This window comes from Opisthocomus hoazin, chromosome 3, assembly GCF_030867145.1.
Source record: "Opisthocomus hoazin isolate bOpiHoa1 chromosome 3, bOpiHoa1.hap1, whole genome shotgun sequence".
In the NCBI taxonomy this organism is placed as follows: Eukaryota; Metazoa; Chordata; class Aves; order Opisthocomiformes; family Opisthocomidae; genus Opisthocomus; species Opisthocomus hoazin.
Window position 1 is genome coordinate 29,848,706 of NC_134416.1, and position 144,179 is coordinate 29,992,884.

The 144,179-nt window shown below is 39.8% G+C and overlaps 2 protein-coding genes across 2 annotated transcripts; both read right to left on the reverse strand.

The window, feature by feature from the left end:
- Positions 1-22,259: 22,259 nt before the first annotated feature.
- On the reverse strand, positions 22,260-97,527 carry SLC26A7 (solute carrier family 26 member 7). Its single transcript, XM_075415237.1, has 18 exons — positions 97,338-97,527; positions 81,870-81,980; positions 77,546-77,718; positions 65,168-65,332; positions 56,350-56,502; positions 54,858-54,940; positions 53,088-53,235; positions 50,897-51,010; positions 47,777-47,854; positions 46,207-46,302; positions 39,042-39,148; positions 36,751-36,817; positions 32,319-32,456; positions 30,487-30,535; positions 27,699-27,799; positions 25,857-25,911; positions 25,664-25,767; positions 22,260-23,191 (listed from the first exon to the last, which is right to left on the reverse strand). Exons 1-18 carry the CDS (start codon positions 97,525-97,527, stop codon positions 23,156-23,158), a joined length of 1,968 nt encoding a protein of 655 aa, XP_075271352.1. The 3' UTR covers positions 22,260-23,155.
- Positions 97,528-128,050: 30,523 nt separating this feature from the next.
- On the reverse strand, positions 128,051-142,841 carry OTUD6B (OTU deubiquitinase 6B). Its single transcript, XM_075415880.1, has 7 exons — positions 142,661-142,841; positions 140,028-140,182; positions 138,010-138,105; positions 136,262-136,574; positions 131,505-131,566; positions 130,745-130,851; positions 128,051-130,208 (listed from the first exon to the last, which is right to left on the reverse strand). Exons 1-7 carry the CDS (start codon positions 142,749-142,751, stop codon positions 130,124-130,126), a joined length of 909 nt encoding a protein of 302 aa, XP_075271995.1. The 5' UTR covers positions 142,752-142,841; the 3' UTR covers positions 128,051-130,123.
- Positions 142,842-144,179: the final 1,338 nt, after the last annotated feature.

Sequence of the window (144,179 nt, forward strand, 5' to 3'; positions counted from 1 at the left end):
CCCTCTGAGGCTCTGAAACACCAAGATTGATCCATCCTACCTAGCAAGACAACAAAGGAAAGTCATGTATTCATTCTCACTTGTATCCTAGCTCCTCATTTCCTGCCCAAACTTCAGCACATTCCTATCTCTCACTATAACAGAGCTATTATGCAACAACACAAGCTCACACTCACTAGGGTCGATACCAGAGCAGACACAGAGAGCAAGAAGTGTGCCAAGAAAACGCCTGGTGAAAGCCAAAACTGCACCTCGGGCACCCTGACCCCATCCTTCTTCCCTCCTTACTGCAGGAGCAGGAGGGATGAAACGTTTTGTCAAAAGGGTCACCAAAGATGGGTGCCTAAACTTTGGCATGGTCTGTCTGGCTAAAGCAATAGCCTGCATAATAAATAGGAAACTCTAGATTCCTTTTAAGGCCCTCAGAGGGCAGGCTGTTACTCATTAGATGCCTCAGTTTGCCAGAATAAATCTGCCTCTGGAGAACTTCAAAGCCCCTAACCTCTGCCAGTCACATGTTTAGAGAATGCAAGCACTGAGTTCAGCAGGACTGCTTCACTAGGTACCCACAGCATGGATCTATATTTCGCAGACAGTGTCACATCTGTCATGCCCCATCTTTTGCAAAATGCAGTTTTCAAACTTAAAAATGCTTTATTCATAGTTATATCTACAGCAATTTTTCCTTGAAAGTACAGAGGGCTTGAAGTCAATCAAATAAACTTGTGAAAAGAGATGAGTGCCATTTCTCCTTTTTTCTGTGAGGCTCCCAAACCACCATAATATCTAACAGGCTACAGAAAAAAAACCACATTTTTCCACATGTGCTAAAACTCTAGTAAATTAATTAAAGAAGTAGAAATAAAGATAAAAATGCTTAAGCACTTTTACCCAATATCATTGTATTGTTTTGTTCTGGGCAGAAAGGCCAAAAACTGTGGAAAACTAATAAACCATAATATTTAGGGCAGAATCAGTAGTTTGTGAGATATACCAAGTCCTCAGGAACAAGACATAAAATAAATTGAAGAGGGGAAGCCATAGCCAGAGTTCTTCCAATTTTTCCTGAAAAGGATATCCTGCCTACAGCTTTCAGCATGAAATGGCCAGCATGAAAGAAAACTGTTTTTTCCCACCTGTCTTTAAAGGAGTGTATTTTCATATGCTTTCCGTACATATTGAGAAAGGATGAATGAACTGTGGATGTTTTTAGGTGGGAAATGGATGACACAAGTGAGGTTAGGCAGGGCTGTGCCCCGACTGACAGCCAGGAGGGCGAGTGTCTCTCCCCACATCACAGACACACACACATTTCCTCACCAGACTTAAAAGATAATTGAGATTCCCACACCCTTGGGAGAGGGGCACCAAAAACCCCAGTAGGAAATTCATGGACAAATGAAGTCACACTCAAAAATGCACAACGGGGTGGCTGCAGCAGGTGCATTCTGTGTTCATAGAAACACTTCATGAATCTTGGATGAAACTCTGAGGATTAATGTAAAAAATTATTCTTTATTCTTTATTATACTTTATTAGTAAAATTGTTTTAATTGCTAGGAAACATTTATTGAAAGAATTTTAAATTATTGTAATTAAGTACTTATAAGCCCATTGATTAAGAAGTATCCTAATAATATAGTATTTTAAATGGAAAATTTGTTCTATGGAAGAAATATCCACTGTTTTCTAAATTTTTCCTAAATTTCTGACCCTTAGCAGGGCAATTATGATTTGAACTATTCAGAGCTGTGCTATTGAGTAACTGCATTAAACCACTGTCTCTCCTGTGTACTGACATCCACCAATCAAAATCATTTCATCATCATCAATCACCTGGTAACAGAGATAACAGTTATTGTAATAGCACATGATCGATATCTTCTGCTTTGAAGATAAATCTCATTTCAGTAAACACCTTGCCTGCCTGACAGCAGGAGACTATTACTCTACAAAAATATCCCGGTTCATTCAGATTATCTCTTAATTAAAAGTTTATGGCTGTTCTATTAAAGTTATGATTGGGAAGGCAATTTCTTATGCAAAGATGAAGCTAACTAGGTCTGTGGTAGAAACAAAAGGAGGAGAGAAAAGCTACTTTCCCCTGTCCCTGGCTGTAGGTGCTGCCTCCTGATTATACAACTCCTCACACTCCCATTCTCAACAATGATGCTTCACACTGGCTGTCTAGAAGGACTACAGATAAATTCTGACCTGTCCTTCTATGTCCCAGACAGAAATGTCTTTAAAAAATGATCTTTCCATCCAAGTCTAACTTTACTTCACTGTAAAGTTAAAACTTAAAACCAAGAAAATATTTTTATTAAAACAATAGAAGTAGTAGCTAAGAAATTGCTTCAGATAAAATATTTTGCAAGTGATCTGGCATATTTTATGTACACTTAGAATATTTCCTAGAAAATTTTTAATAGAAAATTGAGGCAGTTTGGAAGTAAAAAGTTATTTTAGAATCAGCAACATGCTTATCAGTATTTCTACGCACTCTCAAAACAATATTTTGGAAGAAATTTCCATTCAATTTTTTTCTCAGGTGCTCGAAAGATTCCACTGGCAAGAGAGAAGTCCCTTTGAGCAGAGTGAAATCCTGCCCAGCACAAAAATCATTGGCAAAAAATCTGTTGACTGGATGGGGAAATTACTACTCACTAACATTTTGAATTTCCATTATTGTAGCAATTTCCTTGGAAAATATTTCCCAAGTTAATGCAATAGCCTTCCTGTTTTCTTTTAAAATCTGTTTTGTTGTAAAATGTTCTCCATAATATTATAGAGTAGAAATATTTTATATAAGGGTAGCCTCAGTTAAAAGTTAAAATACAATTTTTTCCCCATATTTCTTGCTTTCTAGGCAGGAAATCCATATAAGGCTTACAAAAAAGAGAATTAGCACCATGAAATTGAAATAATTTATACAAATGGAGGTATACAGAGAAGCCACCGTTTTGAAAATTTACAACAAGTGAAAAGCTGTGGATCAAGTATCCAAACTCTCCTTCCAGATAGTGAAATAGGGGAGATTCATCATTCCATTAGACAATTCACATGATACATCTCCAATTACTTCCAAGACACAAATGGATACAAGGTTTAGGGTACTCTGTGAGATTTCAAGACAGCTTTAATTGATTTCAGTGGGAATTGCATTGATGTGTCTAAGGGGAGAATTCAGCTCCTCCTTTTTAAAATGCAGAATATCAGCATACTTAAACGATGTTGGAAAAATCTGAAATAATGGTCAGTTTAGGTTTTTCTCAAGAGACACGATGCTGCAGCTTACGTGGGGTATATAACTATAATTTTGAAAGATGGGTGTTCACGTCAACAAAGATTTTGCAGTGCAGTGATGCACTTTGGATAGGAGGCCCGCATTTCAATTAGAAAGTGTTCCTGAGTTTATGCTGGTTTCATTTCAGACAGATTTCTGAAAGAAATAATAAAACATGTTGGAAGAGTTAATAGTTAATGACCGCTGCATGCTTATATATACTTGGAGCAGTTTGGTAGGCTGACTTGTAGTGCCTTCATGCCCCTCTGCAAGGAATGGCAATATGGATGTGGTAACAAGCATCCTTAGGGGTCGAGGGATTTCAGTCAGCTCTGGGGACAGCACAGCGTTGTCCAGCAGTGTTGGATTAATTTCAGCTGAGGAATGAAGAACCTGTATCTCCTTCAGTTCAAAATACTCTCCCAACTTTTTTTTCAGGACGAGGAGGGGAGGGGAGAAGCGGCAGCAGTGCAGACACCTCTCGAGGATTTACCAAGCAAAGTATTTTTTGGCTTTGGCAGGATGTCTGTGGGTCATGCACAGAATTGTGCACGTAGGGGAGTGCTAACAGGGTAAACTGTATGACAGCCAGGAAGATTAGCACTTTTTAGCGGATGCATTTGCACGTTTTATTCTCAGCAGATGCCAAGTCAATGGGCACCAGGACAGCAAGCAGTAGCTTTTATTTCCTGCTGAAATGTTTTTCTCAGCATAATGTACAGTCAGCAGAATTACTCATTTATGCCAGTATGGTTAGTGTCTATTGGGCGTTAACTGAAGCAAGTGCACCTGTTTAATTTCAGGCTATGTCCTTCTTGCAAGAAAACCCAAACAATATTTTCGAGGGAAAGCTTGTCTGTCCCATTTTACCCTCTTGCATTTAGTCATTTGACTCTCTTTAGCTCACTACTGTCTCACAAAATCTCCTTTGGGCAGTGGTACTATAGTTAAAAGCTCAAAGATTTATGACTTCAATTGTTTAGCTCACTGGCAATAATGCATCATGACAGAAGCAATTGTTGGAACAGGCAGCTATGATACCATTCTTCTATGAAAAACTGTAGCTGGAGATAAGGAAGGAAAAAGAAGTCTCTTGTGAATATTATTATCCTCTGGAAATTATCCCAAAAAGATTTGCAGTTTCTCTATAGACTATGGCTAGAGTTCATTGATCCACAGACTATCATCCTGAATAGCAGATTAAAAACAGATGGCCATAGCTCTGCTCTTGGCTATGAATCTCAAAATAAATGAGAGGGAGTACAGTGGTGACTGACCACAAATGAAAGCATAGAAGGGATTCTTCTTTTTTTTTTCTTTAATTCCTTGTTCGGTTTCTCTGTAGTTTTATACAAAGTCCATGGTAATTAAAACTCAAATAATATCAGCACAGAGAAGGTATGCAAAGTATACTGCAGTAGATCAAAATTAGACAAAGTATCTTAAAAATACACTACAAAGCCTTTTATGTGGGGCCTTTTGTTAGGTTATTGTGCTAGAGCAGTGCATTGTCAGTGAAAAGAGTCTTTGTATAAACTGATGTGAACTGATGGTAATCCGTTTGCTTTAGTGTCTCCGGTCAAGTGAAGAGTAGGTATAAATTATGTGTCTTCTTAAAAGTGATAAATATACTCTAGAAGCTAAGGCAATGCAGAGGATGAACCCCTGAATAATTTAACTGTCACGTCAAAATCCTTGTTTACGTTTAACATATGCACATATGCAGATTTCTTAATAAAATAAGTAATACCAGTCCTTATGTGTTTAAGTGCAACCTGAGAGATCAAGATTTTCCATCTTCTTTTCTCATAGTTTTAAATTCTATTTCCTTATATTAGATTTTGAGTAGTATTTTCCTTTTGCTTTGCTCTGAATTAATTAAAAAGGTGAGCTGAAATTCCAAAATTTCTTGTGGAATATAAATTCCAGAAAATTTCAGTACATGCTCATTGAAACAATCTATTTCAGCAAAGCTATCTAGTGTTATTTTATTGCAACTTCTATAACATCATTCTTACAACACAAAAATCTTTCAACTTAAAATTATAAAAATTCTTTGTTTCCAGCTATCATTTAGATATTATGTTTGGATTTTATTTTATATTATAATGTTCATTACGTATAATACAATATTCAATGCATTTAATAGGATAGTATATTAACCCAGTTAAAGAAGTAATAAATTTTTTTTTTCACTTTTTCCGTGGTAGCTCTTCTCAAAATCAATGTATTAAATATTTTGAAAATAATGAAACTGCACTTTTATCAGGAAGCTGTTCTATAAAATTGTTTTCAGGTAAGTGCTACTCTTGGATAGCAGGTCACAAAACTGGTTATTCAGGCAGTTTGTTATACAGTTTGTTATTCAGTTTTAGTTCAGCTTTTTATAAAAGTTTTCAAACACAAATCAAGTGCAAATAGTATGCAGCAGGAATATACTTAAATATCAAGAAATTAATGGAACCAGTAGTATTAATTATGATTGTAAAATAATGCATGAATTGTATAATCAATATTATTGTTATAAGCATCTAGTGTAAACAGGACAATCAAATGACATTTTTTCTGTTCTTAGATTAAGAGTATTTTTATTTTTCATTTAATCCTTGGAAGCAGTGTCCAAGCATAGCTGTGCATATTTCAAGCTCGCTGTCAATGAAGAAGAGCATCTCTACAGGTCTGTTGCTCAAATACTAATAAGAATTAGATGCAAAATACTGACAAAAAAAAATCTTTCTTCAATATTCACAGTCCATGAAATACATGGATTTATTAACTGTGTTTCCTGTTTATCATGGCTGGAAGATGAAAAAAATAAAATCATCTCAGCTCTGCTAATGTTCATGGAAGAGCATCAGAGTCTTGGAAGATGTCAGCCCTTCACAATCTGCCTGTGTTAACATATCCGGGTGTGAGTAACTTGGAAACACGACACCTCAGAAGTTTTGGTCAAGACAGTTCTGTATTCTGAGTTAAAATCTGAATCCCTTAATCAGTGAAAACATCGGATGCAACTCAGACTGAGTCTTTGGAAGGATGCTAAGAATTTTCAGTCGAACAGCCACTGAGGCTCTTGCCTCCCATAAATTGAATTTGCTATCCCCTAGTATATTATAATTTCATTTACATCATTGTTATTCTCCACCAACATGGAAGGAATTAATTCTCATTTATATCAGGCTAAATTGACAATTTTCTATCAAAAAGTTTTCCCCTGTGAAAAATGATTTTGCAATTAAGATGAAAGATTTACCAAAAGAATCAAGAATGTTGATCCTTTTAATTAATGATATAAAAATTCAAATGGAAAAATCAAAATATATTTTCTGGTCACTGGTGTACAAAAAGCACTTTACTTTCATTCTTGTGCACCAATCAGTTTAACTGGTGGAACAAGGATTTTTTTTGGTCAAAACAGCTTCTTTTTGCTCCCCAATCCATCCTAAAAGAATAAAAATGAAGGTTTTTTTCAGAAGAAAATATGGGAATTAATTTGTTCTGACGTGCTTATCCTCTCTTTAACAATGTCTGTTTTACAACGCTTCTGGGTAGTGTCAGAATTCACCTACTAGGCAGGGAAGGGAAGAGAGCATCCCAGACCTTTCAGTTCTTCTGAACTGAATGGTCAATCCATGAATCTGACACTTCTACAGTGATCTTTTTTGATGACCAATGAACTGATACCTGGGTTCTTACGGATGTTCTGGCTTTTCTGCCACTGCAAGGACTAGCTTTCTGCAGATCCCAGACTGATGAAGACAACCTTATTGCCTTTATTCCAAATGAGACTCCACAAAAACATTTTGAAAAATTATGTCCATTTTAAAAAATGTTACTTATGATAATGAACATTCTCTATTTTGTCTCCTTTGTGACTGAATTTGGATGTAAGTTACATCAAAAAAATTTTTATAAGGGCTGCTAGTGGAGGGGATCTTCAATGGAAGTACCAGTTTCAAGGCCATAATCCAATACGTAGGTTAGATTTTGGAATATAAAAGCAGGCTAAGAGACTGCCTGTTTTCTGGAGTATTGCTTAACACAGGTGTATCTGAAATTTATCACTTAGATGGCATTGTGTTAAGCTTTCAAAAATCACAGGCTCCTGCAAATTATGGAGAGAAGTGTCTGCATATTTAGGAAATGGTGAGCAGTTTGAAGTTAAATGTATAGAAGATCTTACTGGTCTGGTTCAGTAAGTTTGTGCGAAGGATGCTAATTCTTATGTACTCATCCTACAACAAAATGAATTCTCTTTTTTATCCTCATGAACTAAGTTAGGTCTTCAAGTCCAGGGAATTAAGCAAAGAGGTCACCCATGCTGGATGAACAGAGTTTGCAAAGTGGGAACTCATGATGCATTGATTCTTCTGTTGGCAAAAGAAGTCCAGTCCTTCAACACAAAATATTACACAATTTGGAGTTCAGCTACACAGCTTTGAACTTGGTGGGGGAACTGAACAGCAAAGAAAGTCTTTCACTAAAGCAAAAGTCAACCTAGTTTGCAATGCCTCTTTGATTAGCAAAAATGACTTTATGTGTTATGCCTCAGAGTGCCTTCTCAAGGTCCCATTTCCCTAATATTCTAAATGTGGGGTTATTAACTCTTCACGTACCAACTTGTTGTCAGTGGTGCAATAATGAGCTCTCGTCCTCCCTGGCTGTGCTGGTTACCAGATGCAAAAAACATTCACGACTCAACTGCCAAGGCAAAATCATTGTTAACCATTCTCCTTATAACTTTATTTTGTCCATTTGATATAGTATCATCCTCCAGAGGAAAGACTGATTCCATATCAATGCCTAGTACTGTATTTTTGAGGAAGTTTCTACCCTTTTGTGTTTGCAGGCTTAAGTAGGGCAGCACGTGTAATTTACGTGGACACCTCAGGTAGGATTCTGAATACTGTTACCAAGTCTCCAGACCTTTCTGATCTAGTGTTCGGCTCAGAGTATCATTGGTCCATCAGTTAAGAATAATTCTGAATAAAAAAGCTCTCTTAAATAGCCCAGACTCAAATCCTGAAGTGTTTATTACGTAACAATGAATGTGAACAATGAATCAAAATGTCCTGCTGTTAATAGCACTGTTGTATCACCATACTTTTAAGGATAGCCACTATTTTTCTGTAATTTACAATGTCTAACATCCTGCAAAGCTAGGCAACTTTGCAGTCAAGAGTAGCAAGGAAAGTTGACTAGCAGTTCTTGTCTCCAGGGATCAGTGGATGACGTTGGTTATTCTGTTGTATACAGAAGGCAATGAGGAAGCCACATTAATTTTAGTTTTGTTGAATACCTGTTGTAGAGAATGGCCAAAGAAAAATGAATGCCTAATGAAAACAAGTGGAAGCATTGGAAAGGAATACTTATTCACAAAGTTCAGAATGAAAAATCTACAAAGAATGTGGTGTATTTTTGTGTGTGCTGTATATGATGTTACAGACTACTAAATCTACAGAGGAGTGAGATGTATTCACACTACCTATTTTGGCCTATAATACAGACATAGATGCTTAGAATTACACCTATCTTCAAAAAAAATGATGGCAGAATAAATTTTACTAGCTAAAGCCAGTAAGTCATAGCTACATATACATTCAATGGCAATGACATGCTGGGAAGTGTAAACTGCCTGAACAGGGATCCCATGTCGTTCTATAGACTGCCCAGTGAGGCACACAACCTTTGCTTCACACACTAACTGGTGTCTTGAACTCAAACATCTGTTGGGCGTGCAAGTCCAGTTTAAGCATTATAGTAGCTGGTCAGAATATGTCTCATTACCACTAACCGGTTGTGTGATCAGCTTCCAGGAGAAATATCTACATTGCAAAGTCTATCAACAAAACTAGTGCAAAGTAATCTGCTGCAATGTTTGCAGGCAGATATAGGCCTGTCCAGGGATAATGAATTAATTCTCTCTGGGACTCAGTTAAATGTTGGCAAAGCCGAGAGCGGTTTGCACTGATTTTTCTTCCTTTGCTGTGATTTTGTAGGAGTCAGGCTGGCTGTGGAACAATCTGCAATAACCATTGAATTTACACTTAAGCAATTACCCTTTTTGAGAGAATGCAAAAAAACTCAACCTACTGCATTTATCACATTTTTGCATTTATTGCACTGTAGAAGAAATCAGCAGACATCACAAATGGAATCATGAGAGAGTCCTCCACGAGGAGTTTAAGGAACACAAATATTTTCAATAGTAGGACATTTGTTTAAAGGCTTTTAGAAAAATTTCTCCCTGCTTCTTTTGGTTTTAGGTCTATTTTGAAACATAGCATGGCTATTTTGCCCTTCTGCCCTTCTACTGTCACTGTGTTTATCTGGAAACATTTTTCATCAGATAGGAGTGTCCCATACAATAGGGAAAGAAAACATTTCTGCTCGTGCAAAAAAAATCCGAAGGTTTCACTGTGCAATGAGAAAGGGTCTGATGACATTTTCTAGCAGCCAGCAAATCATGCTGTCATGCATAGGGAAAAAGCCACTAAAATATCCCCAGCTAAAATATCGCAAAATTATGTAGAGCTCAATCCTAGGGAGCCATCTGCCATGTGAAAGCTCCACTGATTTCTAAAGGCGCTCACTGCAGACAAGCTTGCAGGACTGGACGCATAATTTGTCCCTTTTAGAAACTGTAGCTGTCGAAAAGAAGCGTTCATCAAAAACACTTGAGTGGCAGAGGCTGCCTGAAAAAAACTCTGTGAATTCAATTGGGCAAAAAACCCCACCACATACCCTCAAAAGAATTTGTGTGCTGGCTGAAAATGCACCCCAACTGCAGTTAGAGAAATGAGCTACTCGTGAAAGGTCTGATCCTGTCATGTGTATGCATGGAAATCTGCCTGCTGTCGGGCAGTTTGTTGTTCAGAAAGTGTGCATATAAGGTTCCTCATCAGTTGTTGTCCTTCTCTGAATTACAGGCCTTTAAAAATAAAGGTAAATAATGTCAGACCATACGAAGGAATTTTTGACATACTCTACACATATATAGAGAGATGTGTATGTGTATAGAAGTGTAATATTATAGTATTACCTTTCATTTGGTTAACACATAACTGTTGGGAATGGTTTAGTGGGTCCTGCCTTGGGCGAGGGAGACGGCCGAACAGCCTCTCAGGATCCTTTTCCCAGCTCTGTGTTTCTGGAAGCGCAAATCCTCAGTGTGGAGGAAACAATCTGCAGAAAGGCAGAAGGGGATATATTTGAAAAATTGCAGCCTGATGAGCTCTGCAACAACATTAAACACCCATGGAGACTCACTATAATACAAATACTAAATGAAAAATCTTTTATGGCATAAGCAATGCCTTTGATATATATATAAAACACAGAAAACTCCATTAATTTTCAACTTGGGACAGACGGTATATTTGAATTTACAGACATGCCAAATGGCAATTTTGGCTTCCAATCTTTGAGATGTAGCTGATCTATTATGGGTGATAACAGCATATGCTTCTTTCTGAGTCAGTTGCTGTTATGTCATGAGAAGCACAACCGCTAGTTATGGAAGGCACTTTTACATTAGATAAATTACTAAATGAGGTTTGTAAGACAGAAAACAGGTGGGCTCCAAAGGTAAATTCAGTATTTTAGGTGATATCAAATTCAATACTTAGTAAATAAATCAACAAAAGCAAATTGCACATGACAAATCAACAAGGCATATAGTTTGTTCAGATATTTCCCTCTCATTATGTCAAAGGGTTGTGTATCTATCTTGACAACTTTCTTTAGCTGGTCATGCCTGGGACAATTAATGGAGACGTTTGGCCTTTGTGGGTCTGTGTCCGAACTTGTATGTCCGGGGGAGGTAAGTAGCTGCTTGAGATGCTGTGAAGCAGCAGTGAACAGCTGAGGAATGGGAGCATCTGAGTGCAATTTGATGGAGCAGATGTTGCATCCCAGCACTCCACAGCTGCCTCAAGGCTTTGTCTGGTGTCAGCCCTTTCCTAAATGAGTTTTCGTAATGAATTTATCTGTTAATTGACACATAAAAATCTATGTTAATATAACATTAAGAACCTATCTTAGATTTACAAATGTCAGGAGATCGGAGGGAAAAAAAAAAGCCTAAACTTGACTGTCACCAAAATTTAAGTGCTGTTTTCCATGGGGAAGAAACCACTGATGCAGACACACTTTATATACTACAGAATTAAACATCGCTTTTCTTTTTGCTGATACTTGTTAAAGCAAATAGTATTTCTGTGGAAAGATCCTTTTTCACAACCGCACAGGCAGAGGCAACACTTCGAATGCCTGGTAAAGTTTTTGGCAGTTGCTCCTGACTTTGAGGGGTCCTGCAGTATTAGAACATTTTATTTGCATTTACCTGGTGCCCAGACTTGTGTCTCTGGCGGCACCAGAGCTGTCCCACCACTGGCAAGGCCAAGCAGGTATCTCCCTTACCCCTTGCAGAAATATAAGAATGCTTCCCATTGATCTTTCAGTGTTTCCTCTGTTTTGACAGAAGAGAGCTAAAAAAACAAAGTTGTGGCCCTTATTTCAGACATAAGCTAGGTCAGCTCCTGTGATACAATAGCCCAGTTATTACCATATAAGATAAGAAATCCAGAAACAACCTCCTCAGGCTGATAATATCTAAATCTACTATTTTACCTTCAGGTGAATACGCTCCCCACTGGTGGGTGAGGATACCTTCCACCAAAGCTGTATCAAGAAGAGTTTAAGCTGCAATTGGGCAGTCTGGGAAAAGGAGAGACTGTTCTAGTGCCTGGGAAAGTCATATGAACAGGGAGCTCCTGGGCACCGATCCCCCTTCCCTGGCATTTTACATATTTAATGTTAAACCTCCATTACAAAGACCAGATCCCATGAACTTCACCTTAGATCGCCAACGCGTGTCCTCTGTTGCCCTTGCCCTTGGCCACAATGAGTCTTGCTGCCCTCTTGTCTATGCAGCAGCATAATGTCCATAGGAAGGAGAAATCATAGAAGAGTTAAGGCATCTTCCCAAGGAGGAAAAGTGTGGCTGAAAATACCCAGCCAGAAACAGTGATTAAGTCTGGACATCTCAGCTCTCAGGAGATTGTTTGAACCACAACAACACATAAAATGGCACAGAAAGCCTAAGTCCTTCTCCAGCTGTGTTTTGAAAAGGAAAGAGTGAGCCTTTTTTACTCTGCAGGAAAGTCCTCAGTATCTACCTTCATGAAGTTGGGGCTGGGAAATGGGGGCTGTTGCACCATGGCTTCCACAACCCAAGATGTGTTTCATATTTGAGTAATATTCACATAAGACTGTTCAGATCTTGTGTGCCTGTGTGCTTGTTTCCACGCTGGCTGATAGTCAGCGTTTAAGACAGCAGTGTCAGCTGCATCAGCCTTTGCTGCCTGTCCGGTGAGCAGAGAGCCTTGCCACGCAGGTCCCTGTACAAGAGCTGGTGAGAGGCAGGGTGGCAGCCAGCACAAGTAGCAGAAATGCACACTTCAGTTGGCCAAAGTCGTTGTGGTCCCTCAAGCACACAGACTGCCGCTGAGGTTGGAAGGTACCTCTGGAGGTCTTTTGTCCAACCTCTATGCTCAGAGCAGGGTCAGCTACAGCAGGTTGCTCAGGGCCATGTTCAGTTGAGTGTTGAGTATCTCCAACGACAGAGACTCCACAGCCTCTCTGAGCAACCTGCTCTGGTGTTTGACAACCATCACAGCAAAAGTATGTTTGAATGGAATTTCCTGTACTTCAGATTGTTCTTATTGCCTCTTATCCTGTTCCTGGGCACCACTGAGAAGCGTCTGACTCTGTCTTCATTACTCCCCCATCACATGTTGATACACATAGATAAGATCATGTTGAGCCTTGTGTTCTCCAGACTGAACAGCCCCAGATCTGTCAGCCTCTCCTCCCACGTCGGGCTTCTTGGCTTTTGCTGGACCCACTTCAATACGACCATCTCTTCTACTGCGAAGCCCAGACCTGGGCACAGTAGATTTTGGTGATCTGGCAATACTCATTTTAAGCTCTCAGGCCACACTTTGGTGCACACAGCCCAGGAAGGCAGAATTTTCCCTCTCTAAGCTGAGGACCACATAGGAGACAGATATAGCAGCTGTCCAAACCCACGCGGATGTGTCTCCCTTGATAAGCAGTGCAATAATGCCTCTGGCTAGATTAACACCTGGATGCCCTCTGCTAAGTGGGTCACAGTAGTCCTCTGTGTAGTGCCTGCACATCTCTGGGGGTACCCCAGTGCAGCTATGAGGATACATGGAGGGAAACAGAGATGTCTATCTACTGCATTGCCTGATTTGGCACTGTCCTGCACGGGCAGAGTCATGGCAGACACCAAGGCACAGGGTGCCATGACCCCGCGAAACTTTATCAACGTTGTTCACAGCTAAGAGTTGACCAGTCCTAACTGGTGGGTTACTGCTAAAACTATTATCCTAGCTTCAAATTAATCTTTTGACTGAAAGTATTTCCCTTTCACCTTTCTTTCTTTCTTTCGGTTAACACATTTCTAATCCTATCCTAAATTTTCTTGGATGCATGCCATGAACAGAGCTGCCACTACCCCTGCTGGTTCCTGATGGAGTATCTGAGTGGTGACATTGATGGAGCAATGATTGAAGTGCTTTGAGTGTGGAGTTTGAAATGACTGTCCATAACACGAAGGTGGTAATGCTCAGGATACACATGTTCCTCCTTATGGACCACCTGTCTCTCTGAAAAGGTGTAGTCTGTGAGGTTGAAAAGAGGCAGATGTGAGCTTGCTTACACATGTGCTTCCTACTGATATGGATGAAACACTTATAAATGCTGCATTTTGTCTGAAAAAGGAAGTCTTTTGCTAGAAAAAAACCACCCCTCTTCTTTTATTGATATGAAGTAATTGAAATGCTGTTAAAATCACATTAACAGGAACAACAGCAGTGTGGGGAAACGATCCTCATGTGAGACGAACTGCACTTCCGAAGAAGATGACCTCGCTTGCTGATCAAGGGGCTGTCAATAGCAATTGGTTCAAATTTTTGTGGTCTGCCTTTCCTTTATGCAGCACCCCCATGCAGCCTGGCATCCCAGCTGCACCATGTGCTCTTCAGTTTATTCATCCATACACAACATCACGCAGTCTCATTCCCTCGAGATTTGTTTCCCCGTATACCCTCTTCCCATGCCTTGCTGTCCACACCAGTGCCTTCCTCCTGCTGCACCAGAGCCTCATAGCCCACCAGCGTCTTGGTCCTGGTTTCCAGCTCTGTGTCTGCACCATTTCACGTATAGTTTGGTCAGCACTGCACTCACCAGCACTTGTGCTACGCAGTTTGTAGAGCAGTCTGTCTCCTGATAGGGGATATAGCAAGGAGGAAAGAGCTAAGCAAGCAAGCCTCTGGTCTGCAGAACATCATGGGTCCCCTGCAGGTCACCATCTCTGTTTCATGGGGCTGGGAATCGAAGAGAAGAGGTGTACAGGAGATATGTGAAATGAGGGCAACCGTGAAGAAAGGCCAGCATTGAGTCTGAGCTATGATTGGCAGATTTAAACACAATTTTACTACTGAAAATAAAATGACAATGATCACAAAATCCAGATTGCATATGTAATATTCCAAAACCTGCTTTAAATCTGGAAACACTCCAAGACCAAAAAAGTGCACTTTTTTTCTTATCAGTTAAGATTGCTCTCATTCTTTCAAAACATGTCTTCCTTCATGGAGATACTCTGAATTAAGAATTTGGCTATAGGAACCAAGCTAAAACAGAAAGGAATCAGTTCCAGAGATTTAAAAACAATCACAGAGAGATCAAAGACAAAAAGGAAGCAAAATGTGTTTGAAATTTTTGGTTTATACTGGGTATAAATTCTCTATACTGGAGTATCAACTACCAATTCCAGTGCTGTGACTACTAAGCTCTCTTGCTTAAACTATCACGATGTTATTTCAAAATATATTTTAGAGGGACTTTACTAGTAGAAATGTAAACACAGCAGGTCCACAGAGGCAGAATAGAAAATTACCCACAGACACTACAGCAAAACACTCTAATGACCACTGACAGCACAGATGAGCTGGATGCTGAGGCAGGCGTGATGTTCAGTGTCTGATGCATGATGTGTAGAAAGAGACGGTCCTCCTCATAACAACAGGACTAACAAGACACTGCACTTCTTCCTTTGTTATAGAAAGCATGCAGGATGGATGTGTTCTACCAATTACTTCACTGCCAAGACTGAATTAGCAAATATCATTTCCTCCTTCCTGCTTCTGTTCAGGAGAACAAAATACAAGGATCTTGTTCCCCCAGCTCGTAGGCAGTTTTACAGTCTGCCCCAGCAGTTTACAGTTTGAAGAAGTCGCGTGAGGAAGATGTGCATATGAAAGTCAGTCAGGAACAGGGCAGATAATTGGGATTGGAGGAGTAAGAGGTACTTCAAGGTGGACAAGTATGACTGCTACTACCTTTTATTTATGAAAAACTCTCTCCATCCATAGACCATGATGAATGGATTGTTGCTATAACAGCTGCAGCTTATTCAGGCTTCCAGTGTTTGAAACAGTAAGTTGTGTCTCAGGCAATCATTTAGTTTAAGAACTTTCTTTGAGATTATAAAGCACGGTTGCCAGATCACACAGAAAATGTAACTCAGTGATGGAACAAGTCCTTTCCAGTCCTCTGTTTCTAAAATCATATACTTCTTCTGTCAGTTTAATAGTTCATTAACTCCAGAAGATGCAAGCGGTACAAACCTGAAGCAATCCAAGAGATGTTATCTATCCCTCTGTGACACTCCGGCACTTTGCGTGTAGAGTAATAGAGACCTCATTTCCTGACTGACGAGCAGCAGGTATGTTTAACTGTACTACCTGGGTCTACAAATGACAGTTTCATGTTTGCTGATGGCTTTGTTTATATAACAGCTGTGATTTACTCAACAAAGCAAAAAATGTGCAAAAAGTACCTTCACCAAAAACTTACAACTATTCATTTTAAGTAACAATTAGGAGATCAAATAATTTTGTCTCTCAAATAGAATAAGACAGACTATCCAATTAGCGGTACATACTTTGTGGGATTTAAATGAATGTACAGGTTGCAGCTTATTTCAGCACTGTGAAGTTTTTAAGAATTCTTGAGATTTGGCTGTATTTTTAAACTGTGACAGCATCACAGTCAAAGCACAATGGGGATTTACTGTCACCAAGTCAGTCAGAGCGATAGCACGCACTTTCATGACAACCTCTGCAGCGCTATGATCCACTCCTTCCATTCTCCTCAGTCCTTAATCACCTGGACGTATCCAGCGCAAGAGGTCTCTTTATTATTGGACAACACATTGAAAATACCCCACCAAACAGCCATTTCTCTGCTTTTGCATGTTATGCTCTCCTGCAATGCTGTGGAGCCAGAGGATTACCCTGGGGAAGGAGTTGCTCCCCAAGCTACTTTTCAAGTTCCTGCTGAGTACTGATCCTGGACTTCTACGTCTCAGATCTGGGAATGAAAACAGTGAGGTTGCTCAGAAATCTCAATCAAAAGGGGATTTCTTGCCATTGAGTGAGTGTAATTGGGAAGCATAAATCTAGAAAGTAGCCCTTATCATTAAGAATATTAGTAAGAATATTTAGCTGTATAGCAACTAGGAGTTTATGGCACTGCAAATTGTTTATACTTTCACAAATGACTGTAAAATCTAAAATATAGAGGTTGCATTAAGTTTGGTAGAGGAAAATGCTTTCATAAATTACCAGGCTTGAAAAACTAAGCTGCTACTTTCAAGGCCAAATTTTTAAAGGAATGTTAATCTCTTTTCCATTAATACCTTCACAGTTATTGGGGTGCTGGGAGGGTTTACCAATAATTTGCCCACTACTGGGGTAAGCCACAGACTATATATTAGCAATACCATAAGTAAATACAAATTGGATATGAGGTGCACCATCTATAGATGCAAATGACAATTAAAAAAGATGTATTCAAATGACTGCCCCTCTACTCTGCGCTGGTGAGACCTCACCTGGAGTACTGTGTTCAGCTCTGGAGCCCTCAGCACAAGAAGGACATGGAACTGTTGGAGTGGGTCCAAAGGAGAGCTACAAAAATGATCCGAGGGCTGGAGCACCTCTCCTGTGAGGACAGGCTGAGAGAGTTGGGCTTGTTCAGCCTGGAAAAGAGAAGGCTGCGGGGAGACCTGATTGCAGCATTTCAGTACTTAAAGGGAGCCTATAGGAAAGATGGGGACAATCTGTTTAGTAGACACAACAGTGACAGGATGAGGGGTAATGGTTTTAAACTAAAACAGGGTAGGTTTAGGCTGGATATAAGGAAGAAATTCTTTACAATGAGGGTGGTGAAACACTGGAATGGGTTGCCCAGAGAGGTGGTGGAGGCCCCGTCCCTGGAAACATTCAAGACCAGGTTGGACAGGGCTCTGAGCAATCTGATCTAGTTAGTGGTGTCCCTGCTCGCTGCGGGGGGGTTGGACTAGATGACCTCTAGGGGTCCCTTCCAACCCAAAACTTTCTATGATTCTATGACTGTGCATGTATAGAGGCAATATTGGAAAAATTTGCCCAAAATTACTACAGAGGTAAAACAGTCTGTTTGATACCATACTCCTCTAAGAACTATGACAAAGCCAAACTTGAGAATGTAATGGAATTTCTCCTTTTTCATTATTAAGGTTTAATACATTATGAAGTTGGAGAAAGCAACATATCTCATTACAGACTGGTTAGTACAGAATGTAAAAAAGAAAAATCTGCTGAGTGTTGAAATAATGAGGGCATTTTCCTTCTTCCACATGTAAATTGTCTCATATTCCAATCTATTTCCATATAAATTTATTGTTGCATATGCTAATACACAGAATTAAAACAAGAAAAAATAATTAAATGTATTATAAAACATATGGAAACATACAGTTCCTTACTAAAAATCCATCTTAATGATGAAAGCAGCATTTAGCATCTAGTCTAGAACTGCATTCATTCGTTTATTTATGAGACTCTACTTTCTGTAGACAAAGAAAGTATCTTCCAAAAATAGGAGTGCCATATTTTCAAGGCATACTCTATATTTTATTTTTGTAACTAGTAAATGTCAGACAGTATTCATACACAGTATTGACGCATTAATATTTTCATTCAACAGTGAAGATACCTTTCCTTGTTACATTATATATTTATGACACACAGAGCTGTCAAATAAATTATGTCAAAGGAGCTAAAGTCAGACCTTGTGACAGTTGAATCATAGAATCAGGGCAAATAACCTTTAAAATGAAAGACATATGATGAAAATTAGAAATAGTTAATTTGCATAAATATAATGTTAACAGTTTTCCTTATTACATATTTTATGTCTAATTTATAATTGTCACTATATTCATTTCTTAACATCAGTGTGCACTCTATTTTTCTGTCCTCATTGCTTGCTTTGTTTTGGAATGTGAAACACAAATTCTGTAAGAAGCATGTGGTCAGATCCCCATTTTTACATACTTTGATTAGCATATATTAAATTTTGGAGGAAACTCTTCATGCACATAATGTACTATCTAACATTTAGAATTAACTCCTAAAAACAGCTAAAAATTCCTAAACACATCAAGCAAATACAACTTCTTTGAAAACATTAATCCATATTTTGGAAACAATCTTGTATTGATGTTTCCCTGTGAAGTGCAGAATATACCAAAGCTGCAAAATTGAAGCACTGTTCTTCATAAGATAGATGGTTCATATATTTTGAATTTAGGAATGTAAAATCTGAGCATCTAAGCACACATATAGGAATTAAAGTGAATGGTTAGATTTTCAGAATTCCATACTATTTAGAGCAGTAAAATTGTTGATTTCATTAGCTGAAACCTGTTAGTAAATGAGACCCTTCCCTGAGCCTCTGCTGGAGGGTGCTGTCTCTCTCTCACACCTTTAGACATCAATAAGAACAGAGAGAGCTCAGCACTTTTCATGACTCTGCCCTTATTGCTAAAACTGCATGAGTTTATCTATGCAAGCATGTTTAATAAAACTTTGCATTACTCTGAAAACTCCTTAGAGATGCTCAGGGAAATAAGGCTGGAAGGCACAAAGATTAACGTCTGTTCAGGAGGGCACAAGAACGAAAACCCTGATTCTTTACTGGCTCTCATTCAGCTCCGTGTGGACCGTGACACCAGGTCCTGCACAGCTGTAAGGAGGCAGAGACTTTGTGCTGTCTCTTTGCTACAGCATGAGTTTGGCTCACTTTGCCCTTCTGAATCTGAAGGATAATATGGGCTACTCTATCCCATTCTACTCTAGTCTAGTGTAGTCTATTATTATATAATAATGGTAGTTGGACTAGATGATCACTGTAGGTCTGTTTCTACTGAACTATGTTATTCCATTCTGTTCTATTCTATTCTGGTGAAGCAAATCGGGATGTGTTTTGTTAACCTCCTATGTATTTACGTGGTAATTCTTCCTGATAACCAGAGGGAAGCCAGTGGATAGTCTGTACGAAGAAGCACTGAGGAAAGGATTGAAAGGAGGATGGGGCCAGACTCTTTTCAGTGGTGCCCAGTGACAGAACAAGGGGCAATGGGCACAAACTGAGGCACAGGAAGTTCCAGCTGAACATGAGGAAGAACTTCTTCCCTCTGAGGATGACGGAGCACTGGGACAGGCTGCCCAGAGAGGTTGTAGATTCTCCTTCTCTGGAGATATTCAGCACCTGCTTGGTGGACAAGGTCCTGTGCAGCCTGCTGTAGGAGACCCTGCTTCAGCAGGAGGGTTGGACTAGATGACCCACAGAGGTCCCTTCCAACCCCTGACATCCTGTGATTCTGTGAAATTGATAGTAAACTCCAAAACTTCATCTAGAAGTTATGGGGTGTTTCGTTAAATCTTCACCAAAGAATTCAGCAGTTGCTTGTCAGTTGACTCTGCAAGTGAAGCAAACATACCACCATCAGAGATATGCAGAAAGCAACTCAGGCAAGACCTAAGCAACGCCCAGTCCACCAGCAGAGTGACCAGTGATCTCCTGGCAGTCAATCACTGGCACATGATCTGATGACATGACTTCTGATGATGAGATCAGATGGCACGTCATCCTGGTCACTTGAAGATAGGTAATGTGTAATCACCTGTTTCAGTAAACATCAATAGTTTGGAAAGGTGGTGGTGGAGAAACAGAAACTGCACCAGTAGTGAAGAAATTTCCCCTACTAGGCCAATAGTAAGAAAGAAATAACCCTCTCTCGCCCACTAACCATGGTTCTGTAAAGCAGTTTTGATCTGACAGTGCTTAAACTCAGTACAGGTGTTTTAGAAGCAATTGAAACGGCAGCTGTGTTCATGGGTCCTTTAAACCTTCTGTTCTGCTGAGAAACAACTATCCTAAGTGATGACACTTGCTGCAAAGGGAATCTAATTAGCAATGTATATTCTCAGAAATAGAAAGAAATTTAGGCTAATTATATAAAGTAAAATACATTACAGGAATATTACAAGTATGCCAAAGCCCAGTGTTGGAAGATTAGGATATTTAGAGTTATGATTAAATGATTTAAGGGAAGAAATATACTTCATCCCTGATTCTGCCCTGAGAGACAATCAAGCAGTAATCACAGCGTTAAGACATTTTGAAGTCCTACACTGATGAAACAATTTTTTAGATGACACTGAAGGTCTTTGAGCTAATGGGAGATAAATATCTATCTCAAAATAGCCGTTTAACTGTAGAAAAGTTATTCCTATTGAAAGAAGTGAAAAGTGGAAGCTATTTTGATTAGCACTACAAAATTGTTAATATGATGCAGAGATGCAGAGGATTTCATCAAGGGCTAACACTACAAAGAATTTTAAAAGCACCTGTGTTGTTCCATTCACAAGGCCATTCAGAACAAAACCGAAGGTCTCTTAGTAGATGCTATCTTTGCCAAAGACCCTATTTTTAACAATTTCATTAATGAACTTCTCTGTAAATTTTCAGAAAAAAAACATTTAGCCGTCAAAGAATAAATATTGAACTTAGTAGAAAAGATACCATTTATTCATTTATTCAGTTTGCAGTTGAGATCTCCACACAGCTGTGACATACAATTGATGCTTCTACAATTAAAGTACAATGTAAATAATTTCCAAATTGTTAATAAATTACTACAACTGTTAATCAAATGTTACAGCCTGTCACTGAGTCCGAGGACGTAATGAGTCATCTGCAATCAACTACAGCATCTGAAATGAATGCGTTTGGGACAATGTACAAAACTTCCTTCTCCTGTGTATAAAGAGCTTCTCACAGTTACTAATCAACTGTTTACACAGTATTTATAAAAACAGTCTCAGCAGAACACGTACAGAACACTTCTAGTCATCTGTGGGACAAAGTGGGGAATAGCTCCAGGAGTCACCCATAACTGAACACATAATAAATCCCATGGAGCTCACCTGTTGTCTTCTAGTAGTGTGGAATCACCAATGCCATAAGAAAAGCCTATCGAGGCCTTAACACAAGTATGCAGAGAGAAGAAAATCACCCCATGAGCCACTTCATCTACTGCAGGCAGCTTCTTTGGGCAGAGAGAGCACAGCAAGTCCAGACAAACACGTTTGCAACGGCTGCTGGAAACAGGATGCTTAGCATTAGATTTTGCCTATACACTCCAGCTGCACGAAGTACCCTTCTACTTCTCTCTGTAGTGCTAAGATGGCCATTATGGCTGTGCCACATTCATTTACCTTTTAGGTTCCATAGTCGGTAAGGAAAAATCCTGCTCCTGATCCTTTCTAATTTTTTGGTTGTTTTTTGCTCTGCTCTTACATGTTGCTGCTAGTGTTCATGTATGGCAACAAAGATGAGAGGAAAAAAGTCATACAGGTTGCCACATAATGTGATACAGATATGATAACATAATCGGACATGATTGATGGCAATATGTGATTGCAAGCCAGCCACTCAGCCCAGGAGTTCCCCCTCCCTGTATGTGTGCTGACATACAGCACTGCACCACTGCACACCAGAATTGGGGCTGAAATGCGGCACACACCTTCTGTGTCTCTCCACTGTCGGCACTCACAGCTGCAGATTTCAGCACCAAACAAATTACAGCTCAAATTGAAATGCAGACTACTCTCTGCTGGAAACAAGAACAAGTTTTGGATAAGTATTACCCGCTTTCCCTCCTCAGCCTGAGCTAAAGAATACCGGTGGCTTTGAAAATATAGCAAAATGTAGTAATGACTCATGACAACTACTAGGGGGGGAGAAAATTGAGTGCACTTAGCCAACACACATCTGCCTTCTCTGAACATACAGTGCTTCCACTGACCTTGGCAGGCATTAAAAGGCATACAAAACAAAGTAGCAAAAAATGGAAGAAATGATGATAGATGTGATATGATGCTGTTATTGCAAATGACTGTCTTGTACAGAAAAAAAGGATAAGTAAAACCATTAGAAAGAGGATGCACTGGTATATGGCTTCCTGCATATACTGCATCAGTTATAACACACTGGTTTTAAGAATTCATAAAGTCTCATTATTCCATGCACAAAACTACAGATGCATATTGCAACTAATGTTACAATAGAAGATATCTAAAAGAATATACCTCACTGACAAGCACAGTCAGCACCTCGTGTCTGCTTGGTAATAATTTGTACCTAAATGTATATAAAAATATTATATAAAATCACTATAGAACAATTGTACGAACATTCTCTGAGTGATGTGGCTGAAAGATTTTTTTGTGAATGGCAGATCTGTCATTACGGAATGTAGTAAATATATATGGCATACAGAAGACCATCTGTGAGATCCCCTGGAGAAAAAAGCTAAGGAGAAATCATGGTGTAGTTCATTCTGAAGATGAGCAGATCAAACCAGCCGCATTCAATGGGTTCACATCACACTTCACTCTGTTCACTGAACTTGCTGTAATTCTGAATTGGGAGAAACAGAACAAAATATATTATGATGTTTTCCTAGAATGCCATGTAAAATTAGCAGATGCAGCAGTGATAGCTTGAAAGTGGCACCTTTATAAAGACTATAAATGAAAATGTTATTTACGATGAGGATGAACCAAAGCAACAGATAAGCCTTCTATTAGCTTATCAACATAAAAATTAAAATTACATGACATTATCTTTGGAGGATGTAGGTAAGCAGCATTTCCAAACCACAGCAGAGATGAAAAAGAAACATGAAGCCCACTTGCCTCTACCTTTCTGCCACTGAAAGACTATTTCCTGCTGTGGAGGGAAGATGAAACGTAGATTGGAACGAGTCACTTTCCATAAATCTCCAAGTCCTTCTTCTCTTCTCTTCTCTTCTCTTCTCTTCTCTTCTCTTCTCTTCTCTTCTCTTCTCTTCTCTTCTCTTCTCTTCTCTTCTCTTCTCTTCTCTTCTCTTCTCTTCTCTTCTCTTCTCTTCTCTTCTCTTCTCTTCTCTTCTCTTCTCTTCTCTTCTCTTCTCTTCTCTTCTCTTCTCTTCTCTTCTCTTCTCTTCTCTTCTCTTCTCTTCCCTTCCCTTCCCTTCCCTTCCCTTCCCTTCCCTTCCCTTCCCTTCCCTTCCCTTCCCTTCTCTCTCCTCTCCTCTCCTCTCCTCTCCTCTCCTCTCCTCTCCTCTCCTCTCCTCTCCTCTCCTCTCCCCTCCTCTCCCCTCCTCTCCTCTCCCCTCCCTCCCCCTCTTCCCTTCTCTTCTCTTCTTTTTGTTTTTATTTTTATTTTCTGTCCTACCTTACCCTATCCTGCCATTTTTCCTTCATGTAAACCCTCAAAATTCCTGATGACCTCAGCATCTTAAAAAAGCATAGGAAGAGTACATAGACAGACTCTGTTTGTTACTGTGTGGTGCTGCTATTGCTGTCACATTGCCTTTTTACTGCTGTCAATCTTCGCTTATCTTCAGGTGTTAAATGCAAGGAACATATAAAAAAACCCCAGATTTCATACTTTGAATACTCTGAAGAGGCATCAGCAGCATGTATACATTGTTCATAATTACATTTAAAATTTCAGGCTGCATACAAGCCTTTTGGACTAATCTGCTAAGCCACTATTCAGAGTTTTGATTTGCTTAGCAGCTCTGGTAGAAACATGTGATCAGTTCCTAGAAAAGTGAGCTTCTGAACTCTCCCTGTTCACTTTGAATTCATCCCAGTCTTTCCATGTCCCACTTCCAGGAATGAGAATGCTAGTACATAACTGTCTTACAAGAACATTAGGAAGGTTAATTAATGTCTACAAAGAATGCAGACATTTTATAACACAACAATAATCCTAATTCATCTAATCAGACCCAGGTAAAATATACAATAGTCATCCCCATTATTATTGCCCTGCAGTTACCATTTAGTAAATTATTTTTTTTGCAGGGCAACAAACTGCAAATTGTTGAAAAGCTCTGAAGAGAACATGTTTTTCTGGTCAAACCACCAGATCAACTGTGCCAGCTCACCTTATCTGGATAAATTAAAGGAAAGTGATTTTGTCCATAGGCAACTCTAATTTAATTAGTAAAATATAAAATGGAGAAAAAAAATCCAAAAACCAAAACCACAGACCACGATGAGTTTAATGTCTCTTGGAGAAGGCTCTGAGCCAAGCCCTAGCCATGTTTGGAATCATTAATAAAACCTTGGGAAAGCACACTACTTGCAATGCACTCTGTTATGTTGGGATTGCAATGGAAAAGGCTCACACAGTTTATGAGGAAACCCCAGGTTTATAGCCTTTTAGCAAGGAATGCAAGGATTATTACTGAGTGAGTAAATAGATGTTCAAGCAAATGTACGTGCAAGCCTCAAACCTCAACTTCTGAGCCAAGCCTACCTTCTCCTGCTAGCTGTCTCTTCCACCTCATGCAATTCCTCTCCCCTCTTTCCACCAGTGAGCAAACATGGCACGCTACAGTGCAGGGTAGAGACAAGCTTATTAGCTACAAAAAAATGTGCTAAGGATTCAGAAGTGTTTTGGTCAGAACAGTGCAGTGCTGTGTGCAGCACCTTGAAGCAGCCCAGGCTGAGGAAAAGAGTGTAGTTTCAGTAACGAAGAACTGGGTGCGAGTTAATTTGCCTCACAGAGAAGCTATGTTAGGGATGTCTAGATGACACTACACTTTCCAGTGGAGAATTCACCCAGGTTAATGCACCTCAATACAGTGCCTCTGGATCCAGCGTCGAAGATTGAGAAGCTGTTGCTAAGGAGAGAAGGCGATGAGAAGAGGGTGCTATCAGGAAAAACATGCTAACTGCAGTCCAAAGGCTGAGGACTAGTTGCAGAGAATAGACAGATAAAATCTTTCTGCACAAAAGGTTCACCAGGTAACTAAGATTTCCCCAGGCTTTAACAAATTGCTCTCAGCATCCAAGACGCCCTCCAGACTTCACCTAGCCCTGCTGCAAGTCTTACCTGGTGAATTCGAATGGCATCGATTGCCGAAGAAATAGATTCAAAGAAGACAGAATTTTCAGATTCAAGATTTCCACCATACTGCATTGCTTTTATCAAGGAAGCTGTAACAAAACAAGCATATGATTACTGATAAGGTAGTGAAGATGCATAAACTATCATGTCAAAAATTTTGCTGTAAGCTGATACTTGCCTTTGCAGTGTGCTAGCAACACATCGATGTGTCTGGTTTTACAGTCCATGAAAATCTGTATGTGTGAAAACATGAAATTGAAAAAAAAACCTGTTTAAAATACCAACAGAGAATAAAACACGCAAAAAGAATACACCCAAAGCAGGCAGAGAGCATGCAGTGCTGCTGTTGAAGCTATACTGCCAGCAGCCACCAGAGTGAGCCCTTCTATAATGCAAATATCGCAGACTCGCACTAATTTCCTTCCCCCCCTCCTCGAAGTACCTGAGAAATAAATCTGAATTTTATTAACTCTTTTTTTTTTTTTACTGTATTTTTTAGGGGGTTTTTTTCCAGTTCTCCGTTTTCAGCAAGTTTCCCCTTCTGCTCACTACATGTTTACCTACCTACCAGCCCACAATTGCATGAATCAGACCTGTTTTAAGACTTCCAGCAGTCTACCAGGAGAACACCATAACTATCATGCTACATTCTGCAATAAGTTGTTCTTTATTCTTTCTTTGAAAATGTTCAACTTCATATGGACTAAATACTCAATAATTTAGCAAGTAAAAAAAAATGTGAAAATAGCTCTAGGGCCATTTTCTAGAAGATGAGGAACATCCAAAGCAGTCCCTGCTTCAAAAAAATGTTTAAATAATCCATATAAACAGGAAAATTCTGAAATAAGAGATTCAATGAGAACCACATCAGAATATCAAATTATTAAAAACAAACTAAAAGCCTGACTCATTCTAAATATCCCTCCAACTCTAGCAGCAGTGATGATATTTCGAGGAGGAGTGTAACAACGAGGACATGCTGAGTGTGTTCCTCCTCCGGGTAACTCAATTTTGGACCAGTCGTTCAATCAGTGGCTGCACTCCCAACCTGTGCACTTCACAGCTCATGACGGAATTACCTCTCACAAATTTGTCAAACACTTTGTTGGTATAATTTGTAGTTCTGAGGTCTCTAAGATCTTTTGGAAATCAATTTCACATTTTTTTTTAATTGATGCTTTATTGAATGCCCTATGTTTTGAGGGGACACATAATAAAGAGTAACTCCAACTAACCTTATTTTTCCAGTTTTGTTTTTGACCATATCCCCACCTATATACATAGTTTTAATTTAACATTTTTTAGGCAGCACTTACTTCACTGCTTAATCATTGCAGTAAATTGAGAAAATGGTTAGGATAAGAAAAGATCTGGGCTGAGACCCAAGCTCAAATCTAGTCTTCTGTCTTACTCAGAAAAATTATATGAACCAAACCTTGCATACCCACTTAAATCTGTACCCACTACACAATTATTAAATGCCATACCCAACAGAAACCTAATAAATAGCTTTTGAACATAATATTTCATCCACTATATAGAACTTCTCATTATCTGGTTACTGGTTCTAGTATTCTGGGAGCTTCTTGGAGCTCCTGCAATGCCTGAGGAACCTGGCTCGCTAGGTATGTAACCCACAGGAGAAAACATGATCATTAAGATCTCCGTCTTAGCAGAACACAGGACATAAAGATTAAATCACAGAATTAAAAGCTGAAATTTTAAAGGGGTAAGCCCACATGTCTCCACTGCAACTGACATAACTGACACGATGGGATCAAATGTGACCTAAAACACCTTTAAAAGTTTAAAAGGAAAAGAAATTCAGAAACTCATCTCCATTACATAGATATTTACATTTGCACTGAATGTCACACAAAATCTTGAGAATTATTTTAATATAGTTTTCTATATTAACACAGTGCAGTTTAATGCCAAACTTGTGTTCATCTTTTCCACCAGATAATATATATGGGTAACTGTATTTCTATGTACAGAATTTGTCTGATGTCGTTAATACCTGAAGCAGCACTGAGACTCCAGTATAGTCAAAGAAATCCAGTCCACTGCAGTCTAATATCAAAACATGTCTCTCACTGTGACATGACTGCAATGACTCACCTGTACATTAGATAAATGAAAAACTTGAATTAACAGGAAGAAGAGTCAAGAAATGCGTATACAAATAATGACAGTTCAATAAAATAAGTCCAGACTATCACAATAAAAATTTTACTGTTGTGTACTGGGGTATCAGTCAAGCAAATGGCACTTTTTAGAAGGACCTTCAGAGCTGTGGGACAAAGTGATGATGAGCAGAACATATCATTAGTGAGATGTTTTAAACAGGAACAGTCCCTCAAGAATGAAAGAATTGCTTCTTCAGATCTCAATTTCTAAATGAGTCAGGATTATATCTTGGCTTCTTAGGAAGAGTCTACGTGGGATACACAGAGAATATATCTCTCTTTTAAGTTCTGATAGGACATTAATTTCTGTAATACCTAAATGCCTGTCTATGGCTTAACTGATATCTTCCTGTAAGGAAGAAAAATATGTAAAGTGGAGTGTTTCATTCTCATAAGGTTTTACTGGGCTGTTTTTTGTTTGGTTAATTTTTTATATACTCTCACATATCGACGATAGAGCAAAAAAGATGTTGGTAGGATTTGCAAAGATCTTATACTTATTCTTTAACCTCAGGCCATCTTGTGCTTAAACTAAGCACACTCTACTAAATGCATCCTGAGCTAGCACACAGATAAATGATTCCTGGCTTTCGTAAAGGGAAAACTAGAAAATCATGCACATCTTATTTTACTCTGCTCTGTGAACAAATGTTAGTTATCATAATGCACAAACTGAAAAAAAAGATGAAAGAAAGGAATTCTGAATGTAAAGATGGGTTAAGCTAAATGGTTTTGACACAGCAGAGGAAAAGATTTTGAACTCTTAAGGTGACTCAGAATTTCCCCATAGTGTAGATTTATAATGGTGCTAATTCTTTTCTGACAGTAGTCTGAGAGTGAGAGCCTTTCGGACTTGCACCTCCAGAGATTTACTGTGTTTGTATTGTCCAATACACATTAATAGATATCTACCAAACAAAATCCAGAATTTCAAAGGAAACCTCCTGCCTGACATTACTGTAATGGAAACCAAGAAAGGACTTTTGAGATTTGCTAGGCTGCTCACAGTAATTTTCTCTTCGCATCTCCTCTGCCTCTGAAGCAAAAGAAGTTGGTCTTTCTCCCTGTTACTTACCCATCCTACCTGCCCACCCAGCTGGCATTCTGCACTGCAGTCAAGGCTGCCTGGCTTCTGCTTGGGGGGTGGGTGCAGACCTGCTCCCTCTCTGAACCAGTGGGCAAAGGCAACAGTAGCTGTTTAATTTGGTGTTGATACAGACCAATGGCAAATCGGTATTCCCCAGGGAGAGAAAGGAATGATTTTGATAAAGATGTACATCGCTGCGTCCTCCAGGACAACTGCCATAAGGATTAAGGATTGTGTCTTCCTGCTCCCCTCCTTCCGAAAAATTTAAGCCCCATGTTTTTTTTTCCTTTTTATAGGGATTTTTCTTTTTTGTCTCTTTTTTTTTTAATTTTAAAGCTTTCATGAAGAGTCACTGTAGACTGGTTGGTACAAGGAACAACAGACCATTTAAGTCCTCAAAGCAGGACTTGAGCAGTCACGAAAGAGGTCTTGTGCTCTCTGTCACTTCCGTAACATGAAAAATCAATTCACCCAAAAGAAGACTGAGGTATGTCCTGCCAAGACCTTCCAAAAACCTCATCACATATAAAGTGCCTTACACACTTTTAGTGTTTTACAGTATAGCACTGTATAGTCTTCGGTAGCCGTTATCATTGCATTGCTATGTATTACAGCAAAGCATTCTGTCACCCCCAAGTAAACTAAACATTGCAGTATGATAAAAATGTCATGACTCTAGTTAATAAACACAAACATTCAGACAACAGCCCCCAAATCAGATTCTCTGCTGTGGCCTTAATGCTCATACGTGTTTGAAGTAAACACATTATCTTAATTCCATCCACAATGAAGTCATTTGTATAAAGTATCTTCTGAAAAAGTTTTCTGCAGCTGTCCCATGGAAACTGTGTGCTCTGGTTTGATTTAAGTGTTATAAAATGCAGGAAGAGTGGAATTATCCAGCTTAATCCTTAATTGAAAGCAAACCCTTGTTTTTTTTTCTTTATTGTGTACCTTATTGATACACTGTGCAACATTGCTGCCCATTGTGTCACTGATAATTCAGCTGATGTTTTCTGAGATTTTCTCATAAGTGGCTTTAAAGACCGCAAAGATTTAACATGGCTCTGATCTTATCCTATTTTTACTTCTGCATACTAATATTGAAGTCCCACTGTCAGTGCAAAAAAACAAGACCAGAGCTTAGCAAAACAGCATCTTGGGCCTTTGCCTGAAGACCAATCCAGGCAGTAACACGGGAAGTGGATCCCCCCACTGTGTACCTGTCTCAGTATGCACACAGTGGTTCATCAGAAATAAGCAGAGACTCCTTCAGAAAAGGTGTTTTCACTGATTCCCTGCTTTTGAAATCTTAAAGAGTCAGTCAAGAACAGAACAAAAACAAGACCTGTTAGGGCAAGGTTAACAGAGTTTAACACTCTTTAGCACTCATGGTTCAGTGAACGTGTAGTCTAACAAAATATGCTTCTAGGCAACTGGAGTTCACCTAGAAATAAACAGAAAAGCGTGGAACAATTTTGCACACTTTTATCCATCTTGGTTTTAATATAATTTATAGATAATAAACTCACCATGACAACTTCCATTGGAAAATGAACTGAGCAATGTGTTCTGCTCACACTGAAATAAAAGCAGCAAACTATTAACATACCAAGGAAAACCAGTCCAATGCATAGCAACCAGAGAAAATCAACGCAATACACAAGAATTCTGTTTCTCAATATCAAAGTTAACTCCTTGTCTCCAAAATTATGTTGTATGCAACAGCCTATTGGATATATAATATTTACTGAGTATGTCTCTCAGTATCCTTCTGAAGTTATACCAAACAAATATCTCACTGTTCTTTTTAGATGACTCAACCTCTATCGTGTTTGGATCCACTAGAGAGCGTATGATGAACACGATGCTTTTGGCAAAGCAGGGTTTGGTTAAAAAGCTGTCAAGACATGGAAAAGATGTTCTTGAAAAGATAAATTCTAGTCGTTGATTTTATAAGATTAATTTATGATTCATTTTCCACTTCCTGTAATCTCATCTGCTATGCTGATATTTTAGTGAGAACATTTTTTACCTGTATATTTATTAAAGAATTACCTTTATCCAGGGAAATTTTTTTACAATGATTTCATTATAAATCTTAAGTTCTCTTTAGAAATATGAGTTAAAACCAGAAATACAACACAGAAACAAAATCCAAAGTGCAATTTTTTTCACTCCCATTATGTGCTACAGAAAGATCTTTATTTCACAAAAAAAAAATTCAGGCACATTATTTCAGGCAGCTGTACTGCCGAGTACCTTACAGAAGAGACAAAGGATAAAATCTCCCTCATAAGTAACTTATAAATTAACTTGTTAAATTAACTTATTTACTTATTACTCTTATTAAATTAACTCATAAATTAATTCCATGCAAATCCTAAGTAATTTCTCTCTGTTTGGAGGTTTGTTATCATACTTATCCAAACCAGTTAGCCTAGCAGAACCGAGGAAAAATAAACCGCACAATTTCTGAGCTGAATTTCTGAACAATGAGGAGAAGACATCCATCAAAGTAGGTTTGGGTAGCACAGCTCTTTGGCAAGAGATAGCAGAGGTGGTAGACACACATTGCTGAACAGTGTCTTAACAACCCATCTAAGAAATGGCTGTGATTTTCTTAGCCAAATTTGCCAAATTGGATGAAATTGCCTACTGTAAGCATTGTACGGTATTGGAACATCTTCACTGTAATGACAGAACCATAAAAAGATTTTTTTTCCCCTTTTAGTGAGCGTTGTAGGAAGTTGCAGTAGTTATGTGCAGATAAACTCAAAAAATACTGTAGTCATGGAGATTTTCTCCAAAACCAAGTTATACATAATTTGTATACTGTTTATATTTCCAATACAATCAGTGTAGAAAATGAAACACTATCATTGAGAAAATCTTTATCCAGTTTGCACCTTCTTCCTAATCTCCTGGAATTATTTATAGCTAGAACTGAAGTGTCTATCTCTCACAGAGTCGCCTCCAGAAGAAAAAAAATCACATTTTATCCAAGAAGATTGTCTTTTTATTTAAGCTCATTGTCTTTTTAAAATCATAACCTTATATTAGCTGAGGTTATGTAAGTTCTGCCAGAAATTTTAAAGAGCTTTGGATCAGTCTTTTAATGTCTCCTATAGGATCATATACAGAAATAGCAGAGATATAATTTTCAAGCAATAACAAGAAAATATTTCATATTGAATCTGATTATGATAAGGATTAACTTCATTCTATTCTAAATCAATCATTTGCAATATTATCTTTTTACATCTGTTTCAGTATCTGATCGTACTCTCTAAAAAATGCAAGGAAAGCAATCGTGATCTTCAACACTGTCACCGTGATTACTGAAGCATATAGCATATCCTACCTTGTTTACATCTTCACATGCCTGGCTGCTTGTGCTGTCCTTCTGGATTATCTTTATCAGGTCAGCATGAAATTTCTTGGCATTCAGAAAGACTAACGGGTTGTTGACTGAAACTATCTTTACCTGTTTTAATGATTCCTGCAGAATGAAATAAACATAAAACTGAAAATACTATCTTAGGTTTGGAGACTAAAAAACAAATTAATTTCTTAAAACATCCTGAAAATTCCTGTAATTCAACCTAGAAAGAGCTTTGGATTGTGAGAATGATTTAACAGATAACTGTCTTGATCAGTCTTCACAAATAACTGAAGTAAAAAAAAGGAAATAGAAGTAACCTATAATGAAAATTACGCTTAATTCAAATTAGCATGAAAGAAAAATCACATTTGTTACGATGCATAATACTAAGAACAATCTGGCAAATAATAGTAGCACTGTTTCCCTTTCTATGATCCCCAAACATAGGCAAGACAGGGTTTGCAGACAGGGAATATCTTTTATTAGACAAACGCATGTATTGGAAGCAGGACACAAGGTTCTGGGGAATACACTGCAGGTGGTTTGGGGAATGCTGAAAATGTTCATCTTGGTCATCTGAAGATGACTTTAGTACAACAGGGATATTTCTCCATGGAAAGACTTGGTGTATCCAGACCAAGCTTGAGTGACACACCTAAAACTTTGTCAGCACATATCTACAACCAACACAATGAATATCGACACAAGAATCATCAGCCGTCCCCAATCCTGTCTCTGCACTTCCTTGAATAGGTTTTCACTAGTTCACTGGGTACCTTTGATGAAACTGTGTAGCCCAAAACACAGATGTTACGCAGCAGATAAAGGTCAGAAACCCCCAGGTACTGGTGGGGAACTTTTCCCACGAAACAAGCACTATTTCTCTCATTCTCATTACATCTACTTATAAATTTCTTTGTGTACATTACAATAAAGAACTGTATTAAGCTTTTACACACCTAGTGCTGTAAACAGGAATAAGCAGGATCATGTGTAGTCTGTAAAAGTTACCAGTATTTTCAGTAGGATTTTCTAATTTTTCTACTGATAAGCATGCGTGCAACCGAGAATCTTAAATAGCCACAATAACCCTGCCCACAAGCACCAGTTGCCAAGCAGGTAATTGGATTAATTTGCCTTTCAGACATGTCTTTTATGGAAGCTGGGGATCTCAAAGTTACATGTGGAAGTTCAGAGTATTCTCTTTCCAGGCGAGAGGAAAAGAGGATCCTTGAATGCATCACCTGAACATCGCAGAGCAATAATTCCCACCAGGTATTTCCACATGCAAATTATGGTATTGCTGAGTGTCAGTTTCAACAGTCTCGTAAAAAACTTTGCCCACTTCAGAAGGATGAAAGCAGCGACACCTCAGCAGGGTCAGCAGCAGACGGTGAGGGCAGATCAGCAGATCTGATTCCCAGAAGTTTTCCAAAAGGATTTCAGTCCACAGAAGTGATATAAGCAATAAAGTATGCTATCACCAAGCGCAAAAAGGGGTCTGGATACAGAAAATATCCATTTACTACTGAAATAAAATATCTGATTTAGACGAGTATCGGCTCTCAGAAGTGAACTACTTGTGACAATGAATAACAGGAAGTAGAATCCAAGATTTTGCAAGAGAATATAGGTTCAAAAAGTCTCTTTTCTTACTAACAAAATTCAGAGGCATGTAACAAGTTCACCCTTAAACACAAGTAAGTGGAGCTGATACAGAGAGAGTTTTTGAAGTAGCTCAAAAAAGGGTGGGATTGTATTGAAGATATGCAGTTTTCCCGACAGTCCTTCAAGCAAAACAGGAATGGAAATGTACACCACAAACCACACAAACTACCTCCTTGTTATAGACTGCTATTCAGACTTCTGGGAACCAGACAGTCTCTCAGACACCACCGCTGCAACAATCATACAGACTAAGGAAACATTTCAAACACCCAAACCTGAGGCAATGAACCCCAGACTGTGTACAGGGGCTTTGTGCAATTTACCTATCCATGTGATTGTGGTAAACATCACATCACCAACGTACCTCAGGCAGTCAAGTTGCAAAGCCCAACTGCCAATTAAAACTGCTAAGATTATATGAAAGAAAACTCCAAAATAAGGATGAAACAGAGGGCAACATATACTTGAGCGGAGAAATACTCTGACATCTCACAAATTCCGTTAAAAATGATGCTATACACAACTTGGTGCGGAGACAAGTGAGCCCTTTGGTGCCATACCAGAACGGGCAAAGTGGAACATGAAAACAAAGAAAGACTGATGTGCAAAGATCAAAGCCTGTGATGTTCAACAAGCTAATAAGCTTCCAAAAAACCAAGGTGGAAAGTTTGAAAGGCTCAAATCATAAGGCCAAATGAAGCTGACAGCAGACTTAGGTAAAATCTTTGGTCCAGGATGGGCAAGCACAACTGTACCAAATTTGGCTCAGTTATTCCTGGCTCTAGTTTGTTTCTAGCTCCTTTCTTAATAGGAACTATGGACTTCCTCTTCTTTGTGTCCTTGCCAAGAAAGAAAGATTATCTCAGGTGGCCTATCCGTGCTGTCGCTTAGAAGGATACCAGCAATTTCCCCATGCACTCTGCACAGTACTGTCTGCCCTCGGGTAAGAATTCAGTTCAGGGAAGGCCTGTCATGCAACGTGTTTCACATAAGCTTCTAAATATCCTCTTGATTTTTTCCACATTAAAGTGTCTTTTCTCCTATTGATGAAATAACCTCTATAAATCCACAGACCTTAATGGCAGGGTACATCATTAAGCTCGCATATTTTCGTGTTTAAAAGACAAGTTGTTTATGTCTAAGCTTTTATTTGCCAGGGCAACTTGGATCAGTCTAACATTCATACATTAAAAATTACCCTAAATGCCTGCTGAATTTATTGACTCTAAATCCAATCAAAGGCATTTTTCTAAATCTTAAAAATATTTTCCTTCTTAGTTTTGTGTAATAAGCTCTTGAGCAATTTGCTTTCTTGAAAAAAATGTTATTTTCACCACTGTCTGCAGACACTAGCTTGTTATTACTTGGTTACTGACATTAATCTTAATGATTAAGGAAAAAAAGTAGGGGAGCAGTTAGCTTAAAAAAAAGATGCATAGGAATTTGTAAAAAATATTTTACAAACTGATAAGAAAAAATCAGGCAAATAAATTTTGGCTACCCATCTCTGACAAAGTTACTCCAGCATCTTTTTTAAGAATGAAAAGTGATATAATAATTAGCAGCTGGGCCAACCTCAGCAACAGCATTTTTATTTCACATTTCAGAGCCCTTCCCATTCTCATGTACCTTTCACACTCCAGCATTGTTCAGCATGCCAAAACAGTAAACCTTCCCAAGCCAAGTTCAGATTTTGAGCCCAAGATAACTCTGATGGAAAACATTGGCCAGAAAAAATAAATTCTTCGGAGGAGGGCTTCTCAGTAGTGAGGTAATAACTGCTGAGCATGTTGCTTACTGATACATAGGACCCTTCATAAGCATTAGGAAAGGAGAGAGGATGCAGTAGACATTGCCACGGGGGAGAATGCACAATGTCCTAGTGACAGGACTCTGTGCTGAAAGGACACATGGTTCTACTTCTCTCTTGGCTGCTGACCTACTGTTTCAGCTCAGAGGAGGGAGTTCACCTCTCCGGGTCATTACCCTTCTCTTCTTACCATAGGCCTGACCACAAGCAACTTTCATGATAATTGCAGTGAAAATAACCAAAAGAATTTAAATTCTCTGACTGGTAGATTTACATTTGTAAGAAGCCAAATTTTAAAAGCACGGTCTTTCAGAGAGATTCTTCCATCCATTTTTTGTGTGAGAGTACCCTTGTTCGAGTAGAGGGTGGTGAGATGTGTGGTCTGTGACAACTTCATGCTGCTGTCCCTCCTTCCCCAGCAACATGTGGTGTCCTCTGGGGCCATCCAATCACAAGGGGCTGGTGGCAGAAATGGGGTCAGAAAAGGGATTGTGGGTGATGCGAGTATCAAAGGACTTTCAGGGAAAGAAGAGATCTCATAAGAATATAGAGACAGCTATTGCCTGCTCAGATGGCCCTTGCCCTTGCTGCCAAGGGAGATCTGCCAAAGAGCTTTCCTTAGACTTAGGAATCAGGAAACTTTTACAAGAGTAGTTCCTAACTTAAAAGTAAGAAATAAACTAAGATAGACAGATCTAAGAGGTCTTGCCTGACTTTGCAGACCAGCAGCAGAACCAGGAAAATATTCCAATTTCTGATGCCCAGACTACTTTTGGATTTATTACTTCATATTGGCTTTAGATTTCAAGTGGTCATTTCATAAAAATGTTCCCTTGACTCACTGATTACAATCTGGTAACCAACCAGAGAAAATAAACAAATCTGAATTAGTGGAACACACATACACACAAAAAAAGAGATAATTTAACTTACACCATTCTCTTCTGTTTTGTATTTATACTCCACTTCTTTCACATTTTCCAAATTCAGTGTCTTTGCTCTGTAATCAATACACAGAGAAATTTGTAATCAAATTATTGGTAGTCTTGAACAGAAACAGGAAGAGACACACCCCATAACTACAGTGTAGAAGTTTAAAGTTGCAATGAAACAATCCATACATGTTTTTGTGCATAGAAAGCTTATTTTTTGTGATAATAATCCAGTTAAAAGAGTAAAAAGCACATTTTAAAATTGTGGTATATAATTTTGAAATTTTCATATAATTTTTATTCAATTATTAATAATGGAAATTTCTGGGAAAAAATTTTAAGTTTTATTACTGTTTTATAGCTGGCCAGAGAGCTATTCACAAGTCAATGTGGCTAATATATAATCTACAACTTCAAAAGTACAGAGGTTTAATTAAGATTTTTTACCTGAAAAATCATGTTGTAAGGAAAGAAAAAAAAAAGGTGTTGAGTAGTCATGGGTGATGAAAACTAAGGATGTTTTATTTGTCATTAAATGTGGTGTATTTCTGTACGATGAAGCAGAACGTTGCACGCTAGCAGCCACAGGGGGGAACTTAACTGGAAATGCCAGTATCCCTATGCTCTTCACACAGTCAGTGGAAAGAGAAAGTTTCCTTGAAAAGGCAGCTCAGTGTACAACCTTCTGCTTCAACACATCACTTGCAGGAACATATTTAACTGCAGAATAAGAAGACTGTGAAACTAGCTATCACCTGAGCTCTGTGCCCAAAGCCAGGTAACAGAAATCATCCCAGAACACAAACATTTCATAGACGCATCAGTGTGCAGGGAGTATTTGCAGGTACTGGTGTTGGCTAAATGAGGCTTGTAAAAGTCAGCTGTTCTCTCCTGTTTGCATAAATCATGCTATAGCTGCTGCTGGTATTATTATATTCTAATACTTAATATGTACCACATCCAATACTCTGGCATCTAAACAGAAGCTTCACAATAAATCAGCTTCACTGTTGCTGATTCTTTTCCCCACGACTATATGCCTTACTGTATGTTCTCTTGCTAACCTCACCTGCGCAGTCCAGTTTTTAAGGCTGTTAGCTTATTCAGTGCCTTCAGATGGCATGGACAACCGTGTGCAACCTGACTGAAGAGCACAAAAATCACTGGCAGGAGCCTTATTTACTTTAATTAGTGCAGGTTCAGACTGAGGGCTCTGTTAGATCAGACAATAAAAAATCATCCTATTTCATGTCAGACATCTCTCCCTTTCTGCTGCAGCAGAACTTCAGACACCCAGGCACAGGGTGTAAGAAACATGAAAACTTACCTTTTCCCTTACTAGCAGAGTTTGCAAAAATTTTAGTTTGCTGAGTAGCAGAAGGTTACCAAAAACATACTGATAGATTCAGGCATTAACCATCTTCCATAATTTGTAATTGCCTTATAATTTTCAGCTATTTTCATGCTGGCTCTGCAACTTATCCTACGAGAACAGCTATGCACTAATGGTTAACACTGTTAACTTTAACAACCGTTAAATCAAGCTGTCTATATTGTACTTAATTTCAGCAGGATTCAACATTCATACAAAGAACTGTCTGCAAGCAGCAAGCCATTTGCAGGGCTGGAGAGCTATGGATTAACTTTGTGGCACAAAACGATCAGGAACCTTGACTGACACTTTCCTTTACTCATGATCCAAAGTAGCAATTGTAATATATGAAAAAGAATATACAAAATTGAATTAGCTCTAATTTCCTTGTCCTGGATTTTCTAATTCATACACAGAATTTATAAAGTACTTTTCACTAGACAGAATAGTTGTGCAGTTATGGTTCATTAATATATATTAGCAGTGCAAATGGCAACTATCAGCTCCTGTGCAATGTAGCATCTGGGAGCTTATAAACCCACTTAGTTACTAAGGTTTGCCAGGTATACTTTCTCCTTATGGGGCAAATAAGAATCTAATGGAAAATAAAGTTCTATTATTGATCTTTCTGTTGATCTTATGCTACCTTCACCTAATGAGTCGTAGAGATGTATAGTACCAAGAAAAATCACAAAATAATGCTGTAGTGTGAAACCTTTTACAGATCCTTAGCCCACAGTAAATGCACAGGTGTGACTTTTCCTTTTGAATCATTTTATCTTGTAATTTTCTCTAAATAAAAACCTGAAGTTTCATTGTGAAATTTAGTGTACTGGATGTCTACCTTGATGGTGAAGCAGCGTGCCAGAAAGAAGACATAACAATGTGCTACTAGAACATTTCAATAAATTATTTCTCACCTGGAAAGGCGGAAAATCACAATTACTATAGTGCAGACAACGCCATACAACAGTCCCACGTTAGCAGCAAAGCATATTGTAAACACATAGGTACTAACCCATATGCTCTTTAAGGAGGGAAAGAGAAAGAGGTGATTAGTTTTAGTTTTTGTAACAATGTACATTCTATGAATAAGAAATAAAGATTTTAAAAATGAAGATAGTTTCTCAGAGGTGAACATTCGGATCTTTGAACCAGCAAATACTGAAGACTGAATTAGCGATTAAAATCACGTCTAGCCATGGGAGAAAACACATGACACAGCACTACTCATCCCAATGCTCGGAGAGGTTCCTTTCAGAGTTACTTAAAATAGCATATGCAGTTGTGCTAATGGCATAATTCAGAATGACCTTGGTCATTTTGTAAAACCTACATTTTATTTTTCACATTGTAAGCTTTTCTTACCTTGTTCACTGTTACTCATTTAAAATCCTCCTTTCCTTTTACACAATGAGGTACCCTAAAGGTCACATACAGAGAGCTCTTCTCCCACTAATTGTATAAGTGGGAATTATAATTTGCAAGGAGGTTCATTAGAAGTGGCATTTATTAGAGTACTGCTGACTAAATCAACTCCAGAACAAATAAAAATTATTGGGGGATTAAATTCCTCATGTGGAAAAGGTGAAATTTCAGATTACTTCCCCATCTTCAATGTCTGATTAATAAAACTTCAGATTAATTTTAAATAAAATTTTTAAAAAATACAAAGAAGCATATCTGAAACTACAGTCATTCTGAAAAGGAATTTAAAATGTTGAAAAAACAGAAGATTTTACCATTTCAAAATTTTTTCTTAGTCATTTTCTAAACAGAAATGATCACTTATATTTTCATACTACATTGATGTTTATGGCTGAGACGTATCCAGATTTTACAATTAAAAGGAGAAAAACCACAAATTACTTGATTTCTTATACAAACCTAATGTCAGCACATATTTCTTTCCTTGAGGGAGCCTTAAGCAAAAATCGCCACCTAATCTTTTTATAAAAAGTGTTAAAGAAGAATGAAAAGTATTTTCACTTCTCTGGATATACAGATCTCTCCAGGTGCCCATTTCAACAATTACAGTGCTTCTTGTTAATGTTTGCAGAGGAAAAGATCACATTACAATGGCCTAATCAGTGTTAAAATTATCCTTTCTGACACTTTCACTTAGTTCAGGAAAGCCAGAAACAATAGAATACTTTCAGCCTAACCACAGGAATTTTGCTAGAGCAGATTTCAGAATTGTTATTTAAAGAATTATAAAATGTAAGTCATACCATACTAATTTTTGCTTCACAGAGGACTGTTACATGACCCTACTGAGAAACCTTTTCCCTCCTCATCTTCAAAACTTTAAACCACTGCGAAAGGTTTTGCAGCCTCTTCCATGGCATGGCTGCTAAGTAAAGAGGTAGTTTGTTCTTTGAAAGAGTACTCAACCTCCAGTTATATTTTATGACATCTCATACAGATCGTTGTGTATATATTTGCAAATAATACCTTTATGAGCAACAAATATTAAGTTCTGATTAATCAGTGAGAAAGGTTTACAAATCTAATATATATTTATGAAGGAGTTCACTGGACATGAAAGGGCTAGTAGAAGTACTACAAACCTGAAATTCATGTGGGATCAAGAATTAGCCCTTCCTGACAAGGCTGAACCCTTGACAACACCTGAGATGAAGCCATCCACTTCAGCTGCAGACCTGAGCCTCACCACATATAAGTCACTGCTGCAAGACCTGCAAAACTCTTCTGTCTCAGAAGAAAACAGAAAGAATGAAAATCCAATACGAAGTCTACACTTCGTAGTGATTCTCAAAGGGAGAATCAAAGCCAAAAATCTTTAAGTTCTGCTGAGTACTAAGCAGCCTAGTATCTCACATCTTAACTGTAACAAGAGACTGCCATTGTTTGAGAGGATGAGCCAAAACAATCATATCCTCATCTGTCAATCACCCTTTCAGTGCTTTGTATTGGCCTGAAGTCAGTATTTTTTTAGGTAGGGTAGCACCAAACTTGCAGAAAGAAATTATGTTGATCTGACAGACATCTTTTTTAATTCATGGGCTGTTGCAAGGTTCAGCAACGAAGTCATAAAAATATCAGAGTTTTCTTTGGCAACTTACTTCAAGATCGTTATTGTATATTCCAGGACAGATAGAATGTAATCATTCTTCAAATCTTAACAGTAATGTATTATAGGCATATGTTATTCTCAAAAGTCAAAACAAAATCCAACTTCAAAATATGCTTGTACTGTACTAATTTAAAAAAATGTAAAGAGGGAGAAAAGAAACAAGTAGAAGATATGGATTTATGTTGAATTCTGCATATATCAGAAAGTATCGGAAGAATTGAGAGGTATTGTGACTGGATAGCAGCTGCCTCCAAAACTCTGTAGACAGTGTGGTTCCACATAGACCTTTTCATTTCATAAGGTCTACCCATCCACAGCTGCGGGAAGTATGAAACAGGGACTTGGTGGGGAAAAAAAAAAGCATATAAATAGGTGAAGGGGAAGAATGTTCTCTGAGCCCATGGCTAAACAATGCAGTACTAAGATACTGTGATACTAAATGTTTCTGTACCACTTTGAAAACAGATTATAAACTTTCCTTTTTGTTGCAAACTGAGGAGATGATCAACTATTGCCTGTACAGATAGGGTTAATCTCACTTGACATTAACTATCTACTGCACACATGTCTACAGCTGGGTGAGCTGTCTCGATTCCCACCACATCAGTAGAGACCTGGTTATCAGGGTGAGGGGAATTTAGGATGCAGTTGACCTGACTCCTACCTGATTACGCTGCTGCCTGCTTCAGGAAGAGGTGAATCATACCCTGACATGACTCGACTGATCAGCTCTGTACTGTCTATAATGCAATGCTGTGATGCCGTGCTCAGATACTGAGGCCCTTGCTGCAGTCACCAACATGTAGCCAGAAAAATAACCCTACTAAACTCCTGTTCATTCAGGGGATGCCTTGGCAGAGAAGATGCTGGAGTCCAGGAGGCAGCTCTGGCTCCAGAGATGCTGTGTAGCATGCCCATGACCTTCTGCAGACAAATGACTGATGCATGCATACGTCCTCAGGGCACCCTTCATCAAAACTTATGATTCGAGTGTTTAAGTGAAGACCACTACAGCCATAAAGCAGGAACTGCTTAATAGTTAAGTGGTATAGTAGTTATTTAATATAATTTTTCACAAGCATTCCATACACAATGATTTAGAAGGTAGTTGTTTGCACAGACTGCCCTGGAGTCGGACCAATATAAATATTACTCTTTACAAAGAATTTATATGGTTATCACACTTTCAATGGATTAAGCATTTGTAAATTACTTCCCACCCCACTGAGACTAACTACAGGAAAACTAACATAACTCAGGGTAGTATATTCACTAATACCACAAGGACAGAAAATCTCCCTAGGATGTCATAAGCTGGAAGCATTCGTGTAAAATTATTATCATAGAAGAGATGGCTTCCTACTCTTTGGAAAACTGTTTATATAGCCAAACTCTCAGCGTTTTCTCATGAATCAGGGCCCCTGTGTGATGAATACCTGAACAAATCTCAAAGTTCCTCTCCCTCTTGAGGATAATAAGTTTAAAAGTTCTAAAAATACGCGAAATTGCACCAGTGAACTCCAAAATTCCATAGAAGACCCTCCCTGGGCCCCATACTCCACTCTATTTTGACAAAATAGACTGACAGGGTGCTGGCTCCACATCTTAGAAACTCACACTGGCAAGATCTTGGAGGATGCTTGTTGAAAGTGAGAACCTCCTTGTTGGATCTTACTTTAACTGCTGAACTAGTAGCATTCTTTACATCCTTTTATATTAATATATATGCATATACTTACAACTCACACATCTATAACTAACTCTCCCATCACGGCACCATGCAGGGAATGTGTAATTTTTACCATAAATTGTTGCTATTCTTTCTGCTTTACAAGTCAGGCATACAACTTAGCTATGCCTCAGATGTGGTTATAACCTGGTGAAGTCATTTGCATAATTTTTAACATTTTTTTCTCTTTAAATGCCATAGTATTTCATTGTTGAATACACCGAATCTGTTATCTAATTAACTCATGAAAGTAATCCTTATTTTATTATTTTTCACTTAGAGAGTCACCTTCTGAAATACTTTTTCCCCATCTTTTGTCACTTTCAAGTCCAATTGTTAACAGTAAAAAGAATATTTTTCTTCAGCAGTCCATTACCAGGCAATAGTCTTTGCCTAGTCTGAATGACTACAGCTCATCTGGGATGCTCAGTCTTAAAAAAAAAGCATTCACAAGAAATTCACCTGCCTTTTTTTGATAGTAGGACAGTGCACTGTCAAGCAGGAGAATAAAAAACAGAAGTTAGTCAAGAAGCAGGCCTGAATAAGAAATTAACCTTGCAGGAAAAATATGGAAATCAAGTTCTGATCTGAGGACCTGAAAAATAAGATACACTTACAGAAGAATTCCACAGCAACTTCCTGGTAGTTCCTCCAAAATTGGCAAAAATCCTTCTCAGGTTAAAGTACAAAACACAGATAACACAAGAATCAGCAGCTTGGAAACAGCCAAAAGATGAAGACAGCAGAGGAAGTACAAACACTATTATGCATACAGTTATATATTTAATACATATTGTGGAACAGTGAAATTACCGAAGTCGTCCCAGAAGGTGTAGGGACTGACAGAAGACCTTAACTGAAGCAAGACACCTTTAAAGTTCACCTGAGTGCTGTGAATAGCAGGTAAAGGCTCTTTGGAGTAAGGGCAGTGGGGTTCTAGCTGGAAAGAAATTGAACGTGATTTGAGAGGCTGGATGTAAAAATAGGACACTCCTGGGGGCTGATAAAAAAAAAGTTGCAAAAAAACTGAAGCAAACATGCATAATAATATTCAGCTGATAATATTTAGTATTAGCTACTTAGATCTGTCAGCCCAGCTGCTCCTTTGAACTCAGCAGCTCCTAAACATTAAATCTGCAAGAAAAAAGCAATCCATGGCTGAAAGAAGAGATTTTATAGACTCACAGAATATCCTGAGTTGGAAGGGGCCAATGAGGATTTCAGCTCCTGAGCTGTACCTTTCAAGCTGTACCTTTTACATTTAACAGGATTATGTTCTATAAAGAACTAATGAACAAATAGATTTTAGTCGTCCCGTTTGTGTTCAGTGAGAAGCTTAAAGAAGTGAAAAGGAACAAGGTAACAAAAGCCATAATACTCTGCTTCCATGCAGTCTCTTGCCAGACCTATGAGCATAACAAACCTGATTGCTATGTTACATAACACGTGCCCTTCAAAGCATCAGTTCCAAAAGGACAGCTGCTAATTATTTCCAAATGTTTTGTTACAGTCCCTATCTTGAAAACACTTTTGATAACCTGGGTAATGGAGCAGATCCATTTCCAGTGTGCTGTCAATTGCTGGGGTGAATCTTTTCAGGTCAAAATCAACACCAGTGTAGTTACTCCAATCACTGGGCTTGGTGAGGGTTCTCAGACCAGGCAGCAATGTATGAGAAACGTTTATAGCCTTACTTTAGATTATACTATCTAAAGCAAGATTATTTACCTTGTCAGGCTAAGGACTTATGGTGCAAGTACCTCAAGATAAATCATTGTTCAAGTATGTTCAGTCAAAAAGATTAATCCAGCAAACTCTCCCTCTCTCTAACCTCTCTTGCAAATAGTGACAGATGTCAGAGATGTAATAACTAACTACTCACTCATCATTTTCTGACAAAACCACAAAAACAAAAATCAGTCACTCTGTCTGTGAAGACGCATCTAGTCTAGTGAGATTCCAGAATATCCTGCTGGAAAACTTAACTACTTATTATCTCAGTGCACGGATAGAGAAACTGTATCTCTCTCCCACAACTACCAATTTTCCTAAGTCCACTGTTCCCAAAATAATTCTTGATCCACATCATCCACCATTTGGGTCACTGGCAACATGGGTTAAGCTAAAGCCCAAATACGGTACAAGTCATAGAAAATATTTTCAGATTTTTTCTGCTTGAGGAGCTTAAGATTTCATGAAAGACAGAGCTTTTCTTCTGGATGATACAAAAAAAAAAATACCCTCGTCTTCTGTGACAAAATGTGAAAAATCTCATCTAGCCAAACTTGATGTTGTTTATTCAGCTCTGCTTTCCATACTGAAATCCAGTACGCTATTAAAGAAAAAAGTTTTATTCAGTCTAAGCTTACCATTACTGCTGTAGAATACTAAGTCACTGATGAGTTCAACAAAGTCCAGTATTACCTCCAGTAACCTATATCTTGCATGATGGAGGAGGAGGATATGTCCAAAATACTTTTCTGAATATTTGTTAACTGAAACTGCATAAGCAGAAGCTCAAAAAGTTCTATGGGATGTCAGGACATATTTATGTAAGTCGTTAGAAGTTTTGGTTCCACTAATTGACCAGTATATTCAAAAACTCCTTCAGAAGAGAAATCTAAGAGTCTTCCTAAACATGGACTTATCTTTAATATTTGCTAGGAATATTTGCTAGTGCAAATGTATGCCAGACTATTCAGACTTTGCATTCAGCTAGATTTTCATACTCTGTCTCTTTCCACCTATCTGCCTTTTCTGATGTATTCCTGCTCTCATACTGCAGAATCTTTCATTATGATCAAACAGATATTTTGTTTTCAAAACCCTGTGACATATATCTTTCTGCATCTCTGTGATTCCAGTTCTGTTTGTCCTGTGTGACCATTCCATATCCCCAGAGGACAAAGAAACCAGGATCTCTTCAATAACACCACAATAGCAAAAGCATGCTAACCAGCTGGAGAGGGCATACAAATCAGACGCACAGCTCTTCAGATTAACCTGATCTGTCTGTATACACATCTTTAGAATCAAATTAAGTTTCATTCTTTATCATCTGCTAAAATCCTATTTTTTGGTACAGTTGATGTTACAGATGCTGTTATTCTGAGATAGAAAATAAGCCAATAGTACACGAAAATCCTAATAACAATGGCTGTCAGTTATATCTTCTAGGGCCACAGAACTATTAAAGTTTATTTAGCAGGTGATTTTTAAAGGGTCTCAGGAAAACTTCTTTAGATTGAATTTCACTTACCCAGTCTATTTTATCCATATTCCAATATTTTTTCAAGTCACGGAACTGCATTAGCATCCCCTTCAAGCCCACAACGATAATGCTTGCTAGCACACACTGCAAAGAAAGAAAAAACAAAAGCAGAATTGGTAGCGAAAACAAATGCTCTTTCTTTAATTTAGCAGTCAATATTCTAATTAAATTATTAAAAAACTGAAGTTTGTGTTTCAAAAATGGGATAAGGACACATGTCCTTGTGACACAAACACAAGACTATCAAACCAAATTTTTCTTTCCTGAAGGCAATTTATAGGGCACCCGACTGTGCAAAAGTGACAGAAAATGACAGAAACTTCAGTATGTCCCAAGATTCTCCATGCGTCACCAGACCAACGACATGCTGCCATAGTCTGGAGACTCGGAAGCATATCAGTACTCAACTTCCACACACTGAAGAATCTTAGTTCCCCTTCACTGCCTAGAGAAGACTTCTAGAGCAAAACATCCATTAACTTTAAGACAAACAACATAATGTATTGTTCTCCAAATTGGTGAGGGGGAAGAAAGGGATGAAGAAATAATCTGGAGCCAAAAAGAATGGAGTACAAAGCAATGGATTTATAGTGCATGGGTGGGGATGGCTGAAAAAGCATAACAGAAAAGAAATAAAATATCACAAAAGCAACATATGAAAAGGCGTGCTTTTTATAAATATGGAAAAAAAAAGCCTATAGGAAAACAGTAAAAATTTACATATAATCCATACTAAAAATGATGGTAGGAAAGGAGTATGGTAAGAAAAAAAGACATACTGTACATCCCTTTTCAAGTGTCCTTACTTTACATAGTTAAGATAAACTATAGAAGGATCTGCATTTAAAATGTGAGAACCTTCATGTGATACTGTAAACAATAGTATGAAGTAAATTTAAAATACAGTTGAGCTAAAATTTCATATACAAACATGTCAGAATTATGGATAATTTTGGAGCTGTATTTTGCATCCTTGGAACGCCTCTAGTTAAAATTAACTATTGGTTTGTAGTACCAAAAGCTAGGTATAACTTATGTGAAAACACACCATGTTGCTTTACAGACTCTTGGTGTAGAAGATGTATTCCATGACAGAGATACAAGAATATCTCATAAACAATCTGTAGTTAATCTTAGATCACTATCTACAATCATTTGTGTCAAATTTATTTGAAAAGCAAAGACATACTTCATATGCACAACTGGATAAAAATTGTGGATCTTCATTAATTTCTACAACACTGACCATTTAAAAATCCACAGCAATCTCGATGTCTATATTTAATAAACTACGTACGAAAAGTTAAGTAGAAGAGAAATGTTTTTTTATATACTTTTGTGATTGCCTATATATGCAACTATACACATGTGAAATTTACATGTATTACGTGGTCACCTCTGTGTTTTATGATTTTGAGACTTGCTGTGTCCTTACTATTCTTTCTCCCATTGAAATTGAATAGAACATTTTTAGAGGTAGTACTTTCTTTCTCTGAAAGAAATAAAGTCATTAGAAAATGTTTGACACAACCTTTAAAAAAAAGGATAAGTACAGTACCATAGGCAGCCAGTACAGCATAGGTCCAATTGCATAGATCACTACAAGAATTAATGCACAAGAGATAAGGCAAGCCACCTAAAACAAATAAACAAGAAAAGCAGACCTTTCAGTCTAACAACAATAAAAAAATTTGTGTAAAGCACTACTTATCAAATATTGTAGACAAAGTCAGGAGTGGGATATTGAAGATTTTAGCTATTAACATATCTATGGATTGCAGATGCATGCAATTTCAGTTTTCATCTCTGGTGATTACCTTCAGTCAACTACAGTGAAAACACAGTAAGAGAGCTCAGTGTCTGTGCTTGCCCGTGCTGTCAGCACACAGAGACCACAGCACCACTTACACGCTCAGTTAGTAAGTGGAGCGTGTGTGTGCAATATCTCATCCCAGAAGTTTTGCAGCACCCGCTGTCATTCTGTAACATATTCATAGTCATGCAGCCTATGTTGCGCTGAATCACAGATTCATTTTAGCATGGAGCAAAACATATATGGAGAACTGTGTCATCGTTTTTGCACATGAGAAGACATCTACCTTCTTTTACTGCAAACACTAAAAGGAAACTCTTGTGTTGAGTCAGAAACCACCAATAATTTCAGGTTAATATCAGTGGATTTTACTTTAGATTATGCAGGAACAAGTTTTTTATGTATATATTAAAAGTCCTAATTAATGCAGGTGACATGATTCCAGACAAATACATGGTCTAAGAATTATATGTTTCTTCACTGTATTATATGGTATTAATCTGATGGAAAACTACAGCAAAACTGGAGTCTTCTACTCCACTCTGACTGCTCACAAAGTAGAGTACTTCTGGTCTCATTAAGATACAGTCCAGATTCACAGAAGGGTTTTGACAATAAGTAGACAGATGCTTACTTTATTTTTATATTGATAATATGTTTCTTTACTAAAATAATTAGGTTTCATTTTAAGAGACAAGTTGTTGAAAACAAAGCCAGACAAGTTGTTAAACCACTAGAAAATTAAAGCCCTGGTGTACTTAAAAATACCATCAAGAAGGCTAGACAGAGTGTTTACAGAAAAAGGCAGACAAAATCTTCTGGTAAAGTCACAATGAACTTTTTCCTCTTTCCACCTTCCCAAAAAGCAAATAAAGAGTGTTGATTCTATTTGAAGGACACTTTTACCCCACGCCCTCACTTCTGTTTTCTCCCTGAAAAAGGTATCACTGAAAAATAAATGGCATCACTGAATCCCAGGTACAGCCTTTGGAGAAAAAAGGGCTGCTCTGAGTCCCTGAAAGTCTCTTCGCATTTCTTTCATGACGTATGTCAAATTAGACTGGCTTTTCTCTGCGTAATCAAATGAACCCCTTGCTCTTCTTTTTGCCTATGATCTGAATAACATTTGCTAGTGATGTTCTTCTCATGTCTTCGTTCTGCCTAGACAGCCCCAAAAGCCCCTTGAGCGGATGTGCTGCTTCAAAAAAAAAAGGCAGGAGAGAGAATTTTATGTTTATTAAAGTACTCTCATAATGCTAACACATGGCCGCACTCTTAACTTTTAGATGTAGGCTCTGCAATACCAAGTAATAAAACCAAGCAGATATCTGTTATTTTTACCACGTACTTCCTGCATTGACGTCAAACCATGGCCGTTTCTTTTTCCATTTCATATACTGAATAACCTTCTGTCAGGGCCTTTGCCTACAGGTACCAGAGTCAAAGTGTTCAAATACCCTGGATGCCTTCAGGGTACTCATATAGGCCTTCAGGTTACCCTACAGCATGGAAAAGGTATGATGCTGTAGAACTGTAAATTTTACAGACAACACGTGAACAGGTAACAGAAGATGATATCCGTGAGGATGAGGGCACTTAGTATGAAATTGGATCCAATTCAAAGACATGAAATAGCTAATAGCAAAGTGGTAGCTAAACTATTTTCATACAAATGCTTTTAAAGATGATTATTGGATAAATTATTCATTATGATTAATCAAGTTCAGAGTACCTTGTATGCTAATTAACGAGTAATTAACATGCAGAGTTTGGAAATAGAGCTCTGTATAATTTCTTAGTATTGTGCTATCTGCAGGGGAAATAATTGCAGGACATGGTCAAGAAGAAGCAGCACCTATAGACTGTGCTTAGCTTTGTCAGTTGTACCTCGTTACCCTTTTCCTTGTAATTATCAACCTTTATACAGGCAAGAGCAACAGTTATAAAAAGGTAAGTGCAACATTTATAAAAAGACAATAGCAACAAATTCCAAAGGACATAGCATATATATGGCAGGATGTCACCAACAGACTCTTGATTTTCGGAGGGATGAGGGAGAGGAAGTGCTTAGGGGGCTGTCCCAGGGATGTCCCAGCTGTGGTGGCTCACATGGTGCCACCACACGCAAAGGTCACAGATGAACAGTTTGCTTATGGGCATGGTTTGGACTGGTAACAGCCTTATAGGGTCAGAATCATAATTTTTATCAATTGCAGTTCCCTCTTCTCTGAGTTACTGCAATGAGAACTACCAGGGTTGTTTTCTTACAGTAGGAAATGCCACAAAAACTCCTCAGAAATCTGAGTGTCATCTCTGTGGGCTCAGTGTATACTGAGGAACTGACAAGTACACCATGTCACAAGGCAGAAGTTGGGAGATTACTGCATTTTTTTAGGAGCAGCTCTTAAGGTTGCTTTCACTTTATTTTGAAAGTCAGACAGAAGCACTAGAGTAAATCTGATTTTTTTCTAAAACTTCAGCTTAACCTGTACCATTACATCCATTAAACACCGTTAGAGGGCACTTTTGTTACAGTGCTAACAAATTTACATGAAACAGAAAGGGCTTGTGTGCAGTTTAGAGCAGTCTGAAAACACAACTCTTGACCTCCTTACTGCCATGCACTTCAGAGTTTATATTGAACTAAAGAGGTAAAAATGAATAAGTGGAACCATTAGCTTTTCTAGCAAGACAGTTGCTGATCAGATGCAATTCCATGCAGATTGTTAAAAAAGACAAGGCAGAGTTGGTTCCCAGGACAGAGGAAAAGAGGCAATAGGGAAATACAATGGATAAATCAGTACAAGTCCCACTGAGAAGTGTCATAGCCTTAATTCCCCTAAGTACTTCACTCTAACCCATTACCTGTGTTTTGGCGCCCATACTGTATAAAAGTGCCGTCCGTCCCATCGCTGCAGCACTTGGTATACAAAAGAAAAATGAAGGAATCACGTTGCTGAGGCCATGAGCCAAAAATTCCTGCAAAGTTGTTAAACAGAATATGTTTTTTTCCTATTGCTCTGTCATTTCAATGCTTCTTGCCAACAAAGGAGTCCCCTATGTAAATATTAGCAATGACAAAGAATGGCCATTTTTTTGAGAGGAAAAAAAGTCACATATGAACATGATAAAAGATCTCCCAACATAATATAACTACTCACAACTCAAAACTAATTTGAATGACAGAGCTGCTGTACAAGATTCATCAAAAGCAGGAGGCGCATTTTGTTCACAGAATAAATGATGTTGCTAAGTTTTGAAGACGAAATTCAGCCAAAATACTTACATCTTGATCCACGTCTGCTTTTTAACTGGCCACATTCTCAAGTAGTGGGATCTGGACAGTGTCCAGGTTGTTTCTGGCTTATTACTCTACTGGAAAAAGACAGCCACTGATTTTTTTTTCTTTTAAAGCATGCCTTAGTGAAAGTGAAGTATGGTAGCAATACTATCTGCATGATGTCTTTCATTACAAATATATTTGATGTTTATTCACAGTCAAAATGCAGACATGTCTGAACAAAGATTTATAGAAGAAAAAGTGGGGAAGCCACCTTGTGCAGCCTGAGCTGAACAGTGCTTTTTAAGTAAGCACCCCAACCTGGTTACCCCGTAACAGTTTTCTTCCCCAAACTATAAGGAGCTCACTCGTCTCCTGAGAGCGATGTGTAAGAAAAGACCTCAATACCGCTAGTACTGCTCAGGATGCAAATGGTATTATATCCATCCAGGGCAACACCTGATCATAAGTCTGTCTTCACAGCACAGGACCTTAAAGCTCCCTAGACAGCCTTGCACACCCACATGCCACCGTGTAGAGCACAGTGCCTGGCCCCTGTTGCTGTAGCAATACAGCCATACCATCCCACTGTCACTGTAGCCTCTGTTCTCATGGAGGTTTTGCTTTTTTTCTCTGTTATTCAATGCAGACATACACAGTTTCCAACACCTCGGTAGTTAAGCTGTGTAAGTTTTCCAGAGGTGCAGAAAGACATAGAGGTCGCTGTGCTCCATTTAGTGCTCTTGAGACAACATAGCATATTGCCCTGAAGCCTGCCTTGTATTAAGGTCAAAGCACTTTCCCTCTGCTCCCCAGAAAACATGGCTCTGAGGCATCAACAGAAATTTTTCGGCACAATGTGTTTATTCTAAAAAAATTTTGAGAGACCTGAGTAGACAAGAAGGTTCCCTACATATTTCCCAGTGACACAGATTGGTAAAACACGAGCACTGATGTGGCAAGACTGACCTGTCTAGATAGGATGTTCAAATAGACCTCCAGCTGCAAAACCAACTGTTCTTCATTCAACCTTACATCATTTATCCCAAAGCACTTAAGAGAAAGGTGGAGGCAGCATTTTCATCACACAGCACTATTGCCAGTTATCTAAAATGGAATGTTTCTTACCACAGTGCTCGAATAATTGTCTCCAAGGATTTCCAGTTGGCTTGGAGTTACCCATGCTGCATGACCAGCAGTGGGGTACTTGAGAAAGTGAAACATCCCACTCTTATTTAAGCTTGCCTGCTGTAAAGTGGAACTCTGCACAGAAAGCTCCTATGGCTGCAAACTTGGCAGCACTGTCTGAACCCATTCTGCTTCTTTTGTACAAATAAACCTTTATTTCAGATGAGACTTCTACTTTGCATAAGCTTCCTTTTATAATATCAGATATGTCCTGAGCTTATAAGTACCTAGTTTATTTTTAGAACTGCTTTGTTTCTTCAATCAGTAGCTGATTCAACATTTTAGCTGGTCTTTCAGAGCTCATCTGCCAGGGGAGAAGCATTAACGCCCAGATTGGCTGCCGGTTGAACCAAATGCAGTATTATGAGATTATGTTGGAGGATGCGATTCCCCAAAAGAAGCAGCTCAACCAACTAGGGCGCTCTGCAGAGTTGAATTGAACCAGGTTTGGGTTTTACTGTAATCACTGGAAGGCCTAGGGATGCCATGTGGAACTCTTCCTTTCCTGGTGGCTATTCATCTAGAATACCTTTCCAGAAAAGTGAGGCAATTTCAAGGCTTACTGACAACAAGAGGAAAGAGCTTTACCTGGCTATCATCCACAGTGTATTTAAACTTTTTAGCAGAGGCTTTGGCAAGAGCTAGCGATGCTACATAACCAACTAGTGCTACTCCAAAAGCTTCAGTGACTACTTCATGCAGGACTTTCATGGGTGGTGTTTTCGGTGGCGGCAACCTATAAAAAATAAACACAGTCCTTTCTGCAGAGCCTGGAACATAACCTCGATATACCCGCAATTCATGAAAATACAAGAGAAACAATCTTTTCATGCACAGCTGATTTTTTAAATACTTTTAAGGTCACATTTTTCAATAGTTTAGATGAATAAGATCTGTAGGGAACTGGAGGAGAGAATTTGTACAGGATGATGAAACAGTTTCAGATGGAGTATTTAATTTGTAAACTTCAGTTTGAGAAATTATGAAGCGATCCTTATAAATTAGCTCCTCCACTGACAGATAAAATCAGCTACCATTCCTTAACTTTATAAAGTGCAATAGAAGAAGCTCTACTGTAGATTTTTTTAATTTTTATAGTTGATTTTCCTGGGAAGTTTAAATACTTTAAACAATTTAAGATTCCTGTAGGTTCTATACAGTATGGATATTTAGTCCATCTAATGGAGACCTTCTAATGGGTATTGCAATGAAATGCCTCAATTAAGAACTGAATCACCCCCGATTGTCTCTGTACTCCACAAAAAGCCTTCAGTCTCTCTAGAGCACAAAAATCACCACCGAAGCGCCAAAGCAGCTGAAGTTTTCTAACGCTCTCCACAGACAAGGCAGTTAGTTAGATAATTCAGGTAAGTGCCTTAAAACATATAGGAATGATTCAGGCTTCTTATTGGGCTTTTGAACCCTATAGAATTTTCTTCTGTGAGGTTAGACAGAAAATGAGCTCCTGATTAAAGCTGCACCAATACAGCTTAGCTGTTCATAACAGATATTGAAAGGGCTCACTTAGCCCCATTTAATCTCAGATACATAACAATTAATAGCATGCCTTAAATACTTAGAGACTATTTTCTTTCTCAGTGACTTCACTTACTTTATTTCTACCAGTGCAAGCTGCTACACATGCGCTCATACTGTCTTGGACTTGTACCTTGTGAAATTTAGGGAAACCCTGCAATTTCCAAAAAGGAGATTACACAACAGCTGTGCTATTCCTTATCAACCCTTAGACTTCAAGCATTCTCTCTGACCTCTAATTTCTCTTTCCAACTAATAGTACTGAATATTTGTTTTTCTTTCTTTCAAGGTCATGGAGAAAAATGTATCACTATCTGTAGTCAGAATGTGCCTTTCTAGATTAAGCATATCTAAATCCTTTACATTTCCTCAGAAACCAAATTTTTTAAAATTACTACATAAGTGAGTGGAGAAGAACAAAGTATAGTAATCTACAAGTTTTATCTTATTGCAGGTCCTTTCTGCTATAATAATCCAAGGCAAGCCTCAAAAAGCAGGGTGTAATAATCTTCTAGAGAGTGCTCTGTCCTCCTGTCACACATCCATCAACCATCATCAGGTACGTAGTACTTACTTTTTATTCCATAAAGTAATGAAAAAGCTATGAAAATGTACAAGAAAGTCCACATTTTTATGATGATATCAATATAAATATACCTCGTTAACGTGGGGTTGAATTGTGACAGAGTATTTGAGGAGGTTGGAAATGAACATTATAGATTTTTGCAATTTCTTATTTCAGAAAATTACTTTGACCTCTTCAGAGACTGTTCTCGGAAGTAAATATGTTTAAAAGCCACAAGCTAATAAAAAACACATTACCCTTTAGGAATATGTCCCACCACTTCTAGCCCATAGACGTATTCCATATCAGCATAGTAGCAGGCAAAGGATGTAGCAATTATCTATTGATTCAACACAGAAAAAGATGTTACATTTCTACTGCTTTTAGATTCTCACATGGTCCCTATTATTTCCATACCTAAGCATATGACAGTGTTCATGCACTTGTCCTTAGATCAGTCGAATAAGACAGGGAAGATTTATTACAAAAATTTTTGCAAATGTGTCAAAAGAAACTAAGATCTGGACACAATAATGAATTCAGAAAATGTGACGGAAGAAGGACTATGGTGGAGTTTGGATATTGTATGTTAATGAAAGGGAACTGTACAAGTGTCTGTAAAGCCTCAGGAACCTTGCCAATCAGTGTCCAAACTGTCTCCACGCAGCATGTGTCCCATACCACTGAGCAGCTTAAAATAATTCATAATTCAGGTGCTCCTGAGTGGTCTGATTCAGATGGTGTTCTCCAAGCACATCTAATCCAGACTGGCAATGTTGACTTCAGCAGAAGCTATGGCTGCCTCTTATATTGATTTTCTCGCAGGTATAAATGTTGCTGAGGGAGTGGAAGGTTTGGCCCTGAGGAGGTTCAGACTCACTTCCCATACTTTTTATGAGATGGACACACAAACTGCAATAGTACAGGCACAGGTTCCAGTCCATGATCCTCAGTTTGCTGGTGCGTTTTATCCAGTATTGTTTAGAAGGCAGCACAGAAACAGATCTTAGACCAGGGACCAGAATCACATTACCTTCTTTTCCAGCATTTTGCCCAAGAAAAATTATTCTTTTGTAAATAACTTTTTTCAGCAAAAGAAGAATAATTGTCGTGATCCACTCTGAAAAGCACCTGCTCTTCATTTATTTTAATTTTCTTTTAGACGTCTAGAGAAAAACAGAAATCTTCTGTCCTGGTGCTGGTTATTTGACTTCAGCTTAATCCTTAAAGTAGGGATTTACAATGCAATAGCTAATTTCAATTTAGCATATGCCACGTGAAAGGAAAACTGTAAGTAAAATTATTGAAAGCAATAGCTTCGGTATTTAACTTTGTTGCAGATAAATAACAAGCAACATCTAAACCACAACTACCCATCACAAGACTAAACCACAACTACCCATTGTAACTCGCCTGGAGTTACAATGTGCCTGCTACTTTTCATTGTTTATCTCAAACTTCTTACACTTTAGCATTCTAGGCTTCATGTACTTGTAATTACGTAGAAAGTAGTAAATACGTGAAAAATATTATTCAAATTGGGAACATATGTCAATTCTTTCTTAATTATTTAGCCAGACTATTTCCTGTTCTTACATTTAAAATACAGCCATGAAAATTAGCTATCCATTTAATTAGTGGCAGGTGTGGCTCTGCATAACTATAGACAACATGGTAAACTTCAGCAGATTAGTTGAACAACTGAAAGCTTTGTAAAGCAAAAAGTCTGATGTTTCATATTGTACTTACCAAAACTAGATCGATGGGAAGAACAACTTTAATGTTTCTCTGAAATTTCTCGTTCAGTTCTTTAACAAGAACAAGCACCACGATGCTCAGCAAGGAGAGAAGTAAAGCCTCCAACTGAACTGATCTGATATTCTCAAATATGTAGGCATAAATCTACAGTGAATGGCAAATAACAATCACAGATAAAAAAATGTATCATTTTGGGTCACACGCTATGGCATGTTCTACACAACTTCAGACACCTCAAATAACCTGTGAGAGCTGAATCAATACTGCAGGAGCTGAGGCATCAGACAAACTGGCCTACACTTCAGATTTTGCATGGAAGAAAATCACAAATTTACTATTGCTAAAACACTATGGACTTTTGAAAACTCAAAAAACCTCAGTCAATATTTATATATACGAACTTACAAATTTCTATTGGTAGAAACAAGCAAGAAAACTCCAGTAAATGTGACATGTATCTCTTTCTTACCCTGTGTCATTAAATTCAGTGAGATGAATGAGTATTGCACAAAAATGTTGAGAAGCCTATATGCACAAAGATTTATTTTCAGTGTCCATAGCTCATAACATCCATCAACTCTCATAGTAAAAGTTACTTCTGAGGAAAAATTTTAGAAGACAGAAAGGAGGGGAAAAGAGAAGGAGAGAAAGGAAGAACAAAAAGGGAAAGAAAAATGCTGTAGTGGTTGGATGGAAAGAGAAGCAACAGGAATTTTCCCAGAAGATCATCCTCTTCAGGCCATTCTCTCCAGTGCACGAGGGAGTCCATCCAAATACTTTTCCAGAGCAACTGCATAGCTTCAGCAGGGCGCACTCAATCTCCCTGTTGGATGTTCTTGCCCGTTAGACAAACCGTGCTCCATGGAGCACGTTTTGATCAGGTCCAGACGCTGCACACACTAATTAACTGTCAAGTTTTGTGTATTTATGTTATTGGCTAGTTAAATAACTAGTATTATGTACTAAGTTGTATTTCTTTCCCTAGCAGAAACTTCTAAATTAAAAGCTGCAAAGTAAGAAATAAAAAGAGAGTAGGAGAAGCAGGGGTGTTTCACACATCAGTGGCAAGTGCTTTCCAGGGGAAACACTCCATGGCAAAGTGCAGGGATTGCAGGTGCAAGGCTGCGAGGGGTGGGACATGCTGGACCACGAGGTTCAAAGTCAGAGAATCATAGGATCATAGAACACCTTGGGTTGGAAGCGACCTTTAGAGGTCATCTAGTCCAACCCCCCTGCAGTGAGCAGGGACATCTTTAAACAGACCAGGTTGCTCAGAGCCCCATCCAACCTGACCTTGAATGTTTCCAGGGGTGGGGCCTCCACTGCTTCTCTGGGCAATTTGTTCCTGTGCTTCAGCACCCTCATTATAAAAAATTTCTTCCTTATATTCACTCTGAATCTACCCTTGCTTAGTTTAAAACCACTACCCCTTGTCCTGTCACAACAGGCCTTGCTAAAAAGATTGTCCCCATGTTTTCTGTAGGCCCCCTTATAAGTACTGGAAGGCTGCTCTAAGGTCTCCCCACAGCCTTCTCTTCTCTAGGCTGAACAGCTTCAACTCTCTCAGCCTTTCCTCATCACAGAATCACAGAATCACAGAATAGTAGGGGTTGGAAGGGACCTCTGTGGGTCATCTAGTCCAACCCTCCTGCCGAAGCAGGGTCACCTACAGCAGGCTGCACAGGACCTTGTCCAGGCAGGTCTTGAATATCTCCAGAGAAGGAGACTCCACAACCTCCCTGGGCAGCCTGTTCCAGTGCTCTGTCACCCTCAGAGGGAAGAAGTTCTTCCTCATGTTCAGACGGAACTTCCTGTGCTTCAGTTTGTGCCCATTGCCCCTTGTCCTGTCACTGGGCACCACTGAAAAGAGCTTGGCCCCATCCTCCTGACACCCACCCTTCAGATATTTGTAGGCATTTATAAGGTCCCCTCGCAGCCTTCTCTTCTTCAGGCTGAACAAGCCCAGTTCCCTCAACCTCTCCTCGTAGTGGAGATGCTCCAGTCCCCTCACCATCCTTGTAGCCCTCCACTGGACTCTCTCCAGTAGCTCTTCATCTTTCTTGAACTGGGGAGCCCAGAACTGGACACAGTACTCCAGATGAGGCCTCACCAGGGCAGTGTAGAGGGGAAGGACAACCTCCCTCGTCCTGCTGGCCACACTCTTCTTGATGCACCCCAGGATCCCATTGGCTTTCTTGGCAGCCAGGGCACACTGCTGGCTCATGGTTAACCTGTCGTCCACCAGGACACCCAGGTCCCTCTCCGCAGAGCTGCTCTCCAGCAGGTCCACCCCAAGCCTGTACTGGTGCATGAGGTTGTTCCTCCCCAGGTGCAGGACCCTGCACTTGCCCTTGTTGAACCTCGTCAGGTTCCTCTCTGCCCAGCTTTCCAGCCTATCCAGGTCACACTGAATGGAGACCTGAATAGGAGAGGTGTTCCAGCCCTCGGATCATCTTTGTGGCCTCCTCTGGACCCACTCCAACAGCTCCATGTCCTTCTTGTTCTGAGGGCTCCAGAGCTGGACACAGGACTCCAGGTGAGCTCTCACCTTGAGTACTCACCACTGTGGCAGAGTCCTGCCACAGCAGGCTCTGGGATGTTGGGGAATGGCTACGTCACTGCACGGGAGAGGCAGACTGCAGTGTCAAAAGAGAAAAAGGACATTGGAGCAGAGCTATAGAGCTTGAAATGGGAGGCCCTCAGCTTTTCAAAGGTTGAGATGTGATGCAACGTGCTGTAAAACATAGCTAGAACAACATAGTTGGGTCTATGCTGAAGAGAGGAAATATGGTGCTGAATATAAGGAACATGGAATAGAAGTATGGAATAGGAATAGACTGATCAGTGACGATGAGTAACACGGGTTTCTGACAAAGGATACAATGTTGTAACAGACCTAGAAGAATGTAGTTGCCTTCACACCAGCACAGATGACACAGTTATCAGTGAACTGTAATTTCAATTGTACTCTGTATTTGGGGGTCCAGAAAGCGAGGCATAAATCAGTATCATAACAGATTAACAGAAAGTAATGAAAAAAATTATCACTTTACTACATGGTTAGAAGGGCTGAAGAAAGTTAGAGGGAGCTTCTGTCCCAATAAACAAAGAAGTAATCAGATCCCTATCACCAGTTATTTTCAGGCCTCCTGAAATAAAGCTGCAGTCTATTGCCTGGAGGAACAGAGAGGCATAAAAATGGATATAACACACATGCTTACTAAAGCTGCAGGGAAAAAAACAAGGTAGGTTCAGTCCCTTGAATTCTGCATTTATATTCTAGGAATTGTTATATAGCCTGAAATGTAAACCATATAGAGAACAGAAGTTAAAATCTAGGATGTGGATTTAGACTGCAACACAAGTAACTTCTTCTTAAACTACAACATTAAGGATAATAAAATCAAGCAACTGAGGGTTGAAATAATAATATTTTAAAAAAGGTGTTTTCTCTGGCAACAACTAAGATGACCACTAAAATAAATGAAAAGTGACACTTGTAGTTTTATCAAAATAAAGACTGATAATTTTCTGCCCCAGAGAAATACATGTTTAATACTAATAAGGTTTGACAGTTTGAAGCTTAAATACATATATTTATGTTGAACAGGAAAAAGTACTATAAAAATTATGTTAGGAAAGAACCCTTTTCTAGCAAAAAGGTGGTGAATATTATGATATAATTTTTTTCCACTATTCTGATTCTGTCACTCCTTGAAGAGATGATGCTCATTTTGAAGAATGAATAAACTACAAATAACTTACTGATTTTTCCTCTCTCACCCTTTCTAAGAATATTTTAATGATCTTTAAAGGGGAAAAAAATATTTAAGAACCTCTAAAAATGGTTGCAGAAAAAAAAAGACAAAATGTAGTTTTCCTCATAAACAGGAAAATTTAATCCAGTCTTTTAAATTTAGCCCTTGGGCTTTTGGTTAAGATGCACAGTATAACCCAGCACAAAGGTTTCTCAGACCCCAGAAAAACATTTTAAAATCAACTTGTTAAATAATATGATCTCTATCTGTCATAAATCTGAAGACTGGTAATGAAACCACAGTTTTTAACCACGTGTTGTCCCACGGTAATCAGACAATGTAGGTTGTGTCTTGAGTGGCTTGGGACTAGTCTCTGTACCCATAATTTTCCAAGAATGCATCTTCAAGAGAGCACAGGACTTGGTGCAGTGCCCAAGCAGAAGCTGTGATTAAGATAAAAGGAGGCAACCTGGAAAGCTGTATTGCAAACTGTGCCCACAAACTCACCAAAGGCTGAGGTAGAGCTAAGGTGAAGTAGTAAGAAAAGCGAAGAAATTGATTGATTCATAGCCACCAAAGTCAAAGAGATGTGGGCTTATTTTGAAGTGAACAGTGTCTAGTGAAGTGTCAGCGTTAGCTACCTGCCTTTCTCGCATGGAATTTAATTATGTTAGATAAAGTGAGATGTAAGGTTGGGTGAATAAACATAATTGTAATGAAGGTTTGCAAAGAAATATGCATAGGCTATTAGAATGTCTGTCTTTCTTTACAAATTGACTAAAAAAGAAGCTTCCAAGTAATTTTTAAAATATGTAGCCAAATCTTGCAGACCTTTGTCACAGTCTTTGCAGACGTTGCAACAAGCTCTTTATATGAACCGCCTAGTGTGTTCTTTGGTGTTTCTCTTCAAATGATACCCTTCAGTGTGTAGACTACATCAGCCAATAAATGAAAAAGAATGGGACTACCAATGCTTTGTACCTCGTATGAATTTAGTAGCACCAACAGCCCTATCCCCAAAATATCTGTAGTACACTGAAACAATTCCAGCAGTAACACATAAACAATAAATCAATCATGACATCAGACTAATGAGCTTCCACTGACTAGTCTCTTCCTGGGTAACCATTCTCTGAAAACCTAAACACACCCATTTCGTTATACAGCTGGCAAAGCCAGGAGACCATTCCACAAACCACTCACAGGCTCTTCAGAAAAAAAAAGCACGTGGCTTTTCACATGAATGTGGTTAACATATAGCTATGACTCTATACTATACAGTTCACACGCTATACTGTCCAGTCAGTTACTGTACTCATCTGAGGTGAAAGTATAGATCCTAAATTAGGGGACCTAATAAATGCTTATAAATATCTCAAGGGTGGGTGTCAGGAGGATGGGGCCAAGCTCTTTTCAGTGGTGCCCAGTGAAAGGACAAAGGGCAATGGGCACAAACTGAAGCACAGAAAGTTCCGTCTGAATGTGAGGAAGAATTTTTTCCCTCTGAGGGTGACGGAGCACTGGAACAGGCTGCCCAGGGAGGTTGTGGAGTCTCCTTCTCTGGAGATATTCAAGACCCGCCTGGACAAGGTCCTGTGCAGCCTGCTGTAGGTGACCCTGCTTCGGCAGGAGGGTTGGACTAGATGACCCACAGAGGTCCCTTCCAACCCCTAACATTCTGTGATTCTGTGATTCTGTAAATGCAAGCACCTAAAGCTCAAGCTTGTGATAGCACTGACACCTGATTCAGAAGAAATATTTACAAATGTTTTAATCATAAACTTCATCATGAGGTCAGTATTTTGCATATTTTGATGATGCACTTACTGAAATGGGAATTTATTTTGATATTGCAGTGTACAAAGCAATTTTTTGTGTCATATAATTAACAAAAATTAAAAACAGAGCAATAACATGTTAATTGAGCTGTTTGCCTCTTGGTTTTTTTATTTTTATTGCTAGTTTTGTGTAAAGATTTTTGGTGGAAACGATCTGACAATACTATGAGGAATCAGTGAACATTTCGGCAATTGATGTAAATTTGCACATAAGTGAAAAAAGCAATATTTTAACTTTGCACACATATATATACAGACACTGAATGTCCCTATTCTCATGGGAAATTCATGGCTTGGAGTTCCACTATATTTTCACATACTTTGATAGGGTAATAACAAACATGGTAATGGTTTGTATTCTAGAAAGAATGTGTATTCTGATGTAATAATGAAATCCTCTTGAATTCTTTCTTTTTATGTATACACGAAAACTCCAAAGATTAGTTCTAGAATGAGCATAGAGGCTGAAGCAAACAGAAGAATTAAAGGAACATATTAGTTAAAACACTTCATACAGTTTCATAGTAGATGACCTCATTGCATTTTCAAAAATGTTTCATTCCGATGGTATATAATGCACTGTGGGAAAAAAGTACAGGTGAACTGTATAAGGAACAAACTGGGGAAAAAAGGAAAAAAAAAAAGACTGATAGTGGAAGCAGGAAGGTTTTTTCAGCTAATTGTAGCACAGCCACAAGGATTTTGCAACAAACTTGCAACACAATCACAAAAGACCCTATTTTGCAAAGCAGGTTTGTTACATTGCAGGAGTTCATTTTGCAGTGCTGCATTTCTCGGTAACTTGTGGAAGGATAAATACATTTACACCTGGATACAGGGCAAATATAGATACATTTTTCTGTTTTCAGACACTATGTAAAACTTGATGACATTTTTCTCGTCCTTCGTAAAAATTAGATCTCACATGTAGTCTTCCCTCACCATTTTTCTTCTTCACTTCAACTTGCCTTTCCTTTTTGTGAAATACCAATTGATGCTTGAATGTGCAGCTCTACTGCAGTGTTACAAACAATGTAGAGGGAAAATGAGATTTAAAAAATTACATAAACTATGTGTAAACACAAAAATCCCATAGGCGCAGAGCCACTGTAGTAGATTTTTTCTCCATATACAAAGCTCATTTTTACATATTTAATCATGATCTCACTTGCTATAAAGAATCCATTTCACTGGCTTTCTTTACTTTCAACTCTCCTATCACACTTTATTAAACATTCTTATTCTTGCTTTGCCAACCCAAAGGCTGCCTGAGGCAAAGCAATCAGCTTTGTGAGTGGGAGGTGTTTTGGAGTGGAGAAAGTAAAACAATGTAAGCAAAAATAACAGTCTTTGGGTTTCAAGAATTTGGAGTGAAGAACATGTCCAGAGAGACATGCCAAATTCGCGTTTCACTCTCTAGTTACATGCGCACACTAACATATATCTAATTAGTATAATTTTCATATAGAACTACTACCACAGGAAAAAAAGATTGTTAAAATCTAAATCTAGTGCTTCTGACTGAGATACTGGACCTTCTTCAGGCAACCTGTAAGTCTGAACAGATATCAGAAACCTTTTAAAATGATTGTATGCTAAAATTCTCCTTTTTAAATACAGAGACTTTTTAATTATTCTTTTAAGCTGTACAGAGGAGCTTTTGTTTGTTCATTTGTTTTCACAAACAGCTACAGAGCAATTCAGAACCTTAAAAAAATTAGGAAAATTTTTATTTGGAAAATGTTCAAAGGGGTTTGATTTCAGAAGTGAAGTGAAGGGCAAAGAACTTGTTTCAGATGCAATAAAAAATACAAGGGATAAGGGAATAGAATTCTTTCAAAGCATTCGAATGACCTCATTTATTATATCGTCAGCACACCAACATGGAAATATTTCTTGGTATCACTGCTGTTCTTTATTATTGCTCATAACGTATATTTTGATTATGTCTTGGCTGTGCTACTTAACACCAGTCATCTCTATAAGATGACAATATTCCTGTGTGCAAGTATAGTCTCCATGGAAACGCCATGAAAAAGAGGGTAGTCACATTTTATATCAAGAAGTATTTATGAAAAGGTTTTTAAAAAATTTTAAAATATTTTAATGTATGATGAATCATTTGTAATATTCTCACAGGCCAATTAAGTACTCATGAAAATGGCTGTGATACTTTTAGTTATGTCCCTACAACCTAAATTACTTGTGTTCATTACATGCTGCTAATTCTCATTAATAAATTAGTTCTGTAAAATACGTACCAAGGGATTATCTATAAGAAATGTTATCAAGTTTATAAAATACTATGAAATAACTTGCCAAAAAGCAACATTATCTTATCTCAGAGCTCACATTAACAAATTTTACAAGATAATAGGAAAAAATAAAGAGCAGAGTAGTGCAAGAAAATATAGTCAGTGCTTTTAAATAAGCTGTCTTAGTTTAGTGGCTAACTAGATGAAGCCTCACTTCATCTGGTAATCTATTCATTTATTGCTGTCAGTGCAATGTAAATATCACCTTAACAAGTAAATACAGTTTAATTGTGAGCAAAATATCATTTTGACAGATATTATTGTAATACTACTAATGCTTCTGCCAATAAATTATGCTCACAGCACCCAAAATCAGGGTTTGCTGGAATAAGATATCATAAAGAATATGTTCTCATATCTTTTATGCAACTAGATTATACAACTTTGTCTTTTAAGATTTCAGAAAACAATATCTACTTTCCAAAGAGAGTAACCATGATCCTGTGTAAAAGAATGTATGCATTTTATAATAATTACCTTAAATCTGTACACTTGCTGTGTTTATGGCAAAGCGTAAAGCAATAAGTAACATATCTAGGGTAATCTTTGGATAGGAGATCCACAGATCTTGGGTCTTTTTCCTTTTACCACAATGATGGTCAGATTTCATTCAGCAAAACAGGAAGAAAATATGTTTAGAATTATATTTGTATATACCCCTCCCACATGCTGATCCAGAAGGAGTTAACCCTCCCTGTACAAGTGTATAATTGCTTAGGATAATAAATGGAATTACCAATGCTGTAATACATGTACTTTAAACTGATTATCCTTTCAAAATAAGCACCATTTCTCCTAATTCTTCAACAAATCTCTTTTACTCATATGTAGCCAAACAGCATAGTTATTCAGGAAAATGTTAGCTAATGGAGTAACCCATCTCTTTTACTGAACTCACATGAAAAAATCCCAGTGGTCCTGATATATATGGCATTTTCATTCCCAGCAGATACTTCACTTGTGAAGTCACAACGTGTGTAGCTGCTCCTGTTGTCATCGCGCTTATCACTGGTTCTGTTAACAAGAAAGTGGCACTGCCCAACTGCAGCATAAACATGGCTACCTAAAAGGCAAAGGCATGAATATCAGCAATTGCAATGAAGTGCAGCTTCCTGGTGATAGGACAACGGGCCAGGTTCCTTTTAATAAACTGTAAAATAGATGAGATGATAAAAAGCAACAGTCCACTGAAGGACAGCTACAGCAGAAAATGAAACCCGTTGAAGCTCCGTGGGTTTACCTGCGTTATCTTACTCGCATCACTAGTTTACCAGACTCTAACATCAGTTTAGTAGCAAAAGCGGACTCAGAGAAACTGTCTTCATGCAATGCTTATTATTCTCTCCCACTCAAATACACGAGCACAATAAACACTATAAAAACATCAACTCAGCACAGCAACATGAAGTAAAGCAACTCAGAATGTGCGGGTGGTGCTGAGACTCGTTCTTTTCCACTGCTATTCAGACTGAGTAGGCAAAGGGCCTGTATCTTGGTCCATCTTACCGATTGCCAGCACGTTGATATCAGGATTCCCAATGTTAGTAATTTCAACAGCTACCAAATTTATTAGGTGTTAAAACTATGGAGAAATGAGTCTCATGGTGAGATCTCAGTCATCCTACAGACCCTGCCCTGCCCATCAGATTTCCCTTCCCACACAGTCATACAACTGCTTTGCTCCTCCAGCAGACCCTTAGCCTCCTGATACTCCACTGACCCTGCGCATGAGGTTCAATATGTCTTGATACTTGGTGCTCTCATGCTGCAGTACCATAATATCAAATATCTCAAGTATCACCAGTCCACTACCTCTTGTTACATCACCTTCAGCATTGGGGTTTCTAGTTTTGCAGGTATTCAGATAAGGGAGCAACAGAAGTCTCTTGAGATGATGGAGGATATAAAAATACTTATCTTCCTTACAGCGAAACAGGAATGTTTATGTAGCTATGTGTTCTGTATGAACAAACTTTGTAAACTTATAATAAAAGTAAACGATTTTGAAGACCTTTAAAATCTACTTCCTGTACATTTGAGAAATACTTGAACTAAGTTAAAGTAGGATATGTGTATACAATCAGAAAATTTAAAACCGGAAGAAAAAATTGAATACCCATTTTCACAAACACAATCCCATATACAAACTGGAATTCTTTGCTAGAAAAACGAGTAGACTTCGGCTCAGCTATGTTTTACCTTGAAGATTATTTCAGCTTTGTTGCATCTTTTACAGAAGTTATTTCAGAGTACAGGCATATAATGAAAGAATAATATTCCTCTCTAATGCATCAGTCTGGACTACAGCTGAATCTACAACTATTATAGATACTTCGTAGGAATATAGGACAAATACCCAAAATATTATTGTGTACTACTGTGTTTTCTCCCCTTATTCCAGACTGCAAGCACTCTTTTCCTCTGAAGAATGAGATTTGACAGCTCTTAATTCTTTGAACAAGTTTGTTACATACATACAGATGCTACCGTGCTTAGCATAACACTTAATCGTCTTTTGATCCATGTTGTTACATTTAAATTATCTCCCCTTACAATGCGTTCTGCAGATTCATTAGATAAAAAAGCAGTTTCTTCCTGCTATAATCTTTTGCATCTGCTATTCTTCTGCCTGAAAGGTTACATGCTTTTGGCACAGAGTTGTTTGTTATAATACTTTCTAATAGGATTGTTTTGTGTTTATCATACTCAATATTATACTTTTGGCATATATCACAACCTCTTTTGTTTTATTTTGTTCTGTTTTGAAGCTAAAAGAAACTTGTCTAAAAGTTATTGTTCTTTATGAGAGAACACCATTTGTTTTGTCACTGTGAATCTCACCTGTATGCAGTTAGCTATGAGTATAATAGCACAAAAGAAACAAAAATACCAAAGTGGCCTTTAATTTCCTCACAAAAACCTCTAGTGAACAATTTGGTCTTCCATCTGAGAGATTAAATCTGAGATTTTTTTTCTATTTCCCACTAATAACATGCAGACGGCTCTGTACTATGAACAAGCAGAACACTGATGGCCATTCAAGACTGGACCCTAATAATGATAATTACTGTTATATCCTCAGTGAGTAATAACTTAGTTAGTCAGGCCTAAAACCGATAATTACTATCTTCAGATATTTTGTTTAGCTCCTTGTTCTAACAGTGTGCCTATTCACATATTTAAAACATTGTTCACAGTAGGAAAATTCAGTAAGAACTAAATTCTCCCTTCCCTAGTCAATTTTTATTTGTTTTCTAATATCAGTTTGTATCATCTGAATGGGATATTTCTAATTGTGTAATATCTTAGTTTACAGAGAATAAGATGGATGTTTATTTTGCTGTGGAATCAAAACCACAGAGACAGTTCTGTGAATTACATAATACCACAAAGAAATATTGGTTAATATTAGCATTTCAGAGAAAGCTATTATGGTGTATTACAGTGAAGTGGTGCCATGACTGCAGAACTTACGAACTTCAACACCACTCTCATATTTACATTTTTTTTCTTACTTTAATTTTTTTTTACTTTAAATCTTCAGCATTTTAAGGGGGATGCTTCACAGGTAGTAACTAAAAGGTTACATTTCAAACATACTTTTTATTGTTTTTTCATAACTGCGGGTTATGTAAAATACATCCAAACCATGAGTATGGTTTCAGACAGATAATTTCTGTAGCCACTCAGTAAAACCAGCAGCAGCCTGTGCTTGGTCACCTGTCTCTCACTGCAGAAGGTAGCTCAGGACTTCCAGAAATAAAGGCAACACTTTATCAGCATGCACATTCTACTCTTTATTGACATTACATTATCTCTGACAGTGAAGATCTAAAAATGAAGTAACCAGAATAGAAAACGTCTGGGCCGGAGTGTGCAATTTTCAGCGTAAGCTGGTATGGGAAACTCCTGCTGCTCTTTCAACATGAATTATATACAGAAATTGCTTAGACCAAGAGGGAGCAAAATGTTGTTTTGAAACAAGCCTCCCAAATCTAGTTGCATGTGCATTTTCTTGACAGATATACTTAAAATTTTTAGCACTTGTGCAGACCCAGATCAACTCCCCAGTTAACCTTCTGTGCTGGGCAACAGCCATATAGCTTGGGTGCTTTTTGGATCAACTCCACTTGAAACTAAGCAGAGCTGACAGCACACGATTGCATCACTTTGCATTATGTCATAAAATCTTCCACCTGCTAAGCATAACCAAAATGCAGAAAGTTCAATATTCTTAAAGAAATGTCTAATAACCTACTTCACTGTGTTTGTGATGCTCACTTTTGTGGGTTTCCCTTATTATTGGATATAATGTATGATTTTTCTTCCTTCATGGTGCAGACACACTACAGACAAAACTCACAATGAAGTGTCAGAACAGCAAAAAATATATTACAAAATAATGCCAAAGGCAAATATGTTTCTCTTTTCATTATTTGGGATATCAATTATATTGGCCTTTTCTTAAACTGTAAAATGAAGAAAATTTTCACATATTTTAGAATATAAAAATATCTCCAGAATTTTTAATTTTTAAAAATTTATTTCTTAGAGGATGAATGAATATTTCAGAGAGAGAACAATCACAGTACCAAAAATGGTTTGAAAGGCACATGGCTCTAGTTTCTTTGGGCAGCTTTTTCAGTACATCATACCATGTAAAAATGCTCATGAAGACGTAACTTTCTTGAGATGAATTTTGCTTTCACCATGTATGCATTCTTGATTAAATCCATGTGAATGAAATCAGCAGCTGTCAGAGAAAGGAAAAAAAACCACAGGAGTGAGGTAAAGCAGCCTCAAGTTAATGCACAGTAAAGGCGAAGAGATCATGGAAACAAGTTAGAAAATCAAGTGAGCAGACAGAAGTGGTGGAAGGTGGATTTTCTAAAAAAAAAAAACCTAAAATAAAATGAAGACTAAAGTTCAGAATGGAAGAAAGATAATGCAAAGGGAACCTTTTCTTGCAGCTGTCTTTACTGCTTCATAATTTTACTCTCACAAGCAGAATAAGAGAATGGGGAATTAGCCAGGAGAAGAGAAAGGAGTAACTGCAAAAAGCAAAGCCCTCTATGTTCATTAATTCAAGCCCTTTTGGTTCTTGTCCATTTTCAATACTTTCTTCCCATGACAACGCGCTCAGTTTATTATTGTTAAAATTCCACTCACTGTGTAGTCAATCTAACTCTATGGTCAGTAAAAATTTTTGTTATGTAACGGCTCTTTGGAAATCACAAATCTCAAAATTTCTGTCCAAAGTAACTGAAAGACTGATATCATGTTACCTGCTGCATGAGTTCAGTTTTGGAGAATGATTTTTAAACCGCTTGAAACTCCGCATCCTGGAAGATGTGGCTTTTTTTCACTGTTAAACCAAACAAAAACGTGGTCATTCGCTGCGTGGGCTAAGAACACAAGGTCAGCCATGGGGAATATCTCTTGGAAGAGAACAGTAGAGACTGTGAGCCTCTCATTTCGTATGTTGTATTGGTTATCTCAAGATCGGAGGCTGTAATAGTGAAGATATCTATGGATCGTCTGGAGACAACAGTCAGACATGGACAGTTTAGCTGAGTCATCAATTTAAAACAGCATGTTTCGATAGACATCGTAATGGGTAGCTTTTGGTCTTTTGAATTGCAGCCATTAAGTTCATTGTGGGTGGCTTGAGAGTGTTTGATAGCATCCGATGGTGTGTGGAGTGAGCTTTCCTCACACCAGGACCTGAGAAAGGCTTCTTTCTCTGGTCTTTCTGGACTACCATGCAGCGTGCTGTACCACAGCTGTGGGAACCAGGGCTCCCATTTGGCGTAGCTGTACTTTCCAAGACACAGCATACGAGCCTGCAACAAGTTACTTTCATTGTTTAAGAAAAATGAACTCTTTTCCTGATTATCACTGTATAATAACAACTCATGTTTGTACCTCATGAAAAACTATGTATAACATAGAAGAGTGCAGCATAATTTTCCCCACAGGGAAACAAAGCTCTGGGCAAGAATATTAGCCTTACAGAAACACACTCCGTATTGAAATGTGCTCCATCATTATTAAGCAAACTGATAATAGACCATGTAAATTTGTTCTCCTGATAACCAGAAACATTTTTTATTTCCAATACTATACATTAGAAACTAATCATATGCAAGTTTTTAAAATACAGTAGCTGAAAATCTTGCCAGTAAAAATGCAGAAGAGTGGAGTGCAATAACCAGCTATTTCTCATTTACAGACGAGTAGCACAACCGAAGTCTGTAGCACTGTGGTCCTTAAGAGAATAAACCTTTTTTCCTAGGACAAAAATTATTTTTTTCTCCCTTTGAACTGCAAGCAGCTTGCCTCTATTTCTTCAGCAAATTTAATGTTGGATTTCAGTTTAGCGTGTTAAGGTTTTTTTATAGACATAGATATTTACACAAGCATTCTTGCACATATAATATACTGATAGGAAAATAATCTTATCCAAAAGGTTTTTCGGAGGACTTTTTGATGTTATAAAGGCATCACCCAATTCTAATTACAAGATTCTTCCACAGGCATCTGTTATGTTCTGTCATTTCCTCTCCCTATCAATACCTCTGAGGTATTTAATATCAGGGAATAATTCCATTAACTTGATTAGCTTTCTGTGTTTATCTTTATAGAGTAGCAGTTACACAAACATAAAAATCTGCATTATAAATTCCATTCTGCTTTTAAAAATTGTCTCTGTAAATGCATTATATTCAATGTTTTGGGTAATTATGGTTTTTATTCTATGTTTACTTATTTTCTATTTTAAGACTATGTTATCTTCATCAGAATGCCTCGTAAGATAACTAAATATCTTCCCTCTTTTTTTAAAAGTCCCTCAAACACTATATTTAAAAAGCAGTTTAGGAATCTGAAATTTATTTCTTGAAAAAAATTAGGCAGCTAGGCCCCAAAATTCAAATCTTATAAGCTCCACCTGTTGTTGTATGATGATCAGAAACCAGTTCTAATTTATTCCACATCTAGATGGCACCGAGACTCACAAAGCCTGCTCAGAGCTTGCCTCACACACAAATTCAAACTTCTGGTCTCCACAAAACACAAAGCAGCCATCAGCGGCTCACCTCAAAAACACACCTCTTCCCCTTGCCTTCCTTCTGTGACTCACTATTTTGTATATATTTTCCTTTTTTTTCTTTAACAGTGTTTGCTGATTAGAGTACTTAGCCAGCCTACTTGAAAAGCAGTATCAGATTGCTTTTCTGGCCAAGGAGGTTCAGGACTTTACCTACTATTTCTAAGAAGGAACCAGCTGTTTTGGAGAGGGACTTTTCATCATTTGTGTGGAAGCTGCCTAAGGTATGGAATAGTCATTGCATCACACATTTTCGTGTAATTAGTGGCTGGTTAGAGCACTACATTTTGACTTTTTCTCAGTGTAAAGGAACAGTCTTGTAGTAGGCACCATAACCCGGGTCTGCTCCCTTCCCAGAGAAATACCACCCCAACTATCAACCCCACTGGCAATTCCACTTCTTTTTGTATTTCAGGATGCCTTCATTGGAAAACTGTTGCCTCAAAATTCATCACATTATTCTTCTTGTCCCAGAGTACCTCATCTGTTCCAGGCTATTCATTAATTTCTGGTTTAATGTGATAATCAGAAGCAGGTCATTGGCTTAGCTCTCCATTACCAGCAAGATCTGCCCTGTCAATTTATCTGGGACTTGCAGCAACTGTTAGACAAGGAGACTAGAATCATGACAAGAGACATGGATTCCCACGCTTAACAGCACCTGGGATGACAGCAAAGTTTAAGCACAGCCTTGATCCAGACTTTCAATTGCATATCGGGTATCAGTAGCTTCACAGAATCACAGAATCACACAGAATCACAGAATGGTAGGGGCTGGAAGGGACCTCTGTGGGTCATCTAGTCCAACCCTCCTGCTGAAGCAGGGTCACCTACAGCAGGCTGCACAGGATCTTGTCCAGGTGGGTCTTGAATATCTCCAGAGAAGGAGACTCCTCAACCTCCCTGGGCAGCCTGTTCCACTGCTCCGTCACCCTCAGAGGGAAGAAGTTCTTCCTCATGTTCAGAAGGAACTTCCTGTGCCTCAGTTTCTGCCCATTACCCCTTGTCCTGTTGCTGGGCACTACTGAAAAGAGTCTGGCCCCATCATCCTGACACCCACCCTTAAGATATTTATAAGTATTTAAAAGGTCCCCTCGCAGCCTTCTCTTCTTCAGGCTGAACAAGCCCAGTTCCCTCAGTCTTCCCTCGTAGGAGAGATGTTCCAGTCCCCCCACCATCCTTGTAGCCCTCCGCTGGACTCTCTCCAGTAGCTCTTCATCCTTCTTGAACTGGGGAGCCCAGAACTGGACACAGTACTCTAGATGAGGCCTCACCAGGGCAGTGTAGAGGGGAAGGACAACCTCCCTTGTCCTGCTGGCCACACTCTTCTTGATGCACCCCAGGATCCCATTGGCTTTCTTGGCAGCCAGGGCACACTGCTGGCTCATGGTTAACCTGTCCTCCACCAGGACACCCAGGTCCCTCTCCGCAGAGCTGCTCTCCAGCAGGTCCACCCCAAGCCTGTACTGATGCATGGGGTTGTTCCTCCCCAGGTGCAGGGCCCTGCACTTGTCTTTGTTGAACCTCATCAGGTTCCCAACTTTCCAGCCTATCCAGCTCATGCTGAATGGCAGCACAGCCTTCTGGTGTATCTACCACTCCTCCCAGTTTGGTGTCATCAGCAAACTTGCTGAGGGTACATTCTAACTCTTCATCCAGGTCATAGACGAAAAAGTTAAACAAGACTGGGCTCAGTACGGACCCCTGAGGGACACCATTAGTTACCAGCCTCCAACTAGACTCAGCGCCACTGATGAACAACCCTCTGAGTTCTGCCATTCAGCCAGTTCTCAATCCACTTCACCGACCACTCATCCAGCCCACACTTCCTCAGCTTCCTAGGAGGATATCATGGGAGACTGTGTCAAAAGCCTTGCTGAAGTCGAGGTAGACAACATCCACGGCTCTCCCTTCGTCTACCCAGCCAGTCATGTGATCGTAGAAAGCTATCAGATTGGTCAGGCATGATTTCCCCTTGGTGAATCCATGCTGACTACTCCTGATAACCTTCTTTTCCTTCACTTGTTTGATGATGGCCTCCAGGATAAGCTGCTCCATCACCTTTCCTGGGATGGAGGTGAGGCTGACCGGCCTGTAGTTCCCTGGGTCCTCCTTCTTGCCCTTTTTGAAGATTGGAGTGACATTGGCCTTTCTCCAGTCCTCGGGCACCTCTCCTGTCCTCCAGGACCTCTCAAAGATGATGGAGAGTGGCTCAGCAATGACATCCGCCAGCTCCCTCAGCACTCGTGGGTGCATTCCATCCGGGCCCATGGATTTGTGGACGTCCAGATCACTTAAGCGATCCCTCACACAGTCCTCCTCGACCAAGGCAAAGTCATCCTCTCTGTAGGCTTCTTCTCTTACCTCCGGGGCCTGGGATTTCTGAGGGCCAGTCTTAGCACTGAAGACTGAAGCAAAGAAGGCATTCCGTAGCTTTGCCTTCTCTGCATTCTCCGCCACCAGGACACCCGCCTCATTCAGCAGCGGCCCCACATTGTCCCTAGCCTTCCTTTTGCTGCTGATGTAGTTGAAGAAGCCCTTCTTGTTGTTTTTGACATCCCTTGCCAGCTTCAATTCCAGGTGGGCCTTGGCCTTCCTTGTCGCATCCCTGCATGCTCTGACCACATTCCTGTACTCTTCCCAAGTGGCCTGCCCCTCTTTCCACATTCCATGAACCTTTCTCTTCTGCCTGATCTCCGCTAGAAGCTCCTTTTTTAACCATGCAGGTCTCCTGCCTCCTTTGCTCGATTTCTTTCTCAGGGGGATGCATTGCTCCTGAGCATGGAGGAAGTGTCATTTAAAGAGCGGCCAGCACTCATGGACCCCCCTGCCTTCGAGAGCCCTGGCCCACGGGATTCCTCCCAGTAGCTCCCTGAAGAGGGCAAAGTCAGCCCTCCTGAGGTCCAAGATTTTGATCCTGCTTGTCGCCCTGCTTCCTCCACGCAGGATCCTGAACTCGACCATTTCATGGTCACTGCAGCCGAGTCTACCTCCGACCTTCACATCCTCCACCAGTCCCTCCTTGTTTGTTAATACCAGGTCCAGCAGAGCGCCTTTCCTTGTGGGTTCCTCCACCACTTGCATCAGAAAGTTATCATCAATGCTCTGTAGGAACCTCCTGGGTTGCACCTGCCTAGCTGTATGGTTTTCCCAGCTGATGTCAGGGTGGTTGAAGTCCCCCATGAGAACCAAGGCCTGTGACTGTGAGGCTGCTTGCAGCTGCCTGTAGAAGGCCTCATCAACCTCCTCCTCCTGGTCAGGTGGCCTGTAATACACACCCACCATAATGTCACCCTTATGAGCCTGTCCCTTAGTTCTAACCCACAAGCTTTCAACTTGTTCCTCATTTGCCCCCAGGCCAAGCTCAATGCATTCTACTTGCTCCCTCACATATAGAGCAACTCCACCACCTCTCCTTGTTGGTCTGTCTTTCCTAAAGAGTCTGTAGCCATCCATGACAGCATGCCAGACATGCAAGTTGGCCCACCACGTTTCTGTGATGGAGACCAAGTCATAGCCGTCCTGCTGTATAATGGCTTCCAGCTCCTCCTGTTTATTGCCCATGCTACGTGCATTGGTGTAGACACACTTGAGCTGGGCTGTCAATCTCACCCCTGGCCTTGGCACACCAAGCCTAGGCTCATCCCTAGTGAGCTGGGCAATATCCCCTTCCCCCTTTGAACCTAGTTTAAAGCCCTCTCAATGAGCCCCGCCAGCTCATGGCCAAGAATCCGTTTTCCCCTTTGAGATAGCTGAGTTCCACCTGTCGCCAGCAGGCCCAGTGCTGTGTACACCTCCCCATGATCAAAGAAGCCAAAATTTGACCGATGGCACCAGGCCCTGAGCCATCTGTTAACCAGGTGAGTTTTCCTGCCCCTTTCAGTGCTGTTCCCTGCCACTGATGGGATGGAGGAAAACACCTCCTGCACCCCTGATCGCTCAACCAGTCGTCCCAATGCCCTGAAGTCCCTTTTGATGGCCTTGGGACTTCTTTCTGCTATCTCGTCCCCGCCAACCTGCCTTACCAAGAGGGGGCAGTAATCAGAGGGCTGCACCAGACCAGGGAGTTCCTTAGCAACATCCCTAACCCGGGCCCCAGGGAGGCAGCAGACTTCCCTGTGGGATGGGTCCGGTCGGCAGATCGGGCCCTCTGTTCCCCTCAGAAGGGAATCACCTACGACAATGACCCTTCTTTTTTTCTTAGCTGAGGCAGTCGTAATTCTTGGGGATGTCTGACTCGTTCTAGGCAACCCCCTGGATGGAGCTTCACCTTCACCCACATCCTCTGTGGCCAGTCCCTCACATTCCAGAGCCCCATATCTGTTGCTTAAGCGCAACTGGGCAGGTGAGGGAGGCCGGGGGGAGATTTGCTTGCCCCCCCGAGCAGGGACCCGTTTCCATTCCCCCCCATCTCTTAGGTCCCCTCTTTCTGCCTGGTGGCAAGAGGGTAGGGGGTTCTCTGCTTTCTGTGGAGCCGCCTCCTGCTGCCTCTGCCTCAGGGAGGGCAGGGTGCTGCTCCACCAGTTGACCTCCCTCTCACACTCCTGGATGCTCCTCAACCTGTCCACTTCCTCCTTCAGCTCTGCCACCAGGCTGAGCAGATCATTCACCTGCTCGCAAGGCATGCTCGCTTCAAGGCACTCCTCTAGGAAATAGTGTTTTAATCTGGTCTCTAACCATTAAACTTGCATAAAGGACTAGTGGCAGCAGTACAAGCACCGGCTGTATTAGTATGACTCTAATGCAAGTGACTTTACTGACCTGGGAGGAGCCCACGCACATGGCACAGTTCCCTATCAGACCTGCTTTGAAGATGCAGGCCAACGATTTTCTAGTTCTTCTCACTACAATCAGGCTTAAAAAGGACGTAGGCTGAGATAAATCAGCTGGTGTGGTTGAAGGCATATGAAAAAGCAGAACTCATCAGAATTAGAAAGTAAGAGGTCTAGAGGATTTACACACCTAACAGGATTCTGCAGCAGCTAAGCAAAAAATTTCTGCATCGGATTTTGAAGTTAGATAAAATGCAGGCACTAGCTTCCCACCTGAGGCATTTTGGCCTCTCTGGGGACGGTGTAGGAGATTTTCAGGCTGTGAGCACAGCACTCCCACATGAAGGGCTCTGTGCATGCTCAAAGCATTCTGCTGTTACAAGCCCCCTGCACACAATGCAGTGCTGTGCTGCACTGGGCAACGGGACAGCACAGGCAGCAGCCAGGCACAATCAGCATCAGCTCTACTTCATATGTTGTCTGTAGTGTTTCCCTCACGCTGCTACCCCAAGGAATAATTCTGTAACCAATAAAAGAATGAAAGAAATGCAACAGAAATGACCATGCTTCTTGATGTTTCCTACCGACTAACATAAGCATATGCCCCAGTTCCAGCTAAGAGTGAGGGGCACTGGAGATCCCATTCCTTTGTTCATCCTCTGTGTGGTAGAGGATCCAAAGCACCAAGTGTAGGGGTTTGTGTTTCTTTCAGCAGGCCAGGTACCCAGGAGGTGTTGCAATGTCGAGTGTGGGAACATCTCTTCCATTATAATATTTATAAGGAAAGCAGGAAGCCTTCTTTGAAGCTCTAAGCAACTGGCAATGGATAAAGGAATTCAGTGCTTGTGGTTAGAATAGGAAAACAGAAGTTTAAAAGACCTCTGATCATTCGAATAAGCTTTGGAGAATCATTTGAAGACATCTGTTTTACTAATTTATTTCACTTTAACAATGGGTGTGTGAACTTTAAAGAGAATTTAAAGAAGTCTTCCCCACCGTTTTTAATTATTGAATATTGTATAGTATTTCTTTTCAAGCCAAGAGCAATAGAAAACGTCAGGAATATGTCAGTGCTAACCAGGAGCTGATTCATGTTTTGTCTCTGAAGGAGAAAGAAAGGGAGCACTAACAGCAACTGAATATTACATTAGAGCTGACAGAATGTGGTTTTACCTCATATTGCAACACCCCAGGAACATGTGTACAAACAATTACTACATCTCAACAAAGGAGCTGCAAATTCCCGAAATGCATTAATTTCACTATTCATAAACATCGGACCAGACCCATGGTCAGTTTTTCTCAGAGAAGTGAAAAAACAAAAAGTAGTACAAAAGTCATAGCTGTCACAAATGCAACACATCAGTAATGTACAGAATATGTGTTCGCCACCCACCTGAATGATTCCTCCTAGAAACGAAACTGCTGCTGCAACTCCAATCCTCTGCATTTCAAACTCTGATAGGCCCAAAACTCCTGAGTTATTGTTTGTAGTGACATTAGTGCTGACTGAAGGAACAAGACGCTCAACCGCATTGGCAGATATCAAGGATGTTAAAGCAAAAGTTCCTATAAAATAAGCCACATGTTAGTCACCAATAATTCTATATTTGTCTGCACTCATGAATCACAGTCTTTTCTTTAAAACTTGGACTTCATGAATGAAAGTGCCATTTTGTGCATTTCTGTCATGCTAAGAACAATTTTTAAGGTAATCGTTTTATGGAACACACATTTCTTAACATAAACTACCATTTGTACATGTGAATTAAATGTCTTTTTTGTGAGCATATTGATTTAGACCTGTTGACAAAAGAGATTCAAACACAACAATTCACAATGATTTCAAGTTACCAGAAATGCTTTCAACTCTCCCTGGGTGTGATGAAACAGCTTTTTGTCCGAGGATCTAAAATGTTCACCATTCATATTTCTAGGACAATTAATTCACACTGCATACATAGTTCCTAACCCATTATAGTCAGCAGATGTGTATGTTCGAAAACTCAAAAATCTGCACTCTGGTAAATGGAGGCAGACTGGAAGAGAAACATTGATTTGCTGAGAGAGGTAAAGAAAGTCTAATGACACACAGATAGATAAGGATCATAATTCAATATTAAAAAGCACAAACACATCAGGCAGTTCTCTAAGAGCATAAGGAATGCCCTACTATGTCAGACGAACGGTCCATCTTGCTCAGTACTCTGCCTCCAGCTGTGGCAATCGGAGGCTTTGCCCAGGGAGAGCACACAAGCCTGGCCACTTTCTGCAGGCCATTCCCCTCATACTCCCTCAGCATCCATAGCTCTTGTGTTAGGGAAACACATCCTTATCAGGCCATTTTAGGTTTTGTTAACAGACTAGCATTCATGACTTTATCGAATCTCTGTTTGAACCTGCTTGTACTTTCTGCCTCCACAATGTCCTCTGGGAGCAGGTTCCAGAAGTTCACCACCTGCTGTAGCATTTTTTTAGTCTATATTTTAAAAGTCTTTTAAAGTGATGTCTCAGCAGTTTCATTGAGCCCTCTTTATTTCTGCAGTTGCAGAACCTGGTGAACACAGTTCTGCCTTCACCTTGGCCTTCATAGAGTAAACCTGCTGGCATGAATTACTTGGGAACCTACCAGGGACTCCTCCACCCTAAAAAGTGACCACTAAGTCCTACCTTTTGCTTCTTATCCTTTAACCTGCTAATAATGAATAAAAGAACTTTTCTTCTATCACAAGGGCAGCTTAGTTTCTTTAGTAACCTTTGGTGTGGAACTTTATCAGTAGCTGTTTGACCATTCTGATATCTTTTTCAAAGTATTTTCTTTTTCCATGTGCTTACCAACACTCATACAGTACTCTAGGAGGTTACTGAGGTAGGATTTTCCTTTACAAGAGTCACATTAACTCCTCTCTGACAAACTTTGATTACACACAGCTTTCAGTGGTCTTATTTTTTGTTATAGTCTACAATAATAGGGGTGTCAGACAGGCCTGCAGTTCCCAGTATTCCCTCCAGAGCCCTGCTGACAGATGAAATTACACTGGTAAGTTGACAGTCTTGTGGCCTTGTTAGAAATGTGTCCCACCAGTTTCTTTCCCAGCTTCCCGATTTTGAGGCATTTAAAGAACCTTTAACTATCAGTTTGATCATCCTCTCCATGGCACTCTTCAGATTCCCTTTTTTAGCCTTCTAAACTTCCTGCATATGTCTGGCCTACATTTCATGGCTTTCCTGCTCACCTCATTTGGTCAAGCTTTCCATTTTTCAAGTGCCAAACTCTTCCTTATGACAGTCCCTTTAATTTTCCCTTTGAGCCACGAAAGGTTTTTTGGATCATCTTTTCTTTTTTGAATGATGATACACATTTTACGTGGCCTAAAATACAGTTTTTTCAAGCATCATTCAGGATAGTTGTAGACATCTTGCTTTCCAAATTGCTCCTTTTTGTTTTAAGCCTGTTCCCTCCTTTTTACCTTGTTTTCTCCCATAAAATTTGATTTCAAAACAATTTACATAAAATTCTATCTGGAATCAAATGTCTTTGTGTGATATTATGACAGATGAAGCTGCCTCAGCGGATTCTCTGAGACCAATTATATCAAAAGTAATCAAGAAAAAGGTGTAGAGATATTTTGCTCAGGTAAGTAATCTTTCAAATTAGATCAGGTGTGTCACAGCAGAGATATTTCAAGTGAGTAAAAGTTGACAGAACTTGGCTATTGATAAATTTTCCTTTTCATATTAACATAACTGACTTCACTAACAAAGGGCACTTTTATAGCCTGCGTACATATGGAAAGCCCCACTGAACTTACAGAAAATGCTGGTGGGAGAAGAGATTGTCACCAGTACATGTGAGGAATTACGGAGCATCTGGGGATCTGAGGCAGGCGGGATAGCTCCAGTTCAGCCTGCTCACCATAACGCCTTAACCGAGGCTGGTGGGATGAGTGCATGAGGCATTTCCACTGAAAGGATCAACAGCATATGTCATGCAAGTTTGTTTAAACAAATCTTCACGATAGCAAGAGAACTGTTTTGTTTCATTTTTTTCTTCAGATTAAATTCTGGAATAGACACCTGTAAAAGGAGCAGGTTTCCACACCAGGGACTATGCAGGAATCTGTGGTCATAGAGCTGTGGGACTCTCAGCAAATCGTTCTCTGAACAGTATTCCCTCCCAAGGACAGAACATCTGACTTTGCCTGCTTGTACTTACTAATTTTATCATCTGTTTTCATTGCTAGAATTTATAGTAATTTATGTCAGCCGGAAACTTATTTACTCACTTTCCTACATATGATGGATTCTTGTCTTCCTGATAATCTTACACCAAAAAACTGCTGACAATACACTGATAAATTATTCCTTTTTAATATAAGTTCGTGTTCTATCTAATATATTTAATGAAAAAAAAAAGTTTTGAAAAGTATACTAATCTATCTCTACTCAAGTGCCAAAATTATTTTCCAAATTCTAAATTTTCACTATTTTTTGAATGCTTCTCTTTCTTACAGGAGCTGAATACATGCCATCGCTCATTACAGCACCAAGTCACTAACAGCATCCACACATACTTCTCAGACATCAAAAGGCTTAAATATTTTCTGTGCATTTAGGGAAAACAAACTTTCATAAGCTTTCGCTTTGCAGTAAGAAAATTTATAGCTGTTCAGCAACTTTTAATAATTTAACTGAATATTTTTGAACAAAAATGGTGCTCAAAATATGTGGCTAACTTCTTCCTAAAACATTTGTCCATACATACACCCCAGCAATCAGTCTGCAGAGTTCATTTTGTGTGTGATTACCTGAAAGCATCTTTCCTCCTTTCAGGAGGTTTTCTCCTCCACAAGGAAAACATACCTCCTCCCTGCTTAAATATTCTGCTGACCACAGAGGCTGCTTCCATTTATCCAGTTCTACCGTGCTTTACTACTGGGCTTGTCTCATCCTTCCTGCAAACTTCAGAGGCCACCTAGTGCCCGCTGCCGTACAACAAAGAATTTGTGGTTCAATCTCATGAGTATTATTTCCACCTTCGATCTATAACTTGGGTTCTTTGGAGTCACAAACAGAGCATCAGCCAGCGTATTGGGAGATCACAGTCATTCAACTCTTGCAGCTGCTATTGGCTCTGCTGAGGGTAAACAGGTAACTCCTAACTACTAGCATAGTAGCCAGAGAACAGATTTCGAGCCTACCTAACTACCCTGCAAGTGGATAGGAGTTGTACTGAACTCATTGGGACAATCTCTACCTTTAATACTATAGCAGGTAATAGGCACAGAAAGCTTTTTTCAGGGTTTGTGTTTTAGACAGGTGAGAAGTAATGTGTATTTTCTGTGGTTTAAGAAGCAGTTGAGCCTTTTTCACTCCTGTTTGCATACATCTTGTTGGCTGAACCCTCTGTCAGAATTTTAGGCTGAAGCAGATTTCTAAAGTAAAGTTAAAACACAAAAGCCCTTAGTAAACTACATTTACAAAGGAAGTGTCAATATGATATTAAATTATAATGGCAGAAATAATTCCAATATATTCTTAATGAGGCTCTTTAAGGTACTTAAACTGGCAAAAAATAGTTGTAAAAAGAAGCACAAAAAAATCCTATTTCTCTTTAGCCTTAGATAATTTTCCTTCCATTGATCTTACACCAAAAAAAATTAAAAGTTCAGTTTCCAATTCCTTATTTCTGAAAATGTTTTTAGCAAATAGACACTTACCTGTCGCAACATGACGTCCCATTCCAAATATGGCATAAACAATGACAGGGAAGAAAGAGCCATATAAACCAAAAACAGGATGGACTGAAGACAGCACCGCAAAGGCCAGCCCTATAGAAAGTTAAATGGAATTACTTCACTATAATGAAGATAAAACAGTTCTGCATTTTTTTTTTTAATGAGGAAATACCTACAATTTTATTAAGAGCAGGAAAAAACCCACTTTCATTTACAAAAACCTAGAGCATAAGCCAACTACTGTACAATAAGAGTCAGGAAGAACTGTAGAAGGTTTTTCATCTATTGTCTGCCATCAAAATCCTCACACTTTCTGCTGAGTCTTGGTCACTAGCAAAACTAACAGATCACAGATACAATCTATGGCACCAACTACCACGTTTCCAGGTTGTCTCATTCAGTGATTCAAAACATTTTTTTAATAGACAGTCCTCACAGGAGGAGGCAGCACCGTTTCACCCCCACCCTCACAGACACAAGTTTCAGACTGCCAGGGCTCTAGGCGGTCAGATGGTAATTTCTTACAAACAGTTCAAAACCTGTAATTTCGGTTTGGATGGAGCCTCTTCAGTCTGCTTTCTTCTAATTTCTTAAACAAAAAAAATATTTCAGAGTCCATTGTCTTTAAGTGCCTGGGTTTTTTAATCCTTTGGATATTAACTTATGTTGTTGTTGTTATGTAAAGCTCTTGGTCCAGAAACAGGAAGAATTAAACTTTCACAATGAGATGGCAAATGAACTGAATTGGTTAGGATTTAACTTTACAGACCTACTGGTTACCTTCACTGCTTATCTATAGAGGACAGTATCCACCTTTTTTTTTAGAAAGTCTCAGAATATGCCACGAAATCATCTTTGAACAGAGACATTCCTGCAAAGCAAGGCTTTGATTGCTGTTCAGCTTTAGAGACCTAAGTCTGCACCGACTTCTTGTAAATTAGCAGAAAGAGAGACTCCACAGGCTATGATTCAGACCAGCAGCCTCTACTGCCATTTCCCAGTTTTTTCTCCTAGAAACTAAGAGTAGGAGAAATTGCCTAGTAAACTGGCTCCATAAATCTTGGTGAATACCTTGTCATGCAGTAGGCAAAACAGGATTGGCTTGTGTAACACACAAGGTGCCTTTCTGAAGTCCACCTTCAGCCTGATTGTCCAGTCTAAGCTATTGTATATGTGTGTGTATTGACCATGCATGGTCTGTGACAGAGGTGACTCTGATTTATGAAATGGAGCTGCTTTCTGTGTACGTTCGAAATCTCCAAAGAAAATTAAAAATATGTAGGATTGATTGTTCTCACTAAACTTTCCTGGTGGCTCCAGAAAGTATTTTTTACCTGAAACATTGGTGCATGGAGTTTTAGTAATACGGAGTACCAAAGAGTATCCTTGCTTATAGGTTTTCAGTGGCAATTCCACACATTTTGATTCAAGAGCTCTCTTCTTGAACTTGCATTTGAGTCTGTAACAAAGAGCACATGGTGGGGGAGGCAATAAAAAGCCAAAAGGCCAGAAGTGTCACGTTCCCTGTGAAGGTGACAAGGCCTAGCAGTTCACCTGTTCTTAGAAAAAAGTCATGGTGAAGATTTTACTGAGATGGATCTTACATGCATCATCATCATCCACACTGTTCTCAGCAAAGTAGCACTATCAGTTTTAACTTGGAGAGGAGATATTTTAAAACATGTCTGTTTTAAAAATTTGATGCCTTCTTTTAAACAGAAATGGACTTCATTGCTCTTTGCCTTTTAATTAGCTTATCTACTGATCATCACTTCTGCTTTTTTCTCTTCACACACCTTTATCATAAACAAGAAAGATCCTTGAAATTATAGTTCTACATCCATGTTCACATGACCAACAGATATAAGAGAAGATTCTGACCCAAGGGCAACACAGAAGGATGTGTCCGAGGAGAATAAAAACAGCACAGGAGAGAGCTGCATGACTCTATCCAGACAAAAGTGGTCATAGGGAAAAAAAAAATAAAGGAGAAATAGATTTTTAAGGCTTGTTCAACACTGAAAAGCTCTTCCACCATAACCATAACATGAAAAAAATCAAAACAAACAAAAGCTTTGTAATTAGTTCACTAGTAGAATACCGCTCACATAGATATTCCAATCTTGCAAAAAAGCATGGTGCAAGGCTAATTTATTTTGCTCTCCAAAAAGTAAAGGAACCAGCAAAATCAGTATAACTTCAGCCACACTTCAATTATAACAACATGACTGAAAGGAAGTGACCTCCCTGTGTGGACAAGCGTAAGGGAATTACACAAGATTCAGTACTGAATGCTGAGCCAGGTGTGTAATTTACAAGCAGTATTGGGAAGAGTCTATAAATCCTGGTTAAGACGATCTGCAAAATTCTCTGTGTTTAAGATGCTCATTAAATAAAAGGAATTCTCTAACACTAAACCAGAGAATTGCCAACATAGAACATCTTCCTCTGAAAACATTCCTATTTCCAAAAAGTCTTATTCTCACACTGCGGAACAGCCACACCGATGCATAGAGAACTCACCTCAGTGAGTTCCTTTGCATGCTCTCCTACTTGCATTTTTTTTTCACGTTTGGACTCCATCAGTTTTTACAAGGCAAGCACAAAAACTCTCTCTTCAATAGGAAAGCTTAACAATTTTCAAAGATATGTTTTGAAATATCAAGTTCACTTTGCAGAAAACAGATTATGTTAACATCATTTTTGAGTTTGTCCTTCAATTGTGTTAATTTTGGACCTTGAAGTTTTCCTTATAAAATCTAAACTGTTCACTTCTAATACGTTTTCATCCTAAACAATTTTGTCACTCAGTTCAAGAGGTTAGCTTAGAAGTTCTATAAAACAAAACTAAAGGGTATGGTAATACATTGCAGCCTAGCTGGAATGTTTCCAGAAGAGGGACTACTAGCTCTTTTGTTATTTAGTATTTCCATTTAATCCAGGTTTAAGAACAGTATACGTTGTTCTTTCTTCTCAACATTTACATGGAAAACAAGGGTTCAGCTATTGCAAAACATTCTGTCATCATTCAGCTGTAAAAGCCAATTCTCACTTCTCTGCATGTGTTTACTTTTTTTTTTTTACGTTTTCTAAAACCTTCTGAATCTGCAACATTTGACTATTATGAGCAGATTGTGTTTGATCCAGCACAAACTGTACAAGTTGTGGGTAGAGCACAAGAAGCTCACCTCAGCCCTAGATCACACTCACAAAAATTGTCAACACGTCAGTTCTACTCTCTGAACAGGGCTGAGGGGAACAGAGAGGCACAACCTGAATGAACCCTTATGGTCAGAAGAATTGGCCCACAGAGATCTGGCATGAGTCCTGTAAAACTGTGGAAAAGGGATTACCTTGCCCAGCAAACCCCCAGCACCCAACGGGAATTTTGCTTTACTCAGACTTGCCGGTGAGAAGTATCTTTTGTTTACAGCCACACAATCTAAACATGAATCTGGCCCTTGTTTTTTTCCCTTTCACATGTAGACCTTTCACTGCCTTTTTTGTATAAAGTTTTGAGAAGTGTTGTCTTGTTCTTCTCATGGTGAGGTCATGGCAGTCAGGACAGAGTTAAAATTACCAGCCTTTGATGCTAGTGTTGGCTCTGTTTCTTAGCTTGTTATTCCCATGACTGAAGCATGCCAATCGTGTGCAAGAGCAGAGGGGCATCATAAAACAGAATTAGTAAAGACTTCAGGCTTTCTGATTAAGCATGTAATGTTCAAAGGTTCAAATACTTTTAAAGATACAATCAGTAGTGCATTTCAGCTCACTTCATTAATTTTCGTATTAAACTTTGCTACAATGCATTCCATATGCTCTAGAACTAGTCAAAAGACAGGAAACTTTTTTTTTTTAAAATTCCAAACAGTAATAATACTGAAAAGAAATAGATTGTAAAATTAGGATCCCACTTAATCTTCACTGGTAATATGGAGAAGCCTCCATTGCAGTGACATTAAGGTTTTGAAATACAAATATAAATTCCATGGGAAGAAATGCAAACAAAGAATGAACAGTAAGTTCAGATACAGCACATTAATATTGTGGTTCTTTGTTTTAGCTGCCTCCTTATCTTAAGATAACATTGTGTGACACAGTTGCATTGAAAACCATGCACTCGGACTAGCACCAGAAGCATAACAATCCTCTGGCACGCCACACTGAAAGGCAAGAGAAGTTGCACCACTGTTGGTAAGCGTCAAATGCAGATAACTACAAAATAACAAGTTTGATTCAAACAGAAACAAGACCATGTCTTACCACAAGAAAAAGGTCTCAGTGTGTTGCTAATGAGGTTAATGCAAAAACTACAGCAATAAAAAATATTTTCCTTAGAAAACACTATGAATCATCAGAGTACAGTCAACCAGTTAACAATTTTCTGCATCTGGAAATAAGCTTAGGATACACACATGTTCTGAGGAAAGCTGTAGTAGACACTGTAGCAATACGACAAGGGGTGATGGTTTTAAACTAAAAGAGGGTAGATATATATATTGAAATAACTATTTGTTACTGTAACCTTTTATTCTTAAATTTGACTATATGAAGATGGACAAATCCCAATTTTAGGGAACCCAGAATGATACATATACATCTTATCCCACTCTAAATGCTACCTGCAGTTGTGGTCACTCTCTGATGCTTCAGAAAAAGACAATTTTTCTCTTTGTTCACAAAGTTGAATTATGTAATAATAAAGGTATTTCCTACAGAAGCCTTAAAATGCAGAACTAACACATATTTAATGATTCTTCTATCAATCCCTCTTGGAAGACCAACAAATCAGACACCCAAAGATTCATATCACAGGCTTTAATTTCTAACTCCAGGATAGACAACTTTTACTGAATTAAAAAACCCCACCACATAAAGCATTTTTGATATTATATTTAATAACAATTTTCCCATATAAACCTACAGTTCTGGAAGATTCTTTGACTTGTTAAGAGGTATTATCACAAAATGATCCTTTGGAAATAATGTCATTTACCGCCACACTCCAGCTTAGTATCTGTTCTCTCAGTGGCGCACACATACAACTTAATTTTGCAAAACCTCTGTTTCCTAATGGCACCATTTGCTGGGGCTACACATGTGGGTTGTACCTTCTGTCTGACTTTTTTAAAGACAAAGTACAAAGAGCTTGAAATTATTCCTTAGTTCTTCTGTCAGTTCAAAGCCTGAGGTAAATGAAGAAAGTAAAGACAAGATGGGAGGACAGATTATGCCAAACATACCATAAACCTTTCAGAGACCACCCAATGTTGAGTTCGCAACCATTTTCTTTTTTTGAAGGATGCTTCAGCGCAGTTTCTTCCCATGCAATTGTCTCCTTTGGTCTGGTGAGAATTAAGCATCTCAGCTGTATTAGTCATACAGTATCTGAAATGCAGCTCTCCCAGCCTACCACCCAACAGCTACATCAAAGCTATATCTGAGAAAGTACTGTGCTACTCTGCCACTTTGTGGATTTCCACATACTGACACTTGCATCTTGGTGTTCAAAACAAAGGTATGCAAGTATTATGGTAGAAGAAACATGTGGACTGAGTGATCCATTTATGAATTCTCTATTCAAGATAGCTTGACCCTTCTATACTAAAATGCTTGGATACACCCAAAAACAGACAGGGAAAAACAAATTCAGTATTTTCTTTTCTTTTAATGGATCTCCTGGAAAAAAGCTATGACTACTGAGAGATAATCAGAGGTTAAATGTTTAGACTTCTTTAGGATATATTTGACACAATATCTGAACACCACATAGGTTTTATAAACTGTTATACAGAGAATTCTATGAACTATTATACACTAGTCAGCCAGAACACCTGAAGAATCTGGCCATCTCCAAAATAAAATTGAAGAGAGATTTCGAAAGTGGATTATAGGAAAATTCCTCTGCATCTCATTAAGAACAAACTGAGAATGAAACCCATAAGAAGTTTCTGGCAAGCAGGTAACTATGAGGTAGTCTTTTGAGAAGCATCAACACTTCAGAGAAGTAAAAACCAATCATGACTGATGACCAGTCTCAATCAAGATGAACCAGACTTATTGAAATTTGTGAAAAGAGCATTAATTTTGACAAACCGCTGGCCAAGGATCTCAGCACTGAGTTGTTTTGATCTCTCTGACCTGGAAGATTACAGGTGAAGCCATTCCTTCTTCCTGCAGGGAATGGACCTCTCCCGGGTTTGCCAGTCTCTGTCCATGGTGCTCAGGCACCTCCTCGGCGCAGGGGTCGGACATCTGCACAGCTTCTCTGATCATACTCAGACAAGTGGACCTCCAAAGGATTCAGAGGCCATTCAGAAGCTAAATTCACACTTCTAGTAGTCTGTCAGACAGGTATTAGTACTTCTGTGACTTGGAAGAATTTTAATATACTTTTAAAATGAAATATTGCACGCAGAGCAGCATCAATGCCTTTCTCCTCCGCTGAAAAGTTGTATAAATATCAAGTATTATTCTACATTTACTTACTAACATGTTACATATCATGATCAGCTTACATCATTATTCTTTGTATGGAAGAACTGTAACAGAGTTCAGCTGGACACTGTCTTCCACAAATGATTTATGAACTACATGGATTCTCCAATGGATTCGCTAGGAGACTTTTCTGACTCTGTTTCCAAGTGTGCATGTTCAATTTCATCCACTCATGCTATTTGTATGCCAGATGCATATTTACAAGACGGATCTACCCCTTAATAAAATATTAGCTCCAGTTAGTCTGCTCAGAGTATATTTATGTCTACATTTATGGTCAGAGCCTGAAAAAAAAAAAAGGCAACCATCACCCTTGAGAAGACACAGCTGGGGTTCCTCCATGAAAAGCTAAAAAAAACGTTTTTGGCATCATGCCTTCCAAAACACTGGGTACCAGTTCTGGAATGCATGAAGGCAGTATAGTTCATTTTTATAATGGTAAGGTTCTGCAGCCAGTGTTAAGAAATCAGCTGTTCAGCAATAAATCCAGCTCAAGGTTACATTAACTTTAATTAAAACATACAAAACACACAAATCCTCAATGAGTGATTATTGGGCTTGCAGAATGAAAAAAGAAATTGGCAGCAATAACAATACTGATTTCATCAGATGCCATCTACATATTTCACTTGTCTCAAGGGCTCTCCACCCCTTGGAAAAAGAGCCCACCAAAACCTGTTCAAGCCAAATTATGTCTTGTTCATGATAGGTCATAGGAAAGGCAGCAAATGTATGACACTACCTATAAATTCTATATGAAGTATATCCATGTGCTGCCAGACTACAAAAAAAAAAACTTTTTTTTAAATGTAAACACTGCCATAGTCCCAAGTCTGATAAATTTGAAAGTCCAAATCTTCTGTTCACATGCTTCCACGTGTGCAACTTTGAAGTATATGCAGCATAGCAAATGGACAGATGTTTATTTCAAAACAAATAGCATAATGTTTATGAATCCAGCCAAACACCACAAACTTAGCAAGATAAAAATTGCATGCAGAAATACAGTAGATATAGGGTTTTTTTTTAAAAAAAAAACCCACATTTGTCTTAACTTATTAGCAGATACACCTCTGTTTAAAGCTTCCCAGGTGTTTTGAGCAGCAGCAGATATGGAAAGGAGACACAAACTTGTGAAGAAACCTCCTTGTTCCCTGTGTTCTGTTCCCTCTTCTGACAGGCAAATATGTAAATTAGTACATATATGAACAGAATTATGTGATAAGGAGATACAACTTCTTATCTTAATATTTTAATGGAATATTTTTAGCACTACTTCCAATTTTAAGTGTAAATACGTTCATGCTTCTCTATACCCATTTGTTCTTGTGCTGCAACTGTCCTGTGCATTTACTTTAAATGCCTTTCCTGATAAGGAACATTTGCCTGCCCTCTCCAGTTTTAATTAATCTGTCCAGCCTATTTAAGCTTTTCCCAAATATAATCTTTGTTTTCCTGATCCTTCTTCTAGCCTTTTCTTCTTCTACTGAAGTTTGAAATCATCTTCCACGAACAGAGGCAACCAAAATTACACACTGTATTTCAACAGTCAGCATTACCTGTGTTCAGATTCTCTGCAGCTCCTCTGCAGTTCCTAATCCACCTACACCTCCATTGTTTTCAAATAGGCTAATTATTTTCCAGCAGATTATTAAAACTGCCTCTAACTGAGAGGATCAGTAGAGCTGTCTTTAGAATGCATACCTAAATTTGAAGCAAAACCCACTAGCCGTCCTAGAGCTTTGCTTCAGAACTAAGTAGCAGAATCAATCACTCTGGTATCCTTTATTGCTACACATGGAAATATTATTATCTTTAAAGGAAATACACCTTTATTGCTTGCATCTGGTCCAGTCCCTGATCTGCAAAGCAGACTTGTCACCTGGACAAAACACAATATCCACTATGATCCAGTCACAGAATATCATTCCAAATTTGACAGAAACATTTTGATGGTTGGATTTGATGATCTTAGAGGTCTTCTCCAACCTTAATGATTCTATGATTCTATGAATAAAGGTACTTGTTACTCGATCTGCAATGTCACTTACTGATTCTTTCAAATTCTGAGAGAAGTATCCACCTCAGCCCTTGATCTGAGTGTGTTTCATTTTCTGTGTTTAATCTCAGCCACATATCCATGCGCTTGCCCATTTCCCACATGGGCAAAGTCATCATCTTTCAGGAAAACTGAGACAAAGCACATATTTTATACCAAGGCTTCAGTTTTGACCAAATACTTATGCAGAAAGTACCATGTCTTTGTGTTGTCCTCTTTTTTCCTAAGGCTAAAAAAATATTTGTGGGTTTGTGGTTTTTTTGGAAGGGTCTAACTCAATTATGATATTGGACACTCATATTAGGAGCAAACAACTGAAACTTGTATACTTTGTACCATAAACTGCCAGTACAGTATTGAATGAGTCATTTCTGTGTTTCAAACACAAGCACTTCTGTGTTTCTAACTTCCATCCCCATATACTTTTCCATTGCTGGACAGTGTAAAGAGCTCCAATATCCTATACTGAAAAGTGCAGGGTGCAAGTATTATCATCACCCAGTGAATGACAAAACAGAAATTAATTCATATATTTGTCTAAACAGCAGTTTCTCTGGTCATTAATGCATTTCAGAAGAGGATTATAACTATAAAAATCTCAATCGAGATCTTGGAAGAAGCTTGGAGGGGAAGGGATGACACTGGCTGAATTTAGGTATTTATATTAGGAATTTACACCTGGAAAGAGTAAGGCAACTCTAAGTGTTAATCCAAGCACTTAATTTTCACATTATATGATGCCCTAACCAAAGTATTTCAGATACATTTGTGTCCCCTAACTATATAGAGAACTGACATACATGAATAAATTATATACAGGAGTATACATATTCAAGTAGACTAACGGGCATGGTGTTACTGGTGATGAACTCAGTTGCATGACAGAGGGTAAATTTGCATAGACTTTTTTAGACAAACTCAGATTTACTTTTTTTACTGTCCATGACAGTCAGAGCAGCTTACTGATGGTTGCAGCGTTACCTACATGGCTTCTAGACGTCAGTCTGTGTGGACAGTACACATAGTTCTGCCCAGAAACAAACAAACAAACAACCCCCAACAAAAAAACTCAAAATCAAAACACGAAGAAACACATTCTAAATTGCAATCCAAAAGCAAATACTAAGATGTGCTACACCAACCAACATACATTGCATAATTTAAATCCCGAGAGAAGGCACAAAGTTATTCATTTCAAAAGACAAGATTGGACAAAGAAGGCTAGCAAAATAGATTAATCAGAGATGGATCAACAGCTTGGTAATGAATAAATGATGCCAGGAAAGATCATCTATGAAAGGCCTTGAAAGTAAAGATTAATAATGTGCTTGGTGCAATAAAAAGCTACTACAGAGTGTGAAAATGAGTTAAACAGCTGCATTCTGAACAGATACGCAGGGGCTATAGCACTTGTTTAGAAGGCTACAGAAAAAGCAGTGACAGCTTTTTGAGATTTAGCTCCATGTGAAGACTGCATCATAATGTGTCTTAATATTATCCTGCAAGGAAACTCAGAAAAATTCTGACACAGCTTGATCAAAGCATGCTTCTTTTACAAGTAGGTGGTGTTCAGGCCACATCAAAAAACCACGAAAAGAATTCTGGTATTATTGTGACAGGTCAATGGATGACTTACAGGAAAGGAAACAGTAAGACCTGCCTTCAGCCATGTTGAACATGACCTGTGTATTACCCATAATGCCACAGATATAATGGCTGAGACACAATACACCTACATTTTGATGTCCACATCACCAGTGTCTACACCTAGGCCAGTCCTCTGTTATGCTCAATGGAAATCTTACCAGCGTCATCAATAAGCCTTAACCAAGTAGATGATTAGGTTTAGTCAGATGAGTCATGCCTGTAGTGGGTTGATCCCAGCCAGCAGCTAAGCACCCATCCAGCCCCTCACTCACTCCCCCTCAAAGGATGGGGGAGAGAATCAGAAGAACAAAAGTGAGAAAACTTGTGGGTCAAGATAAAGACAGTTTACTAAGTGAATGAAAGAAAAAGAAAAAAAAGTGATGTAAAAGGCAGTCATTCACTACCTCCCACAAGTAGATGGAACACCATAAATTTCACTAACTCTCATCAACTCGATCTCCACTGGCTAGTAAGAAATGCAAGAGTGGCTTGCTGCAAACTAGACACACTGCAGAACCTTGGTTTTATTAGCACAATTTCAGTCTGGAGACAAACAAACAGAAGAGGCGCTTATGAGACATCTACATGGACCTAGTAATTGAATTTTTGTGTATGGGTGAGGAACACAGAATGAAATAGAAAGAAAAATCTTTATATAATGACTGTTGATGGGGTGTTAATAAATTTTAAAGGGAAAGGGAACAGTGGAATGAAGTGCTAGTCCAAGAAGCAAATTAAGGATTTACTTGTTAATTTAGAAGCATCTTGCTCTAGTCTATAAAAAATAGATTTTTGAGAAATGCAGACAAATTAGGTAATGAGTTCCAAAAACATGAAAGCTCAAATTTCTTAACTGTCTGTGAAAGTATACAGCAAACTTTATGACTGGACGACAAAGTTCATTTTAGATTCAAAGGTTATTTTTCAACCTTAGGCATCAGAGTAAGAATAAAGATTCTGAAAAATAAGGTGTTGAGCTCTGTATTAATAAATGATGGTTTTCTGTGCTGGAGCTAATGAAGCCTAGTTTCTTATATTGGTTTTGACTCCTAGTGGACTGACTTTGCAGTCTGAGACAGTGCCAGCTCCAACTGAATCTTTCCAGCAATTGGTGTGTTTGAAAGGGCTTTTTTTTTGTTTTTTTGTTTTTTTGTTTTTTTGCTACAGGGATTATCCAATGCCTAACAAGGTATGAGTTTCTATTATCACTTTTTAAAAATTTGTAGGGTCAGTTTCCACTTTCTTTTTTCATATAATGGTGGTGGGTTGACCTTGGCTGGCTGCCAGGTGCCCACCCAGCTGCTCTATCCCTCCCCTCCTCAGCAGGACAAGATGGGGAGAAAATAAGATGGAAAAAACTTGTGAGTCAATATAAAGGCAGTTAATAAAGCAAAAGTAAAGGCCACACACACAAGCAAAGGAAAACTACAGATTTACTCTCTACTGCCCATCAGCAGGCGATGTCCAACCACTTCCAAGGAAGCAGGGCTTCAGTATACGTAGTGGATGCTCCAGAATACAAATGTCATAATAACGAATGACCTCCCGCCACATCCTTTCTCTTAGCTTTTATTGCTGAGCAGACATTACATGGTATGGAAAATCCCTTTCGTCAGCTGTCCTGGCCTTGTCTGCTCCTAAGATCTTGTCCAACCCCCAGCCTTCTGGTGAGGGGGGAGTGCTGGAGAAACGGCCTTGATGCTGTGTGAGCACTGCTCAGCAGTAGCCATAACACTGGTGTGTTATCAACAATTCTCTAGCTACCACACAGGACTATGAAGGCTGCTACAGGTAAAATGAATTCCACCTCAGCCAGATCAAACACAACAATTTGTAGAAACATAATTATCTTTGACACTTCTTTCTCCATCCTCTGTGGAATTAGCTAAAGGACTCTAAAATCAGAGGACATACACAGACACCATTTAAGTATTGTTTCAATAGGTAAATAGGACAGAAGATTTCAGCAGTGAATTTTAGGACTCATGAATTAAGATTGACTTGGCATATTTAGCAGTCAATGAAAGAACTGTAGAAACACTTGGAGAATGACTGACTGGTTTCAGCAATGACTATTTCATCACAAATGCTAAGAAGCACAACATGACAACCCCATGCCTTTTCTTCCCATCTCCCTACACTTCTTGGTCTCCTCTCCTCCACCCCAGTACTGGATCCATTAGTTGAACTGAATGCTTTTGATCAATGAATTCCCTCTGAATGGTCAAATACGACTTGGGCATGTTTAAACAGTTTTCCAAAGCATTTGAAAAGCCACCCCAGAATATTCACTCTCTATAGAAATTATTACATAATTTCTCATAGATTATATGATAATTATTATATTCTTTATTGGATAACATCATGGGAGAGTAAGGATAACACCTTAGGCACAGAGGCATATGGTTTTGCCTTACCTCAGTATTAGGCAAGGTAACACCTTACCTTCCAAAGATCCATTTCTTCCACACTGTACATGAAATTAAAAACAACTAAATGCTTAGGTAGTATGCCTTTCTTTTACACCATTCCTAGACTCTGTCACCACAGGACATAGTTTCTATTTTATGTGTGTCGATGGAAGATATTTAAACCAATACAAGAGCTCATGTGTTTCAATTTTCAAGTAGCTGACTTCAAGGTATCTTCCAGGAGTTTGAAAGCTTAAGTCACATTTAGAAACTAATGATTTTGACCCTGAAAATCAGAAGATGAATGGTAGTAGCTTTTTCAAACTTTGTCCAAAATAAAGATGGCATAAGAACTGCTATTCTGAACTACCCTATAATTTTATAAAAGACTTTTGGGAGAGAACATTATCTGCGTACATTGATTGCTAGTCTTTCTATTAATCTGGTCTTTTATTTTTCTCCCTTATAAGACATACACCAAAACCTGCTATTGATTAGGAATTGTCCAGAAACAATTTCTGAAAATTCTGTGAAGAGCAGTTATGAGCATTATCTTTGTTGCATTCACTATGACACTCTAAGGCCAGTGACTTTCCTCTTTCCTTCCTTCCCTTACAAAGGGAAGCCAGCTATATCATCTAAAATTTAGATGAGAAGTTGGAACACGGACACTTTACACCAGATCAGAGCAGCTGCCAACCTGAACAGTCTGAATATGGCCAGCGCCAGATGAGTAAGAAATCCCACAGTAGGAAATTGTGAAAAACACAGCTTAGTTGGAAGGTCTTTCTTAATTATTCTTAAGCTACTGGACTGCTTTCTACCCTGGAGTATGCAGCTTTCATCACTCAGAAAACTGTTGCATACGAATACAACTGCAGATTTTTCCATATACTTCCATAATTCAAGTTTATTTCCATATACTTGAATTTACTTACACGTGTTGCTGCAACATGAAAGAATACTGTGCTCTGCATGTCAATTGCTACTCGTAGCTAATTTTTTCCTGCCATTGTTAGATTTTCTGCCTTTCATTTTATTACAAAACTTCTTGCTTTATCTTGTGGGTGGAAGGAAACAGACCAAAACAGACATCTCAAAATTTGGGGTCTTTTCATGTTATATAACAAATGGCACTTTTAATTTTCTTGGATAACTCTCTCTATGAAAGCACCAAAGGATAGGCCTGGTAACTGGAAGGCTTACAACACTATAAAAACAGCTCATGCAAGCAGAGTCTAAAAAAATATGTTGTATTCTAGTTAAAGTACCACAAATGTGATAAAATGCTTTGGTATCTAACTCTCCTCTTTTTATATCCCCTAAAATCATACTGAAATCTTGAGAAGCAGTGAGGAGAGAGAAAGGAGAAACAGGTCAACAGAAAGGAAGAGTTTCAATGCATTTGATTTTAAACAGCATAGAAAAAAAGATAAAAATGTTCCTAGAGTACTTAAAATAATCTAGAAAAACAAAACCAGCCTTTTCTGTCTTCACTGGGTCTTCTTAAATTCATCTGTTACATTAAATTCCCTCTTGGTACAAGACTCGAACAAGAAACTCCTGGCTAAAACTACCAGCAGTGCAGAACTGCTGTTTAACTTAACATTTTTGATGAATTTCAACATACTGTTCTCAGCAGCATTTTAACTGCAATTGTTGTATACACACATACCAGTGAAATTAGATACTTTACAGTGTTATGGTATTAAGGTTCTTAAAGTTAAATCATGCCAATGCAGATGTTCCTAATTACTTTAAAAGCACAAATACTTACACAAACTGGTTGTTTCCAGCTCCAGCATAATTCAATTAAAGGAGTGCTTATAATTTAACAATATGAATGGTAGTAAGCATAGCTAATATGGGAAATTGTTACGAAATAATATATATAGTTTACATAGGGGAAGGGTTTAAAGTCCATTTGAGGTAGATAAGATGCTGTGATTTACCTAAGACAAACATAAAATATCGCCAAAAGAAGGTGGCACTATCAAAGCCGCATCAAAAAATGACAAAAACATTTATTTCCCAGTAGCAATCATTTTACAAAGCCAGATTACTGGGACTTTAGGTTTCTGCAGGTCATTGTGCAAGCTTTTGTTTTATGGAGTTTTTCCTTTTCCTGTTTTGTTTTTTTTTTTTTTTAAGCTGCTAAATGGAGTCTAGCTCCACCCCTACTTTGTATTACTGCTTGAAAAGAGCTGTGGTAGGTAATGTAACACAGCACTAAATCAATACAGTACGCAAGCCGCAGATGCAGGCAGATCCTCTCCGTGAGTAAAGTCTCTGGCAGAAGCACCCTTTGTGTACAGAAAGTTGTTAATTTTTCCTGCTGTGCTCTGTGTTTCCACAGGTAACAGAATAATACCAATGTTTACTCCAGAACAGTATGTTTTACAATGCAATTATCTTCCAGATACATTTTGTTTACCTTTTGAAATATGGAAAGGTGTTCATTTAACTAATAAAACACTGTGTATAACCATACGCAATATGAATATCTTGTCTTCTATATTAAGTCTTCAAAGAATTGTCAAAGGGATGGGATATATAATAAAGTTCCAGCTCACAGAAATTAGCTACAATAACACAAGGCATTTCTATCCACATTTGCGCATCCACTATACACACACAGGAGTTGACTGCACATTTTTTTCCCTATATTTTTATTTAGATTAAATCATCTTTAGATATATATGTACATCTTTGTTTTAACCAAAGCTTTAAGACAATATTAAACAAGAAAGGAAAAAAAAAAAGAAGAAAAATATGACCAGATCAATTTAGCATGACCAGATTTCAAAACACGAATCTGAAAGGAGTTAACTGTACCTTGAGTCACCTGTTGGATGGCGAGCATCATCCCAGAGACTGCATCGGGAAATAAATTTTCCTTCCAGTTGTAGATGGGCACCCATTTCAAGATGGGCAGCCTTGCCATACACCAGACTTTGATATCTTCAAAGCGAACAGACTGGATCTTCCTCCAGACTGCACTTCTTTTCCTTTTTGCCCCTGTCATACTGCCCACCTGCCAAAAGCAGTTCCTCTCTCTCAGCAGACCAAACAGCTGAGGAATCACCCTGATCTGTGTCAGTCTCCAGTTTTCTTCTGAGATTTTGCAGTTCCAAAACTACATAGAAAAAAAAATTAACAGAAGCACTTGAGATCTGTGCAGCTGCTCTCTAACTATGCTCAATAAAAACACTTCTTAAATGCTTCAATCATATAAAGAGCTACATGAAATGCTACATGAAATGCAAGAACCATTTATAGCAAAGATCACGTTTTCTGCTCTTTGCAAAAATTTGGTCTAGTCTCACGTTAGTTTGTGATTCTTTCCAGTAACCTCCCGCTTTATACTCCCTGTAACGCTTGCGCTTTTGGCCTCAGTCCAGTGGCAAAATGACGTATTACTGGGTGTGTGTACAATATAGGCTGGGCTATGTTAATAGGAGCGGGAAGTGCCCAGAGGAGCAGGCATCTCCCTGCCCAGCCCAGGAGAGCAGCCTTGCCTCTCCCAGGGGAGCTTTTCTGGCTGCAGCCACAGGGCATGAAGTTCTCAGTAACCCTGGTGCTAGCAAACTTGGTTTACTCCATCACTGTTTTGTCTTCTAAACAACAGTACAAAGCTTATTTATGTAGAAAATTCAGAACATCAGGTAGCAATAAGTCCTGCTGAAAACATATATAGATTCTCACTGGAGGCTGAAGTCTCAAAGTGTAGGAAGCTCAACGTGCAGTAAAGGACTGCAAGCTATACACTCCCAGTGGCTGGTATGAAAATGCTTGTGACAACCACTCTTCTCCAAAGCTACTCCATTCTTCTCATGCACCTTGTTCATGATACAAAGTGCTCAGATACAAAGTGATAAGAGCATGGAAAAGGCTTAAATATCAAGATATTTAAATGCCTTGTCCAATTCTGCACAAGGACACGGTGGCTTTCCTCTAAGTTTTTTGTGTCTCTGGATAGCAAAGAAACTTATGTTAAAGTGTAAGATCCACCACATGGCTGAAGTGTCTTCCCAGTCACTATTCTGCAGTAGGCAATCAAAATAAATAAAATAGAAAATAAAATAAATACATTTTTAAAATATTTCTTTTGCATAAATTAATTTACATTCTATTGTTTAGATTAAGATGAACAAAACTGAAGCACTGTCAGCTCAAAACAACTTTAGAAAAATGAGACTTTGTTTCCAGACGCAACAGGAAGAAAAGCACAAGGGCAAATGCACCACAGTTCATTCTAGTGAATGACATTCAGGTGGTGTCCACCGTTCTGCCCCTTAGAAGTGCAAAGGGAAAAAAGTAAAAAAGAAATAGCAGAAAAAGATTGCTTCAGACAGACCTTCACTTTTTACTATTCCAGCCACACTTCTTCTTTGCCCTGCCCATCCTTTAACCATGTACACCTTTTAAAGTACTGAAGCAACATGAAAGACATGTTTACCTTACTTCTGTTCCTTCTGTTCACTGGAATAAACCTCTAAGCATAGACTCCTTTATTCCTTTTTTTTCTTCTTTTTTTTTTGTGTGTTATGGAGGTTTTTTGTGTGTGTGCTTGAAAGTGCAGTTCAAGAAGTTCATAATCAAGGTTTTATTATGGCTGCCAAGTGTTTTTCAACACAGACCTTTCCCTGCATTCAGTGATCAGAAGTGGACAGGAATCCTTCGAGCTATTCAGCTGTCTGGAGCTGCTTAGTTTCAACAAAATGCTCAAAACCTCTACCTTCAATAGCATTTACTGGGGAAAAAAAATCAAAATACATTTATACACATAGATATGTACATATATATGTACCCAAATTCAGGTACTTGTGTAACAGAGACTAATCCAAATTTTTTTAAAAAAAATCATGGTTCACTAGAAGCTCTGCATATTCTGAAACAGTAAAAAAAAAATAAATTATGAAACCAAAGATCCATCACTAAACACACAAGAACTTACCCTCCATTCTTCAAACTTCTTGCATCAAAATGCTGAAGCTGTTCGAAAAAAGTCTGTGATTGAGATTTTCCCATCTCATATTTGCAGAGTCAGTAAATTTGTACAGATTTCATCAATCCCAGATTAGTATCTGAACTCCTAGGATTAGCCATATCAACAGACTTTTGTCCATCACCAATAACAGGGATGGTTTCTCTCTATGGGTGTGTGCATACATGCGTGCAGACACCTTACAACTAATACCTGAAAATAAGCCCTGCTAGTTAGACACAGAACTGCATGTGTAGAATCTTTGGGATGTTCGTGCTGATGTGGAATTTGTGCAGAAATTTTATTTTACTCCAACAATTACTTTGAAGAGTAAAAAAATTTCATCATCATTAAATCTGGAGTTGATAAACATCGTCCCTAGTCTTGAAAAACATTGTTCCTTGTTGTAACTTTGAAATTAATAAAGTACTCTTAGCTAGTAATGACACAAAGCAACATATCATTAACAAACCCCCAGACAAAGAACACAAAATTTTTGAGGGAAAACACGTACAAGTATGCATAACAGCTAACTTGCATCCGACTACACAGTAGTCCAACATTAGAATCTTAAAGAAACCTCAGAAAATACTTTCTAAAACATATTAATATCCTAACTGAAATACATACCATATCACACACTTGATGTTTAAACTTCTTCCCATCAGGTGGCTTTAATTAACCTATAAACCTACAATCTATAAATCCCCCAAACTATGCAGGCTTGACATACTTCAAACTGCATGACGATGTACATGAGCTACCAGCACTGTCAGACTCTCTCCTTTCCTGAAAGATGTGTATAAAACATAGTTTTCTGGAATAAAGGATAAGGGTGAGAAACCTCTGGTTTTATGCATTTAAGTCAGTGTATTCACACACACAAAGTTTTAAAGTTAGATCGTTTACAATTAGCTCTTTTGATGAGCTTATATAACTAAAGACTGTTTGTTTTTTTCTGGAAAATATCCAATCGTACTCTAATTGTGTATGTACGTACAAAGCTAAAAAGATAACTACCATAAGTCAAAATTTAGAATACAGATAGTACACAGAAGGAAAGAATTATTGCATCGTAGATTAGAATTGGTGGGTGTTTCAAATTTGGTTTATAATAGGTTTACTGAAAAAATGAGGTAACCTCTGTGAGGACAGTCTATATTTTCATCAGCTTCTCTAACATTTACACACATACATCTGCCAACACAGTGAATACATGGAGTTAGGAGGTTTGATTCTCTGTCTCTAGCCTCAAAGGATTAAAAAAAATAAAAATCTAGCATCTTACTCCAACCTAGACCTCAAAAAGAAAAATTTATAGCAAACTCTGAGATAGAAGTCCTAATCCCCACTTCACATGGAAGCAGCTTTTGCAGGAGATCACTAGAGTCTTGCAGGAGAACGCATTTTAGTCTTCACATAAATTGACAGGAAAGTTCAAGAACAACAATTATGTTTATGTATGCTCATAGTTACATTTAAATGAAGTTATTTGTACCTTGGGTAGAAGTAGATGCCATGATGTAAATTATGTGACTTGTTCTTTGTAATTTGTCACATGAAGACAGATCAGTAATATCTGCAAATATCCAATATTAAACCAGTTTGGAGAAACTAAACCTGTATTCACAGAATCGTAGACTCATTTGAGTTGGAAGGAACCTTCAAGATCATCTAGTTCCAAACCCCCCTGCCATTGACAGGGACACCTCCCACCAGATCAGGTTGCTCAGAGCCCCATCCAACCTGGCCTTGAACACTGCCAGGGAGGAGGCAGCCACAGCTTCTCTGGGCAACCTGTGCCAGTGCCTCACTACGCTCATAGTAAAGAACTTCTTTCTCATATCTAATCTAAATCTACCCTCTTTCAGTTTAAAGTCGTTACCCCTTGTCCTATCACCACGGGCCCTTGTAAAAAGTCCCTCTCCAGCTTTCTTGTAGGCCCCATTCAGGTACTGGACAACTGTTATAAGGTGTCACCGCAGCCTTCTCTTGTCGAGGCTGAACAGCCCCAACTCTCTCAGCCGTTCCTCACAGGAGAGGTGTTCCAGCCCTCCGATCATTTTTGTGGCCCTCCTCTGGACTCCCTCCAACAGGTCCATGTCCATGTCCTTCTTATGCTGGGGGCTGCAGAGCTGGACGCAGGACTCCAGCTGGGTTCTCACCAGAGTGGAGCAGAGGGGCAGAATCACCTCCTTTGACCTGCTGGCCATGCTTCTCTTGGTGCAGCTCAGGGTTTGGTTGGCTTTCTGGGCTGTGAGCGCATATTGCTGGGGTCATGTTGAGCTTCTCGTCAACCAACACCCCAAGTCCTTCTCCTCAGGGCTGCTCTCAATCCACTCATTGCCCAGCCTGTATCAATGTTTGGGATCGTCCCGATCGGGTGCAGGACCTTGCACTTGGCCTTGTTGAACTTCATGAGGTTCATATTGGCCCACCTCTGCAGCCTGTCAAGGTCTGGCTGGCTGGCATCCCTTCCCTCTAAAGTATCAACCACACATTTCAGCTTGGTGTCATCCTGATGTATTCCTGCTGATTTACATCATTTGTTCTCCAAGAAATTCCAGTTCATCCAAGTCACTTCCTCATGTTCTCTCATCTACCCTCACTGGTCAAGGGAAAACACATGCTATCATTATTCCAAAGCTACATGCATCTTTCAGGCTGGCTGGCCGCTGCTCAACTGAATTTTCACCTCCATCCCGGGAAAGGTGATGGAGCAGCTTATCCTGGAGGTCATCAACAAGCAAGTGGAGGAAAAGAAGGTTATCAGGAGTAGTCAGCATGGATTCACCAAGGGGAAATCATGCCTGACCAATCTAATAGCTTTCTACAATGACATGACTGGCTGGGTAGATGAAGGGAGAGCCGTGGATGTTGTCTACCTTGACTTCAGCAAGGCTTTCGACACTGTCTCCCTTAACATCCTCACAGGGAAGCTCAGGAAGTATGGGTTAGATGAGTGGTCGGTGGGGTGTGTGAATATCTCCTTCTCTGGAGATATTCAAGACCCGCCTGGACAAGATCCTGTGCAGTCTGCTGTAGGTGACCCTGCTTTGGCAGGGGGGTTGGACTAGATGACCCACGGAGGTCCCTTCCAACCCCGAACATTCTGTGATTCTGTGGTTCTGTAATATATAATGATTGAGCTTTCCTCAACTTATCTTCAGTCGTGTAACAAATTTCCATTCATTCTTGTCCTGTATCCCGATCAAAAATTTCTGTGAACTCAGTTTTGAAACTGCTATATTTCTGCCAAATGCAGAGAAAAATGGCTAAAGGATTCAGAGCATACCAGATGAAAGATCTGAGAAAAAAAGATAGACAAAAAACTTGGTCACACAAAGACTGTGCCATTAGGAGACATGGCTAAAATTCCATGAGAAAATACAAAAAATTCCAATATGTTTGACAAAACATGGCTGGATGAGAACAAAAGTCAGACTGAACTAAGTACTACTACAAACAGACCAATCTGTGTAGTCCACACATCACAGAACACAGCACATGAGGATATTACACAAGCTACTGGAACGATAAGAGAAATCTGGAACAACATAAAAAACAGTGACAAAAATCCACACTGCCAACAAAGCATTTCTGAATTTTGAGAATTCTTTTAAAAAATAAATAATCGGTCACATGTATTATGTAAAATATTAAACTAGGCCACAGAAGCTGAATATGTTTAAGTATGCAAATTATTTACTACTGAAATTGAGGAACTTCCCCCTCTGAAGTTCTGCACATAAAAACCGAACATAACTCAGAAACTCTGAAGCTTCCCAATACATGTTCCAAAGCTGGATGCAATACATCCATTTTCAGTAACACTTAACTTTAAAAGTACTTCTGATTTCAATTATCAAATACTTAAACGTGGACCTAAATTGAAAAAAGATATCATTCTTGCCTTTCACAAAACCTATTAAGTAAAATCTCCAGCACTTCAATACCTCCTTTGCCACAGAGTAATCAGCATTGTTACAAGACAAAGGTGAAAATCCAGGCAACGCAGAGGTCAGACCCTGACTGAAAAGGCTTGGGCTCGACTTTAACACCTTTTTTTGTAAATGGATTTTTCAGCACGGTTGACGCTATGCTGCACAAACCTGTGTGAAGCAACACTGACATCGAGTGGCTTCGCTTGGTATTTTTCTTTGCTTATTGCAGGGTTCAAGAGAACTGTCTAGATCTGCTACTGCCTCACGCCTTGATGTTTTTTGAACTGGATAATGTTAACTACACTGTTTAATCACACAGTATGTTAAAAGTCAAAGATCTGTAGCATCAATAAGAGGTTTACTTGCCACATTTCAAGTTTATTTGCTGGTCAGAAATTCAAGACAGGAGGTCGACTGATAGATTAGCAAGGTACTGGACCATAGGAGCTCCTAATACTCAAGTACAGTCTGCTCTCAGCTCATCTAATGAATGAGAAATAACAGTGCAGTACAGACAAAAAATATCTGATAATGAAACCACCTTCTTAAACTCCAATCCTGTTGTAACACTTACAGCTGTCTGCTAATAAATTGCCACACAGTTGTTAAAGAATAAAAAACACAACAAAATAATTGGGAAATTATGTTAAATTATTTTAGCACACCTAAAATTTGCATAAGAAACCTAACAGTGTCCATCTCTTAGGGAAAACATCCGTAAAGGAAAATCTCTTTTTTTGGTTCTCTTTTAAGATCGTTTCTAGCAGCTGTTTGAAGGTTAGTTTACCTTCAAATCAGTAAAAAAATGTTATATTTTCTTTTTAAACTAGGGATAAGTGTCACAAAATGGGCTGGAAACTGAGATTTATGAACTCATACATTTGAGAACACATCTTCATAGCAAAAACATATTTATATACATACACACTGACATTAAACACAGAAATATTTTGTGGTAACCCTCAGCCTTGACACAGACCCATCTGTTCAAGAGAGACGCTGTTTAAGGTCTCAGCATCAAAAATGCATGTTGAAAAAATGTTTAAATCACAAGCATCAATTTCTTCGTATGATTTTGCTTATCTAAATGTTAAGGCAGACTGCATAAACCAAATTTTTCTGATTACTGAGTGCACAAACCTGTCTATAAACCATGCAATGAAAGGAGACAGTTTTAACTTTGGAAGCCAACAGATCCCATCTGAAGTGACCCCTTCCGTTGTGTACCTTACGGGGTTGTGGGTGCTCGGCAGCCTGTGCAGCAGCTGCACTGCAGAAGCAGCTCTTTACTGGTTTTGATTCTAGCCTCGGTCGCGGGAGAACGAGGTTCAAAATCCTCTGCTCACTCCAAATCTCCACCATTTCAAATCAGTGCTTACTGAGCATTTAAACATACCTTTGAAGAAGTGTCCACCCTCATGTCTGAGACCTAATCTGTAAACGACGGTGCTGAGACCTTGCCCACCAAAGGCTGTGGGATACTGAGGCAGTGATGCAGCTGGGAAGACCAAACCTGAACTCACATGATAGGGCTCCGTTTTTCCTGGAATTCAGATGTAACTGCCTTGCAAGTTAGGCAAACAGTAGATATGTCTAAAATGTAACTATGTTCAAAAAGTGCAACCCACTGTTCCCTAGCCACCAAAGGGTTCATACATCAAGTTACTTTTCACCTCAATTAACACAATGTTCTCGTTAACCACAGAACATTTAGGTGCTCACTGATTACGGTTTGTCAATTGAAAGAATTATTTGGGAACATCTATCATGAAACCAGCATTCCTGAAGAATTTTATCTCCAGATACCCTTAGAATCATAGAATAATTTAAGAGGGGAGGGACCTCTGAAGGTCGTCTCATCAAAACACTTCCTCAAAGAAAGGATAACTTCAAAACCAGATCAAGTTGCTCAGGACCTTGCTCAGGAGCATTTTGCAAATCTCCAAGGATGGAGAGTCCATAAGCCTTGTGGATAAACTGTTCTTTTTGTTACCTCCCGTCGCTGCATTTCCTCCCCCCCCCCCCCCGCCCCCCCCCCCGCCCCCCCCCCCCCGCCATGTATTCAGTCAGAATTTCCCTTGTTACTGCTTGTGAACATTGCCTCTTGTCCTTCTGCTATTCATCTCTGACAACAGGCTGGTTCTGTTTTCTCTATTATTACCTTTACTTCTTTCTCAGACACAAGAATCCCTTACGTCAGTTAATTTTACTTTAAAGTGGACTCAAAAAATATGGCAGTCTTATTAGAAAAATGACCACACATGAAGCTAATCAAAATGGTAATTAACTTTTTTATCAATAGACACCACAAGCTGATTCCAAGACTTCAGACACAAAAAGTGTATTAAAGGTAAAAGTTCAACCAACTTCACTTTGGTGGAGCAGTAGTAATGTGTGACTAAAAAGAAAGCCACCCCTGTGCCACAGTAACTCTACTGCCTGTGAGTCTGTTGAAAACAGGAAAACCTTAGCTACCATCAGAATCATTAAAAATAACAGTTTTAATAGCCATGTAACAGAGTAACAAAGCATATGTCAAGTAAGAGGAAAAGAACGCTGAAATGTGATATCACTGTCCTTTTGCTTCAAAAGCGGTCCAAAAAGAATCATTCTCCTGTAGCATCTTCCAGGTTACCATTTCTTCCCCAAAACATACACTAACTTAAACACTGTAGGCAATGTAGAAAGTTTTTCATGTTCTTTCTCTCCTGAGTGTTACATCATCTTACGGCAGAGGAATGGATAGTAAATCAAAGATTATCCTTATTTACCTATTGCCTGCATTCAATAAGAAGCTTCTACTCTGACACATTTACAGAGCAAAGATACCACTATCTGAATAATCATCAGTACCATGCCTTGCCTCCGGACACTTCAGCAAATAAAATCCTTTCTTCTGCATCCTTTGACAACGTTATCGCACTCTTTTTCCTCTGTGTGAAAGCCTCCAACTGCCTTGTTTCTACCCACTCTTGCTATGCACTGTGCTGCTGCTAACTGTTTTACAGAGACACATCTTTTGGGTGCAAGTGTTAACTAGAAAAACCTGCAACTTTAGAGTGTCCACATACGTTACTCATTGGCTTCATTTCAGCCAGCTGAAATGGACACTTAATCTCCTCACTGAGGAAATTAAGTTAAGTGTATTTATAAGGCGGCCTATTAATCCAGGTCTGTAGGCTGTTGTAACATAAATCACAGTGGTAACAGATTCTACAGCATATGACAGAAAGTACGGCCATTCAAAAAGGAAAGCCTATGAAATGTAATAATTAAAATTTAATATTTAAATAGCTAGTATCTTGCTGCCCTCAGAGATGGCAAACTGATGGAATTCCAGGGCCACAGACAAGCAAATTCCATGAAGACTGGGACAGCTAAAAAAGTTCTTGAAAAACTTGATCTAAAAGCATTAACAAATTCACTTGGTCCTTTGTTTCCTCATTTTAAGATAAAATATCTGAAAAGGTATTTTATGACACTACTACCTTGTAGTCTGTGTACTTTACAGAAAGTTTCACATGGAGATTGCACAATGTGTACAAAGTAAAAAAGGGGTTACTTTTCAAACATTAGCCCAAAAAGACTTAAATACTTTCCCTCCCCAAAACTGTTGTTTGCCAAACTGACTTAATAATCATCCGCAAGCACACACAAAAATCCAGTGTATTGTACACAATGCTACCCTTGTAGCTAGGTTGTTAGAGAGAAGAGAAAAACTTTTGTGCTAATAATAATCTGAATCATAACATCGACTTGTACTGGTCCCAGATATGAGCCTGAAAGACATATAGAGGCATAAGAACATTATTTTTCTAAACAGCTTTACTACTACAAAGGATAGTAACCTCACAAAACTCACACAACAAACTGTTGTACTGAACTATCTTGCTTACTTCAATAAAAAGTCTCAGCCTTGCTTGGGACTTAGTGAACTAGACACACGCACAAAATATTTAAGTTTGAAAGAAAGTGCTTTAAACTACCTCACACACTCACCCCACACACAGCTTATTAAAACAAATATTAGTTCCAACAGTTTAGAAATAAGTCAAACTAAATCCCCTGGCATACTTGCCAACTGCTCTGAAATCAGGAACACTGTCACTTCTCCAGCACTTTGTTCCAAAGTGTCAGGAACAAAAGCAGCCCAGCCTGCGTACAGCAACTCAGAACACAGTGACTCAGCATGCCAGCTCCTTAAGAAGCCATGAAAATAGATTTAAAAAAAAGAGATTGCTCATTCAAAGACACTGTCCAGACAAGCCCATATATTTTATTCAAAGTTCCCACTACACAGATGCATGTTCCCCAATTCCCAAGCCACAGTCCATTTTAATTTGCATAAAAAATACAGAATGATTGAGATAACAACCCAACCAAATGTAGCTACCTGTACATTTTATGGAACTGTATATATTTTACACTACTGATTCTGTAAGAAAATAATTCCATGTACAGTGAGACTTGTATGGCCTGGACTCTATCATTTGGACATTGTTGCCCCAATTGTTACTGGTCTATAATTGCTGCAGAAAAATCTTTTCCAGGTCATCTTGATCAACACATTCAGTATTTATACCTCTGCTTCACATGCTAATTAAGACATACTCCTGTTCTCTTCTTATGTAATTGCTAATGACCTCATTGATGAAGAAAAGGATGTTTTGCTGCTTTCTTAAGTATCGTCTGTTACTCTGATTAGGCAAGTGGAAATTAGATGGTAATAAATCAGGTAGTCTCCAAAAATACCCTACGGTTTTGACACATGACCCCTTTCTTGGGATTCTAGAGAAATGATCAACATTATATAACAAAGTCTGTCTCATTTTTTCTATGAATATGAATATGGCCCCAACTAGAGAGTGGAGAACAGCTGATAAAGATGGGACACTGTGCTTGGCATTGCTGGAGTGTACAGCAAGCTGTCCAGCTTGAGGGAGCGGGGAGAAAGGAGCAGACCTTCAACCATGGTCCACTAAAAAGAAATGGTTAAGTCATTATCACGACTGAATTGTGCAAAATTTAATTAAATCACCCTTTTAAGACATTTGAAAAGTTTGTTTGAAATATGCTCATCAGGGTAAGAGAAATATACCACTGTTACTGGACAACAGTTTAAGAACCGGGAAACAGTTTTTTTCCACAATAATCACTATCTGCCCTTGACAGCTCCAGCTCTTATGAAATTGTGACAATCCTTTGTGACGGTGAGGGAGCACAGACAACTGAGATCACTCCATGCCAGTGCCCTCTCCTAAATACTTCTAAACCTGTATTTTAAAGGTGTATTGCCAAAACAGAAAACTATCTATTGATTATATGCAAATTTTTCAAATACATTTTGGAAGGTAATTGGGAAGACTGTGCTTTTCATTGTACATGCATTTAAAACTTTACATGTAAACTCTAAAAATCTTTTTTCATCGTTTTCTCAGCTTCATTTTCTGTAATCCCACAAACAATGGGAACACAAAACCTATGATTTATTGAATAAAAAAAAAAAGTCTAAGAGATTAAACTAATTCTCATAGCAGTTACGCAAAGATTTCTTCTGACCCCAGTGATTGCTTAATTGACTGTGGAGTGCTTTGTTAAATAAAAATGCTCTTGAGCATACAGCTGGGTAGTTTGCTGATTCAGGTGCTTAGCAGTTGCTTTTGTTTAGTTCCTTATCTTCACAAAGGACGCAAACCATTTTCTTTTGCCTTTTTGCCTCATAGTTCCTTTCTTATTGCTACTTTTGAAATTTAGACGTTTTAGCTCTCGTGTTGATTTTGCCTTCTCTTCCACTGGTTTACAGTTCATTTTCCTCCTCTTATGCAAGATTCCTATGTTCTGACTCTCCTCCTCCACACAGGCATTTCCCTTCCACACCATCAAAAACTATCCTGTGTGTTCTATTGCACTGATACAATTATTTACTGATTATTTTCTATCACAGATGAGTTTTGCACTTTCCCACTTCAGAATTGCTTACCACAAATGAGTCTTTCTTTCAGAAATTTGAAATCTTTGTAAGTTAGACATTAGGCTGAAGAGTGCATAAAATAAGACATATATAGCACAGATCTGTTGTTTCAAACTGTAATTACTTTGAGTTAACGTTGCCAAAGCTGAAATTGTAATATGATTTCACTGGAGAAAGGGGAAGCTTTCTCCAAGACATAATAATTTTAAAAAATATCTTGCTTTAAAACACATCTTGGGACAACATCTGCAGAAAATCTAGTCAGCAGAATGAGAGAGAGAAACTTGGATTAATTCAGAGAGGGCCTTTTCAGACTTCAAAGAAATCCGGTGTGCCTACTTACACGCTTTGAGTGAGAAATAAGACTGATTTCACCTACGTGTACTGACACCAGTTTGTCACATTCAACTACCATTTCAGTCTTCATGGATGGGAGAGCTCCGTGCAAGCTCCTCTCTTACATGTCAGATGCCCTCTGGCCACCCATAAAGGGAAGGAAGAAGTGTTACAGACAGGTTTATGAGCAGGGAAAGCAGCAAGATGCCTGATGACATTCCTTTACACAGGTTGGAAAGAATGAAAAAGAACTGAAGGGAACCTATACTGGGAGGCAAAAGGTTTGGGCAGCTGTCAGAGCCAGTACCCACTTTGCCACACCATGACTTTGTTTTCCAGCTGTTCTTCTACCGCCTGCTGCCTTGAGCCATCCTAGACCCCGGTGCCTGATAAATGAGGGGCCTGTCTGCCATCAATGACTTATCTTAGCTGCATGTATAATTAATATCTACCATTTTGATGCTGCCTTATTTGCATTTGTATGTTTATCTGTAAAGTGTGTTATTTAAAGAGACAACAACTTAAAACAATGTCAATATAACATCATGCAGGAAACACCACGAAACTTGATGCTGTAATGAGGCTGATTTTGTAAAAGAAACTGGGACATACATTGGAGTGTGAATTAGAATATCTACATTCAACAATAAACCCTGTACAAGACAGGAATTTTTTCTGTATACAAATAACAGAGAATCTGAAAAGTTCTACGAAACTCTCTATGTATATGTATTTTCCTGAAGTTTCTCAATGATAAACCTGTATTTGTGGATGTCTTCCAACATACAGACAAAGTTTGTACAAGTGCCCACACAGACATTTGCTCTGTGACAGCACTTGTGTAAACTTCAGTAACATATTTTTCTCCTAATCATAAATGGATTTTGATTTATGCCATACCCAAGGGAAAAGCACTATATATATTGCATAATTTAGTTGAATGAAAAAAAACGCAAAATCTCCATATTTTTTCTTTAAACTTTTGAAAAAAATTATTTTTATATCATGCATAATGTTTTCTCTTAGATTATTAAGATATAAAAGTAGTCTAACTCTGGTCTTCATGTATTTGGAAACACGACCTCATTGCAAGCAAAACATTGCTCTCTAAAGAACTTGAGGGGAAAGCACAACTAAGGTCCCCCGACCTACTTTGGTTTTCCCATTTCCATTCATTTGAGCACCTCCCACAACCTTCTTAACATCTTCTTAATATCATAAGTATATTAATTTAGTATGCTGTGTTTACACTTTTATTCTACCTCAAAATCAGAAAATAATTGAGCACTTTTAAACCACCGGCTTGCAGAAATGTTCAGATTCAGGAACGTGTCAGAATACTTGGATCATTACCGAAGTAACCCTCACAGTTTGCAGAGCAGTATGAAAGAAGTTCATCGTCTCTAAGCCATTCTCATTGTCCAAAATGAAATGATCTTGCCAAAAGTCTCCATTGGCTCCATTATGGAGACTAGTCTCCAGAAATGTTTGCACCCCAGAAATACTTTATTCTAAACTGGAGAGTTGGGCGCAGAGGAACCTGATGAAGTTCAACAAGGGCAAGTGCAGGGTCCTGCACCTGGGGAGGAACAACCCCATGCATCAGTAAAGGCTCGGGGCGGACCTGCTGGAGAGCAGATCTGTGGAGAGGGACCTGGGTGTCCTGGTGGATGACAGGTTAACCATGAGCCAGCAGTGTGCCCTGGCTGCCAAGAAGGCCAATGGGATCCTGGGGTGCATGAAGAAGAGTGTGACCAGCAGGTCAAGGGAGGTTCTCCTCCCCCTCTGCCCTGCCCTAGTGAGGCCCCATCTGGAGTACTCTGTCCAGTTCTGGGCTCCCCACTTCAAGAAAGACAAGGAACTACTGGAGAGAGTCCAGCGGAGGGTTACAAAGATGATTAGGGGACTGGAGCATCTCTCCTACGAGGGAAGACTGAGGGAGCTGGGCTTGTTTAGCCTGAAGAAGGGAAGGCTGAGAGGGGACCTTATAAATGTCTATAAATATCTAAAGGGTAGGTGTCAGGAGGATGGGGCCAGACTCTTCAGTGGTGCCCAGTGACAGGACAAGGGGCAATGGGCACAAACTGAGGCACAGGAAGTTCCGCCTGAACATGAGGAAGAACTTCTTCCCTCTGAGGGTGACGGAGCAGTGGAACAGGCTGCCCAGGGAGGTTGTGGAGTCTCCTTCTCTGGAGATATTCAAGACCCGCCTGGACAAGATCCTGTGCAGTCTGCTGTAGATGACCCTGCTTCAGTAGGGGGGTTGGACGAGATGATCCACAGAGGTCCCTTCCAACCCCTAATATTCTGTCATTCTGTGATTCTGTAAACAGAAAACCTATAGAAATAAATCTGCACCTGTTTATGGAACTTTTGTTTACTTGTTCTTAAGCTTTGCAAGTATCTGCTATAGGAGTAGTAGATTTAACAGTATTTCAAAATAAGTAACTTTGGACCACTTGAAGAAGCTTACTAAGCACATCCTTAAATTCAGGCACATTGAGAATCCCACTGAAATTACTGACTCATAATGTGCATACATTTAGGAATATGTTTCCTGAATCAGCTTTGTCTTTGAAACATCATGATTCTTCACGCTTTCTTAACCTTTTCCACTAGGCACAAGAGCCTCTTTAAGCTTGAAGTTGTTCCAGAAGAACCCAAAAACCTCCATATATTTCAAATCTGATCTTATTTCTTCATTTTTAAGAATGTTTCTGCAGCTATATTAAGACATCTGTATGCCAAACTTTAAAAGCCAAATTCAGAACTTAGGAAAAGTAAGACTTACAGTGAAAATGCTGAAACGTATTAGAATTAACACTTTATGCACATCCAAACATTTTCTGCAACATTAAAATTTGAACTCCTAGTCTCTAAATGAAAAAATGTTAATCACAGTATCACATTACACCACACAGAAGAAGCCAGTTCAAAAACGCAATCGTATATCATTTGTTTATGGTTTACCCAATAAATCCCTGAATAATGTTTAAGCAATGTCATCCACTTGATCTATCTGTTGCTGGAGTTTAAACCACCACCATTACAGAGTTACAAGGAATAATTACGTATGTGAATAGATTACTACTTCGGAATTAATTTTTTCTCCATCTGGTGTACATTTTATTTTGACCACAAATGAAGTACTATCCTAGGAAACTAATTAACAATTATTGTAAACGATACCAAAGAGAGCAATCTGACTGATCTACTGAGTGAATTCCTCACTTGCTCTATGGCACAGCAACAGTCCGTGACCACTCTGGGTAGGAGCACAGCACCATCCCTATAGGTAGCAGGTGTACACTTCACCTTATTTTCATTTTCTTCTGAAAATAAGAGATACTGTGCCAACTTTTTGAAGAAAAGCTGTAACACCTATGTTTCAAAATCACTTTCCACAAATCTGTACGATGCATACTGCTGAATTATTATTCTGTCAAATATCCCGTGAAATGTTCTTTTTTCTCAAACAGTTTAGAAGGCCCGAAGGCTTCCCAGGGCACAATTTAAACTCAAATTTTGTCTTCAAGACTAATATTAAATGTAAAGATCCTTAGGACAGGGACCGCTGTAATCTGCTCTGTCGTACACAACACTGAGCGAGGAGTGGACAGTAATATTGCTGCAGAAAATTGAAGTTTTATGAGACCACCAAAGCAACTTAGATTATTTTTAATTTATGAAGAAGGAATTAATTTATTATTTGCATTGCAGTACAGTACTAACCGAGATTGGACTTCATGGAAAACATCAACATTGATAAATCACTGAGGACTGGAAAATGAGCTTCTGCATCAGACCCTTCAGTGTCCACACCGCTTCATTTTTCGCTCACTCCCTGGATCTTTTGGGCTGCTCCAGGTAAATGAGCAAAGTTCAGAGGACGGTTCACTCCAAAAAGACACAGCCAAAAGGCAGTATGGATAAGGTTACATCAGTTCTGTCTTTTTCTGCATACCCAGTCCTTCAATGCTATATCCCCGAAGTTTTTCCATCCCCACCAACCCCTAAAAGTCCTGATGCAGCACTCTAAAATGTGCATATATTGTATGTAATGTTGTGTCCAGCTCTGGGGCCCCCAACATAGGAATGACATGGATGTGTTGGAGCAGGTCCAGAGGAGGGCCATGAAGATGATCAGAGAGCTGGAGTACCTCTCCTACGAGGAAAGGCTTAGAGAGTTGGGGCTGTTCAGCTTGGACAAGAGGAGGCTTCAAGAAGACCTTATTGCATCCTTCCAGTACCTGAAGGGGGCCTACAGGAAGGATGGAGAGGGACTTTTTACAAGGGACTGTAGTGATAGGACAAGGGGGAACGGCTTTAAACTAAAAGAGGGCAGATTTAGATTAGATATTAGGAAGAAATTCTTCACCATGAGGGTGGAGGGTGGTGAGGCACAGGAACAGGTTGCCCGGAGAAGCTGTGGCTGCCCCCTCCCTGGAAGTGTTCAAGGCCAGGTTGGATGGAGCCTCTGAGCAACCTGGTCTAGTGGAAGATGTCCCTGCTCATGGCAGGGGGGTTGGAACTAGATGATCTTTAAGGTCCCTTCCAATTCTTACCATTCTATGATATATACCTTCATTTCCATCTCATAAAAACATCACCCTGGTGAGTTGGACATACTGTCCGGTTTTTTTCAGAAACTTGAAAATGAGAGGTGCACACGAAGAATAATAACGGCTGTTTCCTCGAGCCACGGGCTCACCACACTGGGTCCAGCAGACAGCCTAAAGCCCAGCGCTGTGCCACACAGTGTCGGGCAGGCTGCTGTGGAGAGCAGCATGGACACCAGGCAGCCTGGGCCACTGGGCTTTACGGCCAGCGGCTGACTACCCATACAGCTAGGGGCAGTCTCGATCCTGAACAGCCCAAGGCTAAAGAGACAGGATGGACAGGCAAACAGTCAGAGTGGCCACCCTGACTCCTGGCAGTGGGCTGCAGCTGCCCTCAGCCCTGCCTTCCCCATCAAGGTCCGTCTGGGTGATGCATCCAGCAGATCAGTAGCTCCTCACTTCACAATTCAAGATACTGTTAATATTACTCTCTGTTCAACATTCCATTTTAACGTCTTTAAAAACCCAAACTCCAGTTCTATCCATAGCTAACATGGCAAGAGATTTCAATTGCCTGAGCAGGGAGTTACGCTAGGTGATCTCAGGAGATCCCTTCCAACCGAGACGATTCTGCAATTCTCCAGCTCCATGAAATGTAGGACTTGCCTGTAATAACAAGGTAAGCACTATACAGATGCCACAAACAGATCCTCAAGTTTCTCGCTCTTTTTTTATAATGTTAACTGTGTCTACAGAAATGGGAGCAGAAGCAACGTCCACCTGGGCAGTTGTTCAAGCTGTTGTGAAATCCAGCTGTTACTGTTGGCTGGGAGCAGCTCCACTTTCAGATGGCTCTTAAGAGATTTAGTTTTCTAAGGTGTCGACCATCTTCAACCTTCATTTTCGTTGCCTACACTGGGACCTAAAATGCATTCATATTTAATGTCTTAAGAATGTTTTATAAACTATAAGTTATAAAACTGAATAAGGCCTTTGATTAGGCAGCTGTATAGGAAACCAACCAACCATTAAGTCCTTCAGTCTAAAGTACTGTAAGTCTTCTTGTCTAGGATCATCCAGAACCAGAAAAACAACAGAGCTTTAAAATTTGTATACGTTGGCCACTTTAAAAGTTCTTTACTTCCATAGAAAAGTATGCTCATGATGAGAAGTACACATTGAGGATTTCCTGTTTCTCAGTATTGCACATCCAAATTCTTCCTAGAGATTTACAATTCCATCTCAATTTCTCATCCCACATCCACGTGTAACCCAAGTCTCTTTCCTGCTGTACAATTCACCAACAAACCATGTAACCTCTGTGACCTTACCACCATAGCAAATTGGTGGCCTGTGTAACGAGCACAAAGATGCACCTGCGTCCAACTGATCACACAGAAAGAGCAACTATTAATTCACAATGCGTCATAAAAATTAGGCTTGCATAAAAGCACATCCTTTACAGCTCAGTGATAAACAAAAACAAAGAGTAACTGCAAACAGGTCATCAAACCAGGCCTTTTTTTGAAGACATTCGTCTTTTGCAATATTCACTGGCATACAGAATGCAAGTGCTAGCGCACGTGACTGTGTAGCTGTTTGAAATCTTGGGCTAAGATATTGCTCCAAGTTGTTACAGAATGTCAAACAACAATGACAAAAATAATTTAAAAACAGATGGATTTTCTCTTCCTCCAAGTTTTAGGTCTGAATTACTGCTTCTATTTTTTAAATAAAATTGCTCATCTGATTTCCATTACGGAACCCTTAAAAAAATATAGTGAACTGACAAACCCATCTTGCACAATGATGCTACAAAGGCCAAATTGTTGAAGGATATTGTTGGCTGATGAAATGCAATTATCTCATTTTATGCTAAAGTGCTTGAAAATATCCCAAAACACATAAATGCTGTACATTATATCTAAATAATAATTCTCTTCAAATTGAAAAGGTAGATGAATACACAATTTGATTTTTCTGTAATTATAAAAATTCCCAGTTCCTGTCACCACCACACTGACTTCCCTCAGATGAGAAAAGATAGCAGGAAAAACACCCAAATAAAAATGTTGTTTTGCAAGCAGTACAGACAGAAATGTATTTTAAAAATCCCTAATAAACAGTGAAGTTGTCTTATTTGTTGCTTTGCTTTCATGAGTTAGCAGAAGAATTTCAAGGCTGGAGGCATTTCTTAACCTGAAATCATAGCACATTCCAATGTAGCTCTCCAAATGGAATAAAAACCTGTGTATTTACTGTTATGAAATATTTGAAATGCCTGTTTCGAACACATCCACAGCAGGACAAATCATAGCTAAAAGAAAGGAATTTCATGTTGTTTTTTAGTACTTAAATAAATTACAATAACATATATTAAGCAGTAAAAAACCAACATGCCACTTTATCTAGCTTAATTATCAAGCTTAGCTGCTTTTCACTGACTTCATTCTATCTAACCTGGTGAGCTAATTTCAGCTTCAATGGTATAAATCATTGGCAAGATTAACAATACTTATTAAGATGATGTATGTTTTATTGCTGCTCAGCTAAACATGTCAGCTAAAGTAATTATGGCTATGAAGCTGCATTTATTTTTCCATAATGGGACCCTTTAAGTCACACACATTTGGAATGAGGCATATCCACCTCAGTCTCTTTCAAGAGCAGTTTTTAACTGCATTACATCATTTAATATGGGGTTGAAAGTTCATTATCCAACACACAAATCATTTACTCCCAAAACTCAGTAACTTTAAGAGGATCTAGGGAAACACTAGGATTATCAGCCCTACAGAAAGTAAATATATATGAAAGTGTGTCTTGAGGACTGGATGGCTGAGGGAGATGGCAATGGAATTTCGGACCTTCCGTTTCCAAGTCACTCTTTTCATTATGCACTCTATGAGTAATAATCGAGAGTTGTTTCTAAAAACTATTTGACATTAGCTCTCTGGCCTGAGTCCAGATACTCATGGATGAAGTCCAGATTTTGAAAAAAATCATCATCTGTTTGGAACTCTTACTGGCAATCACAGCAGAGGCAGTAAGAACTACCCATGCAGAGAAATCATTATTTTGAGATGGAGCAGTCCTTTCAAAAGAGGTGGAAAGCATATGAAATGAGAATTGGTATAGTCTGTGTTGAACTAACAAAGCATTTGATGCCACATAACAGTCTGCCACCAGCATTCCACATTTGTTAAGACTGGTGCTCCGTGACAGAGATAGACTCAGGGTGAATTACAAAAGTTCAAGGCATCCGCTGAGTGAGATAGCTAATGCTGTGTGACAAAGTCCATTACTGCTGTCCAACTCCAGTCTTATATAGCCTTCATTTAATGAGGTGCAAGAAGTAGAAAATACTTTAATGAGAGGTGCAGCAGCTGCTAAATTGGAGGGAGGGGCAATCATAAAAAAGATCATAGAATCATTGAATCATAGAATCACTAAGGTTGGAAAAGACCTCTAAGATCATGAAGTCCAACCATCAACCCAACACCACCACGCCTACTAAACCATATCCCGAAGTGCCACATCTACACATTTTTTAAACACCTCCAGGGATGGAGACTCCACCACCTCCCTGGGCAGCCTGTTCCAATGTCTGACCACTCTCTCAGTAATGAAATTTCTCCTAATATCTAATCTAAACCTCCCCTGATGCAACTTGAGACCACTTCCTCTTGTCCTATCAGTAGTTACTTGGGAGAAGAGACCAACAGCTGCCTCACTACAACCTCCTTTCAGGTAGCTGCAGAGAGGGATAAGGTCTCCCCTCAGCCTCCTCTTCTCCAGACTAAACATCCCCAGTTCCCTCAGCCACTCCTCATAAGACTTGTTCTCTGGAACCCTCACCAGCCTTGTTGGCCTTCTCTGGACACGCTCCAGCACCTCAATGTTCTTCTTGTAGTGAGGGGCCCAAAACTGAACACAGTACTCGAGGTGCGGCCTCACCAGTGCTGAGTACAGGAGGAGAATCACCTCCCTACTCCTGCTGGCCACACTATTCCTGATACAAGCCAGGATGCCATTGGCCTTCTTGGCCACCTGGGCACACTGCTGGCTCATATTCAGCCAGCTGTTGACCAACACCCCAAGGTCCTTTCCCATTGGGCAGCTTTCCAGCCAATCCTCCCCAAGCCTGTAACATTGCATGGGGTTGTTGTGACCCAAGTGCAGGACCTGGCACTTGGCCTTGTTGAACCTCATGCAGTTGGCCTTGGCCCATCGATCCAGTCTGTCCAGAGCCTTCCTACCCTCAAGCAGATCAACGCTCCAACCCAGCTTGGTGTCATCTGCAAACTTACTGAGGGTGCACTCAACCCCCTCATCCAGATCATTGATAAAGATATTAAACACGACTGACCCCAAAACTGAGCCCTGGGGAACACCACTTGTGACTGGCCGCCAACCGGATTTAACTCTATTCACTACCACTCTTTGGGTTCAGCCACACAGCCAGTTCTTTATCCAGTGAAGCATATACCCACCCAAATCATGAGCATGAGATCATTGGAAATACAAATGAAAAATAGCAAGCTGAAATTCAAGTGGAAAATGAAGGGTGCATTGCTCACTGTCTGCTCAAATGTGGTAAGAAGACCTCTTTGCACAGGATGTGTTCACAACCGCCATGGCACGCAGGTGAGAGCTCCAGGAGTCTCAAGCAAGAAGCTGTAAAACTCAGCTCAAACTGAGGAAACCCTCAGCTAAAGAATTTCTGAGAAGTATGGTCCATTTGACCAAGCCAGCCACAGGAACAAGGGACCTGCAGCCTGAAGCAAACACACAGAACAAGCATTTCTCTTCTGTCCACATCTACAGAGTTGTCAGTAGCCTTTCCTCCCAATTTTCCAAATACAGAAGGACGGCGCTCATAAAGTGAAAGACAGAATTATCTAATAACTATCTATCTATATATCTAATAACTATCTGAAGTTAGTGCCGCCCTGAGCTGGATGTCGGTCCAGAGGACCACCAGACATCCCTTCGAAACAAAAATATTCTATGAAAATCGTGCTTCATATTTATTCATCTGTTTCACACTGCGTTTTAGCATAGTGTGACGAAATTTTGACATTTTCCAAACCAATTGTTGGAAAGTACTTGCTCAGTTTTATAAAAACGTGTTATTGAGGCCACTGACAACCTGTCATGAATTTTTTGCCCGACTTTGGGACTAACATTCCAACCTCACATTCCACCACCTTCCGTTTCGATTTATGCTATTTTAAAAATATATTATACTTAAGAGACACAAAGAAAAGGACATATCTCTAGTCTTGGTGAACAGTCTTTCAAATATTTGGTTAAACTGTCCTTGAAACCATTAATTGAATGAACAGAATGTCATGTGCTTTGTGTGCCAGTCATATGTTCAGCACTGACTCCAGAAATTTGCTTAACTATTGTCTTACTTTGGAAAATAAACTGAAAAAAAAGTAGTACCAAATATGTGGAACACATATACTTTTTAATATGGCTATATATTTTATATGTCCATGGGCAGATGAGTGACATGCAGAATCATAGTTTCATAATTTAAAATATAATTTGAGTTATTCGGTATGGCTATGGCTTATCTATGCCCAGGCTTCCGTATTTCAGAAGCAAATGTTTGTGAGATGTACTATATGCAAAATAAGAAGTGAAGTTGCTTCTATAATTGTTAAGGCTCTTTAATTAAGATTTACTGACAGTTTTATTCTTGACAATGTATAATTCGTTTTTACGGTGCTTTAATAAATAATTTGTCAACTTTCATTTGAAAAATTGGAAGCAAGAAGTATTTCACTGCTGAGACAGTCTACCATTAAAACTGCTCTGTGATTTGCACTGAAACACAGATAACAAAATTCAAGTACTTCTGAAGTCAGTCAAGTAGAAGACATTTTTATGTGTTAATCTCAGATATTCTGATCATCTTTTGGGTCTTAAATGGGCTGAGATTGACAATTTCTAGCTCTCCACAAAACTGACACTCAAGTGGCAAGATTAATCTAGTAGAGCAAATTAGGATTAGCTATCTGATTAAAATATGAGAATTATTTATTAGAAGCACAAGGGGACTGTGTGCTCCTAAATTTTTGCAAAGGAAGATGAACTTTAACTTAGCATATTGCATGGAGCATATTTCTTCATCCTTAAATAGCTTTCTAATTTGTAAAACAGTTGATGTAAACTGAAGCAGCAAAACTGCTTAGTTATTAACTGTTGTGAACTTTTCTGTTGAAATAAAGGGAGTACCTAAATTTAAGGGAATTACACTGTAAGAATAATGCACTGCTTTAGAAACAACCCATCACTATCACTCTGAAAGAAGAGGTTGGTCCTCTGAAGGCTAGTAATAAACTAAATATTCCATTTGCTGCAACTAAAGTAATTCAAACCCAACTATTTAAAAGAATTATTCAATAATACAGAGTATTTTAAGAAACTTCAGATTATCTTTTTTATTGGTACACTTCTGTGGTCGTGCAGCTCCCCCTCACACCTGGCGATCCCAGAACCAGCCAACATTGTATTCTTGCTTGCACTGCAGGAATAGTTGGCTGGTGTGCAGTGAATCAGGACGACTTGGCGCTTTCCTTGGCTTTGTACATGAGCAGTGAGCTGGGCTGATCAGGCACTCCCTGACCATACCTGAATCTCCCCATGCCTGGAGTCGCTCCTGCTGCCTGGTAAATGTCAGAACTGTACATTGTGGGTAGTACTGGAATTCTATAGTTGCTGTCTGCATCATGTGGATTGTGACCAAGATGGAAAAGTACTGATGCCTAAAGTCAATCATCTTGAGACCCTATAAGCAGCGCTAGCAAGGAAGACCCTTTGAGGTCTTCTGGTCCACAGTGGGCTGCACCCAGTAACTCCCTCTGAGTGGGACGCTTCTCAGAGTAACTCGCAAACTACCTGGACTGATCTCCCTGAGACTCAACCTTCGCCCGCTGAGAAATCGTTATGTGAAGTGAGTATTTCACCTAACTCCAGGGGAATTTTATGATTGTGTGCATGTGTGTGTGTGTGTGTGTGTGAATCGATTCAAAACATAATATTGTATTACTTCGATTGTAATAGCAAATTCTTTTCAATCACTCAGTAAATGCTAAGTTAAACAGTGATTAATAGCTGTTAAATTCCTGTGATCCTCTTTCTCTCTTTAAACTGTGAACACACCCTGAACTGATGCTAAGCAAATTCCTTAGTCATAAACCGCTGTGGTCTAAGGCCGGTTCTGGATCCAGCCACACCCAGGCTCCTCTCTGAGAAGGGGTTTAGAAAGCAACAGGGTCCAGTCCGAACATAGTGACTCAATTGGAGGCTCTCCCTACCCCCTTACACTCTTCTTCCACTCTGTATAAACCATTTTCTACTCAAAACTCCCTTTGATTTTGTATTCCATCCATTTAAGAAGTAGTAGAGTGAACCTTGCCAACAAACTCTGTAAGATCACATTTTCTAAATTTTCAGCAATACATTTTCTTGCTGAATCTTTGAGTGACCATTTAACTGACCTAGCCACTCATTCGGGATGACTTCTGTGCTATTTTTTCTGACGATGTTCACTCACCTGATTAGTAGGAATGCATCCACGAATAGACTGGAGTGTAGACAACTAGATGAAGGTTCATTTTTTCGTCGTTTTAAAGGTGCATTTTGCATCATTTTTAATGTACTGTTGTCAGCTACATATTTCTTTCAAAACCTCTCAGTGTAAATGAAATCAAAGATCTTGTGTCAGTGCTTTGTGAGAAACAAAGAATAAGTTCTGAGCAATGGGCAAATGGCTTTAGAGATCTTCGCTATGTTTCTTTTAAAATTAATTTATAGAAACTTCAGGAATTACTTTTCTATTTAACATTATACCTAATCATGCCTTCCTATTTAAGGTAATTGTTTTAATTAGCTGAAACAACTTTTAGCTGACAAAATGTATTTTATTTATGCATCTTATATATGCGTAAGATATTCTGCTAAAAAAATAAGCTTACACGTTTACCAGATATCCTGTTTGTTCTCTTCTTGTCCTGTTTACTTAGCTTCTGTTACAATAGTGGTCAGCAGTTCACATCTCTTTTTACACTGCACAGGGTTGGATTTTTTCCCCCTTACTAAAAATGCGTATTTGATTACAGTCCCTGAAATTATCTTTTATAAGTGTTCTGATCTGGAAAATGTTGCATACAAATGCAGTAGAAATTGATAAAGACGATTTCAAGACTCTTAAGTCATGTAACATTTGTTATTAATTTTGGAAAGCCCAGTCTTTGAAAGTAATTGCTTAGTTTGTGCATCTGACAAACTCTGACGTTACACGGATCACTGTGATATGCACCACACACTGTGTGAAGTAAGCAAGAGTATACGAAAGCCTCTACTGAGAGCTGGTTTCACCTGTTGTACAAATAGGCTATCTTGTGTTTTCTTAAAATAAAAATATAAATCTTGCAGAGAAAATACACTGAGTTTCATACACAGGATTTAATGGAGACTTCACAATCAAATATAGTTACTGAGCAACAGTTTTCGAATTTAGCCTGTTTTGTCTTTTTTTTAGATTAAGGCTCTGGACTTGACCAGGGAACTTTTGAACTGTGCAAAAACACAACCATTACAAAAATTAGTACAGATACATTGGTTGGTGTGTAGCAGGTGCCCATCACAATGGGCCCCACATAGACCACAGCTCTGATCCTGACCCATAAGCTACAAACAGACCTGTCACCTGTCCCAGAGCCGAGCACCACGCTAAACCTCTCCTCCTCACCTTCCCAGACTGTTTTTCCTAACAAGCCTGTACCCACCCAATGCACCGCTCCAGCCATGCAAGCTGTTCCACATTTCTTTTCATTCCCAGTGATGTCCTAGATCTGCAATGGTCCACAGACTTCCAGCTCTACTGCCAAAACTCTGAAGCTAGGAATTTTTTTCCAAAGGGGCTATCACGTGGGACAAGTCAGAACATATCCTACAATGAAGAAGATATATTGGTATACAGAAATTAAACAGAGTTTTCTTAATACGCCCACATAGTGCCCAAATGTCTCATTTCAATTATTACTTAATTCTAGAAAGCAATCTGCGTCCTTCCTGTCTCCCTTCAAAACCCTCACCATTAAAGACACCTTTTTAAATTAAAAAAAAATAAAAATGAACAGCTCTACTCCTACACTCAGCATCAAGAATGTTGCACAAAAAAATGTTAGAAGCTCGAAACAGCCTAACTAGAAAGAGACGCTTACCATCATTCTTGTAATGTGTCCTTGCACTAGAGGGGGAATATCACTTGTTATGTCGGGGAAAGCTACCATTCTTTTAGAAATTACAGAATCTGTAAAACCTGAGTACACTGTCAGAGGTATGGCATCCAGTTTCTTCTCTGTTAAGAACAAACAAAGAACATGTTTATTTGGTTGCCACAGCTAAAACATAAAATCTAAAATTTATAGCTTTGGAATATCAGGAGGGTAATTTTTCTCAAGAATATTTCTGTTACTGTTTTTATCAAACAGCACGTTTTTTCAGGTTGGATTTAAAGGATCCTTTCACTATATCCTCCAGCTTCTTGTCCCATGTGGGTATTCTCAAAGATCTCCATGTTGACTCTCAGTCTGCTGTTGTCTTCAGAAATTGTGAAAAAAAGTTCCAAAGCAGATGGATAACACACTCGGGCAGGAGATCAAGCAGACAGCAAATACCGCAACCAAATCAGTGACATAAAACACATTATGTCAAACACTGATAAATGTATGTTATCAGAGATTAAAATAAATTAAAGTTTTTAAAATCCACTGAAGTGACCCACGGTTCTATCAACCAGTGAAGAAAGTGCAATGAAGGCTGCCGGTGAAGCCACTAAAAAGCTCTTTCTTTCGGGGAGCTCACCAAACCTGGAATGTTTGAGGCTGCTGGTTATACAGTGCAATTCTGCAGAAGCACATGAGGTGTAATGACACATACGTGTGAGATCTGTACAAAGATGTATATTAATATTTATTAAGTAAACAGTAAGATGGAAAAAGCAGTAAAGGCTGCAAACATCTACCTTCATTTCTTTCCCCCCTTTAGAAACAATTTTTAGCATAGGAAAAGACCCTGCGGGTAGGATAGCACACAACCCACCTGCGCAGCTCACGCTTTCTTTCCGGAAAACAGGCTGCCAGCTTAATTTGCCGTCTCTGCTTGGCTGGCCCTAGAGCTGTTCTCACTCTCACATTCATATTCTCTCTTGCCTCATTGTTCCTAGCCTGGATGCTTTTCAGTGTTTCATTCAGGTATCCCCTCTTAGCAACAACCTTCCCTGTTCTGTTTTTGGCTTTTTCTGCTCCAACTTTCTGCATACAGTTTTTGGCTTTTTGTGCTCCAACATTCTGCATACAGCTAAGAGAAAAATCATAGAATCGTAGGTTGGAAAAGACCTCTAAGATCATCAAGTCCAGCCATCCGCCCAACACCACCATGTTTGCTAAACCATATCCTGAAGTGCCACATCTACACGTTTTTTGAACACCTCCAGGGATGGGGACTCCACCACCTCCCTGGGCAGCCTGTTCCAATGTCTGACCACTCTTTCAGAAAAGAAATATTTCCTAATATCTAATCTAAACCTCCCCTGACGCAACTTGAGGCCATTTCCTCTCATCCTATCGCTAATTACTTGAGAGAAGAGACCAACACCTGCCTCACTACAACCTCCAATGGTTCTTCAGGAGATATGCCATCCCTTGCTCTTTTCCAACTCAGTGGAGACTTACTGTGACGTAACAACAAACTATTGCCTATTTACGCTGCTGAGGCTTCATTCATATTTTGAATTTTATACAATACATATGTATGTAAGGAATAATTATTCGTTTAAAGACTCCATATCCTTAGCTTCCTCAAAAGAACATTCAAATACCACCCAGAATGCAATTATTAAAGTGCATTTTTGTGATTTATGTATTCATTTCCAAAAAAGATATATTGCTCAAAAGTTTTACTAAGATGACAATATTCTCCAAAAGAAAAAAAATTAAAAGCTTTAAAAAAAAATAAAACAGCATTACTCACATCTGGAAAGACTTTGTTTCCGGACAAACACAGCATTTTCAGACTCTTCGTGGATCTAATCTCTTCAGATACCATGACAAAACATTTGCAGGACTGACGAAGTTAGCGAGCTTTTGAAGAAAATGTAGCTCCCTAGGAATATTCTTTATCTTGTCACTATTTAAGCTTACACATGCCAGTTTTTTCTAGTTTGTAAAGAGGATAAAATTTTTCAATCAACACCTTCATGTATTCATTTAATCTGGAACACAGAGATTACATCCATTTATTTGGAATTTTAATGAAGATTTTTTTGTGTGTGAATGATTCTTTTTATGATATACCTGTTTTTAACATACGGAGGCAATTGCTAAGGATTTTAGTCATATTCAAAAAAATGTATGCTATATGCCTCTAGTGATTAATAATAACCCATCTGTTCCTTTCATTAGCCTCTCAAAACAAAGGAAGTGGTGGGTTATAGTGTTCTTACTGGAGCCAAGAAAAGCCCAGAAAATGCCTTCCATATTTCAGATCCTATTTTTAAATCTGCTCAGCTACTTACATAGATTAAGTAATCAACATGGGATGCTGGTCATTCATAAATACATCCCAGGAGATCAGACGGAAGACAGCGGAGGGCAGGTTGTGCCTTAAGGACTAAAAATAAAAAATTTTTGCACTTCCATGGCTGATGAAAGGTAATGGCCCAAGGTGTTGTCTCACAGATTATGCAGATGGGACATTCTGATGTCCACACTCTCCACAGCCTTTGGGGTATCTCTGGGGCATCAGCATGCACTCCTTCGGCATGAAGGCTGCTGCCCCACTGAAGATGCCACCAATCCACAGAATCACAGAATGTTCGGGGTTGGAAGGGACCTCTGTGGATCATCTAGCCCAACCCCCCTGCTGCAGCAGGGTCACCTACAGCAGGCTGCACAGGACCTCATCCAGGCAGGTCTTGAATATCTCCAGAGAAGGAGACTCCACAACCTCCTTGGGCAGCCTGTTCCAGGGCTCTGTCACCCTCAGAGGGAAGAAGTTCTTCCTCATGTTCAGACGGAACTTCCTATGCTTCAGTTTGTGCCCATTGCCCCTTGTCCTGTCGCTGGGCACCACTGAAGAGTCTGGCCCCCTCCTCTTGACACCCACTCTTCAGACATTTATAGGCATTTATAAGATCCCCTCTCAGTCTTCTTTTCTTCAGGCTAAACAAGCCCAGCTCCCTCAGCCTTTCCTCGCACAAGAGATCCCGCACACCTATGCAGCATGTCCGATCAGGACTTCCCAGAACGTGCACCACGGCTTGTCCGAACCGTGACAACCCACATCGCCTGGGAAAGTGACGCTGCCCTCTCCGCTTGCTCAGCTGTCAGACCAGTGAATTCAGCAGCTGCAAGGTGATCATCGTCGGTGGAGAAGGAAGGTTGGGATTCGGGCAAAAGCCACAGGCCGGGGTCTCCAGCTCAGGGGTGTGTTTTTTAGTATTATCACGAGGACAGTTCAGCTGAGGATACTTGAATTCTCGGTTCTGCTGCCAAGCTTGCAGCATGCCTGAAACACTCTGCGTAACCGTCCTTCTCAAGGCCCAGCCGCTCCAGCACGACCCTGGTTAACGCTGTCAAGCGGTTGTTCTTCCTGTCAGAGACGATTCAACGTCCTCCACTTGTCAGCATCTCCTCCCTTGGGCAGGCCTGGAACCACCGGGCGTTCCTTCGCCCAACACTGGCCACGACTTGGATACCTTTTTTCATGGGTTAGTCGGCACCCTTAAATTACAACCTTGTTCTGCACTGCTGGTTCGCCTCATTAAACACATCCAAACGCTGGTCGCCACGGCAACGCCGCCAGCGCGCCGAGCTGCGGCGACCGGTAACGGTGTGCGAGGCGAGCGCGGCCCGCACCCGCCGCACCGGGCCCGCCGCCGCCAGCCCCTCTCGCTCCCGGACACCGGGCGGGAATGGTGGCGGAGTTTCCGCGCGGTGCAGTCGCCGGGGCCTGCCCCGGCCCTCACGGAGGGGAGGCGGGAGGCGGCGCCGCGACCCCGCCACCGGCAGGCCCGGCCCGCGGCCAACCGTGACGCGGCCCCCTCCTGGCGGTGCGGCGTAACGTGCGGGCTGGAGAACGCACAGACGCGCAGCCCGCCCGCTGTCGCCCGGGAGCGGGCTAAGCGCAGGGGACGAGGACGAACGCCACAGGCCACCGTGCGCGGCTGCGAGTGGGGCCAGCTCCCGTCAGCCGCTCGGTCACCGGCCCGGCCCACAGGCCCCGCCGCCGCCGCCTGTTACCGCGGCGACAGCCCAGCGCCGCGGGACCGCGCCCGCCGGCGAGAAAAGCTACTTCAACACGTAAAAACTCCAAGTAAGCAGCGCTATTTTGCTAAGAAAAGGTCACCTGACAAAGAAGGTAACCGCTAAATTTCAGAAGAAAACACCCCAACTCCTTGTTTCACTGATGGTTTCTGTGCACGTGGAGTTCAAGGGTACTTTGCAGCTTTTCCGAAGAGTTCAATTTAACTGCCAAAATGCTGAGGACAAAAGTCATTTGGAAACAACCTTCCTTTCACAGAGTAGAGCCTCATCTGCTTGAACAGGAACAGTCAGACGTTGGAGAATTCATACTACAGCAGGATCCTAAAGCCATAAAAGTCAAATGAGTAAACTTAGTAATACCAGGAATTAAGATGTGAACAAAATTAAAAGCGACCACAACAAAACTTGCCACAAACAAACCGGTTTATTACTTTTTGTCAGTTCCCACACAGCGTAAGCAACGATCTTTCACTCACTACATCACAGCATCCTGCTTTATACAACTGGTAAACATCTCCCACAGGACAAGCTGTCGGTAGAGGCGTTCCAGGATTCTGGCATCTTTTCTCCGTCCATTGACCAAACAAGAACGAAAGCCCAATAAACCACAGAACTTTTTTTCAGAGGGTATCTGTAAAACGCAGCATATGCATTTCACATCTCAGCAACTCTAAGCAACACAGAGTAGTTCTGATTATTATTTTTAGTGAAATTCATAGTGGTATTACGAATATACACACTCTTTCCATACTGCTGTATCCAATTTTTTGTTCAAAATCAAAACCGTTGTTTTACACAATCAAGATATTAAACCAAATTCTACAGTAAACCAGCTGCTATAAATACAGCTATATTTGCTATACTGCATCAGATAAGTGAGGATGTAAAAACTCCTGATCGGGTCAATACTTTGTTTTTCTGGCAGGCACCAGTCTGAAGAAGTCATAATTCCAGTTCCGCTTGTCCAAAATCCCCTGCTATAATTGTCTGATTTTCTTCCCCTCCCTCTCTCTCAAAGTGCTTTAAATCAGACATAATCTCATCCATAAAGTGAACACTTATCTCCTCCTTCTTAAGAGCAGATTTTTCTTTCCAATTTGTCAGTCCCAGGAATGTCAATCTGGTGGGCAGCTTCACTGAAGGCCTACAAGATGCACACCGCCAGCTCATAATCCTCAGCTCAGGGCAAAGGTGTTCAAATTTGACACAACCACTTTTCTCCATCTCACCAGCACTAAAACACAGACAATTACCAAGTTATTGACTAATGCTTTTAGAAATAATTTTTTAAAAAATCACTTCTATTGTTAAAAAACAATTGCGTTAAAACTTTGGTTTCAGTATGCTGCCAATTTGGAGTCACATCTACAGTGACTTGAAGACAAAAAATATGTTTCTAATGTAAAAAGTCCAGTCATATTAAAAAGACCCCACCTTTCGAGTCTCTGTGCATCATAAGGAGCAATGAAGACAAACCTAATTCTTCTGCAGATCACCTTTAAAGTTACTGACAAAACCCAAGGGGGTTATTTTCACACCTGTATGCAGCCAGCTGTGTTCAGCATTATAAAACATCACGCGTTGGATCACAAAGTGCTTATTAGATCAGCAGATCCATAAATGATGAACTCAGGTAAGTTTCACTACCCGAAATGAGGATATTGAGGAGCTTTCTGTTTGTAACGTTTCTGCATCGTTGAAATGCACAGAAGAAAGGCTATGAACAGCACAGTTACCTCGCATCAATGTTGCGACTGTACATCATAAGGAACAACGCTCTTCCTACAGACTCAGTACCACGAACAGCATCAAGTGCTCGGCTCCTACTGTCAACTTCAAAAAAATGGTGAAGTCGTCAAACTTTGGTAAAAATCTTAGATGAAACTCTTTAAAATAACAAGACTGTGCAATTCCTTCAGCCAAGCAAGATATGCTCCTACTGGATTTGCCTCCAGCTCTTCTCTGCCCAGATGAAGAAGGGGATCCCTACTACAGCATTAAAGTCAGACCCTGACAGAACTAAACAAACACTGTAGGGGATATCCCATCAGTCAAAATCAACTATTTTAAATGCCTTAGTTCTTCCATGATCATAAAAATCTGCCAGAAATAACGTCACAGGGACCTTCAGGTAACTTTAATTCTTCAGCAAAAATGCACACTAACCGAAACATTTACTACTCAGTATTTTCACTGCAGCATGGGAATGAAGCTCTATTAAAAAAAAAAAATTTCTGATCTACACAGCAGCCATTTTAGAGATCTTCTACACATGATAAATACCAACAAGTTCAAAATACTGTTGTGTGGTTTTGGTTTGGTTTTGTTTTAAATCAAGAGCTGTTTCTGATTTACAGTAAAACCTTGTAAGTCCTTTCCATTTTTAATCCATTCTATGTAGTTTTATTTTCCAGTCTGTCTGGAGCCCAGCACATCAAGATGCAACTGTTATCCATGTGGATTTACGACTGTTGTATGCTAGCTGCCATTTTCTGTAGCAGTGTCTGTTAGCAGTTTTACAGAATTGTAATGTTCTCCTAATCCATAGGCATGTCTCATATACCTGAAAAAAAAAAGTTACAGAACTGTGTTCAGTTTACTAAAAGTATACGTCATGCCAAACACTAACAGCACTGGATAACAGCTTAAATAAATTCAAGCTTTAGCACAGGAAATCTATTAAATAGGTCATTAAATACGAGAGTATTAACAAAGACAGTTTTTAACTCTGGTGACTTCCAGGTACAGATTGACATAAACTTCGAAGAGGGAAATAGCTTCCTGCTGCATCCTCTATCAATTTCACTATTATTTTCTAATTGCCTAACACATAAAATGACCTTGTAGCATTCTACAAAGCAGTGACTGAATCACACTTCAGACTGATCGCCAGCATTTTAAGAACTCTAACTGCAATATCTTTAAACTAAGCGTGTCAATCACAAACATTAATTTCTGACCTGCGAGATCATTATTCAAGCAGCGCTTCAATGTCAGATACGTAACAGAAAATAATAGAGCGAGTGAGAATCAAAGCTGAGCCCTCTGCTACTGAAATAAGCGCACTAATTTTAAGAAGGGATAAAATTACATACTTACACGAGTATTATTGGTTTGCCCGAATATTCTTCGCCAACAATAATAGGAGGGGAATCCATTTGCACTACTTCAATAGGTGTTCGCAAAATGTGCGACAAAGCCCTTAGCTTTAAGGCATAAAAACAATTCAATAATAGGGTTAAATCCAATGTCGGGAGGAGAGAGGAAGATGTGACATTCATATAATTTCAAAATATTGTTAGAAAATAAACTTTATTAAAATAAGAAAAATTATTTTAAATATTTGGACTTTAATTGAAAACAGTCTGCCTTAAATTAATCATTCTTCTGATGACACAACATAGGTAACACTGGGCTAGCTTCAGTAATTTGGTGACTACTCTTTCATAAAACAATGAGACATAAAGTAAAACAAATACACATTTTCTCAAAGTTCTGGTTTACATCACAAAAATCTAACATCACTCTGTTCTAGTCATCTTTGCTACCATCTAAGCCTGCAAAATAAAATGCTTTCTCCTTAGAAACTCTTGCCCTACTCGTACTGTCAATCTTTCTAATGATATTTAGAACTACTGAATTCATTAACTTGCATGTCGTCAAATATATCATAACAGCAGCGCACCATTAGAAAAGCTACTAACTTAGGAAAACAATTTATAACCATAGGAGAAAGTTCTCAATAAACTATTTATTACTATGTTCCCTTATGCTCTCAGGTATTCCTTCCTAAAAAGCCCTTTTTTGAAGGTATATTCACCCACTTCAGAATTTCACAAATTATCAGTACAATACTTACTTCCAGCTGACCACCCCATGCAGCTGTATTTGCTATATCATCACAGTATTTTTCAAATTCCTCTGCATGGAAAGAAAAGATAACCTTTAGTACTTGGCTTATTTGAGAACAAGCAACTGAGGACAAATAGTGATCGTACAATGAAGACCTAGCACCTGCAAAGTTCAAACACACTATACAGGAAAACACGTATGTTCACTGAAGAGAAGCAAAGAAAAACACCAGAGGCCAAAAAAAACCCTTAAAAATGTTTTGAAAAGGAAAATAAAAACTGAAGACAGGAATAAAAACAAGTATGGGAATAAAAAGAAGTACAGGTTTATATTTTAAACTTTTTATTCAGGCAACTGTCAACAACAAACATGAAACCGCATACAGTTTTCTTCCAGTTAAGTTTCAGAGGATGTTGTTTTGAGACTCTAGAGAAGAACGTGATAGCAAGCAGTATGCTTCGTTCTTATTTTAGCTAGGTGTCAGTTATGTTTTTAAAATCTCATAACTGTATGTAGTTCAACTGTTGGGTTCTTTTTTTAAATTTCCAAATTAGCTGCCTTGTTTTTAACCTCTGAAGTATTTACTCCCAGTAGTTCCTTTGTGTTATGGGTTTGCGTGGCAAGGTTTTGGTATATGGGGGGCTATATGGGTGGCTTCTGGGAGAAGTTGCGAGAAGCTTCCCCCATGTCTGATAGAGCCAATGCCAGCTGGCTCTAAGACGGACCCGCCGCTGGCCAAGGCCAAGCCCATCAGCAATGATGGTAGCACCTCTGTGATAACATAGTTAAGAAGGGGAAGAAAAAAACTGTTGTGAAACAGCAGTCAAGAGAGAGGAGTGAGACGATGTGAGAGAAGCAACTCTGCAGACACCAAGGTCAGTGAAGGAGGAGGGGGGAGGAGGTGCTCGAGATGCCAGAGCAGAGAGTCTTCCCTTGCAGCTTGTGATGAAGACCATGGTGAGGCAGGCTGTCCCCCTGCAGTCCATGGAGGTCCATGGTGGAGCAGATCTCCACCTGTAGTCTGTGGAAGGGACCCCACGCCGGAGCAGGTGGATGCCTGAAGGAAGCTGTGACCCCGTGGGGAGCCCATGCTGGAGCAGGCTCCTGCCAGGACCTGCGGACCCACAGAGAGAGGAGCCCATGCTTGAGCAGGTCTGCTAGCAGGGCTTGTGACCCCGTGGGGACCCACGCTGGAGCTGCCTGTTCCTGAGGGACTGCACCCTGTGGAAGGGACCCACACTGGGGCAGTTCATGAAGAGCTGCATCCCATGGGAAGGACTCACATTGGAGAAGTTTGTGGAGAACTGTCTCCCGTGAGAGGGACGTCAGGCTGGAGCAGGGGAAGAGGTTGAGAACTCCTCCCCCTGAGGAGCAAGGAGCAGCAGAGACAGCATGTGATGAACTGACCGTAACCCCCATTCTCCATCCCCCAGCGCCGCTTGGCAGGGAGGGAGGAGGTAGAGAAACGTGAACGAAGTTGAGCCCGCGAAGCAGAGAGGAGTGGGGGGAAGGTGTTTTAAGATCTGGTTTTATTTCTCACTATCCTACTCCGATTTCATTGGTGATAAATGAAACTTCCTTTTCTCCCCAAGTTCAGTCTGTTTTGTCTGTGACAGTAATTGGTGAGTGATCTCTCCTTGTCCTTATCTTGACCCTCGAGCCTTTGACCACATTTCCTCCCCTGCCCAGCTGAGGAAGAGGAGTGACAGAGCAGTTTTGGTAGGCACCTGGCATTTACCCAGGCAAAACCAAAACACTTTGTTAATAGCTAAATAAACCTTTTGCAGATCATGTTATACAGAAACCAAGCTTTCAAATTTATAAATTACAACCCTTCAGGCTTCTGAACCTTATGAACAGATTCTGATAAAGAAAGAACAGATTTTCCGATGACTGGTCAGAATTGTTTATCATACATTCCCCTTATCACAGAACCACAGAATCAGAGAATAAATAGTAGGGGTTGGAAGGGACCTCTGTGGGTCATCTAGTCCAACCCTCCTGCCGAAGCAGGGTCACCTACAGCAGGCTGCACAGGACCTTGTCCAGGCAGGTCTTGAATATCTCCAGAGAAGGAGACTCCACAACCTCCCTGGGCAGCCTGTTCCAGGGCTCCGTCACCCTCAGAGGGAAGAAGTTCTTCCTCATGTTCAGACGGAACTTCCTGTGCCTCAGTTTGTGCCCATTGCCCCTTGTCCTGTCACTGGGCACCACTGGAAAGAGCTTGGCCCCATCCTCCTGACACCCACCCTTCAGATATTTGTAGGCATTTATAAGGTCCCCTCGCAGCCTTCTCTTCTTCAGGCTGAACAAGCCCAGCTCCCTCAGCCTCTCCTCATAGGAGAGATGCTCCAGTCCCCTCACCATCCTTGTAGCCCTCCGCTGGACTCTCTCCAGTAGCTCTTCATCTTTCTTGAACCGGGGAGCCCAGAACTGGACACAGTACTCTAGATGAGGCCTCACCAGGGCAGTGTAGAGGGGAAGGAGAACCTCCCTCGTCCTGCTGGCCACACTCTTCTTGATGCACCCCAGGATCCCATTGGCTTTCTTGGCAGCCAGGGCACACTGCTGGCTCATGGTTAACCTGTCGTCCACCAGGACACCCAGGTCCCTCTCCGCAGAGCTGCTCTCCAGCAGGTCCACCCCCAGCCTGTACTGGTGCATGAGGTTGTTCCTCCCCAGGTGCAGGACCCTGCATTTGGCTTTGTTGAACCTCATCAGGTTCCTCTCTGCCCAGCTTTCCAGCCTATCCAGGTCACGCTGAATGGCAGCACAGCCTTCTGGTGTATCTACCACTCCTCCCAGTTTGGTGTCATCAGCAAACTTGCTGAGGGTACATTCTAACTCTTCATCCAGGTCATAGACGAAAAAGTTAAACAAGACTGGGCCCAGTACTGACCCCCGGGGAACACCACTAGTTACCAGCTTCCAACTAGACTCGGCGCCGCTGATGACAACCCTCTGAGTTCTGCCATTCAGCCAGTTCTCTATCCACTTCACCGACCACTCATCCAGCCCACACTTCCTCAGCTTCCCTAGGAGGATATCATGGGAGACTGTGTCGAAAGCCTTGCTGAAGTCAAGGTAGACAACATCCACGGCTCTCCCTTCGTCTACCCAGCCAGTCATGTCATTGTAGAAAGCTATCAGATTGGTCAGGCATGATTTCCCCTTGGTGAATCCATGCTGACTACTCCTGATAACCTTCTTTTCTTCCACTTGCTTCATGATGGCCTCCAGGATAAGCTGCTCCATCACCTTTCCTGGGATGGAGGTGAGGCTGACCGGCCTGTAGTTCCCTGGGTCCTCCTTCTTGCCCTTTTTGAAGATTGGAGTGACATTGGCCTTTCTCCAGTCCTCGGGCACCTCTCCTGTCCTCCAGGACCTCTCAAAGATGACGGAGAGTGGCTCAGCAATGACATCCGCCAGCTCCCTCAGCACTCGTGGGTGCATTCCATCGGGGCCCATGGATTTGTGGACGTCCAGATCACTTAAGCGATCCCTCACACAGTCCTCCTCGACCAAGGCAAAGTCATCCTCTTTGTAGGCTTCTTCTCTTACCTCCAGGGCCTGGGATTCCCGAGGGCCAGTCTTAGCACTGAAGACTGAAGCAAAGAAGGCATTCAGTAGCTCTGCCTTCTCCGCATCCTCCGTCACCAGGACACCCGCCTCATTCAGCAGCGGCCCCACGTTGTCCCTAGCCTTCCTTTTGCTGCTGATGTAGTTGAAGAAGCCCTTCTTGTTGTTTTTGACATCCCTTGCCAGCTTCAATTCCAGGTGAGCCTTGGCCTTCCTCGTCGCATCCCTGCATGCTCTCACCACGTTTCTGTACTCTTCCCAAGTGGCCTGCCCCTCTTTCCACATTCCATGGACAATATAACAGACTTAAGAAAACCACAACTCCCTGCTGCTCTGCAGAACTTCGTTCAGTCTTCTCTTGGGGCACATTTATCCTGTGACAATTATCTCTGTCAACATGGGAAAGACGCCTCCTACTTCACAACAGCCCTCAGTCACCAAATAAAATAACTATTAAATGAATGTATCAGTAAGTTAAAAAAATGTATAAAGTCATTTGCATGGTGTTCCAGACACGCAGTAAGAAATGAATAAACCATGTATTGCTCAAATAAGAAGTACATAAATTCCATTTAACTGCTTTTACTCAGCCTACACCATTGCTTTTACTCAGCCTACACCATTGCTCCACACTAAATGCCTTTCTACTTTTCAGTTTAGTCTGTTTTTAAGAAAGGGCTCCAAAAGACCTAGCGTAAACAGTGAAAATAATGGGCAGAACAACAAAAAGCATCATGAAAACTATTATAAAATACATTTGCTTAAATTTCACACTTCTTTTGAACAGCTTTTCTATGTAAATTGGAAACACCAGTGTAAAAGCTGCCAAAAAAAACTTCATCCCTAACCTGGCAGACAAGCTGTTTATAATGCAACTTAAATCACATCCCAGCACATGATCACCATCTAGTAAGCAGCAAGTTCTGATTTTTTTTTTTAATGGGGAATAACATCTGCTAGATTACTTTTAAAAAAATTTTAAAAAAATCACATTCAGGTGTACCAAGTTCCACTGTGGATCATAATTCTGCATTACACAGAACATAGCCGAACCAACAACAAAGTAACAAAATTCAGGAACAAACACTGTAAAGGGTTAGTCTCAATTCAGCTGTAACTGAGATCAAGAATTACCAGAAATAGTTACAACAGTTTTTAAAAAATCTCTCATGCCACAAGTCTTACCTCTGCTATAAATGTCTCCGGTACTAGGGTTTGTAAGAAATGGCAGGAAGTCATCAAAGTGACCTTGCATATACTTTGCTGTTTGGTTCCTCAGAGTTGCAACAGTCCAGGAATTCTGGCAATCCTTGAGCTGATCTTCAATAGCTCTGTACATGCAGTGGCCATCTGAAGGGATCTGTTTAATCTCTAAATGTCTTGCTGCCAATAAGGAGGCAAGTTTCTGACTTTCAAGATGTCTAGCACCCGTTAAATTTTCTATCTCAGCTTCAGCTATCCTTTCTTCTCTCTCCTTCTCCAATGCAGCTTTTTTTTCCTTCGATTAAAAATACATAAAAATTACACCAAATGTTAAAATTTAGAAGATGCCTGTACAGTTCTTGTCTTAGTGTTTGCTTCTAAGTCTTCACATTTTCTCAGTACATTCATATCTGTGAAATTTTCTCTTGAATCAGCGCTACCAAATCTTAAGAGACCACCTAAACACAAACTTTAGCAAATGGTGAGTGACCAATATATCCTTACTGCCTCTGACACCACACCCGAAATTACGTGCGAAGAGAAATCTTAATTATATCAACATGCAAAATAACACTTTACAACATGCATAAAAAGGCTATTAGCAGTAGTTATTTCTTCAGGATCACCTATTTCACCACACTGGCAAACAACTCAAGTATGGGAATTCTAATTAAACAACAGAAAATATTGCTCTTTCATATTAAGTGTGAGATCCACCACTTACGCATATGATTGCATAATGGAGCTCACATCATGAAACTGAAACTCCCTCAGGCTAGGCACCATACATCATAATAGACTGCTCCTAACCTACAGGACGGACAAGCATGCATACAGACTATACTAGAAGGGATGTCATAATACATAACATAAAAATGACTTCTACAGAATGCTCTGTAAATTCACGCTTAACAAGGGAATAAGAGTCAAAGTAAACAAGCAAATAAAAAAGGAAGCCGTTCAGAGAATTATATTCTTACTTTCACACTTAAAATTGATCACAAAACAAGACCAGAACAATTTAGGTGACCAAAGTACAGGAAAACTAGACTACAGAGTTTCTAGTTCGCCTAGACATGCCGCGATGAATTAAGAACACCCTCTTATCACGTTTGTTACGAGGCAGCTCTGCAGTAATGATCGTGTTAACAGGGGATGGACTCTGCAATAAAGCAGTGCTCCTCTGGCCCTGAACCAACATTCATGCAGGGACAATGAGAATGTTAATTCACCGCAATTTAACATCTGAAACCTAAGAAGATCTAACCCTCACGGCTTGGACGCCCAGTAGTGTTTCTTAACAACTCAGAAATTTACAAGAATATCAGTATAACGTTATTTCGTTAAATGTGTAAAGCTCTACTACTTGCATGTTTTCCATGTAGTATTTCACATTATTTTAACTCAATTACTTCTTTATTAATGTTTTTGGTGAAATTCTTTTAAAATCATTTGCTTCACACCATTTGTTTTTCCTGCCTCCCATCTCCTGACCTATTCCGATTCCCAGCTCACAGCTGAGGATAAAAAAGTACAACTATTTATAATATGCTTACATATCTCTAGGTAGCAGCTTCACAGATTTTCAAGGCACCCAGCAGCTAGAGCATCAACACTGAACTAGCCAAGTAATGTCCCCTGCAAAATTGTTTAACTTTGGTTACTGCAGTTAAGTTTAAGTGAATATAACTTAAATCAAATATCTGTAAAGTTTTTAAAAGTTGTCATACCCGCCTCTTCTGTGCTTTTGATATTCGAGGATGCTGAATCTGTTGCTCTGCTCCTTCCAGCTCTAGATTTGCAACCCCATCAGCTACAGAATCTGTCTAAAAAGAAAAAAAAAAAAAGTTAAGCGTTCTTATTAGTACAAATGATAACAGAGATGTGCACCTCCTGAAATAGTTTTAAGTCCTGCTCCTAGGTAATTCCAGGATATATTTATGAAGTTTAACCACAAAGACCTGTGTCTAGCACAGAACCTGTCAAAGCCAAAAGTAAAGCATTTGACATCCCAAACCACTGTCATGCATTTTATTACTCTTTCTGTAGTCTCAACAAAGAGACAGTTATGAACTGCGCATCTCAAATTCAATCTATACATTCTCTTACAAGCTTCCACACTGAAGCGTGAACACGGCTTGCAGGCCGAACGGGAAAGCTGCCCTCACCATAGCAGCTAACTAAAGCACCCTAACAGCCATTACCAAGTTCTGTGACAATTCAAGCAGGAGAAGGCTCACCTTCCATACCAAAGCATAACCAGCTGTTGGAAAAGACAGGGAGTTGACAGTGCTCAAGCAAAATGACAAAGCTAACCCCATGGCGGTATGAACTAGATGTCACCCTTGGAAGCATGGACATGTTTCAATCCAAAGAAAAAAGCTGAGGAACTGAAAGAAACCACACATCTCAAAACAAAATCCTCTCAGGCAAAGCTATGTCCAGGGCAAGAATTTTAGCTTGAAACGTCCTCCATCAAAGTTTTGACAGCTCACTCAACAAAATAAAACACACTCTTGAAACTAACCTAAGATACAGGTAAACAGAAGCATTATGTTTATTGTTTATGCATTAACCATCTGCTTAAGCATCTGATTAAAAACTACTACAGAAGATTGTTCTAGGTTCTGAACTCTCACAATTGAAAACTTTTTTTTCACAAGGATTCTCAGACTTGATTGAGAAGCATCTGTTATTTCCCTAAAAGTTGTTCAGAAATGTCTTCACCCTCATTTTCAAATACAAGTGCATTCTGCTTAACACTTTGTTAGGTCACTAATCAGAAAACACCTAGTCCAGAAAGCATCAGGCAGACAGGTTTTTGTTTCTTTACAAGATTTAAACAGCCAAGATACATGCACTGCTACGGAAACATTTAAGGAGATACAGGAGCATGGAGCATTAGCATCATTCACAGATTAACTCTATTGCACCAATTTAGCCATAAGTTCTACTTCCATTTAGGTAGGAGAAAGTATATGAACAGGCCTGTTTGCACAAATGGTCCTTAAAACTCAGGCACATGATACAAACAGAATTTTTTTCAGTACTGGATACACACAATTAAATCTATGGATTGCAAATTCACTATGACAGGAGTTTCCAACACTCTACTTAAGTGCTAAAACATGTGTGACAAAAAAATTCACCTAAATATTTAGTAGTATCTAATTTACTCATGTGGTCATACTTCCTGCTGATAAATCTGAATAATGCTAAACCTGTTAAAAATCAAGTGGTTTGCCATCAAACTGGAAGTTTTTACATATGTAGCTATGTTGCCAACATGTCAGAAAAACTTTTAAGACGACAATTCTCACCAGCACAGGAAGCGTCGTCTCACAAAAAGGTCAACTACATTGTTGACAGAATTACAAGACAAAACACCCTGCATCAGCCAAACGCCTACTGAAGGCCACCAACTCTGGAATAGTCTATATAAGATAATTAAGAGTGACAATATACCAGAAACTTTAAAAAAAATTCTTTAAGATGACTGAGCTACTAACGGACCCCTAAAAGCAAAATCAAATACTGCTCAACAACAACAAACCCCACTGTTAAATGTCCCTTCTAGCAATGCCCACCCACCATAACAGCTGAATTCTTCCAAAGATGAAAAGAGTTACTAATACTGCGAGAAAATGGAGAAATAATTTAAGTGTTACTTCATTATAATTTCTGAAAGTTAAAGAAGCCTTAACTCAAATTGTATCTGTACAACTTCCACTGAAGTTAAGGCACCTACCTTACTCTGCTCAGGTGAAGCTTCCTTGAGCTGCTTTAATTCCTCCTTGTGCTTCTGTTCAAGTTCTGCCTCTAGTTTGGCAACTTCATCAGCCAGCTGTTTTCGTCTCTTTTTATCATTCTTGGGAACAGCATTTTTCATGCCTTGAATTTTTGCTGCAAGAGGAGTAGTGTAATAAAACATTACCTCTAAATATAGATACTCCACAGTCATTGCAGAAAGAGAACTTCAAGTCACACAGAAAAAAATTTGCAAACATCAACATATCAGTGTGTTTTAACAGTTCACCTATGAGACTGCCCGTCACGATCATCACATTTTAAAGCAGCTATATTTTTCTTACAAGATGCAAACGTTGTATCTGAAGAAGAGAAAAACTTGTGCCAGGTTACTATTATAAATAGTTACAAACTTTATCAATGCAGCAGACCTCAGCCTGCTGCCTTCAAAAAGATTATTTGGGCATTCGGATCTCAAATCCTGTCACAGGAAAGACGTGTAAATTCCTAATCATGCAAGCAGCAGATTAAAAGTAAAGACACTGTTTACCTGTCTTTAAAATAAAGTTTCTAAAAGCAAAATGGGTATTCAAGAAGAAGAAAAGCCTTCAACTTGCTTAAATTCCATAAGTATTTTTACACTGTAAGTGAAGGCTCCATTTCTCAAATCATAGAATACATTGGTCAGAAAGGATGTCTGGAGGTCATCTAGTTCAACCTCCTGCTCAAAGCAGGGCTGAATTCAAAGCTACATCAGGTTACATTAATTCAGACTGATCTGGAATTTCTTCAGATGACCATGCAAAGTCTCCAGGGATGGTCATTCTGCAACCTCTCTGGGCAGTTTTTTCCCAATGTTTAACCATTCTTGTTATGAAAATATTTTCTCTTTTTCCTCCCATAAGGATTTTTCTTGTTACTACTTTCAGGCAGTCTCTAGTCCACTCTCTATGCTTTACTTTGAAGAGTCTGGCTCCACCCATTCGGCAGTGGAAACTACAACCAGATCCCCCATAGTCTTCTCTTCCAGGCCGAACAAACACCGCTTCCACAGCCTGTGCTGTTACATGAACACCCTTGCTAGCTCTCATCACTGTTTTAGAGTTACAGCAACAATTACTTAGCACCCTGCTCGCTATTCATCATCTGTACATTTTCCTGTCTCCTTCACCCTTGACTGACACCACTGAGCTGAAGATGATGGCAGTGATAATGAAACTTTTCAAGAGGAAGGAGCAAGAATGCTCACACTGAAAGATTTATGTTAAGCATTCAGCCTCACAGATGAATCAGCTGAGTGTGACAGACAGAAAAGCAATTTTGTTCATAAAAATTAATATAATAGGGGAGAAGGAAACCCAGGACTTAGAGACACACACAAATACACAAGCAGAGTATATGCGGGGGGGGGGGGGGGGAGGGGAGGAGGAGGGGGACAAGAATAATCAACCGGAGGAGATGCTGGATTTTTAGAGGCTAAGATGCACCTTATGTTAATTCTTATCAACAGACTGTTTTGCTATCTGTCAAAGCGTTAGTCATTGCACTTCTCAGGAATGTATTTTTCAAGTAGGAAAGTGTGTGCCTATAGGTCACCTGCCTCTCCTAGCTGGGAAGACTGCGGCTCTGCCATCTGTATAGTGCTCCCACCTTTAGGTAGTGGAGGACTGCAGTTAGATAGATATCCCATTATCACCTCCTCCAGGCAGAAAAACAGCCTCTCCCAATGAATGTGCCACATGCTCCAGCCACCTAACCACAATGCTTGATTCCTACACCTCTTTTCCATTTCAGCCAAATCTGGGGGAGGAAAAGGTATCTCAAAACAGCAAGTTCCTATAGATTTAATGACAGTACGCAGCCCAGTAGTGTCTCTCCTCTTATTTAACCCTCTAACTGACAAAAGGCTCTAGATGGGCCTATTTTGTTACATACTAAAAAAGCCAAACAAGGAAAAGGCCATAACAACATACCAGCAACCAGAAAGCCTTACCAGAAAGGTTATAATCAGCTATAAAACTCGACTCACCAGAATCCAGCTAACAGAACTACTTAATTATATTTATCTACTGCAGTAGTGTAGGTAAAGCGTGGCTCACGAACAGCTCATACGCAGCACTGTCAGACCGCACAGGCCTTCTCCTAGCGATACCTGAAGGTGGCTGGACAGAAGGTGACAGCTCACTCCAGACCAGCTGCGCTTCGAACAACCAACGCAGCCGCCTGGGCAGCAAGGACCCTCACGCAGGCTTTTCAATCTAAAATGGAAACGGCCCAGCTCCTCTGACTTCAAAGCACAGCAGCAAAACGTTAACGTAAGGTCGGCTCCTCAGGGCACAGCCAGGCGGGCTCGGCGGGCCGCCGGCGCCAAGGGGCCCGCACCTCGCCGCCACGCGTGGGCCCGGCACCCCGCCACCATGCGGCAGCGCTTCCACCTCCGACGCCCTTCCTCCTCCTCCTCCTCCTCCTCCTCCTCCCGTCGCGAAGGCAGCGCAAGGGCTGCGCCGACCGCCCCTCCGAGCTCCCCCCGCGGCTCCCGGCTTCGCTCCCGCGCAGCGCTCCCCAGGGCAAGGCCAAGAGGCCTGCGGGAGCCGCTCTCCCTCCCCGGCCCGCCGAGCCCGCGGCGCCCCTCACCCTGCAGCTCCCGCTTCTCCTTGCGCTGCCGCTTCACCGCCCGCTCCAGCAGCCCGTCGGCCCCGGCCTCCTCGTCCCCGGAGCCCTCCATGGGGTCCCGGAGGCCGGGCCGCTCTCGCCCCTCACGCCCCCGGAGCCAGGCGGGAGCCGGCCGCGGTTCCGGCCGCGCCGCCCCGCCCACCGCCGGGGCCGCGAGGGGGCGGAGCGGCCCGGCCTCCCGCGCCTCCCCCCGGGACGGGGCTGGCATCGGTTTTACCGGGAGGGAGCCCCGCGCTTCGCATTTCTGTCCCCTGGCGAAAAGAGCCGCGGGCTCCTGGCGCCCGCCCGGTCCGGGGCTTCCCGCGGATGTGTCCTCGCTGGGGAAAAACAGTGAGAATCCTGTCCAAGGGGAGGGCTGCAGGCGGGAAGAGAGTTGGCTGGGGTTGGCACGTGATTTGTCACGCTGAGGGGGGAAAAAATATAATATTCTTTAACCTGTTCACCTTCGTCTAAAATAAAGGGTGCTCTGCGTGCGTGCAAGTTTTTTCCCTGAAGTTACTTCAAGCGAAAAAATGCCGAGAAAGACTCCCGGTTTTCCACGTGGAGATGTTGGCGGTTTGTGTCTCCTCACCGCTGTGAAATGCTGTCTCGTGGCGTGTTGCGTTTTTGTCGCAGTGAAATCCAAGCTTCCCGGCCGGGGTGCGGTGCCCACCTCCAAGCGGGAGCTGCGGGCTGCTGTCGAGCGCCAGTGTGGCGCGAGGGGCCTCGCTGCTCAGCCCCATCACCAGCGTCATCGCCTGGAACGCTCGCTTCATCTGGGCAGAACATGACTGATCCACTTTACCATTTTAATTGGGTTTTAAATTATTCAAACAGACCAAAGACCTTGCGTACAGCCCCAGGCTGGGGTGGGCAGTTGTCACAAACAGTCCCAGGCCAGAGTGGGCGATTGTCTCAAACACCCGTCTTGAGAAACCGATAGAGATGCTCGAATTAAGCAAACTCCGAAATGGGGCATTGTGCTTTGGGTACTCCCTCATCTTGACAAGGGAGCGTGGAAGAGCGAGCGAAACCCTGCGGAGGCAGGGTGTTGGCTTTCGAAACCCACCCATGTCACGTAGGCAAGGAAGCTGAGCACTTGCCTTTGGGGGGGGACTGTGAGATCACCAAGGCTCCCTTGCTGTGTGTGCCCACCACCAGAAGACCCAGACCACCAGGTGTGTCCCCACCTCCGGAGGACCCCGACCACCAGCTCAGAGACCGCTGCTGGATCCAAGAGTGGTGATATCTTTTCTCTTATTTCTTCCCTTTCTCTGCCTCTGGCTTTCTCAGCACATAAGGGTAATGTTGGTATAAGCCTGTCAACCTGCTATATTCTGTGGTTTTGTGAAATCAGACATTGTGTTGTTGAAGCCTTTTGCCAAGTCGTCACTGAAAATCCAATCTGGGAATAAAACCTCGTAACACCAGTGTAGTGTTAAAAGGCAGGCATTCTTTATTGCAGCTCTGGATGCACAGGGGATAGTTCCACCAAACGTCC

What these genes read in the sequence shown, in the direction of transcription:
- SLC26A7 (XM_075415237.1), bottom strand. Translation starts at nt 97,527, where the DNA reads ATGACAGGGGCAAAAAGGAAAAGAAGTGCAGTCTGGAGGAAGATCCAG. An exon ending in TTCTAGGAGGAATCATTCAG is followed by an intron (nt 65,333 to 77,545) that starts GTGGGTGGCGAA and finishes TTTGCCTTTTAG; the next exon opens with GTAGCCATGTTTATGCTGCA. An exon ending in TGCTGTACTGGCTGCCTATG is followed by an intron (nt 46,303 to 47,776) that starts GTACTGTACTTA and finishes CTTTCTTTGCAG; the next exon opens with TGTGTGCTAGCAAGCATTAT.
- OTUD6B (XM_075415880.1), bottom strand. Translation starts at nt 142,751, where the DNA reads ATGGAGGGCTCCGGGGACGAGGAGGCCGGGGCCGACGGGCTGCTGGAG. An exon ending in CTTCACCTGAGCAGAGTAAG is followed by an intron (nt 138,106 to 140,027) that starts GTAGGTGCCTTA and finishes TTTTCTTTTTAG; the next exon opens with ACAGATTCTGTAGCTGATGG. An exon ending in CATGGGGTGGTCAGCTGGAA is followed by an intron (nt 130,852 to 131,504) that starts GTAAGTATTGTA and finishes TATGCCTTAAAG; the next exon opens with CTAAGGGCTTTGTCGCACAT.